The sequence below is a fragment of the Lithobates pipiens genome, unplaced genomic scaffold, assembly GCF_037356315.1.
Source record: "Lithobates pipiens isolate NorthernLeopardFrog02 unplaced genomic scaffold, aLitPip1_a1.2 Scaffold_19, whole genome shotgun sequence".
NCBI classification, from domain to species: domain Eukaryota; kingdom Metazoa; phylum Chordata; class Amphibia; order Anura; family Ranidae; genus Lithobates; species Lithobates pipiens.
The window spans coordinates 221194618-221338796 of NW_027507764.1; the positions used below are offsets into that span (position 1 = coordinate 221194618).

The 144179-nt window shown below is 45.0% G+C and overlaps 1 protein-coding gene across 1 annotated transcript; it reads left to right on the forward strand.

Annotated features, from left to right (window-relative positions):
• Nucleotides 1-63420: 63420 nt before the first annotated feature.
• Nucleotides 63421-95974, forward strand: LOC143998047 (uncharacterized). Its single transcript, XM_077493822.1, has 3 exons — nucleotides 63421-63539; nucleotides 86903-87896; nucleotides 95855-95974. Exons 1-3 carry the CDS (start codon nucleotides 63421-63423, stop codon nucleotides 95972-95974), a joined length of 1233 nt encoding a protein of 410 aa, XP_077349948.1.
• The last annotated feature ends 48205 nt before the right edge of the window (nucleotides 95975-144179 follow it).

The following is a 144179-nucleotide window of genomic DNA, read 5'->3' on the forward strand; positions in this document are numbered from 1 at the left end:
TCAACATTTCAAATATATTTTAGGGACGCTTTTTTTACAAGTGCTATATTTAGAGTAGCTGACATCCCCCGTGTTCCTCTATACATCACAATAGTAATTACAAAATAAAATAAGTACTAATAATGGGGCAGAACAAATATGAGGACTGTGAGATTTCCTTTAGTTGAACTGACAAAGTGCCCATTCTAGAGCTGGTAACATTGAGGAACATATAATTTTAACATATAATTTTAACATATAATTTTAAAGAACTGTTTTTGTGGGTAAGAGGCATAGGGGAGGAGTGTGGATGGTATAAAAGTGTGAAGTATGTGCAGGTGAGGGAGAGGAATGTGGAGGGTCTAACAGTGGGCACTATGTACATGAGAGGAGTGCAGAGGGTATGGCAGAAGGCACTATGTACAGGAGAGGAGTGTGAATGGTAAGACAGTGGGCAGTATGCACAGCAGAGGAGTGTAGAGGGTATGAAATTGGGCACTATGTATAAGAGAAGAGTGTGGAGGGTATGACAGTGGGCACTATGTACAGGAGAGTAGGACAGTAAGCAGTAATTACAGGAGAGGAGTGTGGAGGGAGGGTATGACGGTGGGCACTATGTATAGGAGAGGAGTATGGAGGGTATGAAAGTTAGTAGTATGTACAGGAGTGGAGGGTATGACAGTGGGCACTATGTATAGGAGAGAAGTGTTGGAGGTATGGCAGTGGGCACTATGTATAGGAGAGAAGTGTTGGAGGTATGACAGTGGGCACTATGTATAGGAGAGGAGTGTGGAGGGTATGCCATAATGTACAAGTGTGCCCAGCATATTAGCACATTAGGGTACACTTACCTGTCAGACCTCCAGTGCTGTGCTGTGATCAGTCCGGCGGGGCCCGGGAACTTCCATCTTCACCCGGTCTTCCTTCTGGGTTCTGTGCCTTCCGTCATTTGCCTTGGCCAGGCTGCGTTGATGTCATTCCCTCTTTCTCCCATCCCCCCCTTTCTCTCTCATCCTCCCTCCCTTACCCCTCACACCTCTTTCATCCCCTTTCTCTCTCTCTCTTCCTCCCTCTCTCTCTTTAATTTAATTTGTTATAACAAAAAATTGTTTGCATTTTTATTTATTTATTGTTTATAAAAGGCCCCATCAAAATCCTCAGCACCAGGCCCACGATGTTCTTAATCTGGCCCTGAGTCAAACCTCCGGTATGCCCATGGGATCTGAATTTAGTTCTCTCAGCTTTTCAGTGGCAACCATTTGAACCTTTGCATCTGGCTTCATTAGTTCTTTTGACTAAAAAATTGGTTTTCTTGGTAGCCATTTCCTCGGCTAGGAGAGTGTCAGAGCTAGCAGCTCTCTCCAGCAAGGAACCGTATCTAATTATTCATAAGGACCGGGTGGTAATGCGTCCCAACAGTTCCTTTCTGCCTAAGGTGGTTTCGGGACTCCATTTGAATCAAGATGTAATCCTACCTTTTTTCCGGATCCACAGTCCGCAGAAGAAGAATCTTTGCACACTTTAGATGTGGTAAGGGCAATCAGTACCTATCTTCAGGCAACTGCTCAGATATAGATGTACAGGAGAGGAGTATGGAGGGTATAGCGGTGGGCACTATGTATAGGAGAGGAGTATGGAGGGTATGGCGGTGGGCACTATGTATAGGAGAGGAGTATGGAGGGTATGTCGGCGGGCACTGTATAGGAGAGGAGTGTGAAGGGTACGACAGTGGACACTATGTACAGGAGAGAAGTGTATGACAGCGGGCACTATGTACAGGTGAGGAGAGTGTAGGATATGACAGCGGGCGTTATGTATAGGAGAGAAGTGTGGAGGGTATGACAGTGAGCAGTATGTACAGGAGAGAAGTGTGGAGAGTATGACAGTGGGCACTATGTATAGGAGAGAAGTGTGGAGGGTATGACAGTGGGCACTATGTATAGGAGAGAAGTGTGGAGAGTATGACAGTGGGCACTATGTATAGGAGAGGAGGATGAAGTAATCTGGGAAGGAAAAATGTAAAGGTTTGTGGAAGGATGTTTAGGGACTGCGTAGTGGTTAAGCGGGCCAGACATGGATTGAAATTACACCAATTAAGCAGAGACCAGCCATAGTCGATCTATGTATGGGCTAGCTGGTTTTACACAAGTCAACCTATTAAGCGACTTGAGTGCAACCAGCCTGTCAGGTTTTCCCCAAAACAATCAGTGCTGCCAGCTATAGTTAGCAGCACTAATCATTGTATTGACTGGCAGAACACAATAACACTGCGGGAGTGATCGCCCCATTCACAGGTCAGCGGGTAAGAGGGTGTGTGGGGACAGGCTGGGGAGAGATACTAGTCAGTCCCTGGGTAGGCACTGGTTAGTATCAGAGCCAGATACACACAGGTTACATACGCCACCATCGTTAGAGCGAGAGCAATAATTCTAGCACTAGACCTCCTCTGTAACTCTAAACATGTAACCTGTAAAAAAATGTAAAGCATCGCTTAGTACACAACAAAAAATCGTGATAACTTTAGTGTTTTTTTTTTTATGAATGAAACAGTTTCTTTCCAACATAAAAAGTTGCAAATACCACCCTTTTATTCCATAGGGTCTCTGCTAAAACAATATATAATGCTTGAGGGTTCTGAGTAATTTTCTAGCATAAAAAAATGATGATTTTTATATGTAGGAGAGAAGTCTCAGAATGGACCTGGGTGGCAAGGAGTTAATTATCATAAGTAATATACAAATAATTATTATAAGCACTGTGAGGTCATCCTCTCAGTCTGCTGCAGAGTGTTCCAGCTGTATTTATACTGCCGCTCTGTATGTAGCTTCTGACAGGCTGCGCAAGGAGACCTGTATCTCCGGAACCATAGATGATAGCAGCCCCATATTTTAACCAGTGCTGGGGTGGGTCTTTAGCTACCTACCCCCCAAATATGGGGTCTCTGTGACTCCTGATCGCCGAGCTACAATCCTCGAAGTCGATCTTTTTTTTTTTTTTTTCGATTTTTTTTTTTTTTTTTTTGGGCAAATGGGCCTATCTTGAGAAAGGGGCCTGGAGCTGCAGCTCCAATAGCCCCTATGTTAATCCGGCCCTGGTTTGACTGGGGGTCTTATCCGCATGGCCCCCTGGATGAAAGCCCACACCAGGGAATGTGATGCAAGTGGCTTCTGAAAGAATACTGACAAGGCCGAAATCTGCACCTTGATAGTGCTTACGGCCAAATTCATTTCTAGGCCTGACTAGAGAAAGGCCAAGATCCTGCTAATGACATACTTTCTAGGATGCCATTCCCTGAGTTCACACCAGGAAACATATGCCTTCCAGATTTTGTAGTAAATAAGCTTGGAGGCCGGCTTTCTGGCATTGACCATAGTAGAAAGGACTGGCCCCCGAAAGCCCACGATCCCTCAGAATGTGAGTCTCAGCAGCCAATCCGTCAAATTCAGACTGTGTAAAGCAGGATGGTAAATTGGACCCTGTGAGAGCAGATCTGTCCGGAGAGGAAGGATCCATGGCCTGCCTACTGCCAACTTCATGATCTCTGCGTACCAAGGTCGCCTGGGCCAAGCCGGGCCTACCAAAAGCACCAACTTTGTTTCCCTCTTGACTCTTCCCAGGAACCGCCACAGAAGCGGGCACGGAGGGAAGGCATAAATCATATTGTACTGATCCCAGGGAACTGTCAGAGCATCTGACCCCTGAGCAAGTGCATCTCTTGTCCTTGACACAAAATTGTCCAGTTTCCTGTTGAACCTGGACGCAAACAGATCTACGTCTGGAGTACCCCACCTGCGACATATGTTCTGAAACACGTCGGGGTGCAGAGCCCATTCTCCTGGGCACAACTGCTGGCGGCTCAGAAAATCCGCCTGCCAATTTTCCACTCCTGGAATGAAGACTGCAGAAAGGGATGGAACATGCCTTTCTGCCCAGGCAAGTATGCGATTCACCTCTTTTTGTGCAACCAGACTCCTGGTACCACCCTGGTGATTGATATAGGCCACTGCTGTGGCATTGTCGGACTGAACCCGAACAGGGAGACCCCATAGTCTGTAAGACCACTTTATGAGAGCCATACAAACTGCCCGGATCTCCAAGACATTTATGGGCAATAGCTTCTCGATCGCAGACCATTTCCCCTGCGAGCACGTCTCCTCCAACACTGCTCCCCAGCCTGTCAGGCTGGCATCTGTCGTAATAATCTTCCATGGAAGAGGAAGAGAAGTTTTGCCTTTCAGCAAATTCTCGGTTTGTAACCACCGAACGAGACTCTTGCGTGTCCCTGGGTACAGACACATAGGAAGATCCAAGGCCTGGGGCTTCCTGTTCCACGCCGCAAGGATGCATCTTTGCAGAGGCCTTGAGTGGACTGGGCGAATGGAACGGCCTCGAAGGAGGCGACCATTTTCCCTAACAGTCTCATGCACAACCGAATGGGGGAAGATCTTCTGCCCAGAATTAGGCGCACCAGACCCCCAATGGCCAAGGCTTTTGGCCTTGGTAGAAACACCCCGCCTTGAGCGGTGTCGATGACCATACCCAGGTACTCCAACCTGGTAGCAGGCTGTAGGGATGATTTTTCTAGGTTTCTAATCCAACCTAGGCGTTCCAGGTGGTCTAGCGTTCTGGTAACACTGTGGTTCAGGAGCGCTACTGTTTTCTCTATGAGAAGCAAATCGTCTAGATAAGCCATGACGGCTATACCCTGAGCTCTTAGGTTTGCCAAGAGAGGGTCTAGAATCTTTGTGAAGACTCGAGGAGCCGTAGCGAGCCCGAACGGCAAAGCCACAAATTGAAAATGGCGCCGCTCTACCGCGAACCTTAGATACTTTTGGTGTGCGGAAAACATTGGCACATGAAGATATGCATCCTTGATATCTATTGTTGCCATAAACTCTCCCCCTTGCAGGGAGGAGACCACAGCGCGTATTGACTGCATTCGGAAGGACCGGATGCGTAAAAACCGGTTCAGATCCTTAGATCCAGGATAGGTCTGACACCTCCATTTGGCTTTGGAACGGTGAAGAGATTCGAGTAAAAGCCTGAACCCTGTTCTTTTGGGTCCACTTCCACTATCACCCCCTGGGATAGTAAGTGATCTAAGGCCAGGAATAGCGGTCTTTGCTTTACTGGATCCCTGGGGATCCTTGACCTTAAAAAGCGAGAAGGTGGAATCTCCTGAAACTCTAGCTTGTAGCCCAGAGATACCGAGGAGACTACCCACTTGTGCCGGATCTCTTCCCGCCAGGCTTCTGCAAACTGCAGGAGCCTTCCCCCCACTCGGCCGAGCGGGGGCGCCCCTTCACAAGGAAGCTTTTGGGCTCTGCTTGGCAGGCTTTCACCCCCAAGTCTTTTTCTGCCCCTGGGCCCGACCTTGAGCCTTTCCTGTAGAGGAAGGTTGGGAAGGCCGTCGCCACTGCTTAGAGCTTCATGCTCCGGGAGAGAGAGAACGCCTAAATGATGGACGTTTGCTCCTTTTGATTGGAAGGAGAGTAGATTTACCCCCTGAAATTCTTTGGACGAACTTGTCTAATTCTTCTCCAAATAAACGCTCCCCCTTAAACGGGAACCCAATCAAATACTTCTTGCATGATAGCTCAGCTGCCCAATTTTTCAGCCATAGGGCCCTTCGCAAGTGTAACAAAAGGAGAATCAAACGAGATGCTTGTTGGACAGAATCCAAAATCGCATCAATCATGAAACACAGAATTTGAGGTATTTCTGCATAGTTCTCCACTTCCTCACTGGGAGGGAGGCCAAGCATCTGCTTAACTTGTTCCTTGAGGAACTGACACAACCCCACGGCTGCGACTGTATGTTGCACTACTGTGTCAGTCATGGAAAAGGAGGCTTTCAATAAGGTTTCCAGCTTCTTATCAGTTGGATCCTTAAATACCTGAGCATTATACAAAGGACAGGTTGGGTTTCTATTCACACAAGAAACAGCCGCATCGACAGATGGGACCCCCCCATTTCTTGGCGAAACTTTCCTCCAGAGGATAAAGCCTAGAAAACCTTTTAGGAGGAGCAAACAGTTTATCGGGATGTCCCCAATCCTCATACAACAATTTATCCATTAAGGGATGAATTGGAAAGGAAAAGGCAGTCTGGGGGATTTTCCTGACTCCCAGGAAAGAAACAGAGGACATAGCGACTTCAGCAGCAGGCATTCTGAATGTGGTACACACCAACTCAGTATAATATTGCACCTGTTTTCTGAGCGCCTGGGAGGAGGGACTCTCTCCTCTTCCTCTGATTGATCCGACTGTTCAAGATCCCTGTCCCAAGATAGGGATCTCTCCTCATTGTCAAAGGTGTCATCTGAAAGAGGAATCTCAGCAGAGGGAGGGGATCTACCACTTTTCCTGCTATCTTTTAGGGAAGCTGAAATAAAATTAATGATTCTCCCTTCAAAATCCTCCAATGTAGCCCTAAGGGAGTCCTCAGTGACATATACCGGGGCTGAAATATTATGAGAGGCTGCAAAACCTGACAGGTGCACTGACTCATCCTGTGAGGCTGGCTCCAGTCTTGCAGGGGGGGATGGTAACCTACAGGCATTTTTAGAACCCCTAGACCTAGGCGGTGATTTACCAGTGCCTTTGTTACCTCCCCCTGAGACCCTCTTACGAGGAGACATAGTCCTAAGCTACAAAGCAGAGGTACTAGTACAAAGTGCAATCACTGTTGTGCTCAAAGTCTCACAATAAATATATATGCTTAAACTGCACAACCTGATGCTGAGTAGGTGTCTTAGGTTTGCCTGGATCCAATCCCTTAGGATGCTTACTGCCCACAGCTCCTGTGTCTTCACTTACAGCCCCCTGGCGCTCTGGGCTTTTTAAAATTGCCGCCTGGCACCTGCGCAGTACGCCAACGTGCACGGCTCGCAACCACACTCCCCCCCCTCCATTAGCACGGGAGCGCGCTTAGCACACGTGCACGCGGACCACCGGACGTCCAGGGGGTATGGGGACCACCATCGGAGCTGCGCGGGACCCCCAGACTACGTGGGACCCCTGTATTACCTTTATCGTGGCAGAGAGTGCAGTGGAAACGTGAGTCATCTGGGAGAACCAGGCTTCACTGAGCGTGTGTATCTGAAAGGCACGTAAGTATGCATCAGGCTGCTCTTACTCCCTCTAGTGGTGGAAACCAGGTAAGACATACAACTACTCAATGAAGAAATCCATAATATACATTTATATAGGATTAACTTCCCTTACCTGTCCTCGCCGCAGGAATTGCTAAAAACAGACAGATTCCAGCCTTCACCAATCACGGCGGGCAGAGTTGTGCCAACCTTCAGGTTTTTTTGGGGTTCCTTCTCAGAAGAACCTCCTACCTGGACCTTGTAAAAGACTCTGCCAGAAACTTTCGTGCCACTGTGTAAATAGTACACCAAGTCTGGTTTTCCCAGAGCCCAGTCTTCCAATAGGAGAGGACTTACAGGCAAAACCTTGCTTCTTCGGATGACGAGGCCCGGGTACCATATCATCTTGGGAGTCAAAATATCGGCCCAAGATATGGATCCGGTTTGTTGTAGCCCTTAGGCCCCTGCAGGGACCTGCACAGAGCTTTCTAAAGAGCACATGTTTTACGTGACCAACCACCATAGACACTGGCGAAAAAACTGAGGTGCCTCCCAAATGGGAGGGGTTATATAGGGGAGGAATTCTCCTTAATTGGGGGTTAACCAGTGTCCAATCACCAGAGGTGCCTATATAACCCACTATGTAATGAAGCTCCTGTGTCCCGTGATGTATGATCAAGAAATGTAATTTTCCTATAGCAGCCAAAGCGAGGCGATAATGTCGCCTTACTCATGAAGCCTGCATGCCTTCTCGGGGGCATACCAGGCCCTTAGGTCCGGTAGGGATTTTAAGGGGAATCCCCTTTGCCGAAAAAAACGGCGTGGGGTCCCCCCCAAAATCCATACCAGACCCCTATCCGAGGACGCAGCCCGGCCGGTCAGGAAAAGGGGTGGGGACGAGCGAGCGCCCCCCCCTCCTGAGCCGTACCAGGCCACGTGCCCTCAACATGGGGGGTTCCTTGGGGAAGGGGGGCCGCGCGCCCCCCCACCCCAAAGCACCTTGTCCCCATGTTGATGAGGACAAGGGCCTCTTCCTGACAACCCTGGCCATTGGTTGTTGGGGTCTGTGGGCGGGGGGCTTATCCCGGATCCTGGCCCCCCAATCTATGTGAATGAGTATGGGGTACAATTTAAAAAATGTACAAAAAAACACAACACACAAGGGTTAAAATAGTTTATTGCACAGCTCCGGGGGTCTTCCGTCTTCGGGGGTCTTCTCGCTGGACTCTTTTGCTAGCGGAAGAGCCCGGCTTTCTTCTTCGTCGCTGCCCTCTTCTTCCGACTTCGGGGGTCTTTTCCCCCTCTTCAGTTCTTCTTGCCGGGCCACCGCTTCTTCTTCCAACTCTTTTACTAGCGGTGGCCCGGTCTTCTGTCGCCATCGCCGCCGCCGCCTTCCATTCTTCTTCTTCTGGAGATGTTGACTCGACGCTCTCTCCGGCCGCAATGCCAGGGATGCGGTGCGCGGAACTTATATAGGGACAAGGGGAGGGGTCACCGGTTGATGTCACATGGTGACCCCGCCCCCTTAAGATGTCACAGTCCCAGAGGATGATGGGACTGTGACATCGTAAGGGGGCGTGGTCACCATGTGACATCTACCGGTGACCCCGCCCCTTGTCCCTATATAAGTCGCCGCGCACCGCGTCCCTGGTATTGCGGCCGGAGAGAGCATCGAGTCAACATCTCCAGAAGAAGAAGAACAGAAGGCGGCGGCGGCAACGGCGACAGAAGACCGGGCCTGCGCTAGTAAAAGAGCTGGAAGAAGCAGTGGCCCGGCAAGAAGAACCGAAGAGGGGGACAAGACCCCCGAAGTTGGAAGAAGAGGGCGGCGATGAAGAAGAAAGCTGGGCTCCTCCGCTAGCAAAAGAGCTAGCAGAAGAGTCCGGCGAGAAGACCCCCGAAGACGGAAGACCCCCGGAGCTGTGCAATAAACTATTTTAACCCTTGTGTGTTGTGTTTTTTTGTACATTTTTTTCACAGGTGAATGGGTAGGGGTACATTGTACCCCATACTCATTCACATAGGGCATCGGATTCCGATAAGCCCCCCGCCCGCAGACCCCGACAACCAACGGCCAGGGTTGTCGGGAAGAGGCCCTTGTCCTCATCAACATGGGGACAAGGTGCTTTGGGGTGGGGGGGCCGCGCGGCCCCCCCTTCCCCAAGGCACCCCCATGTTGAGGGCACACGGCCTGGTACGGCTCAGGAGGAGGGTGCGCTCGCTCGTCCCCACCCCCTTTCCTGACCGGCCGGGTTGCGTGCTCGGATAGGGGTCTGGTATGGATTTTGGGGTGGACTCTATGCTGTTTTTTTCGGCGGAGGGGATTCCCCTTAAAATCCCTACCGGACCTAAGGGCCTGGTATGCCTCCCAAGGGGGAACCCATGCCGTTTTTTTTTTACATTTGGCGTGGAGTTCTCCCTTAGGATTCATACCAAACACAGTGCCTGGTATTGGCGGGAATCCAATTCGGATCCCCGCACCAGTGTCAACCCGGCCAGCGATGCTTGTCGCTTATCGGGAAAGGAAAAGAAACATTTTTCCTTTCCCGATGCGAGCCAGCTCAGCGCTGGCTCCCGCGATGGAGCTCGTAGGGTGTCAATCTCGCCGCTAGAAGCGGCGAGATTGACACAATATCGCGGTCACCTACTGTACAGTCAAAAAGCTAAATATGCAATTAAAATTATATATCTCTAGCTCTCTCTCTCTCACAATATATATATATATATATATATATATATATATATATATATACATATATAATAAGGCCAGTATGGTGGGCTGAATTTATGGGAGGAGCCCAGAGGGGTATTTAACCAGCCCGTTCCTCTGTGGTCTTCGTTGGTTCCTGTGCGCGAAACCCATTATGTCACTAGGCTGACTATTCGAGACAAGCGTTCCCACATGCGTCAGTCCTGTCTTCATAGTTTTGTTTCCGAGTCCGATGTCTCCGTGAACTTTGTGACTGTAAGCTTCTGCGTTCGTAAGTTGCCATCTTACAAGGTATTCGTAGCAGTTGTTGTCAAGTTGCAGTTGTCTTACAACTTTTCTGGTTCGGCTGTCGCAGGTAGGGCTTTGGCTCACGTTTTTCATTTCACGCTTCGTTAATTACCATGCCACTAAACTGTGATATCTAAACAACGTATTATTCACAACATTTCACATAATCTGTACGTATATTTCATTTCGCACTGTCGTGTTTTGCATGTTCATATAAACGTTCTTACCATGCGTCACAAGCAATTCACTCGCTTGTGACACTGGTCGATGCCATATCAGGCATTCGTTCACAAACATTTCAATCATTTCAATCATTCCTGTTGTTTTAATCGTTATAATCGTTTCAAAGCATTTTGAATCATTTCATTCATTTCTGTCACATACCGGGCTCAGATTCGAATCCAGTCGAGTTTGTTCCAGTGTGCCCCAGTGGATCTCGGACTCATTTCAAATACATGCTCTAGAGACGGATTCATTTGTCAGTCATGGGTTCGCTCGTTGATTCTTGTCTTTGTCATGGCATATCATTTCTTGTCACTTATTACGCACTTATATACGAATCCAGTTGCATTTAACCACTTTAGCCCCGGACCAATTTTCAGCCTAAGGACCAGAGGTCTTTTTACAATTTCGCACTGCACTGCTTTAACTGGTAATTGCGCGGTCATGCAATGTTGCACCCAAGCGAAATTTGCGTCCTTTTCTTCCCACAAATAGAGCTTTCTTTTGATGGTATTTGATTGCCTCTGCGATTTTTATTTTTTGCGATATAAATGGAAAAAGACCGAAAATTTTGAGAAAAAAATATATTTTCTACTTTTTGTTATAAGAAAAATCAAATAAACTAAATTTTAGTCATAGATTTAGGGCAAAATGTATTCAGCCACATGTCTTTAGTAAAAAAAATGTCAATAAGCGTATATTTATTGGTTTGCGCAAAAGTTATAGCGTCTACAAACTAGAGTACATTTTCTGGAATTTACACAGCTTTTAATTTACGACTGCCTATCTCATTTCTTGAGGTGCTAAAATGGCAGGGTAGTAAACCCCCCCCCCCCCCTCAAATGACCCCATTTTGGAAAGTAGACACCACAAGGAAATTGCTGAGGGGCATGTTGAGCCCATTGAATATTTTTTTTTTTGTCCCAAGTGATTGAATAATGACACAAAAAAAATAAAAGTTTACAAAAAGTTGTCACTAAATGATATATTGCTCACACATGCCATAGTTATATGTGGAATTGCACCCCAAAATATATTCTGCTGCTTCTCCTGAGTACGGGGATACCACATATGTGGGACTTTTTGGGAGTCTAGCCGCGTACGGCACCCCGAAAACCAATCACTGCCTTCAGGATTTCTAAGGGTGCAAATTTTTGATTTCACGCCTCACTACCTATCACAGTTTCAAAGGCCATAAAATGCCAAAATAGCACAAAACCCCCCCAAATGACCCCATTTTGGAAAGTAGACACCCCACGCTATTTACTGAGAGGCATGTTGAGTCCATGAAATATTTTATATTTTGCCACAAGTTGCAGGAATATTACAATTTTTTTTTTTTTGCACAAAGTTGTCACTAAATGATATATTGCTCACACATGCTATGGGAAAAAGTCAAATTACACCCCAAAATAAATTCTGCTGCTTCTCCTGAGTACGGGAATACCACATGTGGGGGACTTTTTGGGAGCCTAGCCAGGTACGGGACCCCAAAAACCAAGCACTGCCTTCCGGATTTAAATATAAAACGATACCAAAAAAAACCAAAAAAAACTGTTAGCGATCGCAGGGATCAGGCCTGACTCTGCGATCGCTGCAGATATGTGTTTAGTGTTTTGTAAGTGACAGTGATCGATCAATACTGCACTTGGGTGGGCTGGGCGGAGGGGCAAAACGCAGGTGCTAGCAGGTATCTGGGCTGATCCTGCTAACAATGCGTTTTTTTGGAACCCTAAACTGCTGGGGACGCTAGTATAGATCTGATCAGATATTGATCTGTTCAGATTCTATACCACTACGGGAGGTTTATGCTTTGCGCGTGGGTATTAGCGGTACTGGCACTAACCTAGCGCTGCCTGGGGCGAGGCAGACCCTGACCCTAAAACCTAATTGATATCACCCGCCAGGTGATCTGGGGGTTAAACCTTTACTGGGTAATAAATGGTGGGTGCCCTGATGCTATAAACAGCAAACTAACCAGAGTCACCTGTAACACTTATACGGTGATCACTGGTGAAAGGGTTAACTAGGGGCAATCAGGGGGTTCAAATTTTTATTAGGTAGTATATGGGGGTCCCTGGCGCTATATAAAAACCTGACGGGGAACCTGAATAACTAACTGGCTAACCAGCATCACCAGTGACACTTATACTGTGATCGCTGGTGAAAGGGTTAACTAAGGGCAATCAGGGGGTTAAAACCATTATTGGGTAGTATATGGGGGTACCTAGCGCTATAAAAACCTGGCGGTGAACCTAAAAAAATAACTAGCTACCTAGCGACACTAGTGACACTAATGCAGCGATCAGAAAAATGATCGCTTAGTGACACTGGCAAAAGGGGGTGAAAGGGTTAACTAGAGGCAATCAGGGGGTTAAAACCATTATTGAGTAGTATATTGGGGTACCTAGCGCTATAAAAACCTGGCGGTGAACCTAAAAAAATAACTAGCTACCTAGCGACACTAGCGACACTAGCGACACTAGTGCAGCGATCAGAAAAACGATTGCTTAGTGACACTGGCAAAAGGGGGTGAAAGGGTTAACTAGGGGCAATCAGGGGGTTAAAACTATTATTGGGTAGTATATGGGGGTACCTAGCGCTATAAAACCTGGCGGTGAACCTAAAAAAATAACTAGCTACCTAGCGACACTAGCGACACTAATGCAGCGATCAGAAAAATGATTGCTTAGTGACACTGGCAAAAGGGGGTGAAAGGGTTAACTAGGGGCAATCAGTGGGTTAAAACTATTATTGGGTAGTATATGGGGGTACCTAGCGCTATAAAAACCTGGCGGTGAACCTAAAAAAATAACTAGCTACCTAGCGACACTAGCGACACTAATGCAGCGATCAGAAAAACTATTGCTTAGTGACACTGGCAAAAGGGGGTGAAAGGGTTAACTAGGGGCAATCAGGGGGTTAAAACCATTATTGGGTAGTATATTGGGATACCTAGCGCTATAAAAACCTGGCGGTGAACCTAAAAAAATAACTAGCTACCTAGCGACACTAGTGACACTAATGCAGCAATCAGAAAAATGATTGCTTAGTGACACTGGCAAAAGGGGGTGAAAGGGTTAACTAGGGGCAATCAGGGGGTTAAAACCATTATTGGGTAGTATATGGGGGTACCTAGCGCTATAAAAACCTGGCGGTGAACCTAAAAAAATAACTAGCTACCTAGCGACACTAATGCAGCGATCAGAAAAATTATTGCTTAGTGACACTGGCAAAAGGGGGTGAAAGGGTTAACTCTAGGGGCAATCAGGGGGTTAAACCTTTATTGGGGGGTGGTAGGGGGCTAACCTGGACCTAACACTAACTGCACTGACAGTTTTTACTGTCACAACTGACACTGAATGCAGTGATCAGTAAATAAATGATCAGTGCAATCAGTGACACTGTGACTGGGGGGGGGGGGGCGGGGGGTGATCGGGGGGGGGGGGGGGTTTGTGTGCCTGTGTGTGCCTGTGTGTGCCTACGTGTTAGTGTAGTGTTGGTGCACACTTACTTTCACTTCTCCTCGTAGTCCAGTCAAAAAGACCGCTCTGAGGAGAATAACATCACTTCCTCCCTGCCTGTGTTTACTATACACAGTGGGAGGAAGCTTCTCATTCGCCAGGAGCGATCGAGAGGGGATGACCAGAAACCAATGGCCATCCCCTCATCCCGGATCGCTCCTGCAGCGAAACGGATCGCCGCATCCATCGGGAGTCAATGTGCCTGTACATGCCATTGTGATGACGTACATTGGCATGCGGCGGTCCTTAAGTGGTTAAAGATGCACCGATTCGCTCCGGGGTGCCCAGTTGTTTGGCCTCATTTCTGTACATGCTCCAGAGACGGATTCACTTGCCAGTTGTAGGTTCGGTTACTGATTCTTGTCTTTGTCATGGCACATCATTTCTTGTCACTTATTACGCTCCTATAGGAATCCAGTCACATTTAAAGATGCACCTATTCGCTCCGGTGGGCCCAGTTGTTTGGCCTCATTTCAGTACATACTCCGGAGACGGATTCACTTGTCAGTCGTAGCCTCGGTCACTGATTCTTGTCTTTGTCATGGCGTATCATTTCTTTGTCACCTATCACGTTCCGACACGAATATAGTCACGTCAACACACTAAATTAGTCTCGGCGTGCCCCAGGACAAGTCACATTTCAGTACATGCTCCAGAGTCCGTTTTGTGCTCAGTCGCAAACTGTGGCATGGCGATCCGGGCCTCTGTCATGGCAGAACAAATCATCTCACTGTCAAGTAACGCACCCCGATTCAAATCCAGTTGCATCTGCAATGTACCGATTTGTCCAGGGGGCCCTAGTTGTTTGGCCTCATTTCACCAATTTCCTCATTTCAATACATGCTCCAGAGTCCGGTTCGCTGTCAGTCGCAACTGTGGCACGACTGAGTCGTGCCTCTGTCATGGCAGATATTCATTTCATAAACATTTCATTCATTTTATTTCAACTCACTGCCGCCTGTTAAAGTCACCATTTTAGTCATTTGTCTAAGACAGGTAATCAAAACTTTCAACGAGTTTTCACCTCTCATATTTCTTCAGGTCAGTCGGATTCAGTAGGTCCACCCTGCACCAGCTTGGGCGGTGCTTCCCCAGGTAAAAAAAAAAAAAAAAAAAAAAAAAAAAATATATATATATATATATATATATATATATATATATATATATATATATTTATTTATTTATATATATATATATATATATATATATATATATAAAGAGAGGTATACACTTCGCTTAGGTATATATGCCGTTAGGGAGCACAAGCAAGACTTGTAATTTATGTCACCCTCAATAGGTTCCGGTCAGTCAAGACAAGTCAGCACACCCAGGCTTTAGGACAACCGAACCATGGCCCAGGCTGGCAGTGAAGATCCCACGGCCCCTTTGTCCCCCTCTGTGGTCTCAGAGAGTGGAAGCATACAGTCACTTAGGAGATGGACCATCCCAAAGTTGACCTCAGAGCTGAGGCATAGAGGCGTGCCCTTTCCCACTACAGCCAGGAAAGCAGAGCTCTCCAGGCTTCTCTTTCCTTCACCAACCACAGCAGGATCCAGCATCCAGCAAGCATCCCTGGATTCCATCTCATCTGCCATATCGCAACTGCATACCTTGGTGTCATCTCTGACCGCATCAGTTTCCGAGGTTCAGAACAGAGTGGCACTCCTGGAGACCCGTCCAGCCGTTTTTGCCCCGACCCTGCTGTAGTCCAGGCGGTTACAACTCCTTCTGCAGGTACCACAGGGTGGAGTTCCGTAGTGTACCCTTCCTACTTGGTCCCAACCAATATCAGGAAGGACATCCTGGAAGGCAGGGACATCAACCTTGCCTCTCTGCTTATGTCCGTACATGACTTGGCGGAGAATAAAGCATATACTTGGGGGGACGTGTCAGTAGTCTGTAAGGCTAAAGACCCCAGGCTTAATAAGAAGCTATCAGAGCCGGAGTTCACATTGGCCTTCGGTATGATGAGGGATGTCATATGTTCAGCTTCTCCAAACAGAAGAGAAGAGCTGGATCTATACCTTCATACTGTGGTAGACCTGGGCTACAAGTATGGAGGCTTCGGGTTTTATGACTATCACCGCTCCTTCTCCGCCAAAGCAGCAGCAAGGTTTTTGCAGTTTCAGACGCCCACAGATTGGAGCATCATGGACACAGAGCTCTTCTGTCGCCACTTTGCTGGCCTACGATCACCAATGTGCGCAATCTACCAGTCGGCTACCCACACCGCCACTTGGTGCGCCAACGTGACAACCAGTCACCCCTTTGAAAGTCGCTCTACCTCCGGTGCAGTTCAGGGCCAGCAGGCCCCTGCACGTATGCCCCAGATGGATAAATTCTAACGCCCAGTCCGAACCTTGGGAGGGGCAGCTATTTGCAATAATTTTAACTATGGTTCCTGTAATTTCAGCCAGTGTCGTCTGCTTCACATCTGTACCCTATGCCAGAGGGCTCATCCTAGGCTCCTGTGTGAGGTCAAGCAACTGAAGAAGGCATGACTATGCCGGGTCAATGTCACATGGCTCAGCTTCTATCTTTCCGCACACCCCACTTCCTTCCTGGCCACCTATCTCATCCAAGGTTTCACAGAAGGCTTCCACACTGGCCTCATTTCTCTGCCTCTCACTACCCATGAGTGCAGGAACCTACCTTCAGCGGCCACCAAGGAGCAGGCCATAGACCAGCTCCTACAGACCGAGATAGATCGGGACTTCATGATAGGCCCTTTCACTCAGCCCCCCCTTCAACACATGGAGAGTCAGCCCTATTGATCTTGTCAAGGGCAAGTTCTCCAATAAACTACGTCTTGTGTACGATTTGTCAGCGCCTCATTTTTCCACCATCCCCAGTCTGAATTTCCTTATCCCCTCTGAAGAATTTTCCCCCAAATACACCTTTGTGGATATGGTGATCCAGGCTATACTCAAAACACTGGTACCTGGCTCTCCAAAGCCGATATCTCAGATGCCTTTAAACTCCTTCCTATCCACCCGTCCCTTTGGTGCTGGCATGGCATCAAATGGAGGGAAGCGTTTTACTTTGCCACCAAATTGACCTTCGGGTAAAAAAGTAGCCCCTGGCTGTTTGACACATTTGCGCAATCACTCACATGGATCCTCTTACACAAAGCCCAGTGTCAAGAGGTCATTCATTATCTAGACGATTTCTTACAAATAGAGCCGCCAGGCTCCTCCCCTGGGGACCTCGACAAGCTAAGGGTTGTGTTTAGAAATTTCAATGTTCCCATTGCTGAACACAAAGTCGACGGTCCAGCACAGTCGATCACGTTTCTCGGTATCAACCTGGACACCTGCACTATGCAGGCCAGCCTCCCCCCAGACAACCTGACCCACATCAGGGCGGTTCTCCGAGACTTCACCCGCACTAGAGGGTGCACCAAAAAACAACTGCAATCCCTTCTTGGGTTGATCAATTTTGCCATGCGCATCATCCCACAGGGTCGTTCCTTTGTGTACCTGTCCTATACGCAAGATCCCAATCAAGTCCTCAGTCTCGACACCACAGCAATAGCGGACCTCTCCATGTGGGAGGAGTTCCTTTACACCTGGAATGGCATATCATTATTCATTCCCACCATGTCTTCACTGTCACCCCAGGTAGTGACAGATGCAGGCTAGTGACAGACAGACAGGCTTAGTGGCAATTTTTGGCTATCTCTGGTTTGCAGCTCCCTGGCCGCCACAGATACTAGCTATACCCACTTTCACCAACACATCTTCCCTCTTCAAACTTTACCCTATAGTGGTAGCCGCACAGCTCTGGGACCATAGCTGGACCGGGCAAACCGTGGCCTTCACTACCGATAACCTTGCCACAGCAGAAATTATAAAGAAAGGCAGGTCCAAATCCCTTGCAGCCATGTCCTTCCTGCGTAGGCTGGTACAGCTGTCATTACAGTTTCAGTTTAATATTTATTGTTCATTTGTTCCGGGCAAGCACAATCTTGCAGCGGATGTGCTCTCCCGTTTTAACTACATATCATTTTTTAAACAGATGCCTGGAGCCGATCTTGTATCAGCCACTATCCCGGCCTGGTCTCAGCTGACCCTGGACTAGCTCAACATCTTCAGACAGCAACTCGGCTTATCAACTCCTCACTCTCCCGCAACACCCTCAAGGCCTACCAGACAGCCTGGAGGGCCTTCAACAAGTTCCTTACACCTCACTCCAAAGAAACGTCTAGTATCAAACAGATACTGGCCTTCATTTCACACTCATACTCAGCTAACTCTATCCCACAACACCATTCGGCTACACCTAGCAGGTATCCTTGTTTATGTCTCATGCAATATGGGCCATTCTACGTGGCATTCAGAAGCTCCAACCAGTGGTCAGCGCCAAACGCCTACCCATAACGGGAGACATCTTTAGCGGTATGTTAACCATCCTGGCTACGTCGTCATTCAGTCTCCTCCCTAGTATGGTCCTACAAGCAGCCATGTACCTGGCCTTCTACGGGTTCTTACGACCTGGAGAATTCACTTGTAGCAGCCCTGCAGGCCAAGTGCTACGCAAACACCACTTGGTCCGTTGCAAAGACCATTTCATTCTGCATCTAGCAGTTTCCAAAACCCAGCAAGTAGGCTCAGTTACAGATATCCACTTCTACAGAACCAATAACAACTGGTGTCCAGTTGCTACACTAAATCAGTTGTTGTTACTACTGCCCGAACAAATGGAATCTAGTCCCCTTCTACCCTTTCCTGTCAAGCCCCTAAACACCGGTCAATTCATGAAGCAAATGAGGATACTTCTCCGCAACCTTCCCCTGAACCCTAGCCAGTACTCCGGACACTCATTTCGTAACGGGGCAGCCTCAACAGCATCCCTTTATGGGGTCCCGGACCCGGTTATTAAAAGACTAGGCAGGTGAAGTCTGCCTACTTCGCCCACTACATCCCCAGTCCGCAAGTGGAAATGGCCCAGGCCATTGCCAAACTCACTCAATGACTAAACGCAAATCAATAAAGAGCTATTCCCTACCTGAATGTTTTTGCCCCCTTATTTTGGTATAACGTATGTTAGACCAAGGCACACTTTTAGGTCCATTTCATGTGGTAAGTTTTATGTTAACCCTGTATTTCATCCATATCTGTATCGGCCATAGGGCTCTGAACCATAAATAAGAAGGCCAGTATGTTGGCCTGAATTTATGGGAGGAGCCTGGAGGGGTATTTAACCTGCCCGTTCGTCTGTGGTCTTCGTCGGTTCCTGTGCGCGATACCCACCCTCCCATCCCCGTTTCAGGGCATTTCTCAAAGTTTACTAATTTCATCTCATTTCATATTTATTTCATTTCATTTCTCATTTCTTATCTGGGATATGCCCCCTTATTTTGGTATACCATACGTTAGACCAAGGCACACTTTCAGGTCCATTTCATGTGGTAAGTTTTATGTTAACCCTGTATGTCATTCATATCCGTATCGGCCAGAGGGCTCTGAACCATAAATATATATATATATATATATCTATATATATCTATATATATATATATATATATATTTATATATATATATATATATAAATCTTTTCCTGCCAAAGGATTTGTAATTCTGTACAGCCAGGCAACACACTTACTTTTTGGAACTATGCAGCTTGCTATGTCTACTCTGTTTAATGGGCAATGAAACAGTATTAATGAACAGGAAAGCAGAAAAGCAGTAAGATATTGCAATAGATATTTTGTGAAGGCATATTTTTCTATTAAATACACACATTTTGCAAGTTGTGTGATAGCATAAGCAGAACCTCTCATTTAAAATACATCAGCATATGCCTGGGAGGGATTGTTGGAATAACAGTATAATATTGAAACTTTCCAGTTATAAAAAGGTGTCTAATGCCGCGTACACACGGGCGGACTGTATGGCCTACTTAGTCCGCCGAAACACATTTCAGCGGACAGTCCGCTCGTGTGTGGGCTTCAGCTGACTTTTTCAGCGTGCAGTCCGGCGTACTAAGTATTTCGGATTTTTCGAAATACTGTCCGTCGTACTCGCATTTTGGCGGACAATCCGCCCGTGTGTATGCCAGTCTGCCGTACTTTTGAAATGAGCGGACTTTTCCCGCCCGGAGAAAAGTCCGCTCATTTCGAGCGGGTATCCAGGTAGGCGGGGCCAGCGACGTCTCCTTCGCGGCCTGGTATGGACTTAAAGGGGAACCCCAACACCGAAAAAAATCGGCGTGGGGTTCCCCCCCAAGTCCACAACAGACCCTTGTCCGAGCATGCTACCCGGCCGGCCAGGAAAGGGGGGCGAGCGAGCACCCCCCCTCCTGAGCCGTACCAGGCCGCGTGCCCTCAACATGGGGGGGTGCCTTGGGGAAGGGGGGGCCGCGAGGCCCCCCACCCCAAAGCACCTTGTCCCCATTATGATGAGGACAAGGGCCTCTTCCCGACAACCCTGGCCGTTGGTTGTCGGGGTCTGCGGGCGGGGGGCTTATCGGAATCCGGGAGCCCCCTTTAATAAGGGGGCCCCCGGATACCGGCGCCCCACCCTATGTGAATGAGTATGAGGTACAATGTACCCCTACCCATTCACCTGTAAAATAAAAATACAAAAAAAAACACAACAGCTCCGGGGGTCTTCCGTCTTCGGGGGTCTTCTCGCCGGACTCCTCCGCTATCTTCTTGTAGCTCTTTTGCTAGCGGAGGAGTCCGGCTTTCTTCCTCGCCGCCGGCCTCTTCTCCCGACTTCGGGGGTCTTGTCCCCCTCTTCGGTTCTTCTGCCGGGCCACCGCGCCTTCTTATAGCTCTTTTACAGGCGGTGGCCCGGTCTTCTGTCGCCGCCGCCGCCACCTTCCGTTCTTCTTCTTCTTCTTCTTTTTCTTCTTCGCCAGGAGATGTTGCCTCGACGATCTCTCTGGCCGGAATGGCAGGGACGCACTGCGCGGCCACTTATATAGGTGACCCCCGGAGCTGTGCAATAAAGTATTTTATCTCGTGTGTTGTGTTTTTTTTTGTACTTTTATTTTACAGGTGAATGGGTAGGGGTACATTGTACCCCATACTCATTCACATAGGGTGGGGGGCTGGTATCCAGGGGCCCCCTTATTAAAAGGGGCTCCCGGATTCCAATAAGCCCCCCGCCCGCAGACCCCGACAACCACCAGCCAGGGTTGTCGGGAAGAGGCCCTTGACAAGGTGCTTTGGGGTGGGGGGGCCGTGCGGCCCCCCCTTCCCCAAGGCACCCCCCATGTTGAGGACACGCGGCCTGGTACGGTTTAGGAGGGGGGGCGCTCACTCGCCCCCCTTTCCTGGCCGGCCGGGTAGCGTGCTCGGACAAGGGTCTGTTGTGGACTTGGGGGGGACCCCCACGCCGATTTTTTTCAGCGTTGGGGTTCCCCTTTAAGTCCATACCAGGCGGCGGGGTCAGCGACATCTCCTTCGCGGGCCCCGCCTACCTGGAGACGCGCTCAAAATGAGCGGACTTTCCTCCGCGTGTGTGGGCGAGTCCGTTCATTTCAAAAGTAGGGCGGATAGTATGGCGGACTTAGTACGCCGTATTAGTCCACTCAAAAAGTGGTGTGTGTGGTCAAGTCCGTTCATTCGAAAGTATGACGGACCGTACGTCGGATTGTATGACGGACTAAGTAGGCCATACAGTCCGCCCGTGTGTACGCGGCTATAGATTATTGTTGGGCTAAATTTATGAATGTAGGCAAATCCCTGTTGGACAATCAGCAGGACCATGTCTCGAAGGCTTGGGGATACCTATTTCAGTCACATGCAACCAGGGTTTCCATCATGTAGATCTCATTCGGGATTTGTGCCAACTTGGACAGGTGGATGAGGTGATTTCCATTGTCTACAGATTGTCAGTCTATCACACAGAAGGCAATTACACATAATGCTTTTCATGATTCCCTCTCTCTGATCACTACCTTATTAGTTTCACCCTTTCCCTCTCCTCCACCTCTCCTCCACCTCCTCTCCCTCCAACCACCTAAAAGTTACCCTCAGAAACCTACATCATCTCAACCCTTCTCTTCTCTACTCTGCTACCGATGACCTCTAAAGCCTCATACACACGATCAGACTTCAAACAAATTTTCCCGTGGATTTCTGTCCAAAGGGCGTTGGCCATAAACTTGTATTGCATACACACGGCAGGGCTTTTTGAACCAACTTTCACCAAATCACATGGTTTTTCTGCTCTTTACCGCCACCCTTTGGTCAACTTCTGTATTGTTGTCTGATCTTTTGCATTGGTTGTGAGCATCATGTTTGTACTTTGGACTTAAGTCCGATGGATTTCTGTACACACGATCTGACTTTTCTGTGTCGGACTTTTGTTGCCGAAAAGTTTGTCTGTTTGCAGAACAAACTTTTGTCCGATGAAAAATTAAAAAGTTTGTCCCATGGAGCGTACACACGGTTGGATGTTGCCTTAAAACAGCTAATTTGCATGTTTGTTGTCAAAAAGTCAGATTGTGTGTATGGGCCTTATGACAAAATCTCACCCCTATCCTGCACCGACCTAGCCACTTCTGCCTACAACGCTTCACTTCTAGCCTCACTGGACTCACTGGCCCCCCTCACTACACACAGAATCAGGCCCCGACCCCTTCAACCTTGGCAAACAGATGATACTAGAAGTCTGAAAAAACATAGTCGTGCTCATGAGCGACTGTGGCGTAAGACTAAGCCTCCATACACACAGTCGGACATTTCCGACGGAAAATGTCTGATCGGACCATGTTATCGGATAATCCGACCCTGTGTTAGCTCCATCTGACTTTTTCCGTCGGAATGTCCGACCAACAAAGTTTGAGAGCTGGATATAAAATTTGCTGACAACATGATCCGATCGGACTTTGTCCGATCGTTTGTAGAGAATTCTGATCGGACAAAGTGCCACGCATGCTCAGATCAAATTACGAGACCAAAGCTATTGGCTACTAGCCTGAACGTAGTCCCGTCGTAACGAAGGGCGTCATCATGTTACGAACGATCAGATTCTCCAAAAACTTTGTCAGATAGTGTGCATGCAACACCAGTTTCAGATAAAATCCGTCTGAAAAAATCAGACAGATTTTGTGGTTGGAATGTCCGACCGTGTGTATGGGGGCTAAGTCTCAGAAAGATTTCAAGCAATATAAATCTGCCCTCCAAAAATACAATTCCAGCCTCCTCACTGCCAACAGACCTATTTTATCACTCTGTATAGCAACTTATCTTCCCTTCCCCATCAACTCTTCTCTATCTTTAACTCTCTACTTTGACGATCTCCTGTGCAGTGAGTGAGCTGGTGGGTAGAGGCAGTGGAGGACAATCACTTCAAACAGAAGATTGACACAATTCGCAAGGAGATCTCTACTGTTCAGATACCCTCCACGCTTTACACTGCATGCCCACAGGTACAATCATTACTTCCCTCTTTCAACCCCACTACTATAGACGAGGTTGCTAACGTCCATTTACTACCTGCCCTCTGGATCCTGTTCCCTTGCAAATGCTACGTTCACCCCCTGGCTCTATTCTACAGTCTCTAACCCACATCTCCCATAATCTCTACCTCTCTTCTGGCATCTTCCCCAACTCCCTAAAACATGCACTTGTCATCCCCATACTTAAAAAGCCCTCACTGGACCCATCCGATCTTAACAACCCACACCGCATCTCCTTGCTCCTGTTTTTATCCAAGCACCTTGAACATCTGGTCTGCAACCGACTGAGCATCCACATTGCTGATAATAGCCTTATTGATCCCCTTCAGTCTGGATTTTGTCCTCAACACTCCTCAGAAACTGCTCTCCTAAAACTAACAAACGATCTACTAAAGTCCAAAACCAATGGACACTATTGTGTACTCCTACTCTAGGACCTCTCTGCTGCCTTTGTTATGGTTGACCACCCCCTCCTCCTCAAAAAACTCCATGCTTTTGGTCTCCGTGAATGTGCTCTTCGCTGGTTCTCTTCCTACTTATCCAACCACACCTTCAGCATTTCTTACAACTCTACTTCCTCCTCTCATTTTCCTTTCTCTGTTGGGGCTTCCCAAGGTACTCTTCTTGGACTGCTCCTATTTTCAATCTGCACCTCCTCACTGGGTCAACTGATCCAATACTACCTCTAGGCTGATGACACCCAAATCTATTTCTCTATTCCTCAGCTCAATCCCTCCATCTCCTCACGTATCACTAATTTACTAACAGACATATCAGTCTGGATGCCACACTACTTCCTCAAACTCAATATATCCAAAACCAAACTTATAATTCTTCCTCCCCCATGTGCCCCTTCCCCTGATCTCGCTGTCAAAATCAATGGCACAACTATCAGCCCATCCCCAAATGCCAAGATTCTAGCTGTAGTTCTGAACTCTGCTTTAAGCCCCACGTCCAATCACTGTCCAAATCTTGCCGCCTCAACCTCTGCAACTTTTACAAAATATGCTCCTTTCTAACCAATGACACAATAAAGCTTTTAATTCATTCCCTGGTCATCTCTCGCCTTAACTACTGCAACTCCCTTCTCATCGGTTTACCTCTACATAGTCTATCACCCCTTCAATCCATCATGAACGCTGCTGCCAGAATTATCCACCTTACCAATTGCTCTGTGCCTGCTACGCCTCTCTGTCATACCCTCCACTGGCTTCTGCTCACCCAACAAATTTAATTCAAAATACTAACAACAACTTACAAAGCCATCCACAATTTAGCTCCAAGCTTCATCACTAGCCTAGTCTCTAAATACCAACCTACTCGTTCTCTTCGTTCCTCTCAAGACCTCCTGCTCTCTAGCTCCCTCGTCACCTCTTCCCATGCAAACCTCCAGGGCATTTCCAGAGCCTCTCCAATCCTATGGAATGCCTTACTCCAATCTGTCTGATTATCTCCTACTCTATTAGCTTTTAGACGATCCCTGAAAACCTTTGGTCCTAGAGGACTTAGTTAAATGGGGTGGATCAGTCTGGTTTGAGTGCATGGGATAAACTCCTTAGTTCTCTAGTTGTGAACCAGTTAGTGGAGCTGACAGTTGAGTATGAGATTTGTTGCAGAGTCTGGAATGATAATATATGAATCCAAGGCATGTCAACATTTAGGCCAGGAGTCACTGGAGAAGTCTACTATGGTGGAATTCCCTATCCCTCGACAAAGGCTAAGTTGTTGAATAACAGATTAAGGGGCCCTGTTTGTGAGAGAGCATTTAAGATATTACAGAATTGTCCAAGATTGACAGAGGAAGCGAAGCTAAGTAGGTAAGGCCATGACGATGAAGATTCCATGACAGAGAGATCCATAGGAGTGGGTTTAGGTCATACTCTAATGGTGTTTTAAGTTTGTCTGGGTGGTAGTAAAACAAATCACCTATTAGATTGATGACCTGTAGAGTTCAGTGTCCAGAAGACCGACTTCTCACTCTGACTTGAGAGGATTGTGTATTGCAATCAAGTCTCCTTGTTTTCCCAGATAAAGGGAATTGTAAGGGACCTGAGATGGGAGAAGGTTCTGAAAGGGCTGATAGGAACCGTATTGAATATACAAAGGAGACAGTTTAGAATGTCTATTTTTAGCATATTAACACAACCAAACCAGAATAACCCCAAGTCTTTCCATTTGGAAAGTTGACAAACATTTTATGGAGTCACTTCTAAATGTAAAGGGAAAGTTGTTTTGTATTTGGGATTGAGCTGTCATTGATAACTTGACATTCAGGAACTTTGAACTGGTTAGTACTTAGAAAATTCTTAAGGAGCCAAATTAATCAAAATATGCCAGAGTTAGAACTTAGGAAGACTAGTCAGCTGGTAGGTGATGAGCATCAGTAAGTCATCAGCAGAGAAAGGCAACTTATGTTGCTCGGTTCCCATAGTCAGTCCTTGGCTGGAATTTCTGAATGGTAAAACCAGAGCTTTTTTTCAGCGGGAACACGGGGGAATGCAGTTACGGGCACCTTCAGCACTGAATGTATGTAATGGGAAGGTGTGTGGGGTGTGCTGGAGGGTCTATTATTGCTGGCTGCTGGAAGATCTATTGTCACTGGTGGGGATCTGTTTTTGTATGCGGGTAAGTTGCTGCTGGTGGGGATCTATTCTTTCTGGTAGTGATCTACTGTTTTGAGAGCGAGGTCTATTGTTGCTGGCTACTGGAGTGTCTATTGATGCAGGCTGCTGTTGTTTCTGGTGGGTCTCATGTTGTCAGGGTGTATCTTTTGTTGCTAGGGGTGGTATTTTGTTGTGGGGGTTCTATTGTTATGTGGGGGAAGTATTGTTGCTGGGGTGGGGCCTATTGTTGCAGTGGGGGGATATATAGTTGCTAGGGTGGAGTCTTTTGTTGCTGGGGTCCATTGTTGCTGGGAGAGTTTAGTCTTGTGTGGGGGGTCTGTTGTTACTGAGGTAGGGTCTATTGTTGCTGGCTGCAGAGGATCAATTTTACTGCTTTTCTTGTTATCCCTAACAAATTCCATACAAACTATGATACTTGGTTCTGTATTCTCTGAAGGGGGCAGTACTGGGAGGTAGGTAGGGATTGGAACCAAAAGAGGGTGCTCAGAGGTGGGTAGGGGGTGGAGGCAAGGGACTCAGAAGGGGGAGATCCTGCACCTATTCTCTGAAAAAAAAAAGTCCTGGTTAAATCTATTGCCAAGTGTTCCATCGCTAGGGAATGTGGTAAGGGTGACAATGGGCAGCCCTGGTGTGTGCAATAATGTAGCATACAGGGGTCAAAGAGAATACCTTTGGATCTGATCTTAGCCTTCAGATAATGATAGAGATATAGAGATTTTTTTTTGGTGGAGGGAATCCATTACCAATTTTTTGAAGGTTAGTGAAATTGTTGATTTTTGGGTGCAGGAAATGAAGATTAATAACCCTGATAGTGTTGTCTTTCATTTCATGTCACTGAATGAAGTGCACCTAATCTTTATAAATTAGCTGAGGAAGATGGAGTTAAGGACTGGTCACTATTACCTTGGTATCAAGATGAATAAGGACGATTGGCCTGTGTCTTCCACAATTGGTTGGGTCTTTTCCCAGTTAGTGGGGGATTAAAATAATGTGAGTTTCTTAGAAGGGACAGGTTTTGTAAATAATGTTGAATGTATTGATGTATATTGGGAATACAGAACCTAAAAATATTTTGCAAAATTTAGCTGTAAATCTGCCTGCAAGGAGGTTCCTGGCTGCAAATTTGAGTTCCTCCACAGTAAAGTCTGGGAAGTCTAAGATTTACCCTCCTGGCGCTATTCCCGAGTGTGGCCCGGGGTTAAATTTTAGTACCATTAGCGGTAACCCCAAGCCTCGAGATTGCATTGCAGAACCCTGGTGCAGCGTACTTACCTTATAACCAGGATCCTGCCATACTCTGTGTGTCAGGCTCCGTTCCCTGCGAGTGTCACAGCGCATGGGGGAGGAGCCCGGCAGCAAATTCAAAAAGTAAAAAAAACATAACACATACAGTACACTGTAACATTACTGTATCAAATCATTTCACATCCCTTTTGTCCCTAATGCTTTGTCCAGTGCCCTGCCTACACTTTTATATTATATATACTGTTCTTTCTGTCTGGAAACTTGAGATTGTCCATGGCAACCAAAATGTGTCTCTTTACGATAAAAGTGGGTTTTAGACCAGCTAGAAAATAGCGATAGTAAATTGGAACACTTGCCGAATTGAGAGATAGTGATTCGTGGGGAAATTAATTTTATTATAATTAGATTATTATTTTTTATAATTATTTATAGTTATTTATTATATTATAATTTAGGATTTTGTGTTTCAAACTTTATCATACTCGGGATGTCTACTAGACTCTTGTTTTTGACAGATTTAAGTGTGTTATTACTAAGAATTACAAAATATAAAATGCCAAATTTCTTTGCAAAACAATGTACCGTATATACTCGAGTATAGGCCGACCCGAGTATAAGCCGAGGCCCCCAATTTACCCCCAAAAAACTGGGAAACCTATTGACTCGTGTATAAGCCGAGGGTGAGATATGCCTGTCCATCCCTGTGTGTGTGTCCATCCATCCATCCATCCCTGTGTGTGTGTCCATCCATCCATCCATCCCTGTGTGTGTGTGTGTGTCCATCCATCCATCCATCCCTGTGTGTGTGTCCGTCCATCCATCCATCCATCCATCCCTGTGTGTGTGTCCATCCATGTGTGTGTGTGTGTGTGTGTGTGTGTGTGTGTGTGTGTGTGTGTGTGTGTGTGTGTGTGTGTGTGTGTGTGTGTGTGTGTGTGTGTGTGTGTGAGGCCTTGTGTGTCCAGCCTACCTGTGTCCCCAGCCTCCGTCCGGTCCCGAGCCTCCGTCCGGTCCCGTCCGGTCCGGTCCCGTCCCGTCCCGAGACTCCGTCCGGTCCGGTCCCGTCCCGTCCCGAGACTCCGTCCGGTCCCGTCCCGTCCCGTCCCGAGCCGAGCCGAGCCGAGCCTCCGTCCGGTCCCGTCCCAGGATCACCGCTCTTCGTCGGCGCCCATTTTCCTGTTCAAATGCCGCGCCTCCCTGTCTGTGATAGGCGGAACACAATTTCCCAGCAGTCTGTGTTCCGCCTATCACGGCCATCCTTTCATCCTCGTCCGTAGTACGAGGATGAGCGGATGTCCGTGATAGGCGGAACACAGGCTGCTGGGAAATTCAGTGTTCCGCCTATCACAGGCGAAGGCGGAGCCGGAGGCGCGGCTTTTGAATTAGAATAGAATGGCCGCTGTCTGTCTGCTCGACACGCTGATCGAGCAGGCAGACAGCGATGACTCGAGTATAAGCCGAGGGGGGCACTTTCAGCCTCAAAAAAGAGGCTGAAAATCTCGGCTTATACTCGAGTATATACGGTACCCCTTTGAGATTAATAAAATCAGACAAAATCAAACCGCCAGGGAGATTAATGTAGTATGGGTGGGCAGGGCTTTTTTTCTATTTACTTAAATTCCTATACGTCCTGGCTAACTACCCAAGTAGAATACCAAAGTCAATTTTTGAACAGATTAATACTATCTGCACAGCATTTCTCTGGCAGTGTTAAACACCTAGAATAGCCTTAAAGAGCCTGAAACTACCGTCTCATATAATAGGGCTTGTTTACCCTAACTTCTACCTTTATTACCTAGTATTATAACTAGTGCATAGCCATGACTGGTTACACCCTACTTTGGCTAATGCATGTACCAATACTAAAGCAGCCACAGTCTCATAGAAATCCTTCATAATATTATCTAACAACATCAACTACCCCCCTGTCGTTGCACTACTATGTTGAGGATTTCCCTTTCCCTTTTCCTCACCATAGTGACCCATATTTCCACAACCTCTTGCTCAGCATGACCCATCCCCACCCTGTGAGAGTTACATGCCTTATCTGACCAGCAAAGATGGTCATCTTAAGGGGTTACATACCTATGCCCTTTTAAAGGTGTTGAATATCCTCTCAGTATAATTCACAGTACACATTCATTGAATAAAAAAGATTTCTTTATCAACCAAATTGTTAAAAACTGTAAACTAAGGCCGCGTACACACGGGTGGATTGTCTGTCCAACTTAGTCCGCTGAACCGTGTTTCAGCGGACAATCCACTCGTGTGTGGGCTTCAGCGGACTTTTTCAGCGGACTGTCTGACGAACAAAGTCTTACGGAATTTCCGTAATTTTGTCCGTTCAAACTTGGTTTTGTCCGTCCAAACTTGGTTTCAGTGGACAGTCCGTGTGTAGGCAAGTTGGACGGACTAAGTATGGCGCATGCTCAGAAAGGATTTACACGGCCGAAGGTTGCATTGCAGTGTATAGGACGTCGTTTTTCTAGTCCCGTCATACGTGCTGTACATGTCATCACGCACGATTTCAGCGGACTGTCTGCTCATCGTGTGTGGTCAAGTCCGTTCATTCAAATTTTGAACGGACTGTCTGTCGGATTGTCTGACGAACTTAGTTGGGCAGACAATCCGCCCGTGTGTACGCGGCCTTAGGTGTTAACATATACCCCTTATGCATAATGGAAGCAAAATGTTTGCATTTAATCAAACCCAAGGCACCCCAAAGATAGAAAGAGACCCCTCCTCATGTATGTAGACAAAAAAATATCAGAATAACATGAAATAACTTCATGTAGCTGTGACCATATCACACAAAGAGGAAGTAAATCTTCTTGGAGATGCCTTTAGTGCCCATCCCATATAGTAGGTGGATCTGGAGAGAGAGAACAGTACATTTACCAAATTGACAAATGTGGACACCTAGGAAATTGATTAACTGTAAAACAATAGGTGTCGTATACTGCATGAAATGCCAATGTAAGGCCTTCTATGTAGATAAAACCAAGAGATTATTTCACAAACTGATCCAGGACTATGTGTATGAAATCAAAAATGGCCTAATGGAATCAGTCATCAGTCGCCATATGGGTCTCTATCATAACTTTAACCTAGACTATATGTTTTTTTGCATTTGAGCATGTTAGTGAATCACCAAGAGGAGGGGATATTGATATACAGCTTTTGCAGCTGGAAACCCAAAAGGATTTTTAAACTGAATGCAGCAAAACCACCATGTATGAATGAATATATTAGCTTCAAATCCTTCCTTTAAATTGCCAAATCCTACCATATATTAGATATCGGCTATGAGTTTTAGGACATGTAAATCTAGATAAGGTCAAATGAGTGTTGAAGATTTTTATTCATTTCCACCAATTATACAATATAGTCAATATAGTTGTATTTTTGTCAATTTGTGTTTATGCAAGGCTATATGGAGGAGAGCGTCTCAGTTCTGTGTCAGGATGAGTTATCCCCTCCTTGTCTGATATGGTTACAGCTACATTATTAACCACTTCAGCCCCAGAAGGATTTACCCCCTTCCTGACCAGAGTATATTTTGCGATTCAGCGTTGCTTTAACTGACAATTGCGCGGTAGTGAGCTGTTGTACCCAAACAAAAATTACATCCTTTTTTTCCCACAAATAGAGCTTTCTTTTTGTGGTATTCAATCAGCTCTGCGTTTTTTATTTTTTGCGCTATAAACAAAAAAAGAGTGACAATATTGAAAAAAAAACGCATTATTTTTTACTTTTGCTATAATAGATATCCCCCAAAAATATATTAAAAAATGTATTATTTTTTTCCTCAGTTTAGGCCGATACGCATTCTTTGACATATATTTGGTAAAAAAAAATCGCAAAAAACATTTATTGATTGGTTTGCACAAAAGTTATAGCGTCTACAAAATAGGGGATAGATTTATGGCATTTTTATTAATAATTTCTTTTTTTTTACTAGTAATGATGGCGATCAGCGATTTTTATCATAACTGAGACATTATGGCGGACACATCGGCCAATTTTGACACATTTCTGGGACCATTGGCATTAATACAGCGATCAATGCTATAAAATTGCATTGATTACAGTAAAAATTTCACTGGCAGTGAAGGGGTTAACCACTAGGAGGCTAGGGAGGGGTTAAGTGTGTCCTGGGGTGTGTTTCTAACTGTCTGGGGGATGGGTTAGCAGTGACACGACAATGATCGCTGCTCCCGATGACAGGTAGCAGACGATCAGTGTCCTGTCACTAGGCAGAACGGGGAGATGCTGTTTTTACATCGGCATCTCTCCATTCTTCAGCTCCGTGAAACGATCGTGGGCATCCCCATGGACATCGAGTCCACGGGTCCCGCGGGCATTGTCACGGAGCTCGCGGCAGGCGCATTCGCATGACAGCAAATTCAAAGTAACGCACGGGTACGTTACTTTGCTCAGCCGTGCCATTCTGCCAATGTATACATACAGGCGACAGTCGGCAAGCGGTTAAAGAGTAGGGGAGAACAATTTGGGACTTAGGGATGGAGGCACTGGACCTTACCAGGTTCCCGCCTCATTCAATCAATCTAAATAGAAAATATCGGGGACGGGAACTGGGACTTCAAATGAAGCACATAGATACTAATGAATGATTTTAATATGCATAAAAATAGAATCTGTTGATAACAAAATACATGATGCCAATGATAAAACATGTAAAATCAACTAGTACAGTTGAAGTATATACATACTGTGACATTAAGCGAGGTGAAGTAATGGATAATTGGTATATTTCACCTCACATGCGTTCTATTGTAAGAGAATGAACCAGAATCTGGCCTGGGTTTTTCCAGCCTATGTGGCAGGCTTGGTTCCGGTCTGGATGTTGTGGTCCACTTGAGTCCATGCTCAGGTGGACTTTAAATGAGCAGGAAGAGATCACAGGATAGCTCTGGCCGGAGACTCAGAAGCAAATCTGAGAGAGAGCTCTGTTTGGACTTAAAAAGAAGGTTTGCTTTACCACATGTTTTATGGGTGAAGGGGACCAGCCCCACACCGTATAGAGAGGAGTCTATTGTTTAGATTAGCGCCAGACAGCAAGGATTTACTTTACTGTTTTTGTTTGTTTTCATGCAAACCTCTTCTAAATAAAGCTGGTAACCTGCCAGATTTTAAAGAAACTGCATGCACGCTGACCTTAATTGAAGCTAATCTCCCACAATACATACATACACAAACATTTGGTAGAGATAAAAATTCACATGGTTACAAAAAGTAATACGGTATAGAATATAAAGGATAACTGAGGGAACATAGAAAACTTAAAACACGCCATATATCAGTTCTACAAGTTTCAGGGATTGATCCAATCTTCAGGAGCATGCACATGATTGAGGTACATATAATAAGGAATTTTGATTTGGTCTGATCCTGTCAAGGAAGAAGATGATAATGGAAAAGTGGTATATGTAGAAAATAAAAATGATAAACCCAAAGGGGCCCTCACTTATAAAAGTACTTACGACTATAGAATGAAGTGTGGCATTCCCACCGAGAGCTGAGGCGGCATGGAGCTGTTAATCGCCCAACATGGACAGCATCTAGGGGATATAGATCTCTAGTAATCATGGAATTAGCATGGGTGCTGAAACCAAGAATGGACTACTGTGAGGATCATATAGCTTAATAAAATGTATAGAATCCTGTGCTCGGTAGAGGACAGGACAGTGATTAATAAGCAAGGTTACAGTAAAGTCCAAGATAAGTGCGAATAGAAAGTTACAAGGTGGTAGGAATAGAGGGTGAGGTCACCAGGTGAAACAATGAAAAACCATACTGTGAAAATGCCTGTAGAGGCTGGTGATAAAAAATAAATTAATAAAAAAAAAATTAATTGAGCGGGTTACCTGAAACTAGCCCACAGTGATCAAAGTCTGAGTAATGCAAAGATGAAACCATGTGGAAATATTGGAACCATCAGAATGAAAGGACAGGGTCCTTATGGGTGCAGCCGCCAACATACGTCGCAAAAAATTTCATGATGACATGCGGGGGGGGGGGGGGGGGTCCGTCCAGAGCTGGCGCCAAATTCAACCCCCCATCTTGCCTCCAGATTAAAAAACAGCATTGTTAAGGTGGAGCCAACGTTGTGACGCTGCCCCTCCGGTGTGCAATGCGTCAACGCCCTCATCCTCCCGCCCCAACACAGAGGGGGGAGGAGGTTCCATTGCGTGCAATGCAGCTCCCGGAAGGGAAGGGAGCAAAGCTTCTAACCAGATCATGTGGCACATTTACATAAGCAGTAAATTGGAAAAGGGATGGACCTGTCAGTCTCCATCCCTTGTTATCTGACTATGAGCCCTGTAGAGAGAGGGTAAATTAGGCAGTACAATAGATGGTATACATATTACAATTAATCCTATCAGACCAAACTAAAAAGAAACAATGTTATATTGTCTACATACATGAGAAGGGGTCTCCCTCTATGTTTGGGGTGCCTCGGGTTTGAAGATATGCAGACATTATGTTTTTATTACCTATAGGAAGTATATGTTAACCCCAAAGTTTACAGTTTTTTACAATTTGGTTAATAAATAAATCTTTTTTACGAAATGAACCTGTACTGTGAATTATACTGAGAGGAGATTCAACGTCTTTAAAGTCCCATTGGTTTTCTAGTCTTTTTCAATGTCCTTTTTCAGGATGTGGTGTTGAATTGGTCAACTGGGACCATATATGTTTTTCTATTACCTATGCCATTTGTACACCTCACAAGGGTTTAAATCCTTTTCGCAACTGGACATGGAATTTATTATCCCATCCACCTACCTATTTTATTATTATCAACTGTACCATGCCAAAAAGGCACAATTTGGGTCATTAGACACAATTTGGGTCAACCCACTGATGATGATTACACCCCTCAAAAAACTGCTTCTACACCGTGACCCATTGAAACGTATCTCTGAGTATAACTCTGGACTTGTGACTGACTCCAATCACAGATTCTCCATTGCTCAAACTAGATGGTCCTCATTAGACATACAATTTACTGATTTAGAATGGTCTGAATTTAATGATACTTATAAAAACTCGGTAAACTCTTCAAAAGAGTGAACCTGGGGGTCATGACCTAGGGTCAGCATCAGCTAAGTCCAAACTCCCGTGAGGGGGTCCCAGGAAGAATATCGGTTGGCCCTTAGATTCCACACCCTGGGGGATCCCGTGACACCTGCTCACCTGTGGGCTCACACCAGTGGCATTGTGGCAGTTTGCTCAAGCCATGAGCTTCTTGGAGAGTCCCCCACTGGCCAAAGACCAAATGCAACACCTAGCTCAGAGACTTAACTCCCGGAAAGCAAATCAAGAGCAAATAATGCTGTTTCTACAGGATCTTTCCTCCCACCTGGATCGTGTGCAAGTGGCTGTAACCTTGGCTTCTTCAGTCTCTGCTTCTGCCTCATCGGCTCTAGTGTTACCTGCTACACCTGGAAATCCCTGCCTGCGTCTGCCACCACCACCTAATTTTTCTGGTGGCCCTAAGGCCTGTTGTGGCTTCATAAATCAGTGTTCCATCCACTTTGGTGTGATCTGTTGGAAAATGGTGGCTGGAAAGTTCAAAGTGGCATATATCATCTCCGTCCTTTCTTGTGATGCCCTAGCTTGGGGCTCCCTACTCTGGGAACGACATGATCCTATCACCTCCAACCTCCAGGAGCTATTGGATGCATTCCAGAAAACTTTTGAACTCACATGGAATAATGAGGTTCTTACCACTACCTCCTGGCAGGGCCTATCTGAGTGTGTAAAGGATGAACTCGCTGGATGCACCATTCCTACCACGCTTGATGATTTGATCACATTGAGCATTCAAATAGACATCCGCTTTCAGGAGCAGGCTTTGGAGAGATCCAAATCCAGTTGTTCTCCTTCTGGCCGTCCAGCATAGGTTTTCCAAGAACGTACGGAACCCTCTCTGTTTCCAATCTCTCAAACCTTGGAAGAACCTATGCAGCTTGGGGGCGAACTTGCCTTACTCCCAGAGGAATGCACCTGTCGCATGTGTTTGGGCTTGTTCCTTTACTGTGGCAATAAAAGACATAATTTGAACTCCTGTCCAACAATTCCGGGAAACTCCAGGGTCTAGGTCACTCTGAAGGTAGTGGTCTAGACTGATCCTTTAATTCTGTCAGCTTCCCTCGTTTCACCCTACCCGTGTCTATCCATTTAGCTCAAAACACTTATCAACTCTGCATACGTGGACTCTGGAGCAGCCAGGAATCCCATGTCACCTGCTCACCTGTGGTCTCACACCAGTGGCATTGTGACATAATGCTTCAATAACAAATCCATTTGGATGCTATGTGTCGATCCATGGTGTGCTGGTAAATATCCTTGTTGTGACTTCCTGAACCAGTTTCCAGCTGGTGGTTGCTGCAGCACCCAAATCTTCTAGAGCTTTATTTAGACCCCTTTCACACTGGAGGCATTTTTTCATGCGCTTTAGCGCAAAAAATAGCGCCTGTAAAGCGCCTGAAAACTGCCTCATCTGCAATCCCAGTGTGAAAGCCTGAGTGCTTTTACACTAGAGCGCTGCACTGGTAGGACATCAAAAAAGTCTTGCAAGTAGTTTGAGGCGCTATAGGAGATGTGTATACACTGCTTTTAAAGCGCCCCTGCCCATTGAAATTAATAAGCTCTTAGAATGTGTTCCGATGGGAATATGAAATATTACTTGTGATTGGCTTCCGCATCTTGCACCCCTGACGACTTCAGTATTAGAGGGTTCTGTTTGAGCAGATCGGTAGATGTCGTGTCTCGCTGTGTATGGGCATGAACAATCAATTATCTTGCCAAGCTTACAGATGGAATTTGATAAAGCTGTCTCCTCCCAAACTGATAGGAGGTTTGGCAGCATATACAGCCAGGACGAGATTAATACAATCCTCTTTCCTAGGGATGAAAACAAAGCATTTGGAACTGACACTGTCACTGATCTTTATCATGAGATTAAACAATTAATGCCCCATACACACGGTCGGAAATTCTGACGGAAAAAGTCTGATCGGATTATGTTGTCGGAAAAACCGATCGTGTGTGGGCTTTATTGGACTTTTTCTGTCTGAATTTCCGGCGGAAAAAGTTTGAGAGCTGGATCTAAAATTTTCCGACAACAAGATCCGTTCAGACTTTTTCCGATCGTGTGTAGAGAATTCCAACAGACAAAGTGCCATGCATGCTTAGAATAAATTACAAGACGAAAGCTATTGGCTACTGGCCTTTTTATAGTCCCGTCATACGTGATTTACGTCACCTCGTTCTGAATGATCGGATTTCCCGGCGACTGTGTGTATGCAACACAAGTTTCGGACAAAATCCATAGAAAAAAATCCAATGGATTTTGTGGTTGGAATGTCCGACCGTGTGTACAGGACATAAGGAAAAGAAGAGTTGGCCTGGAATTACAAGGCCAGAAATTTTCTGAATACTATAGAACAAAGAAAATACCAAGGGGATCCATATTAAAAACCAACCCACGGTTGGCTGTCATAAACATGAATTCTGTGAACGGTGGTGGGAAGTGGCTACTCAGAATTTGCTTAACTTTATGCTGATCCTGATGGGATGGGTGAAATAGAGGATGAGGACGAGGATGAGGACTAGGGTAAAATATTAGAGACCTCCAAACTGGTATCTCCTAAACTATCTGACAGACTTACACAAGTTTATATTACCCAAAGAGCATACCTAACCCCACAACGACTGGTCAAATTTTGTCCATCTCACAGCGACAGATGCCCTAAATGCCTAATTACAATTGGTACCTTTGACCATATAATTTGGCAGTGGCCCCGGATCCAGGGCTACTGGTCTCAAATAGTCCAGTTCTTACATGATCAAATGGGCTCACCAGTGTCCCTGGACCCCAAACAATGCCTATTGGGCCTGTTCCCAGAAGATGAAATAGATAAATTCACACGTGACTTCTTACACGAAACCCTTTTCTTAGCAAGGAAAATGGTGGCCCGTAACTGGATCCAGACGACAGCCCCTACATTATCGGCTTGGATTGCAGAGATTAATAATACAATACCGTATAAAAAAGTGGTTTATTTGAATAGAGGGTGCCTGGCCAAATATAATAAAATATGGGACAGATGGCTTAAATCCTCTACAACTTGCACCTTGTAATATTACCGAATATTTTTATGCCTGTGCAACTCATCCCCTGTATCGTATACTGTTCATATGCAAATGTATAATATATACAGTCTTTAGTGAATGTGGAATACCGACACCAGCGATACTGGTTGAGTTCAGAACTCCTTTTTTTTAATTTATATATAATTGTTTGAATTTAATTTGAAGTTTATTGAGCAGAATGATTGTATCTGTTACATGTAATACAGTGTACGAACTCCTCGTATAATTCTTTTTATATCAAACGGAAAAAAACTCAATAAACTTTTAGTTTCAAATAAAAAAAACTTTATGTTGATCCTCATTGAAGAAGTTAAAGTCCAACTGTGCCAAGTTAACAGGGAATTAACTACATTGAAACTGTCGGTCTAGGACAAAAATAAACAACCTAATACATTGCAACAATTTGACAGTGAGATCTCAATATACACAGCAAGACAAAAATAATCCAAACATGACAAATTCAAGCTGATAGATCAAGATTACCAGGAAGGAAGGGTATATCCCTGGCTCATGGGCTTCAGTCAACCAAGGTGAAGACTCCACACATGTCCCCATTTTCTGGTTCCAAGAGGAGTCGATGATCCAGGAGATGCAGCAACAGGCCACAGCACCCAACCACCATGTAGCAACCGCCGGTGCCTGAAACGTGCCCAGTGATTAATAGATAACTCACCATTCGCTATAGGTCTAGATTATGACTCTTATCAAAGGGCCTTTCTTTTTGCCCTACTGATAGATTTCAGAATTTTGACTTTGATCTTAAGTGTTCTTTCAAATTGAAACATCTCAACCTCAAACATTTTCACACATCACCTAAAATAATGGGCAACAGACCAGTGACACAATTTAAACTCAAAAGACATTTTTTTCAACCTCGACAATTCCACTCCATTGACAGCTTTATATGAACAATCAAACATGATGTGCGTAACAATGTCTCCAACAATACATACACTAAATTAAGTACCGATGAGTTCACTGCATTAAGGACACTTAAGGATGACAAAAGTATTATCATTAAACCCGCCAATAAAGGCGGTGCTATAGTGGTCATGGACTATGTGGATTACATGGAGATCATGATTGCTATGTTGCTATGTTGTCTGATACAGCAAGTTATGCTGTAATCAAACAGAACCCTGTACAAAGTATCAAAAATACATTAAACTCTTTGATCAACATTGGTAGACTGAATGGCTGGATATCTCTCGCTCACTCCTTGTGTCTAGGGCTTCCCGTGGTAGATGACCCAGAAACTTTAGAGACTGACGACAGATCCCCTTAAAGGGATTTTTATTTGCTAAAACGTAGTTAACAACAGTCTCTAGTGTAGGATCAGAGGGTTAGGTGAAAAGTCCAGGTACTCTTAGTATCAAAGTCAGTAATAAAGAACTTTCTTACTTTGACTAAATCCAGAGAATAGCCACTCACAGCTGGATGTTCACTCTAGTTGGATAGTCCCTCTCTCACAAGGCCTAGCAGCCAAAAGGGTGCTTAAATCAGGAACAAGTCTCTGCTATAGACTCTATTGTAGAACATGTAGAAATAAGTCTCTGCCACAGACTTTGTTGTAGAACATGAACAAGGAAACTTGAATACTTGTAGAACACTAGTGTGGTACCAGTATCTTTCAGCCGGTCCGGTGATACCACACAAAATAGGATTCACTCAGGTCCTTCAGCTTTAACAGGCTCTTGCTAAGAAGCCAACCCTTGCATGGCCTTATCTGAAGAGTCCTCACCTGGATAACTACGAAGTCGCTGGGCCACTCCACAACCTGAGATGGTACCGGACCACCTCCAAATCATTTCCTTCATTTCCTTGCCTCTGGCTAGCCAGCCCCGAGACATAAAGTCGGGTGGATCTGCACCCCATGCCATAGGTGTCTTGGGGAGTGGTCAGGAGGACCAGGACCATGGAGTCAGAACATACTTCTGGACCGAAACCCCGAACGACGTAACATCGCCATCTTAAGTACCCTCTCCCAGAAAGCACAGAAAGAGTGACACTCCCACTGGGCTGGCTCCGAGAGAAAGTAACCTAAAAGCACCCAACCAGACTGTGTTACCATGCCTGCCAGAAGAGACAGCACCTCCTATGGCCAGGCTGAACCCTATAGTCAGGGGTCAAGTCCTGGGGAAAAAAGTGTGGGAACTCCCACCCAAGATCCACTCCCCCATGCGCTCATACGCACGAACACTTTAAAAGTGGTATTTTTCATCCAATTTTCGTATTGTGTGTATGAAGCTTAACTGTTAGTACATAAAAAAAATAAAAAAATCCTCAATAAACATAAATACGGTACTTCTCGGAATAATCAGCATTCATTCAATTGTGCTTCCATGCAAACGTGAACATCATGTTCTGATCTTTATTGGGGAATTTTATTTTGTATATAGAGTGTTTATGTGGTGAGTTTACACTTTTCATTGAGCAGAGTTTGGATAACACAGGGTTAAACGGAAAGATCATAAATGAACTGCACATTATCTGGACAGAATGCTTGGGGAGATAGTGATGTGTTCCTGCTTAGGAGATGTATGTTAGCTTGGGGGGCTGCAAACTCTGCAGGGGCTCCAACACACACTCGCTGCTATTCCAACCCTTCACATATTTCCACATAAACTTCCCCCCTGACATTAAACTTTGCCAGGTATTGTGCTCAGCTTACCACCCCAAACTGATGTTCCTCCCTCTGCTCACCTCTCTCCCTGCATGTCCCGTGAGCAGAATAGCTGATCTACTCGCTATCTGTGATTGACAGGTAGATCGCAGTGGAAGCTGTCATGGGGCCCCCTACTGGCAATGCCTGAATGGTCAGGCTGTGTCGGCGGCTGCTGGTGTAGCACCTGCCACACAGCTCGCATACTTCAAAGTCTTGCAGGACAGGACTGTTAATGGGAACTGAGTTCCTGTTGTGGAAAAAGTACAGGAACTCCGTTCCCATGCGTTCCCGCAGGACTTGAGCCCTGCCTATAGTCCATTCAGACTGATGCTGAGGTCAAAATTTGGAATAATTATACCCAAACCAAACTGCAGTCCAGATGTAATGTTAAATTTCAAAACATATAGTGCATGCTCTTCAGGAGCCAGCACTACATATGGTTTACCCAAAATCCACAAAGGTAAGAATCCTTTGAAATTCAGACCCATTTTGTCTGGCACAGGGTCAATCACGCAACCTCTGGCTCAGTTTCTTGACTTATTTTTACAGCCTTTGGTATGGAAGTTGCCAGCTTATATTAGGGACACAAATAATTTTTTGGAGAAATTTAATGTGTTCATGGACTTTAATGATGTGTGGAAACTTGCACCCATGGATATTGGGTCCCTATACACATGCATACCCAATGAAGCTGGACTGCAGGCCGTCAGACACTTTTTGACTGGCACAGAATCGATACAAGTACCAAATGAGTTTCTGATCGAATGTCTTGACTTTGTACTCACGAGCAATTACTTTTCATTTGAAGGGAATAAATAGGCACAGATTCGAGGCATGGCCATGGGGAGATCTGTGGCCCCATCCTTTCCAAATATCTTTGTAAGTTTTCTTGAGGAAGCTATATTTATCTCTCTGTTGCCTTCACTAACCATATTAAATGTTGGTTAAGATATATAGATGACATTTTCCTCATCTGGATGGGCGATGATGCTCGGTTCTTTGACTTTGTTGACTTTCTGGACAGTGTCTTCACAGGGGTTGTATTTACGCCAGAAATTTCACAGTGCAATATCTCCTTTCTGGATGTGATGATTACTAAATTCCCAAGACTCCCTGGTCACATCACTGTTTACAAAACCTACTATCAGGAACCATGAAACAGACAGAGACAGAAGTACAATCAAATCACACTTGTTTATTAATAAAAATAAAAGGTAAATAGAAAAAAAGCGTAGTCAAGCATAGCCAGAGTACAGTAGCCAGATCGAGTAGTCAGCCAGTCCAAAGTTCATTAACCAGATCAGGTAATCAGCCAGGCTAGAAGTCAGGGATCCAAGGAGAGCAACTGCAAGCAGGATAAGAAGCCAGGAGGCATGTCAGCAAGCCAGTCTTGAAACAAACAGCAGGAGATGGTTCCTTGTGATGTGACCAGCGCGAAGGCAGATGATAGAGTGAGCAAGAAGGCTTTAAATAGGCAGGTCAGACGAGCATCATTGGGAACAGCTGGTAACTGTGGAAAGAGAAGAGAGCTGGCAATTAGCCGACAGATGAGCGGCCAGCCCAGAGGAGGAAGGGCTAGGCCAGCCCAGAGGAGGAAGGGCTAAGCCAGCCCTGACACCTACTGACAGAAATAAACTCTCATTATCAAAGTGCACACCCCAATCATCTTCAAAATAACCTTCCAATATGTCAGTTTATGAGAGTTTTACGTATTTGCTTGGCCAGGTCCATGATTACTCGCACCACATCAACTTGGCTGTTGGATTGACCACTGTTCATCCACACATTTAACCGTGAATCTGATCATATCAGACAGGCGGTAACACAAAAGTTACACATTTTACAGGCTGACAACTCATTGACGTCTGATCTCAAAATGGTGCCTTTGATTGCACATAGATGCAATAAGACTCTTTGTGATTTTCACGTACAAACCGACGCTAGACAAAATTACGCCAGAACTACAGCCAGAATTTCCCAGAGAACTGGTTGCTACAAATGCCACAAGTGTAATGTGTGTAATTCTCTCATATATGGGTCTCTCGTAATAGTTTACGCACCCACATAAGGAGAATCGTTATCTGATTCAGGATTATCTGAACTGTAAAACTGATTACTATTATTATTATTTTTATACTTTAGCTTTACCTTTATTTTTTATTTCCTTTTTTATTTCCTTTTTTATTTCTACTTTATATTTATTTTCATATAGTTTTATTTTTATTTGTTATTAATTTATTTTTGTGTATATATATTTATATATATATATATATATATATATATATATATATATATATATATATATGTATATATATATATATATATATATATATATATATATATATATATATATATATATATATATATATGTATATATATATATATATATATATATATATGTATATATATATATATATGTATATATATATATATAACTTTTTATTTTTCTACGTGTTTATTTCTATATTTTTTCATCCGTTATTGTCTATCTTTTATACTCTCTATTTTTAATTTGTAGTTTTGCTTTTATTTATTTCCTTTATATTTTACATTTTAGTTATTTTCATTTATACATTTTCTCCCTCCATTTCCTTCTGTTTTTGCATATTTTTCTATTTCCATTTTCTGCACTTATATCGTTAATAGTATCGTGTCTTCTCTTGGATTTCTTCACATTTCTTTATATCTGGTATCCCCTCTCTTTTTTTCATTATTTTGTCACAATTACTTTCTGATGCCTCCATTACTCAATGATTTTGACTTTCTCTTTTTCTCCTCTTTCTCCTCTTTCTTCTTCTTTGTCTCTTTTCCCCTGTATGTACTCCCACTCTGTGGCTTTGTTTCCCTCTGTGCTCTCACACCTATACACTTCCACTGTCTCTTCCACTACCCCTGACTTTGATTGGATCTGTTTTGCCTTTGGAGGCAGAGCGACCTGACGTCATGCGTTCCCATGGCATTGGTGGCCCTGACCCGGCAGTGTCCCCTGTTGCTAGGTGACTGCCGGCCACATCGCATGTGGGGCCAGCGATCCGGGCTGTGATTGGATCCGATCTGTTGCCAACCAACCTCAAATCCCTGCACCAATGCCGATCTCAACGATCAGGAACCACATACAGATGTGCCTGATTGACATGTCCTTCATGACTGTCACTTGACATGCACAAGTTCAATCTTGCCAGACAATACACAGGTTGGTAACCACATTTTTAAGAAATCTAGTAACTTTTGTTTTATCATCAGCTCGAGATGTCTGTTTATATTTACTGACTTTTGGCGGGACTTGTGACGTCACACCTGTCAAGGGGTGAGTGGTCCTTTGTTTCTGTCTCTCTATGATTGTTTAATGGTTATTTAAATACTGTACACTGTTACCCTGTACTTATCACATGCCTGATGAAGGAGTCCTGTGTTGCACTACCTGCTCTGTGATGTGATCATGCTTCAAAAAAAAATCCATTTGAACGCTACATGTCAATCCATGGTGTGCTTGCAAATATCCTCATTAGAAAGAAGAAGCTGCCTCACAGTGTGGCCTGTAAATACAATGGGGAAGAGGGGGGACAACTCAACCCTAGACCTCCCCTCCCTACTCCCCAGACCAGACCCCCTCCTCCTCAGATCCCCCCAGACCTCCATCTCTCCTCCTCAGACCCTCCCAGACCCCCTCTCTCTTCTTCAAACCCCCTCTCATCCTCAGACCCCAAAGACCTCCCCTTTCTCCTACTGAAACTACCCCAACCCTCCCATCTCCTCCTCAGAACCCCCCTCTCTTCCTCAGACCTCCCCTCTCTCCTTCTCAGACCCCCCTCACCTCAGACATCCCCCTTCTCCTCAGACCCCCAGACCTCTCTTCAGATCCCCCTCTCCTCCCCAGACCTTCCCTCTTTTCTCCTCAGAGGAAGCTTTGTAATCATTCAAAGAATACAAAGCTTCCTATGAGTACTTAACCCAACTCTATTTTGTTTCGGGCATGGTACAGGAAGTCCTTGTCCTGCTGCCGGCACAAAGCCCTTTATAATGTATGTAGCTGAGGCTACAGATAATAAAACATCACACATGTTTTAGTGCAGTAAAAAAGTTAATTTCAGCCAGCTGGGTCCAATCTAACTATTTAAAGGGACATAAATAACAAAGTTAGGCTTTAAAGGTGCACATAATAAACAATTGTTTATTGTGCGTCCTTTCATTGATCTGCGTATATCTAGTAAAGAAACATACTGCACACAATATGAACAAACCCCCACTTTCATGTGTGTAATTTCCATGTTTTCCAGGCAAGGGCTAATTTACACCAGTAGTTGTGTTATAATTCACCTTTTTTTTTTTAAATCCTTTTACTGCCTCAAGTGTATGTCATACATCAGTCACAAAGTGTGTGTATAGTTTTAAAAGCCTACTGTTGGCTTTCAAGTGAAAATTGCTTTCTCTGACCCCTGGAAGCTAATGAGGAGCAATCTGTACTTTATTAACTTCAGTGGAGTGCATGTGAGACATCAGGGGTCTAAAATACCAATTTGAGCTGGGGTTTGGCTTCAATTTGTTAGTGAATCTAAATCTACTAACACTCCTCTCCCCTCTAGACTGAAAATACTGCTGTCCAAAGGTGCTACCTGTGTTCCATTATCCAAAGTGGGGGCACTCTAATACAGGAGGTGTGTTACTGGCCAGATCACCAGGTGAAAACAGAGGGAAAAGGCTCAAGAAAACTGATGCAGCCACCACAGCTAATGATTGGTAAGCTGCAATCTATTACATTCTTGGTTTTGGGTTTAAGACCAATTTAAGGGACAAAGAAGAGGAACAAGACTTGTCAGTGGGAGGAATGATAACTGGAAGTACCTGAGAGTTTTTGGTTAAGACAGCAGCCAAACTAAAAAAAAGTCACAGACACAAGTCTAGGAGATGAAATTGAATGGGTTAGGACTGTTTGTTGAAAAAGTAGCCTGGGTTGCGGTGGATATGAGGGAGGCAAGAAAGAAAAAAGCCAGAGGTGCAAGGAGTCAAGCTGAGAATACCAGATGAGGAAGGACATGGGGCACGATTTCAAAGTAGCTCCACAGAATAGTCAGTGAGAGACTTTCATGTGGCTCTCCCTTAGTAAGCCTTTCACTTGGCTTATATCCATGATATAAAAAAATAAAAAATAAAAAACAGAACAACAAATAGGGGGTCTAAAAAGAAGGAGCTGGGGGAGATATGGACAATTTAGAAGAGGAGAGGGGGACAGAGGCCCGAATTAAGCTTTACATACTGGCATGAGCCAGTACTAACAGTAAACAGGACCTACGATTGGGATTTGAAGGTCGGTAACAACAAAGGACTTTTTTTAGTGGGTTTAAATTGCAAAAGCAGATTAAGAACATAATTTTCACATGACCCTTAATATAGCTGCAAACAGCAATAAATAAGCAGCCACATTTTTCTCTGCCCTGATCCGTGCAACATGATAGTCAAATTTATTTGTCCCCTCTACCAGAAAATACTTTATGACTCCGGTTTTTTATATTTTTTAGGGCCACTAAAAAAATGCAATCTGAGTGACAAGTCTATACTTTGTACTCCTCCTGTATCTGAAGAATGTTTCATTAGGAATATAATATAGGAATGATTCACTTTGCCTGTGGAGTAGTAATGTGACATACAATAAAGCTAAAAAAAATTAAACAAAACAAAAAGTGGCCTCTCAGTATAATTCAATGAAATGTGATGAATTACAAACAGGATTTATGGAACTTTTTTCACTCACTGCAATCAAGTAAAGTCCAATGCATTAAAAAAACACAGGCTCATTTAGGCAGAAAAAGCTAGTACCATTCATAGTATCCTTATATCTTTATTTTAGAAAACAACACACTTGACATTTTTATATTGTCATATCTGTGAAGCACAAATGGTCTAAACCAGTCTTTCCTGACAGACTCCATGGTAGCCTACGTATGGGTTAATCCCGCCGCTCATACCTCATAGGACCCCACTCCCATAAATCTTTGCTTCTAGCCAGAGACTGTGTTCCTTTTTTGTCCTCCTCCTAGGACCAAGGTGTTTTCTTACCTTTCGGAAGCTTTAATCCTATCCTGGTGGTTTGCGCGTTGATGATGATGGCGGTTATTCTTGGAGTCCATATTTCCCAGCTATTAGCAGAGAGGATACAGGCACTGAAGAGTGATGCTGTGAAGATCTTAAAGTCATCCATTGGTTGACAGATTGCATCATGGCCATTCGTCCTAGCTATTAGCAGGAGGCCCTTTATTAATGTGTCGATCGTGCAGAGAGTGTATCGACCCTCCCAGTCCCAGGATGGATTGTGCTGGCTTCAGTGTGGTGATGTATAACATTCTCATGGCAGCCTGTTTTTGTGTGTTTGTTTGTCCTTACCTGCTCCGGTGTAGCCATGGCGGCTGGAACGCTTCGCGTTCCAGTCCGCCACTATTCACTCTCTTTGCACAGCTCAGTGGCTTCGACTGAGATCGAGGCTTGGTTAGCGCGTGCGCAGTTGGGACAAGATGGCGGCGGTCATGCATGCGCGCGGACGCCGTAGGAGTGGCGGTAGTTACAGCGCAAGTGCGCTGCTAACGTAATGACATCATCATGGGGGCAGATTTAAATAGCTGTCAGAGACAGCTATGCTTTGGAAGGTTTCCAAGCAAGGCAGCTACTTCCCGTGCTCGTGGCTTTTCTGCTCAAGGTAGGGGGGGGGATATCATTGCTCTCTCTATGTTCCTACCTTTTACATGCTTATTTGAATTGTGTTTGTTTTAGCTGTTTAAATCTCTGCTGCGATGGATGTGTCACCGCCCCCTAGTGGCTAACCCTTATGTCACAGGTAGGATGGAATTTTTTTTCCCTCTGCCTGTTTGTATTTGGGTTTCTGGAGCAAGTTAACTATTTATCCTCTTTTTTCAGCCCCTCTAGGTCTGAATCTCAAGTCTTGACACACGGTGATAGTGACAAATCTAGGTCACAACGCCATCATTCATCTTCAAGCACTAGACATACCGGATCATCCTCCAGACATAGGAGGGAAGGCTCAAAGTCTGGTTCTGGACACCATTTTTACCGCCATTCCAGCCGTTCTGTGGAAAGGACTTGCTGGGGATGTAAAACTCAGGTCCCAGAGGGTAAATCTCTCTGCGAGTTATGTTACTCTCGGGCTATGAAGGAAAGAGGATCTGAGGACCAGCATGTGGAGGCTCTGGTCAGGAAGGTGATCCAAGAATGCATGAACAAGTCAGATTCCAGCCATACTTTTAATCCTCCTTCCAGCCCTAGTTACTGAGGTGGTTGATCCTGAGGCTCCAGGTCCCTCTCATCACAGTCTTTCTATTAGCGGATCCTCCGATAGCGAGGTGGAGACGGATGAACCTGGCGCAGGTTTTGAATTTTCTCAGGTTCTGTTCTTGGTTAGAGCAGTCAAAGATGCTTTAAAATCGGATGAACCGGTGGAAGCTCCCACTAAGCAGAGGAAATACTTCAAGCATCTCAAGAAAGAGCGCCCAAATTTTCCTTTTTTGGAAGAACGTGGTGAAATTATTTCTGATGAGTGGAACAAGGTTGAGAGGAAAAATTCCTTGATCTCTAAGGTAGCAAAAATGTATCCTTTCAAGAGCGATGAGGTCAAACATCTTGAGTCGGCCCCTCTTATCGATGCCGCTTTGATGAGGTTGGTGAGGCATGTTACTCTCCCTCTGGAAGATTCCCTTTCCTTCAAAGATGGTCTGGAGAGGAAGATAGATACGGACCTCAAGCGCATCTACATTACTGCAGGCATGGCTTGTAAACCAGCCCTAGCCCTCGCTGCATTATCTAAGGCCATGGAATCATGGACTGATGATATAGGTACGACCTTATTAAGCATTTCTGAAGAGCTGGTCAAGAGCTCACCAGTGCATGAACTGAAGATGGCCTCGGCGTTCCTGGGGAGGCATCCCTGGACATAATTTGTCTGGTAGCTCGCGTAATACTCTCTTTGGTCACGGCTAAACGTGCCCTGTGGTTGCGCCAATGGGTTGCGGATCCTGCCTCTAAGCAGGCATGGTGTAAAATTCCTTTCGAGGGATCTTCCCTCTTTTGGAACAAACTTGACTCAGCTATTACCCGTGCTACCGGGGGTAAATCGGGTTTTCTGTACGCACGTCGTTACAGACCTGGACGCGAGTTTAGGAAAAACTGGAAAAGAAGCCAGCCTTCAGGTCAAAAGTCCTCAAAAGCTTCTTCCTCTGGTGGTCAGGAGGCTTTGAAGTCTTTTTGATATGGGGTCTGTCCAGACGGAGCAAGTCGGGGCTCGTTTACTCCGTTTTCAGCACGTCTGGGCAGCCTCGATTCAGGACTACGGGACCGTCAAAACGGTCTCCTCAGGACATTCATGGGTCTTCAACAATCCACCCATTCACCAGTTTATGCCAACGGTTCTTCCCCATTCAGAAGAAAAATGACAGATTCTCGTATCATACACAGAATCATTGATGGCTCAAGGGGCCGCCATCTCGGTTCCAGCCGAGAAATGATTTCAAGGAGTTTACTCCCCTCTTTTCATGGTCCTCAAAAAGAATGGCTCCTTCATAAAAAAGGAAAAATTCAAAATGGAGTCTCTGCTGACAATACGCCAGGCTATTCAACCAGGCGACTGGCTTATCTCAATAGACCTCAAGGATGCCTATTTCCACGTACCAATTGCAGAAGATTACCAGAAGTACCTCAGGTTTGCAGTAGATCAGGTGCATCTTCAGTTTACATGTCTCCCGTTCGGGCTTTCCACTTCGCCTCGATTATTTTCAAAACTCTTACTGGAGGTCGTGACTTTAATCAGGATCAGACGCATCCGGTTACATCACTACCTGGACGATCTGCTCCTACTTTCTCAAGACAAAGAGCAACTGTTGTCTCATCGGGAACAGGTTATTTCTACCCTGACGGAGTTCGGCTGGCTCCTGAACAAGGAGAAGAGCCATCTAGAGCCAACGCAGTCTCTAATCTTCCTCGAAGCCCAGTTCAACACGGTAATGAGCACCATCTCCTTACCCCTGGAGAAAATTCCGGTGATCCGAAACAGGATTCGGCTTGCAATGTCATCTTCTCTCCTCAGAGTCTCTCAATGTCAAAAGATAATCGGCACTATGGTAGCCACAGCCCCTATGGTTAAGTGGGCACAATGGAAGATGCGTCCCTTTCAGAAAGGGTTCCTCCAACAGTGGGATCCAAGGGCTCGAGATCATCTCGTCTGGATAACCCCTTCCATGCGGGAGAGCCTCCCTTGGTGGCTACAGCGGAAAAATCTCCTTCATTGTCATTCCATAGCACCTGTTTCCTGGGTCACAGTGACAACCGATGCCAGCAGCAGAGGTTGGGTTGCTCTCTGTCTCTCGGAAGTAGCCTAAGGCAGTTGGGATTTCCCTGTCCAGAGCGTGGTATCGAACGTGCTGGAACTACGAGCTGTCTTTCAAGCGCTGCAAGCCTTTCTTCACCTGACGTCAGGAGCTTCAGTTCTCCTTCGAATGGACAATACAACAGCTGTATCCTACGTCAAAAGACAGGGGGGCACTTGCAGTCTCTCTTTACTGAGGGTAGATTCTCCCTGGACAACAACGAATGGTCTCTCCACAGCGAGGTGTTCGATTGGATTCTGTCTCTGGGGATCCTACCGGAAGTGGACCTGTTTGCCTCCCCGTGCAATTTCAAACTGGAGAAATATTACACGAGGTGTCGTGGCCCTCAGGCCTTCGGAGTGGATGCCCTGATGGACCAGTGGAGATTCCACAAGGCTTATGCCTTTCCCCCAACTCCGATCATTCTCCGATTTCTGGCAAAGCATAGGTGGGAAGAGGTCGAAGTAATAGCGGTTCCTCCGTATTGGCCCAACAGGCCGTGGTTCCCACTCTTGTTGCAGCTCAGTTTCCAGGATCCAGTTCCTCTGCCCTCCAGACCAGATCTCTTGTCACAGGGAACAACTCTTCACCCATGTCCATTCCAGCTCCATCTGATGGCATGGTTTTTGAGAGGGAAAGGCTGGAAGCGTTAGGTTGTCCCGACACGGCAATCGCTACTTTACTGAATGCTAGAAGACCAGGTACCAACAGGGTCTATCAGAGAATTTGGTCAAAATTTGCAGACTATGTGTCCACAACCAACGGTTCGTGTAAAGACCCGAAGATAAGGGATGTTATTGGCTTTCTTCAGACAGGCCTGGACTTGTCCTTATCGGTGAGCTCCTTGCGGGTCCAGGTTTCCGCAATATCTGCCTTTTCAGGTGTCTCCTGAGCCAAGCACCCTCTCACAAAACAGTTCTTCAAGAGAGCAATGAGGCTCATACCTCAGAGGAAACCGAGGTTTTCTAAGTGGGATCTCCCCTTTGTCCTGGATTACTTTTCAGAGAAAGATTTACATCAGGGGGATCAAGTATCTATTAACCACTTAAGAAACCGCCCTGTAGCCGTCATTCGGCTATAGGGCGGTTGTTAACTCTGGGAGGCCGTCATATGATGTCCTCCCAGAATTCCGCTCTTGCACACTCCCTGGGGCGCGCACTTGAGAGCATCCATGACCGCCGGGTCCACAGGACCCGACGCATCACGGATCACGGTAAACGGCTGCTCATAGCGGCCGTTTACCACGTGATCGCTCCCTCAAATGACGGAGTGATCACTTGTAAACAAACCGGCGTCATGTTATGACGCCGGTTCCTCCCTCCCCCTCTCTGTACCGATCGGAACAGCGGAGGGGGAAGAGATCGGTGTCAGCAGCGATGTGGGCTGCATCTGCAGTGCCCACATTGCTGCTCACCGAAAATTAACCCCTCAATTCCCTGCCAATACTCTGCAATACCCTGCAATACTCTGCAATACTCTGCATTACCCTGCATTACTCTGCAATACCCTGCAATACTCTGCAATACTCTGCATTACCCTGCATTACTCTGCAATACTCTGCAATACTCTGAAATACCCTGCAATACCCTGCAATACCCTGCAATACTCTGCAATACTCTGCAATACTCTGCAATACTCTGCATTACTCTGCATTACTCTGCAATACCCTGCAATACCCTGCAATACCCTGCAATACTCTGCAATACCCTGCAATACTCTGCAATACTCTGCAATACCCTGTAATACTCTGCAATACCCTGCAATACTCTGCATTACCCTGCAATACCCTGCAACACTCTGCAACACTCTGCAATACCCTGCAACACTCTGCAATGCTCTGCAACACCCACCAATACCCTGCAACACTCTGCAATGCTCTGCAACACCCGCCAATATCCTGCAATGCTCTGCAACGCCATACATACACCCCCCCCCTCCCGCCGCCCTCCGGTGCTTCTACCGACTCGCCAATACGATCAAATCCAGAATCTTTTTTTTTTTCTTTTTTTGTTCAGGCTTCCCTGCTTAGAGGTGAGATGCGGGGTCTTATTGACCCCATATCTCACTGTAAAGAGGACCTGTCATGCCATATTCCTATTACAAGGGATGTTTACATTCCTTGTAATAGGAATAAAAGTGATCAAAAAATGTATTTTTGGGGGAAAAAATGTCAAACTAAAATAAATAAAGTAAAATGAACAATAAATTTTATTTTTTTAAAGCGCCCCTGTCCCCATGTTACTCGCATGCAGAAGCGAACGCATACGTAAGTCCCGCCCACATATGAAAACGGTGTTCAAACCACACATGTGAGGTATCGCTGCGAACGTTAGAGCGAGAGCAATAATTCTAGCCCTAGACCTCCTCTGTAACTCAAAACATATAAACAGTAAAACAAAATTAAATCGTCGCCTATGGGGATTTTTAAGTAGCGACGTTTGGCGCCATTCCACGAGCGTGTACAATTTTGAAGAGTGACATGTTAGGTATCTATTTACTCAGCGTAACTTTCACATTATGCAAAAATTGGGCTAACTTTACTGTGTTTTTTTTTTTTTTTAAGCGCAAAACTTTTTTAAAAAAAAAAAAGCATTCGAAAAATTGCTGCGCAAATACCGTGCGAGATAAAAAGTTGCAACGACCACCATTGTATTCTCCAGGGTGTTTGCTAAAAAAACATATATAATGTTTTGGGATTCTATGTAATTTTCTAGCAAATAAATTATGATTTTTACATGTAGGAGAGAAATGTCAGAATTGTCCTGGGTACTCCAGAACGCCTGATGGCGCTCCCTGCATGTTGGGCCTCTGTATGTGGCCACACTGTGTAAAAGTCTCACACATGTGGTATCGCCGTACTCGGGAGTAATAGCAGAATGTGTTTTGGGGTGTAATTTGTGGTATGCATATGCTGTGTGTGAGAAATAAACTGATAATATGACAATTTTGTGAAAAAAAAAAGTAAAAAAAATCTTGATTTTGCAAAGAATTGTGGGAAAAAATGACAACTTCAAAAAACTCATCATGCCTCTTACTAAATACCTTGGAATGTCTTCTTTCCAAAAAGGGGTCATTTGGGGGGTATTTGTACTTTTCTGGCATGTTAGGGTCTCAAGAATTGAAATAGGCCGTCAGTACTTCAGGTGTGATCAATTTTCAGATATTGGCACCATAGCTTGTGGACTCTATAACTTTCACAAAGACCAAATAATATCCACCAATTTGTACTTATTTTTACCAAAGATATGTAGTACTATAAATTTTGGCCAAAATTTATGAAGAAAAAATTACTAATCTGCTAAATTTTATAACAGAAACAAAGAAAAATTCATTTTTTTACAGAATTTTCTGTATTTTTTCTTTTATAGCACAAAAAATAAAAAAACGAGCGGTGATTAAATACCACCAAAAGAAAGCTCCATTTGTGTGAAAAAAAGGACAAAAATTTCATATAGGTCCAGTGTTGCATGACTGAGTAATTATCATTCAAAATGTGAGAGCACCGAAAGCTAAAAATTGGTCTGGTTATTAAGGGTGTTTAAGTGCCCAGTGGTCAAGTGGTTAAAGAACTTTCTTGTAAAACTGCCTTCCTAGTAGCCATTACGTCAGCTAAGAGGGTTTCGGAGATCAGTTCTCTGGGCTGTAAGGAGCCGTTTCTCACTTTCTTCCCTAATCGAGCAGTTTTGAACCCTATGTTAGGTCAAATCCGAAGGTGTCATCCGTTTTCCATGAAAATCAGGAGATTGTGCTTCCAATCTTTCAGGCCTCTGAAGATTCTGGTATTCATCCTTTGGACGTTGGGGACGTTTTGAAACAATATTTGAAAGCCACAGCTCCTTTCCGGAAATCTGACCATCTGTTCATCCTTTTCTACGGAAAGAATAAGGGTTTACGTGCTTCTTCCCGAACTATTGCAGCTTGGATCATTCAGGCCATCCAAGGGGCTTATAAGGCTAGGGGCTTGGCTCCTCCAGAAGCGGTGACAGCTCATTCTACTAGGAGCGTTTCTACATCTTGGGCGGCTGCCCGTCACGTTTCTCCAGAAGTGATTTGTAAGGCGGCTTCATGGTCGTCAATCAATACATTTATGACACACTATCGTCCTTGTCTTCGGTTAATTTTGGTTTGAATGTCTTATCTGTTGACGGTGCCAATTAAACCTTTTTTTCTTTATCCAGCAATTGCCCATCCGGGTGTGTATGGCTAGTTATTTCCCATACGTAGGCTGCCATGGAGTCTGTCAGGAAAATGGAAAATTTATATCAAAAATTTACCGTAATTTTCCTTTCCTGATGGACTCCATGGCAGCAGTTCCCTCCCGTTTGCTGGAGTAGGCTAAGTTACGGTACACAGTCTCTGGCTAGAAGCAAAGATTTATGGGAGTGGGGTCCTATGAGGTATGAGAGGCGGGATTAACCCATACGTAGGCTGCCATGGAGTCCATCAGGAAAGGAAAATTACGGTAAGTATTTGATATAAATTTTCCATTTTCTCAACCTATTGGTCCCAGAGTAACCCCTGGTAAAAATTATTACAGCGGGTCACAGCATGATCAGTAGGTTGCTAAACATTTTAAATAAAAATAAAGAAAATAGCATAATTAGGATATGTAAAAGTTGTAGCATCCACTTACAGTAGTTGCCAGTGTAAAATGTCCCCTTACATTGGCAACCAATGGAAAAATACCCCTTTGGAGGTCAAAACTCCTTTACAGTATACAATGTTGTAACATGGCCCCTGAATTGGATTGGATGTCAGTGGAAATTTGTCCCATCTCATTGTAGGCATGAGATCAATCTGCCACTGCTTGGGACCTTGGTTTAGAAAGTCTGGTCTAAACAATTAATGTGACTGATAGAAAAGGTAAAATGTGAAATGTATGTTAGGGTTATGACAACTTGAAGTCAGTCAGTCAAGTTTTTAACAGGGCAGCCACAGCGTCACTGAATTGAAATCTGTTGTAGAGAAAGCATAAAGAAAATTTCCAAAGTGTGCTGGAAGAGATTAGGCAGTTAGGAACCAATACGTTAATTCTTGCTAGAATCAATCAACCACAATTGCTGCCTTTTTGTTGTTCTTGCTATTTGCTTTTTTTGTCTTTAATTTCATTTTGTGGTTGATTTGAGCTCCAAAATTACTTTTGGCTGCTGTCCCATTCAAAAGCCTTCCCTAAAAAATTGACCTTATTGTAGGTTAAACTGCTTTATGTTTTCCTTTTTCTTTCTTTTTTTGCTGCAAGGTGTTCCTTTGTGGATTTTCTTTTACATTTTTATGTTGATAGGACATTTTCCCCTAATTAAACTTGCATTAAATCACTCACATTCATGGCATTCTCTATTCCCATAAAATAAAAAGTTATGCACACGGGCGGACTGTATGGCCTACTTAGTCCGCCGAAACACATTTCAGCGGACAGTCCGCTCGTGTGTGGGCTTCAGCGGACTTTTTCAGCGTGCAGTCTGGCGTACTAAGTATTTCGGATTTTTGGAAATTCTGTCCGTCGTACTTTGGTTTCAGCGGACAATCCGCTCGTCAGTAGGCTAGTTCGACGGACTAAGAATGGCGCATGCTCAGAAAGGATTTACATGGCGGAAAGGTGCTTTGCTGTGTATTGGACTTCCTATTTCTAGTCCTGTCGTACGTGCTGTACACGTGATCGCGCAAGCTTTCGACGGACTGTTTGTGCATCCGTGTGTGGTCAATTCCGTTCAGTCGAAAGTATGACGGACTGTCCGTCGGATTGTATGACGGACTAAGTAGGCCATACAGTCCGCTCGTGTGTACGCGGCATTAGGCATACTCCAGTTAGTCCTATGATTCCTAATTAAAACTGTCCTGCCGCTGACCATTGCATTGATGTATCTTCTGCAGTATCTCAATTTTTGAAGTAAAGCTCCAGCCTGTGCACTTTGTCTCTAATAAATTAGACATAGTTTTACTCACTAAATTGTCCTCTGACTTGTTGTCTGAGCATGGGGAATAAATTATCATGTCTCCAACTCTGCTGGTATCTCCCACATCCTTTACTATAGTAAAAAGGGGCGATGATTTCTTAGGCTTCTGATATGTTTACTCACTGTAAGGCCAAAAAGAAACCTTAGAACATCTAAAAGTGGTTTCAATTTTTCTTGCCATCTTTCTAAAAGTGAATCCTCACAAAATAACAAGGGCTCATGCTCTTCCCTGTGTCCTGCACTATTTCCTTCACACCAAGGAGTTGGAGTTATATCTGTTCTGAGAAAGTTAGTTGGTTGGTCTCATATTGAAATATGGTTTTATTATGGATTGATAAAGAACCTGTCTAAATTTATCTAAAAATTTCTTGACAACAAACCTGTATCACTTTTGTATTGTTGAAAATGTGAAATACTGGTTACATTTTAACTGCTAGTCAAACTGGGTATATTACATTTGATGAAAAAGCATGTGTTGCTGCTGCAATTATTCAAATTGGGGCGCTGCTGCTAAGTGTAAGCAAAGCTAATATTTATGCATTGGCAGTATGCGACTGTGAAAATTGTATTGTTCCATAACAACTAGAGATGGCCTTGCTGTTCGCCCGGCGATCGGTTCGTGGCGAATTTTGGTCATTTGCGATTCGCCAAACCGGCGGACTTCTGGCGCTGTTCACGCGGCGGACATATGCGTTTACATTGTGAAGAACCTTGACCCATGACACATCCATCATGGGGTACGGGACAGCCAATTGAGACATTTCAGCACATGGACAATTGGACATACCCCTTACCTTATAAATAGACCTGATCTGGCGGCCATTTTAAATTCTGTCTTTTGTCAGTGTAGGGACAGAATGCTGTGTGGAGCAGGGACAGTCAGTTTAATCACTATCTATTACTATTAGGTCCACAAAAGTCCTTTTAAGGACTGGTATAGGTGTACAGTATATAGGGTTGTAATACACTTAGAATATACTTTCTTTCAGGGATACAAAGTATATTCTGGTGCACTGCTGCTGACTGCTGTGCTGCTGAGTGCACTGCTGACCGATTCTGCAGCTGTCTTTTGTCAGTGTAGGGACAGGACGCTGTGTGGAGCAGGGACAGTCGGTTTAATCACTAGCTATTACTATTAGGTCCACAAAGGTCCTTTTAAGGACTGGTAAAGGTGTACAGTTTATAGGATTTTAATGCACTTAGAATATACTTTATTTCAAGTATATTATGGTGCACTACTGACTGCTGTGCTGCTGAGTGCTTGCAGACTGATTCTGCAGCTGTCTTTTATCAGTGTAGGGACTGAGGGACAGTTTGGTGTTTGGAGCAGGGGCAGTCTGCAAATCACTAGCTACTAGGTCCACAAAAGGTCCTTTTATAGGTGTACAGTATATAGAGTTGTACACGTATAATATACTTTGTTTTTAAATATATATATATTCAATATATATAGAAAGCATATTATAGTGCACTGCATGCAGTGCTGCTGACCGATTCTGCAGCTGTCATTTCACAGTGTAGGGAGGGACAGTTTGGTTTTTGGAGCAGGGACAGTCTGCAATTCACTAGCTACTAGCTAGCTACTATTAGGTCCACAAAGGCCCTTTTAAGGACTGGTATAGGTATACTATTTGGTGTGCAGTATATAGGAGTGTAATACACGTATAAAATACTTGCACATATAGTATAGTATACTATAGCATATACTATAGTGCATTTCCACTGTGCAGTATTGGGACTGCTGAGCGGTTCTGCAGCAATGCTACAAAGAGTGACAAACGCAATTAAAAAAAAAGTATTAGAACTGGTGTGATAGACCAGTGGCCACCAAAAACGACAGATTGAAGCGGGGTGTTATATACCTTCTTCCACATACATACTGCACTTCTCTAGAGACTTTTGTTACAGGATCATTTAAAAAATGACAGGCAGAGGAAGAGACAGGCCCTTCCGCAGGGGTGGTAGGGGTAGGGCAGGAGCAACAGGCTTGAGCCAAAGTGGCAAATTGCAGAAGGTGCGTGCGATTACGTCAAAGGACGCACCAGACTTGGTTGAGTGGCTCACTCAGCCTTACTCTTCTGCACCCTCCTCATCCTCTCGTTCTGCACCCTCTTCTTCACTCTCTGCTGTGTGCACCTCCAAAGACACTACTACCAACACCACCACCATATACCCTCCGCTTGAGTCACAGGAATTATTTTCTGATCCATCACAAGACATTACTGATGCGCAGCCACTCTTGGCATTGGATCAGGAAGAGGAGGTAGCAACAACCGCCACTCAGCAGTCTGACGACAGTACCCAGATCAGCCCAAGGAGGAGGTTGGTCCCCAGTGTTGCTGCCTACTCCGAGATCTCTAATTATAGCGGTGGGGAAGGTGATGTCGATGATGACATGTCTAGTGATGTCACGTGGGTGCCCACAAGAGAGGAAGAGGAGGGGAGTTCAGAGGGAGATATGGACCAGCAGATAGGGAGGAGAAGCAGGCGGAACTTAGATTGCACAGGAGGGACAAAGCAGACTGCTAATGTATCAGGAGCGAGGCATTAACCATGTACGGTCACATCTGGCGCTCCCAGGACCCCGGCACATGGCTCCGCAGTGTGTGCTTTTTTTAACGTGTCTGCTGCTGACAATAGTGTTGCCATCTGCAGCCTTTGCAGTCAACGCATAAGTCGTGGTAAGCCCAACACTCACCTAGGGATGACTGCCTTAAGAAGGCACATGAGCTGCCATCACCGAGCCCAGTGCGAGCAAAGGAACCCACAAAGCCACACTCCAGGCTCTCACCGTTTTTCTGGAAAAAGGCAGGCTTCCGTGGGTCAAATGTTCGAGCGTAAAAAAATGATGACGCCGGATAACCCTCTTGCCCAACGGTTGACGGCTGGCTTGTCAGAACTGATATCCCGCCAATTACTGCCATATAAACTGGTGGACTCGGAGGCCTTTCGAAAATTTGTGCCCACTGGAACACCACAATGGAAGTTCCCAGGAAGGAAGTATTTTTCACAGAAGGGCATCCCAGAGCTATATGGCCATGTTCAGCGGCAAGTTAATGTATATCTGGCACACAGTGTCGGTGCCAAGATACATCTGACCACAGACACATGGCCTAGCAAACATGGGCAGGGAAGTTATATAACTTTTACTGCCCACTGGGTGAACCTTCTGATGGCCGTCAAGCATGTAACCCGTGGCACCTGTGTAGATTTGGTTTTACCTCCACGGATTGCATGCAGGCCTGGCTCTTCTTCTCCTCCTATTCCATCCTCCCTCTCCTACTCGGCTTACTCCTCCTTTTCCGCTGCTAGCATCTCTTCCGCTGCACTGCCCAAGATCTCCAGAACCTATTCGACATGCCAGGTGAGACGTCGCCATGCTGTGCTGCGTCTGTTGTGCCTGAAAGCCAAGAGCCACACTGGCCCTGCACTCCTTTCAGCTTTGCATTCACAGGCAGATCAGTGGCTAACACCGCTCAATTTGACAGTTGGTAAACTGGTGTGTGACAACTGTGCCAATCTGCTTAGCACATTGAAACAGGGCAAAATTACACATGTGCCATACATGGCACAAGTCTTAAACTTGGTTGTGCAGCGACTCGTTGTCAAATACCCTGGGGTCCAGGACATCTTGCGGCAGGCAAGGAAAATCTCGGCCCATTCCAGAAGATCTTACACGCCCATGGCTCGCCTTGCGGCGTCACAATCTGCCGGTCAGACGTCTTATTTGGGATTGCCCGATGTGATGGAACTCAACCTTCTATATGCTTGATAGGCTGCTCCAGCAGAAACGTACAGTTAACGACTACCTGTACGAACTTTGCTGCAGAACAGGTTCTGGGGAGCTTGGTTTTTTTTCACCGCGCCAGTGGCTGCTCATGCGCGACACATGCAGACTTCTGTGGCCATTTGATGAGATCACCAAACTGGTCAGTCGCAGCCATGGCACCATCAGTGACATCGTACCTTATGCCTTCTTTATGGAGCATGCATTGCGTCGTGTCATTGATCAAGCCGTGAAGGAGCAGGAGCAGGAAGATGAGGAAGTTGCAATGCTGGATGAATTCCCGGGGGGGCTACTCTATCTGAGACAAGTCAACAACAGGAGTCTGAAGAGTAGACAGGATGGTGCGGGGGCAGATGAGGAGGAGCAAGAAGAGCATGCTATAAACCTTTCTGGGATCCCTGTTGTTGTGCGTGGATGGGGAGAGGAGAACGAGGAGGACGACATTATCCTGGATGATGAGCAGGAGTCAGGCCACCACACGGCTTCCAGTTTAGTGCAAATGGGGGCCTTCATGCTCCAGTGTTTTAACAGGGACCCCCGTATAAAAAGCATAAAGGTCAAGGACCAGTACTGGGTGGCAACGTACTTAGACCCCCGGTACAAACACAAAATGGCGGAAATGTTACCACCGTCACAGAGGGCTGACAGAATGGAGCACTTACAGGCCTTGCTTCGAGATATGCTGCATTCTGCTTTTGAGTATGCTGGCAGAGGAGGAATTCCCACTCCCAGAGAAAGAGTTGCGGGTACCAATCCAACAGCGCCTGCAAGAACAGGGCGGTTTGAAGATGTGATGTGTTGAGGTCATTCTTTCAGCCGACCCATCGACAGGTCGGCTGAAAGAATGAAAAATAAAAAAAGATTGAAAAATATCTCCTTAAACCAGTGGTATGGCCCATACCACTGGTTTAAGGAGATATTTTTCATCGATTCCAGGTGGAACACAGGGTTGTGTTTTACAAGGGAGGCGTGGAACGCACGCCCAGCGGCCATTTTGGCCACAAACCGGAAGTGATGCGTGGGGACACAGGGGGATGGAATCTGGCTCATTTGCACTTGGTATCTTATATAAGTAAGTTTGGCAGGAGTGATAGTATACCCCAGATGATGTCCATGAGGACGAAACGCATCAGAAGGGCTCCACTACTGCCTATTTTATATTGATACGCGCTTCAGTAACTGCATAAATGTAAGTCTGTTACTTTTTTAAATAAATACAATTTTAAACGGAATTACGCTATATGGCCTTATCCTTCTGTCCTATACGCATTTTGGTTGATGTCGGACGTTTCTGTTAATTAGAGAAAATCTGTTCATATCCATACGTTGGGGGAAGGCATCTTCTACATTGAATTTGATAATCCTAGGACCTGGGAAGTCCAGTCAACATAACCATTATATTGAGCATGTATGACCCTTAGAATATATTTTCGTTTGGGTCAACACCATTTAGTAAGCTTACATCTATTAAGGTGGTGGTATCGTCACACGGGTGGCTGCACGGTTGAGCGATATAATCAAACGGTTCATCTGATATCCAATCTCACATTTGGGACTTCACTTTTATAAAGGACTATTTTTTTCACATAATTTTCTTTGTGTTATTTATGTTATACAAGGTTTATTTATTCATTGATGTATGTACAATAATGTGCACAAGCACGTATTGATTGTTGGAGATGTCAATTTTTTTATTGTTTAGACCAACAATAGCCATGTGATTTTTCACGTATGGGCAAAATTATTGCATAGATTTATGCATTATTGTTTCTTTTTTTAGCGCTACACTTTACATACTGTTTATACTATTTGAGCTAAAATATCCATTTTAGTGTGTTAGCTGCTATATTTGGATAGTGCAGTGTCACTTTTGAGTTTTAGTTTTTCACCTGACAGGAAACACAATCAATCAAAGAGATTAAAACCCCTGCCCCTCCCTGTGCTCGTCAGTTTTTGATTGTGTTTCCCCACAGCAAAACTGTTTGTTTTTTTCTATAGGACCCAAAGCCTCTGGGTCCGGTAGGGTATTTGTATCCTTCCTGGGGGGCTTTCCCCATCTATTTTCCTTAGGGGGGAAAATTGGGAAGAGCCCCCCCCTAAAAACGGAAGGACCCTGGGTACAGTGGTGTACCCAGAACTTCAGGGGCCACTATCCTGTCTCCCCTCCTTACCTATGTGGGTGCCGTGCATAAGAGGAGTCCTGGATAATCTTCTGTCTGCAGCATTGCCCTTCTCAAAGGAGTAATGGTAGCTTTCCTCTCCATCTTTTTAGCCGAGGCAGGTTGAAGCAGGCGATCGGGTGACATCATTTCCTCGCCAGCGCCAGAAGTGACCTTGGCGCGTCTGCATCATTTCTGGGCTCCGGAAAAATGGTGGCTGCGGCGTCTGAGGATGCTGCCTTCATAGTTAACAGCACCTAAAGGCAAAAAAAGACAGAGACCAGGAGGAACAGGTACCCACTTCTCCTGTGCACCTAGGTGGCTGGCAGACAGAGGTTATCTGCTTTTTTGACACCAACAGAAAAAAGCATGAGGGGAGACCCACAGGGTCCACGGCCATGGAAGAGACCACAGGAGGTGAGTCAAAACGGGCCGCCAGAGGTTCTGATGGGGGAGGGTACCCCAACTCTTTCCTCTGGGTGACACGGGCCATTCCTAACCTTGTGCCTGTATATCATTTGTTTCAGGGAAGTACGCCACTGCCCATGGGGTTGAGTACGCCACTGCCCATGGGGTTGCCAGCCATCCCATAAAAACCTCTACCCATTCTAAAAGATGCGGGAATTGCAATTATAAATTACATTTGGACCATTCAAAACCCTTTTGCTTTAGATGTATTCAGAAGCTAACAGGGAAGGAAACTTCTCAGGTTATGCAAGACTTTCTTACGGTCCAAACTGAGATGCTGTCTACACTCTTTCAGTCCTCCCTCAAATCTAGGGAACCAGAACCAGAAAGGAAGGCTGCTCCTCCCAGGGCTCTGCCTCATCCAGGGGGTCTAATAAGTGACCAGAAACTCCAAGGTCTCTCCTTTCTCAGGATTCCGAGGAGGAGGAAGAATCTGAGGCCCCTGATCAGGGACAGTCCAGATGAGGAAGAAGGAGAGGACTCCAGGTCTGGCAGACATATTTTTTCAGCCGACGACATGGAGAGCCTTCTTAGAGTACATGTCTGAAGAGATACAGGAGCCTACAACTCAAGTATCTGCTCAAGACAAGATGTATAGAGGCTTAGTTAAGCCCCAATTCAGGGTTCTATCGGGGCATTATACCTTTAAGGATATTATCCTAAGGGAGTGGAAGGAACCTGAAAGGAAGCTCTGAAAATATAAGACTTGGAAGCGCAGGTGTCCCTTTAAGGAGGAAGATGAGGAAAAGTTTTTCAAAACTCCTAAATTAGACGCTTCCTTGGCACAAGTATACAAGCAGTCCGATCTTTCTTTTGAAGATGCTGGCAACATCAAAGATCAGATTGATCAGCGAGCAGAGAATAGTTTGCACAGGGCTTGGGATGGTAATGCTGCAGCTATGAGCTCCGCATTAGATTCAATTTGCGTAGTGAGAAATGCAGATATGTGAATCTCCAAGTTAATGGATCACGTGTCCCGGACCTCCAAATCTAAGGAGATCCTGGAATCCTCAGAAGTGATAGGTAGTGTGGTTGCCTACTTAGCAGATGCTGGTGCTCTGTTAAACTCAGCAAGGAGAGCACTTTGGGTCAAGACTTGGGATGGAGATAATTCATCTAAAGCCTCTTTGTGTGGTCTCCCATTTGAGGATTCCCTCCTTTTCGGGACTAGCTTAGATCAGGCTCTTGCTAGATCTACTGAAAAAGGGAAAAAGTTTCCTACTAAGCCTAAGAAGGACACGAGGAAATTTTTTAGAGGCCCCCAGGTGGAAAAAACGTTCCCCAGATAAGAAGGGCTCCATTAATAGATGTTGGGGGGCTGGTAGAGAAAAGCAGAAGGGGAGTATTCTCTTTTCCAGCCAGAAGTCGGCCAACAAAGTCACCAAGTAACATAAGAGTAGGAGGAAGGCTTTCCAACGTTCTCTCTCGGTGGGAAGGGATTACGCAGAGCCCCCATATTCTCCAAATTATAAGAGAGGGCTACAGACTGGAGTTTCTCTCACTTCCTCCCCCCAAGTTTCTCTTAACTCACTTGCCCAGGGACCCCCTCAAAACAGCAGGTATTCTGCAGAATTTCAAGGGAACTAGCAGAACAGCGCACCATAGTGCCAGTCCCAGGGGTCAGCGGGAACAGGGATTCTACTCTCACATCTTCGTTGTTTCAAAACCCTCAGGAAAGTATCACCTCATTATAAATCTGAGGAGTCTGAATGTTTTCTTGCGGTACAAGTAGTTCCGCATGGAGAGCATCTGCAATCTCAGAAAACACCTTCTGAAAGATGTGCTTATGGTAACAATGGACTTGAAAGATGCCTATCTCCACATCATGATCTTTCCAGAACATCAGGTTTTCCTCAGGTTTGCAATTGCCTCAGCACAAGAAATAAAGCACTGGCAGTTTGCGCCCCTTGCGTTCAGGCTGGCATCCAGCCCAAGGGTGTTTACAAAAGTTCTGGCTGAGGTGGTTGCCATCCTGAATCTCCAGGGAGTGGCATTGATCCCATACCTAGACTACATTCTGATTTACAATCAAAGTCGAGATCATCTGCTTTCAAACCTAACCAGAGTAATGGGTACCTTGGAGTCTCTGGGGTTGATTGTCAGCAAGGAAAAATCCTGATACCTTCCCAGACAAAGGTCTATCTGGGATTCCTGATGGATTCCTGGTGGAGCTCTCAGAACATAAACTAATCCTATCCCAGGACAAGGTAGAGGGCCTCATTGTGGCAGTTTCAGCCCTGCTAGAGGCAGTGAGGAGCACTTACAGAGGGATCATAAGGGTTCTGGGTCTAATGACATCCTGTATCCCAGCAGTCCCATGGGCTCAACTACATTCCAGGACTCTCCAGAACTTCCTCCTATCCTCCTGGGATGGGAAGAGAGGAACACTGGACAACAAAGTTCCCATTCCAGGCGTGGTAAGGGAATTGCTACAGTGGTGGCTTTGTCCTCAGAGGCTTCAGGGAGGTCTCCTTTGGGGCCAACTGCAGCCTCTCAGGATAATGACAGATGAGAGTTACTGGGGTTGAGGGGCCCACCTAAAGGAACTGTGTGCCCATGGTTTTGTGGGGCCTGGTTCAGAGAAGAGCCTCCTCCAATTTTCAGGAATTCTTGGCCAAGGGCTTATGAGGGAAGGATCAGGAACCGAGAGATCCAGATTCTTTCAGACAATGCGACAGCTGTGGCATTCCTAAAACATAAGGGAGGCACCAGATCTCGCACTCTTCTGACCTTGGCACTAGAGATCCTGGGATGAGCAGATCCACTCTATTTCTGCAGTGCATATGAAGGGAACATTAAACATCGAAGCAGACTATCTCAGTCAACAGTCAATTCTTCTGGGTTAATGGGAGTTGAATCCAAAGTGTTTTCCCTGGTGTGCCGACCGTTCGGCGACCCAGAGATCAATCTCTTTGTTCACAGGAAGAACAGAAGGGTAAAGAGATTCTTCTCTCTTTCCAACAAAGCAGGTTTGAATGAATGAATGAATGAAATACTTGTATAGCGCACAATGCGAACTGAATCGCCTCTAGGCGCTGTTTGGAGGGCATAGATGCACTGGCCCAAGTTTGGAACTTCCGATTGGCCTGTGCCTTTCCCCCCTTGGGTGTAATCCCGAGAGTACTACAGAAATTGTATTTCTCAGAGGGCAGTGTGATCTTAATCACTCCATGGTGGCCCAAGAGAGCTTGGTTTCCAACCTCGCAGAGTTGGTCCATAGCCCCGCCTCACCATCTTCCTGTTCGGCAGGACCTTCTCCTTCAGGGTCCAATCTGCCACTCAGATCCCAGCTTCTTCAGGCTGACGGCCTGGCTCTTGAAAGGCAGAACCTGTGAGAGAAAGGCCTTTCTGACAGAGTAATTGATACTCTTCTACTAAGTAGGAAGTCAGTTACAAGGCGTATTTACGCTAAGACCTGGGGAGTGTTCTCATGATGATGTCAGGCAAGAGGGATATCCCAACAAGAGATCCCTGCCATCATGGATTTTCTCCAGGATGGTACGGATCAGGGACTGGCAACCAAAAGGCTTAGAGTACAGGTTGCAGCCTTGTAGCGGCCTTACATATGTACTGTCCTGTGTTTTGGACAAGAGATTAGCTCTAGACCCCCTGATCAAGAAGTTCTTGTTAGCCAGAGACAGGTTGTCCCCAGTTCAGATACCTAGATTTTTGCCATGGGACCTTACTATGGTTTTAGAGGGATTAACCAAAGCTCCATTTGAGCTGTTAGATCAGATTTCCCTCAAATTCCTCACTTTTCAGTTGACCTTCCTACTGGCAATTACATCAGCCAGGAAGGTAAGCGACATTCAAGCCTTTTCAATTAAAGAGCCATTTTTTCGTTTACTTGAGGACAGGGTTATAGAACTCAAGAGATTGTGCTTCCTTCCTTTTGCAGCAATCCCTGGAATGAGAGGGAAATTTATTTTCATTGTCTAGATGTCAGACGTTGTCTGTTAATTTATTTAGAAAAGGTTAAAGAGTTTTGAAGGTCCAGCCATTTATTAGTTAATTTTTTTGGCCAGAAGAAGGGCCACCAAGCATCTAGAGCATCCATAGCAAGGTGGATTAAAAATACTATTTCTTTAGCCTATGAGCATTCTGGTACGGCAGTCCCGAGGGACCTTAAGGCACATTCCATCCGATCTCTGGCGACCTCCTGGGCAGAAAGGGCAGGAGCGTTGGTGGAGCAGATATGTAAGGCCGCTACATGGACAAACCAGAACACCTTCCTGAGGCATTATAGAGTGGAATTGCTGTCTCCTCAGGATCTGGCGTTTGGTAGGAAGCTGTTGTCCCGCCCTAAGGTAGGCCTGAGTTACTTGCTCTTCTCTCTGCTGTCCTGGAAGATGACTTGAGAAAATGACCAGTTACACGTAACGGTGTTTCTGGAAAGTCTTCCAGGATGGTAGGCCTACTTCCCACCCACTCTTTTTAGGTATATTTATAATGTATAGAGTTTTGTGGTGTTTATTTTCACTCTCGTGCACTGGTGTGAGTCAATACTTTTTAACAACTGAGGAGCACAGGGAGGAGTGGGGATTTTAATTGATTGTGTTTCCAGTCAGGTGGACCAGTCATCTCCCAGGGTGCTGTCATGAAAGACTTCCCAAAAACACTGTTACCGGTAAGTGTAATTGGTCATTTTTGCTGATACATCACTATAAGGATTGAAGTTTAACACAGCTTCACCTCATAAAAGCAATATTAACACCGAAAACAGAAAAGTAATATATTGCAGCTTACCAATCCTTAGATGTGGTGATGGTGGGTACATTAATTTTCAGTTTTTTAGGCTTTGTTTCCTCTGTTTTCACCTGTGATCTGACCAGTAACATACCTTTCATATTCGAGTGTCTACAATCTGGTTGGTGGAGCAACAGAGACACCTTTGCAGAGTAGCATTGTCAGTCTAGGGGAGAGTAGGGTTAAAGGTAGTAGCAGATTTTGATGTCTTTGCCTCTCATGTGTCGGGTCTCCACAAGAGACTGACACTGTAATGAGGTTGGTGGTATATCTTTTGTTGCTAATGTGTGGATGCTCTTTTACTGCACCATTGGGCTGGCTGAGGCTGCTCGAATTGTTGTTAGATCTGCTTGTGATTATTGAGGGCTGAACCTCTTTTCTATGTGTATGATGTGAGGATTCCTCTCCTCCTTTTGGGCTTAATTTTTAAAGAGGGGGATGTCATCAGAATTTATATATCTATTCTGTTCTATTATGCTCTCTCTGGTAGTTTCCATTCTGTTTGGATGTGTTTAGTGTATTTTTTTTTTTCATTTTGGCAGGAACCCTTATGTTGGTTGTAATTATTCCACTGAATATTCCCTTGTTGGAACTTAATAGGTCTTTGTGTCTCAGCACCCAATCTCTATGTTATCATTTCATTTCATATGTCATCACTTATTGGCCAGGTGTGTTCTTTCTTTTTTAGTATGATTTGTTTGATGGAAGGATTATACCTATCTGTCTCATTGAGTTACTTATTCACTGGTTTATATGTACATTTAGTTTATGCCCATATACTTTTTAGTATTTAGATGTGCCTCTTTGGTTCTCTTGTGGCCTTGCCAGCTCCTCCCTGACCTGTTGGATCTCTATTAGAGTGGTGAGTTTATGGTATATGCACTTATATTGTGTTGGCTAATTTCAATGGCTTGTTATCATTTTTCATAAATTACAGTTGTTTAGCTCCTTTCAACTCCTTAAGAAGCGAGACCTTCACGCAATATGCATCGAGGTACACTACACATATGGAAGACACGCCAATACATGTGGAAGTTATTGGACTTAGCATTGTTATTGAATTACTGCCGCTGGGGGTTTGATATCTATGGGTAGTAACTTAAGGGAGGCATTTTATTAAACATTAAATGTACACTGGGATTGATTTACTAAAACTGGAGAATGCTAAATCTGGTGCAACTCTGCATAGAGACCAATCAGCTTCCAAGTTTAGTCTGTGTTGGAAGGGATCTCTGAGGGAGAGGGGCAGATAGATTGGAGATTTTCACTGTGCAACTGGCCCTACACCACACAGCCTCGAGCTAAAATCTACCTAGTTGTATTTGTGCATGGACACTACTGCCTTCCTCTATTTCAATGGAATGTGCATCCATAGTCTGATGGGCTGATGGATAGGCTTCCCACTGAAACCATTGGAGGCCACAGCATACATGCGCCACTGTAGATTAGAGGATTTCTGATGATTTCAGCTAGAGGCTTTGTGGCATCTGGCTGGAGGCACAGTGATAATTTCCACACTGTAATGTTGTAGGTAAGTATATAAGAGGGAATAGAAAAGAATCACCATCCTTTAAAATAATCACATTTTGTTGCTTTGCAGCCTGACATGTAGGCAGACACAGTTTCTGTTGTATCCAGTGCAACGTAGAACATCCAAGTGAAAGATATAACAATACCAACATGTCAGAAAAAAAAATTCACAAACATAATTACTGAGTTGGAAAAAGAATCACCCCCTTGTGTCAGTATTTTGTTGAACCACCTTTTGCTTTAATTACAGCCTTTAGTCTGTTGAGATATGTCTCTACTAACTTTTCGCATGTAGACTTTGCAATATTTGCCCACTCTTCTTTAAAGAACTGCTCAAGTTCAGTTAAATTTGATGGTGACTATTTGTTGATTGACGTTTTTAAGTCATTCCACAGATTTTCAATGGGGTTTAAGTCTGAGCTCTGACTAGGCCATGCAAGGACAATAACCTTTTTCTCCTTCAACCACTGTGTAGTCATTTTTGCTGTGGGCTTTGGGTCATTGTAATGTTGGAAGGTAAATTCTTGAGGAAAACTTGCTGCCCTCTACCAGAAAGTCATCAATTAGAAGGTTTAACAGTATTTTGCCCCATCCATTTTTTCTTCTATCCTAACAAGTGCTCCAGTCCCTGCTGCAGAGATACACCCCCATAACAGTATATTACCACCTCAGTGTTTGACTGTATGAATGGTGTTATTTGGATGGTGAGCTGTATTGGATTTCTGCCAGACATATCGTTGGGGGCTAAATAATTGCAATTTAGTTTCAACTGACCATAACATCTTTTTCCACGTGGCCTTAGAATCTTCAATGTGCGTTTTGGCAAAGCTCAGTCATGACTGCATGTGGCCTTTCTTGAGGAGTGGCTTTTTTTCTTTCAACCCTCCCATACAAGCCACATTTGTGGAGAATTTGTGACATTGTTGTCACATGACCACTCTTTGTCATAAATTCCTGCAACCGCTTCAGAGTTGCTGTAGTCTTCTTTGTAGCCTCTCTGACGAGTTTCCTCCTGGCTCTTTCAACCAGTTTAGAGTGATGTTCTGATCCAGGGAGGGTCTGTGTTGTATCAAATACCTTCCACTTCTTAATAATAGACTTCACTGCGCTTCTAGGCATTGATAAAGCCTTTGACATGTTTTTGTATCCATCTCCTGACAACTTTATCCCTGAGATATTTTGACAGTGCCTTGCCACCCAGACTTGATCCTTTTTTTAACTCTGTGATCTGCTTTTGATTTTTTGATTTTTTTCTGACATATTGGTGTTATAGCATCCAAGTGAAAGATATAAGATGCAATGAGTAAATACAGCTGGATAAAACAAAAACTGTGTCTGTCTTCATTTCAGGCTGCAAAGCAACAAAATGATTATTTTAAAGGGATGGGTGATTCTTTTCTATACCCACTGTACAATAAATATCATTCTGCACAGGGGCAAGGAGGGTAAAAGTGAACGTAAAAAACTACTGTTAGGGAAGGTTGCTCCTCTTATTATATTCATGTACTATTTACTAATAGAAACAGTAGGCTTGTGTTTTTAAGTGGCACAGGCAAAAAAGGGGATTTTCTCTTGTAGTTATCAACCACACTTTTTTTCAGTAATTAATCATTGCAAATAAGGTGCAGTGTCACAACATTCTAATACAATTTTGAACTAATACAACATGAAAGTGTTCTCCGTAAAGAGCTTGTCCTAGACGAGTGTGTTGCTCCGGGTACCAAAGGGGGTCTACATACAGAATCTAGTAATTAAAATGTGTTCCTAACTGGCTTGTTTACACATTCTGCTTGCAGAAACTCATCTCAGCAAAGTCGTTTTCTATAGTAATTCAGGTCCCTGTGTGGTCCAGACATTGCCTATAAGAGGGTCACAGGAAAGTGCATGATCAGCGAGAGTTTTGGCTCAATGCCATATAGGCCTTAAGGCAGATTATTTTATTTGAACTAAAATGTACCACTTTGCTCCATGCTAAATAGGAGATTTAGAATCTGTGGACCATTCAGAATTGCATTTCATTTGTCCTGATCTTACAAAACTGAAATTTTGTTTCTTCTTCCTAAGGTTTTTTTTTCCCTCCTTTTTTGCAATATGTGTGAACTGCTGTGCTCGAAGTCACAGCCTGAAGCACAGGAAAGTTGCTTTGCAGAAGCTCATAATGTGATAATTAAACTGCTAACAGCCAACTTAGTGATGGCATTTGCCAAAGATGTGAAAGTAGACTCACAATTGCACCTTACTAAAGGGGATGCATCAGGAACAGCAGCAATTAGACTATATGTACACATATATTTTTTACATACTCTAATATACATTTTTTTTTTTTTTTTACTCCAATGGCTGCATTAAATTTTTATGGGGAGTGAGATGGGAATGAAACATGTTTCCTTTTCTCTGCAAAGTGATTTATTACCTCCACACGCGCACCCCCTTAAAAAAAAGCAGAACTAATTAGCAGAGTAATTAATTAATATAAATTTGCATATTTGCATTTGCAATTAGTGCAGTCGACTGATTAGTCTGAAAATGGGAAGTTTGACTCATTAAATGTTAGTGTGTGCTGGACCGGAAAGCGGCTGCCAGATGAGGCGAAAAAGGGTGGAATAAGCCTGCGTGTGCTGAGCTCAGGAGTCTTTTGTTAGAAGAACAAGCGGAGAGAATCTGTATTTAGTCTCAAAGAGTTCTGGATTTTTGATTGAAGATAAGTTTCTTTTGCAAACGTTACCTTTGCCTCCTTTGATTTCCTTTATTGTACACTGCAAAGATTCCTCATTATTTATAACAGCAAATTTCTCAAACATAGATTAACGCAGTAGATGGACCATTGAAGTTTTATGCACAATGTGCTTACATGCCTGTTTTTTGTATTTATGTAAAAAAATATACCAAACTGTCAAGATTTGTTCTTGAACTTACATTTTCAATATTTTTTTCATGTAGATTATTGTACAAGATGTCATTCATCAAAGAAAACACACCATGTTTCATTGTGATGGATTCAGTTGCATTCAGACAAGAGGCAGGATTGTCAATTGCCATTATGCTTCTAATGCATCTGTCGCCAGATTGTTTACTTTATTAAAATCTTTACAGACGATGATATATGCATTTAACATATTTTAGACATGTTATTTGTTCTAAAAGAATTTCTTGTGTAGGCCTTTAAAAAAAACCCTAAGAATGGTGGGGATGCTGCCATCTTGGATGTGATGTCAGCAGCCCCAGCAAACTCAGGGCTTTTACTCAAGTGACAATCTATAGTATTCTCCACTACCACCTACATAAACTTTTATGTAGGGAGGGGCAGAGAAGCTAGGTCAACTCAGACAGTATTTAGACCTGCCAAAAGGAGGACTATGATGTACATTTAGGAGGTAGGAAAAGGTGCTAATTAATAGACTCTGCTCGAGTAATAACATTCTCTTGCATGTTCAAAGACACATTAAATGTCAATATAAAATAATTTATGGAGAGGAAACATGATGCAAGTAAAGCGCCGTACACATGATCGGAAATCCCGCCAGCAAAAGTCCGATGAGAGCTTTTTGGTCGGAAATTCCGACCGTGTATATGCTCCATCAGAATTTTGCTGGTGGAATTTCCACCACCAAAAGATTGAGAACAGGTTCTCTATTTTTCCGAAAGAAAAAGTTCCGATTGGAAATTCCGATCATCTGTAGCAATTCCGATGCGCAAAATTCCTACGCATGCTCATAAACAATTCAACCCATGCTTGGAAGCATTGAACTTCATTTTCTTGGTGTGACGTAGTGTATATCACCGTGTTCTTGACGGTTGGAAGTTCAGAGAACTTTTGTGTGACTGTGTGTATGCAAGCCAAACTTGAGTGGAATTTCATCAGAAAAACCATCCAAGTTTTTCCGATGGAAAATCCGATCATGTGTACGTGGCCTTAGCCTTTAAAATGCTTGATTTTTCTGCATTCAGTTGGTAACAGGGTATCTTTAGGGTATCTTTATGTAGTGCTACCACCTCAGGAGCAACTTAATTTTGGGCCCCCCTTTGTCTGCACAGCCAGGCAACACACATTTTCAGCAGGTACACAGAGTCAAAAAAACTGTCCAAGGCATTTGTTTTTGTCATTTTATTTAGGGATAGTAACTTGGATGGGGATAGGAAGTTATGGGATGCCCAGAACTTGGTCAATGTATAAGTTTGAGGATGTCTTGACATCGCTTCCGGGTTACTACATCCGAGACCCGAACAAAGCTGATTTCGGCATTGTCTGGGTCTCTGGCCAGCTGACGGATGTGCCAGCTGATCGCTTGTGCCTCCTGGTGGGATGGGAGAGCCCAGGCAAGCTGCGGAAACCAGCGGGAGGGAGGGGGGACATCCCCTCCTGCTGCTTGTAACAATAGCTGAGCGTCTGTTTAGCAGCATCGGTTGTTATTACAAGAAAGCTGACCGTCCGCTCTAACAAATAGTACTGGGGTGATGTGTGCAGCTGCACACATCACCCTGGTACAATCCCTTCAAGCCCAAGGCCGCATATTTGCATTACATCAGCATGAATGGGTTAAAATAGACATCATCTGCTAGCTCTCACCCTGCAGTGTGATCCTGTGCAGGGTATGCACCCCAAGAAGGGCATTCTTCCAGATTTTAGAAACATTGGCTTTCTCAGAATCCCACAGAAGGCCAAGTGATATCATTCTTGTCTAGGCTGATATGACAGAAGCCAGAGTGTAGGATCAGTATTTTTTATTTTTTATCCCAATGTTGTTGTTTTTTTATTATTATTATTAACCACAAAGAATCTTATAAGGATTAAACTATGTTCCATTGGCTCCCCTTTGGAGCACAGAGAAATGTCCTGTACTTTTTCATATGTGGCAACACCTTACATTTCCAAGTTTCCTCATAATGCAGCACTTGCTGCCTAAGCAACCAATGGGCAAGTATTGTCATGGTGCGGGATGGTGCATACCATATGTAGGATTCACTTTGAGAACAGACAAGGGTCTCCAAAAAAAATAACATGAACTGTTATTTACATGATCCCCCAACTTGTTATTGTTAGTACAGTTTATTTTTGAGAACACTAAACAGAAGAAATTCTTTAAAATGGTTTTCTTTATCCAAGTCTCCCTAAACATAAGTGGTATGCCCAATATTCATTGTAGTGATTCCATTGTACACAGTGTATTTTCCCCTTCTATTGCTGATGTACCAAAAATCGTTTTGACTCCTTTCTTAATAGATTTAGCCATTCCCTTCTCTTTCTGAGCTTTGGCAGTACTGATATTATGATTTTCTCTATTTTTTTTACACTTCTCTATCAGCTACACCTCCTGTTTCTGTGAATCTCTTATATGCTGATTGTTTCTCCTTTACTATTCTATTTACCTCTTTAGTGAACCATATTGTTTTTTCTTTGGTTTACTCTTACTAACTTGCCTGACATAATCTAGTTTCCTCCAAGATGGTAGACTTTAACCAGTTAACAACCTGCCCATAGCCGAATGACGGCTACAGGGTAGTTGCTTAACTCTGGGAGGCCGTCATATGATTTCCTCCCCGAATTCCGCTCTCGCGCGCCCCCTGGGGCGCACTCAAGAGCATCCGTGACCGCCGGGTCCACAGGACCCAGTGCATCACGGATCATGGTAAACGGCCGCTCATCGTGGCCGTTTACCACGTGATTGCTCTGTCAAATGACAGAGCGATCACTTGTAAACAAACCGGTGTCATGTTATGACGCCAGTTCCTCCCTCCCCTCTCTGTACCGATCGGTACAGTGAGAGGGGAGAGATCAGTGACAGCAGCTCTGTGGGCTGCATCTGTAGTGCCCACAGTGCTGCTCACCGACAATTAACCCCGCAATGCCCTGCCAATACTCTGCAATACCCAGCAATGCCCTGCCAATACTCTGCAATGCCCTGACAATACTCTGCAATACCCTGCCAATACTCTGCAATGCCCTGCCAATACTCTGTGATGCCCTGCCAATACTCTGCGATGCCCTGCCAATACTCTGTAATACCCAGCAATACTCTGCAATACCCAGCAATAATCTGCAATACCCAGCAATACTCTGCAATAGCCTGCAATACCCTGCAATAGCCTGCAATACCCTGCCAATACTCTGCCATAAATTGCCATACCCAGCAATACTCTGTGATACCCTGCAATATTCAGCCATACTCAGTGATGCCCTGCAATACCCAGCCATACTCTGCGAATCCCAGCCATACCCAGTGATACTCTACATGCTCAGCCATATTCTGTGATACCCTGCAATACCCAGCCATACTCAGTGATACCCTGCAATACTCGGTGCTTGGCTGTACTCTGTATGTGGCAAGGCTGTGGAAGTCTCACACATGTGGTGTCGCCATACTCAGGAGGAGCAGGAGAATCTATTTTGGGGTGTCATTTTTGGTATGTACATGCTATGTGTTAGAAATATTGTATAAATGGACAACGTTGTGTTAAAAAAAAAAAAAAAAGCATTTTAACCACTTCTGCCCGATGCCCGTCATATGACATCCTTGACTTTGTGCGGGGATATCTGAATGATGCCTGTAGCTACAGGCATCATTCAGATATCAGCTTTTTCAGCTGGCGATTCCCTACACCATAAGAATGATCATTGCGGCTGTTCCGCTGCTTGATCGTTCTTACAAGAGGCGAGAGGGGATGTCATCCACCCTCCCGCCACCCTCTGGTGCTTCTACTGACTCGCCAATACGATCAAACCAGAATCAATTTTTTGTTATTTGTTTTTTATTTCAGGCTTCCCAGCCTAGAGGCTGTAAAGAGGACCTGTCATGCCATATTCCTATTACAAGGGATGTTTACATTCCTTGTAATAGGAATAAAAGTGATCAAAAAAATTTTTGGGGGGAAAACAGTGTCAAACTAAAATAAATAGAAAGGCCAGTATGGTGGCCTGAAATTATGGGAGGAGCCCGGTCGTGTATATAACCCGCCGTCCGCCCATCCTTCCTCGTCGGTTCCAGTGCGCGATACCTGATACGTCAGATATCAAGGGCCAGTAGAAAAGGGGAAAACACTGCGCTATGGTTTGTAAAAAGTGGCCACAACAGCCAAAACAGCCGCCAACACTAATAACAAACAAAGTTCAACAGATGGAATGATAAAAACAGTGTAGCGCTTCAATAATAATAAGTGTAATCAACACAAATTAAAAAAAATAACAGGACAAAGAATCGCACAGAACTAGATGCCTGAAAGTAAAAGTCCAACATAAGGCACTCATTCCACTATGTTGATGGCATAGGAGTGGCCAAACCGTCACATGGAAGGAGAATGGTGTGCTAGACGGATATGTTCATGCAGGTAGACTTGATTGTAACAATAGTAGATAAATACTTCTTACCGGAACAGTTGGACTCACGCAATCATATGACGGCTGAGTCTAGAAGGCTTGGGGTCACAGTCAAGGACCAAAGAGTGTGAAGAGAGAGGTCAGTTGAGCTGGTGATGGAGCTCCAGGCGGTTGTAGACTCAAAGATGGGTCCTTTCAGATGGAACATCAAAGGTCGAAATGGTCAAGCTCAAACGCAGCCCGTTGGACCAATACTCCAGCCTCCCCCGAATGGGGAGGGGGGTGTTTGTGAGGTTTTAAACCAAAACCATAGAAAGAAGGGAAAAGAAAAAAAGGCTCCACATGGTGCGGGTCAAACGATATAAAAACGTTGGTTTGTTGAAGTCAAGAGGTAACAAATGACTTAGTGATCACATAAAAAAACAAAATGAACTTAAAAGCAATGTGGGGTACCAACAGCTCGCCCGACGCGTTTCGACATATGTGTCTTCAACTGGGGCATGTTGGAACCCACCACATTGCTAACAAATATATAGAGAATGAGAGAGAGGTTCCGCCTATCAAGAGGCGGGACATCCAATCTCAGACAACCTCTTAAAGCGACAGTATACAATTCAGTCAAACCAAAGTATACCAATTCAGACACTATAAGCAAATGCAAATAACATCTCAAAATACCACACATGCAGAATGTTAGCTGGGTATTGATGACAATAAGATCTAAAAAATAAATAAAAAATATAAAAATAAGCAACCATGCTCACGCATGGATAACACTAAATAGATTACATTATTCATAGCCTAATCAGATATATGGATGCAACATAATACTAATCACTTATGAAGCATATGTAAGGGACACATCAAGCAATAATACATAAAAGTAACACCTGCATTGTTAGTATACATGAAATACATTAAACATTTACCAGAGACTGTCAGTTTGTATTTGCATAGTTCACAGTCTCATCAGACTTATGAATTGCAAACAGCCCTAGTGCTCATACAGAGCGCATACAAAAAAACACATCCAGTCATGGTACAAACGATCAGATCTGCACTGTCAATTGTACATAAGCTGCACTATACCAACCCAAGAGCAAGCTGATTTGTATATATTATAACAAAAACAGAGCTATGAAATTCTCAGCGGTGATATCTAATAGAGCTCTATCATTAAATGTCTCTTACTTGTTATGCCAGCAATGTGTGACCTGGAGATGTGTATAAGTAATCATGGTGAAACTTGATACGTGATGATCAGTTTAGTAAAGTTTAGATCAGATAATCTAAACTGTCATAACATGAGATGACACAGAAAGGACTGAACCAATCACTAAGTGCGTGTATCATGTGGTTAGATGTGGGAGTGGTTGAGAAAAGCTCAAGTCTGTGAAGTAGGGGCGTGTATATTTGCATATCATTGGGCAAAAGTGTGAGGAGGAGGTATCTTTCAAAGCTTGGCGCCAAATTACTCATTATTATGCGTTCCATGCTGCAAACCACAGCAAACTTTAATGAACGCCTATAGGTGCATGCCGGCGAAGTGGGGCGTGTGCATACGAGCGTCACATATTGCGTATTCGTGCAGAGACTAAATAAACAGAAGGGGGCGTGTGAGATGTGGAGGAAGGAAGAGCCATTCAATCTGGCGCCAACTTCCCACATGGACAGCGTCACACGCCACTGGGCGTGGCCAGCAGCACAAGGGCCAATCCAAGGGTCTATCAATGTACACATGCGCCCTGACTAATGACGTAATTACGTCATGTCATGCGCAGTGATGGATCAAGGGTGGGGGCAACGAGATGATCCCGGGGACTATGGGAGATGTGACGATATCACGTCACATCCAATAATAGAGCCCGACGTAACCGTGGTAACCACGGAAGTGTCACCGCTTTTAAAGGCAAAAGAATACCGCAAATAACGGAACGCAAGTACACAAATATAAAAAAAGAAAAATATCACTAAACAGTCAGATTATACTTCTTACTGTGAAAATTTTGCCACTAATAGCCAAAGGTTATGTGAAGTGGAAAATTGGGAATAATCGCATGGGTCAGATGTAAAGCGCCCAAATTGCGCACATATTGACCTGAAAGATATAAATTTAAATTTTGAGGTACCAGAAACCCAAAAAGAAGGACCTTAAAATATAATGGAAATGGCATATTCTCAACTAATGCCAAAAGTGAAGTTGGACATAAAAGTGAGAATGTGATAGGAACTCGATCCCAGATCCCACATGATCTAGAAAAATGCGTAATAAACGCATATAACCAGATTCAAGCAGAGATCTGAAAGGGAGATATGTGAAAGAAAAAAATTTTTTTTTTTTTTTTTTTTTTTTTTTTTGTAAGAAAAAATATATGATGGGGACGCAAGGTGTGTACAGTGAATTGAGAACTGTGTCACAGAGAGCGCGGATTTAGGAAGTGAAAGTGAAAAGTAAAGTGCCCGATGAATGGATAATAAGTACATTGGTGTATAATACCGAGGAAAAAGAAGGACTAAAGGAGTAGTTAGGAGTATAAAACAAATCAATGATAAAAATGATAATATATGGCACTAGTGATCCATAATAAGATGGATTAGGCCTGATTAATAAAGCTATTAATGTCCCAATCTGTGTTCATGCCAAAGGGGGAGTAACACCTCAATTCATAGATCCAAAATGTCTCGAGACGCGAAACCCCCCTCAGGCATGAGTCTCCCCTCCAGTTTGGGACAAATTTGTCAATGATTTGAAAACGGGTGCCCGTAGGATCTCTGTTGTGTTTTTCAAGATAATGTCTCGGAACAGGGTGTTTATCGCACCCTTTTTTGATTTTACTAAGATGTTCGTTGACTCTAATGGAGAAATTACGAATAGTGCGACCAACATATTGTTGGTTGCAAGGACAGGTGATCAAATAAACAATGTACCTCGTGACACAAGTGGTAAAGTGTTTCATGAGGTATCTACGTGCAGTGGATGAAGATGTAAAGGAGTCACTTTTGCCCTTACCCAGCATATTATGTAGGCAGACATTGCATTTTCTGCAGGGAAAGTAACCCTTACTCTGGGGGAAAAATTGTATTGATTTAGGGATATCTATTACATTAGGAGCGATATCATTTTGTATGGATCGAGCTCCCCTGTAGATAGTTCCAGCTTTATTTGGAATCATTCCACCCAAAATTTTGTCACTTTGTAGTACCTTCCAGTGCCTGTTAATAATTCGCTTTATGTCATTGTGTTGTGTGGAGAAAGTTGTAAAGAAAGACCATTTATATTTATCACTTGTTACTGTTTTGACTTTTTTTTTTTTTTTTTACTGTTTTGACTTTTTTCTGTGTAAGAGAGGCCCTGTCGGTGTGTAAAGCTGCCTGGATCTCGACATCAAGAGTACGTGGATCATAACCCTTGTCCAAGAACCTCTTACGGATGGTGTAAGATTGGGAAATATAGTCACTGACATTTGTGCAGTTGCGCCTGAGCCTGAGAAACTGACTGCGTGGGATGGAATTAAGCCATTGACGATGATGGCAGCTGTCAACAGGAATATAACCATTCCGATCCGTTGGTTTGAAGAAAGTCTTCAGGACCAGGCGTTTCTGCACTATAGTAACCTCTAAGTCAAGAAAGTGGATGTTAGTTGTACTGGCCTCAAAGGTCAGCTGAATGCCACGATCATTGGCATTGAGGGTTGCCATGAAGGAGTCAAGAGAGGGCCGGCTGCCCCTCCATAGGAGGAGGATGTCGTCTATATACCTAGCCCACAGCACCAGTTCAGGCCTGTTAAGGGCATAGACGACATCCTCCTCCCACTGGGCCATAAACAGATTGGCCAGGCTGGGTGCATATTTGGCCCCCATGGCGACCCCTCTGTTCTGGGTATAAAAGGTACCCTGGAACCAGAAATAATTATGAGACATAGCGAACTCTAATAGCTGCATAAGGAAATTCCTGTGTATCACAGGAAGTGTAGAATCCCTGGAAAGAAACAATTCAGCAGCTCTAAGGCCTAAATCTTGTGGAATACAAGTATATAGTGCAGAAACATCTGCTGTAACAAGAATAAGATCATCATGGTACTCAATATTCTCAAGTAGTCGAATAGTATCACATGTATCCTGTAAGTAGGAAGGTATATTCCTTACTAGGGGCTGTAAATAGGAATCTATATATTTCCCTATTCGCGAGGTGATGGAATTTATACCACTCACAATAGGGCGGCCAGGTGGATTGGCAGAGTCCTTATGTATCTTAGGAAGTTGGTATATTGTCGGAATGCGTGGAGCCAGTGGGATCATAAATTCTCTTTCTTTCTTATTTAGAATATTCAGAGAAAAACCTTCGTCTATGATCTGTATAAGTGTTTTTTTGTATTTAAGGGTAGGGTCACCTGGTAGAGGGCTATAAGTAGTGACATCGCTCAATAATCTATTCATTTCCCCTATGTAACGAGATTTGTCTAAGACCACTATACCCCCCCCTTTGTCTGCAGGGCGAATGATGAGATTTTTCCTTTCACATAAAGATTTAAGGCCCTGTGCTATAGAAGGGTCTTGATGTGTCCTTTTTATGGGTAACTGGTCTAAATCGTTTAAAACGAGATTTTTAAAAACATTAATAGATGGAGGTAAGATACCTGGGTTGAACAAAGATGGATTGCTCAAACCAGAGTGTCTAACTGATGTAGGATGAGAAATTTTATTGGTTACACTTGGAAGGGACAAAAAGTGTCTCTGGATGTGTAGCTTACGGATGAACTTATGCACATCAATGAATGTGTTAAATTTGTTGAGTTTTCTAGGTGGGACGAATTTAAGGCCCTTATCTAGAATACTTTTTTCACTTGCTGATAATATTGCTGTGCTTAAATTAAAAATGCCCGCACCTACTGTGTCCTTTTTCTTTTTGTGCTGGATGCGCCTCCCCCCTCTGGTGCCTCGTTTGGTTTTTGGTTTCCTCCACGTATGGGGGTATCCCTGTGAAAATCCTGATAATAAGGGGGCCCTGATGGATGATTGCGGTTATATGGGGGTCTAAACGGAGGTTCATCATTGTAAGTCATGTAAGGAGGAGGGTCGCGTTGAGAATCAAAATGGTCCTCTTCCCTAAGGGGTAGATAACGATTATAAGTGCGAATTGGAGTACTATGTGAGTAGTCCTCCCTACTGTGACCATAATTGTCATCCCTCCGATTTCTACTATATTCACGGGAAGTGTATTGGTGACCACCATTGTTATTTCCATGATGTCTATCTGGGCCATAACCCTGATTATTTCTCCCTTTACCCTTATGCCAAGGTTTAGAGCCTTTCCCTTGGAGGTTGGGGTATTGGGCTTGGGCAGGGGATCTATATGCATAGTTATTTGTTCTAGGAGGTCCGCTGGGCCTAGGCGGGGGTGGGGGAGGTTCATATGTTAACCTTCTTTCGGTCTCCATAGCCTCGGGTTGCATAATATCTGATGGCGGATCATTACCCGGTTCTGAACCAATTTTTTTCTGCCAATTAAAAACAGCATTGGATTTATAATCGTTAACATCACGATTATACTTTTTTTGTTTTTTAGTACGTTGATCTTTTTCCTCTTTCTCCAGATGGTTTCTTAGATTGGAGGATAACGTATTATACTCTGGTGTACCCAATGCTGGTATAAGTTTTTCTTTGATATCTTTGATTTCTTTGTCAATGAGGGGTAGCCTGGCCTGCTTCTTATCTATCAAGAAATTTAACAATTTAATACCCATCTCATTGAAGAAGATGAACCAGGCATCAAACTCAACCTCCCCCTGTTGAGGATGTATGTCCCAACGTAAACCACGAGGGACCATTTTCTCTTTAATATATTGCCTCAAGAAGGCGATGTCCCATTGAAGGTGAACTTCTGAGACCATCACGTTCTTGAGTCTGGTGAAGAGACCACTAACTTCAGTATTAGTGGAGTTAGATGTAAACACACCATCAGTGTTGAAGGATCTAGAGGTCCTATATTCAAAGATATCCATTGTGTACGAAAAACAATATTGCCAAAAATTATATAGAGAGCAACAAAACTGAAAACGAAAAGAAGCTGCAGTGGATAATAAGTCACAAAGGTAAGTAGAAAAGGGGAAAACACTGCGCTATGGTTTGTAAAAAGTGGCCACAACAGCCAAAACAGCCGCCAACACTAATAACAAACAAAGTTCAACAGATGGAATGATAAAAACAGTGTAGCGCTTCAATAATAATAAGTGTAATCAACACAAATTAAAAAAAATAACAGGACAAAGAATCGCACAGAACTAGATGCCTGAAAGTAAAAGTCCAACATAAGGCACTCATTCCACTATGTTGATGGCATAGGAGTGGCCAAACCGTCACATGGAAGGAGAATGGTGTGCTAGACGGATATGTTCATGCAGGTAGACTTGATTGTAACAATAGTAGATAAATACTTCTTACCGGAACAGTTGGACTCACGCAATCATAATTACGTCATTAGTCAGGGCGCATGTGTACATTGATAGACCCTTGGATTGGCCCTTGTGCTGCTGGCCACGCCCAGTGGCGTGTGACGCTGTCCATGTGGGAAGTTGGCGCCAGATTGAATGGCTCTTCCTTCCTCCACATCTCACACGCCCCCTTCTGTTTATTTAGTCTCTGCACGAATACGCAATATGTGACGCTCGTATGCACACGCCCCACTTCGCCGGCATGCACCTATAGGCGTTCATTAAAGTTTGCTGTGGTTTGCAGCATGGAACGCATAATAATGAGTAATTTGGCGCCAAGCTTTGAAAGATACCTCCTCCTCACACTTTTGCCCAATGATATGCAAATATACACGCCCCTACTTCACAGACTTGAGCTTTTCTCAACCACTCCCACATCTAACCACATGATACACGCACTTAGTGATTGGTTCAGTCCTTTCTGTGTCATCTCATGTTATGACAGTTTAGATTATCTGATCTAAACTTTACTAAACTGATCATCACGTATCAAGTTTCACCATGATTACTTATACACATCTCCAGGTCACACATTGCTGGCATAACAAGTAAGAGACATTTAATGATAGAGCTCTATTAGATATCACCGCTGAGAATTTCATAGCTCTGTTTTTGTTATAATATATACAAATCAGCTTGCTCTTGGGTTGGTATAGTGCAGCTTATGTACAATTGACAGTGCAGATCTGATCGTTTGTACCATGACTGGATGTGTTTTTTTGTATGCGCTCTGTATGAGCACTAGGGCTGTTTGCAATTCATAAGTCTGATGAGACTGTGAACTATGCAAATACAAACTGACAGTCTCTGGTAAATGTTTAATGTATTTCATGTATACTAACAATGCAGGTGTTACTTTTATGTATTATTGCTTGATGTGTCCCTTACATATGCTTCATAAGTGATTAGTATTATGTTGCATCCATATATCTGATTAGGCTATGAATAATGTAATCTATTTAGTGTTATCCATGCGTGAGCATGGTTGCTTATTTTTATATTTTTTATTTATTTTTTAGATCTTATTGTCATCAATACCCAGCTAACATTCTGCATGTGTGGTATTTTGAGATGTTATTTGCATTTGCTTATAGTGTCTGAATTGGTATACTTTGGTTTGACTGAATTGTATACTGTCGCTTTAAGAGGTTGTCTGAGATTGGATGTCCCGCCTCTTGATAGGCGGAACCTCTCTCTCATTCTCTATATATTTGTTAGCAATGTGGTGGGTTCCAACATGCCCCAGTTGAAGACACATATGTCGAAACGCGTCGGGCGAGCTGTTGGTACCCCACATTGCTTTTAAGTTCATTTTGTTTTTTTATGTGATCACTAAGTCATTTGTTACCTCTTGACTTCAACAAACCAACGTTTTTATATCGTTTGACCCGCACCATGTGGAGCCTTTTTTTCTTTTCCCTTCTTTCTATGGTTTTGGTTTAAAACCTCACAAACACCCCCCTCCCCATTCGGGGGAGGCTGGAGTATTGGTCCAACGGGCTGCGTTTGAGCTTGACCATTTCGACCTTTGATGTTCCATCTGAAAGGACCCATCTTTGAGTCTACAACCGCCTGGAGCTCCATCACCAGCTCAACTGACCTCTCTCTTCACACTCTTTGGTCCTTGACTGTGACCCCAAGCCTTCTAGACTCAGCCGTCATATGATTGCGTGAGTCCAACTGTTCCGGTAAGAAGTATTTATCTACTATTGTTACAATCAAGTCTACCTGCATGAACATATCCGTCTAGCACACCATTCTCCTTCCATGTGACGGTTTGGCCACTCCTATGCCATCAACATAGTGGAATGAGTGCCTTATGTTGGACTTTTACTTTCAGGCATCTAGTTCTGTGCGATTCTTTGTCCTGTTATTTTTTTTAATTTGTGTTGATTACACTTATTATTATTGAAGCGCTACACTGTTTTTATCATTCCAAAGATATCAAGGGCCGACTATCCAGACCAGACGCAGTGAGCCCGTTCGTGAGTTCCCGCCTTGTTCGTCTCCGTCTTGACCATCTTCCCGTTCATCAGCGTCCGTGGGTTTCGCCGTCGGAGTGTCCTCTTGCCATCGTATTTGTCGTCACACGTCGGGCCGGCTGTCGCAGGTAGGGCTTCGGCACCCCCTTTTATGTATTACAAATGCAAACATTCCCTGAACTCACGAACCGCTCAAATGTTTTATTGTGGCTCTCGTACGCATGTCACGGTTTCTACTTTCGATGTAGTCGTTATCATCTTCGGTCTATCACGCCACGTCAGGCGATTCGTTCGCAGGTACATTCAGAACCGTTCGGCTCCATTCTAGTATCGGTCGAATCGTTCGACTCACAGCCGACTGCTTGTTGCGACAAAAGCAAGCAGCCCGCACGTATTGGTTGGTCTGCCCCAGTTCGACATGTCTCAGTGTCGGTCGAATCGTTCGACTCACAGCCGACTGCTTGTTACGACAAAAGCAAGCAGCCCGCACGTATTGGTTGGTCTGCCCCAGTTCGACATGTTTCATCATTCATACAGTTGTGTTGTGTATCTCATGTTGTCTCGTTCAAATCATTTCAGTCCTACTCATTTCTACCGTTTCAAAGTCATTTCTGTCACTAGCCGCGCTCCGGCGCGAATCTTGTCGCACCTCCGGTGCACCGATTCGCTTTGAAGTGCCCCAGGGTTCGGCCTCATTTCTGTACATGCTCCAGAGACTGAGTCACTCGCAGGATCACGCACGGTCCCTGATTCTTGTCTTTGTCATGGCATACCATTTCTGTCACTTATTACGCTCCAAGGCGAATCCTGTCGCATTCTTCTATGCACCAATTCGTCCTGGTGTGCCCAGCTGCTACGCCTCATTTCAGTACATGCTCCAGAGACGGATTCGTTGTAACCTACAGTCCAGTCGTTGAATCCTGTTTCTGTCATGGGATATCATTTCTGTCACTTATTACACTCCAGTTCAAATCCTGTCGCTTTTTATGCACCGATTCGTTCTGGTGTGCCCAGCTGCTACGCCTCATTTCAGTACATGCTCCAGAGTCGGATTCTTTGTTGTTACCGTCAGTCCAGTTGTGGAATCTTGTCTCTGTCATGGGATATCATTTCTGTCACTTATTACGCTCCGATTCGAATCCTGTTGCATTTATTTATGCACCGATTCGTCCCGGTGTGCCCAGCTGCTACGCCTCATTTCAGTACATGCTCCAAAGACGGGATTCATCTGTTAGGTTCATGGGCTTGCCTTCTGATTCCAGTCTTTGTCATGGGTTTCATTTCATTTTCACCTATCACGTTCCGGTACGAATAGTCACATTCGTGGACCAAATTCGTCCCGGCGTGCCCCAGGATTGGCCTCATTTCAGTACATGCTCCAGAATCCGTTTCGTGCTCGGTCGCAAGTTCGTGGCATGGCGATTCGGATCTCTGTCATGGCAGATTCACTCATTTCACGGTCACTCATCGCTTCCCGCTTCTAGTCCAGTTGATTCTTCAACGTTGGATTTTATCGGGGGGCCCTTGCTCGTCAGCCTCATTCGCTATGGAGTGGAAAAAAAATAAATAATAATAATTAAAGGGGGAAAGCAAAGGGAGGAGGAGATTTCATTTGTTTCTTTCATTTTGTCGTTTCATCTCATGTCTAAATCTCACCTCCACTGTTAGCTAGCCGTTCGTCAGGTGGGAGTCTCAAACAAAACTTCACCTTCATCTCCTCAGGTCAGTCGAGTTCAGTAGGTCCAGCCTGCACCTGGTCGGACGGTGCCTCCTTAGGTAAGCATATCTTCTGGCAGGAGATGCTCTTCAGCACGATCATCCTTCTTTAGGAAAAAAAAAAAAAAAAAAAGGGGGAGAAGGAAAATGTATTTTCTTTAGGAGTCTCCAACCAGTTGTAATCCATGTCACCCCTATAGGTCCATATTAAGAGAAAACCCGGATCAGAGGACTTATAGCCTCGCCAGACCCGCATTCTGCCACCATGTCCCAGACTGGCAGCGAGGACCTCACGGCTCCATTATCTCCATCTGTTGTCTCAGAGAATGGCAGCCAAAGGGCCTTCAGAGCGTGGACCATTCCCAGGCTCACAGCCGAGCTAAGACGCAGGGGCGTGCCCTTTCCAGCAACAGCCAGAAAGGCCGAGCTTTTCAGGCTCCTGTTTCCTCCCCCTGCGGTGGTTGAGGCTTCTGCCCAGCAGGCCTCCCTGGGCTCCATCGCCTCCTCAATCTCACAGCTTCACACCCTGGTGTCGTCCCTCACAACATTAATGTCAGAACTGCAGAATCGAGTGGCCCTCCTCGAGACCCACCCCGCCGTTCCTCTGCCAGTACCAGCATCCGAGCCAGTTGTTAATCCTTCCGCAGGTATCTCCGGGTGTGCACCAATAGTGTACCCATCCCATCTGGTGTCAGCTAACATCAGGAAGGACATCTTAGAGGGCAAAGACGTCAATTTGGCTTCTCTCCTCATCTCTATTCATGAGCTGGCAGAGAACAAGGCGTATACTTGGGGGGACGTTTCAGTGGTCCTCAAAGCCAAGGATTCCAGACTGGACAGGAAACTCTCTATCACCGAGTTTACCTTGGCTTTCGGCATGATGAGGGACATCATTTGCTCAGCTTCCCCTGGCAGGAGGGAGGAGCTGGATCGGTACCTCCATGTGGTAGTTGACCTGGGTTACAAGTACGGCGGGTTTTCATTCTATGATTACCACCGCTCCTTCTCTGCTAAAGCAGCTGCCAGGCTCTCCCAGTTCCAGACACCAACGGACTGGAGCAACATGGATACCGAGCTGTTCTGCCGCCACTTCGCGGGGCTACGGTCCCCTCTGTGTGCGATCTGCCAGTCAGCAACTCATACTTCAGCTTGGTGCGCTAGCTCAGTGGCAGCCCCGCCCTTAGACGGTCCATCTACCTCGAGTGCCGCTCAGGGCCTACAGGCACCGGCACGCCTGCCACAGACCGATAAGCTTGGGCGCCCAGTCAAAACCATGGGCGGTGCACCAATCTGTAACAATTACAACAGTGGGTCGTGCAATTTTAGCCAGTGTAGGCTGCTCCATGTGTGCACCCAGTGTCATAGAGCTCACCCCCGGCTGATGTGTGAGCTCAAGCCGCTCAAGAGGTCCTGACTATCCCGGCTCAATGTTTCATGGCTTAGTGCCTACCTCACCAGTCATCCTACCCCCTCACTATCCACCTTCCTCGTCCAGGGCTTCACGCATGGTTTTCATACTGGACTTGTCTCTCTCCCTCACATCACGCACGAATGCCAGAACCTACGGTCGGCAGCCACGGATGAACAAGCCATTGACCTACTGCTGCAATCTGAGCTAGACCAGGACTTTGTCATCGGCCCTTTCGTACAGCCCCCATTTAACACCTGGCGAGTCAGCCCTATTGGGCTTGTCAAGGGCAAGTTCTCTAATAAACTCCGATTGGTTTATGATTTGTCAGCGCCTCATTCCTCCACGGTCCCCAGCCTCAATTCCCTTATCCCCTCTGAGGAGTTCTCCCTTAAATATGCATCGGTAGACATGGCCATCCAGGTCATTCTTAAAACAGGCACAGGTACCTGGCTTTCCAAGGCCGACATCTCAAACGCCTTCAAGCTTCTTCCCATCCATCCATCCCTCTGGTGCTGGCATGGCATTAAGTGGAGGCAGCGGTACTACTTCGCCACTAAACTCACGTTCGGATCCAAGAGTAGTCCCTGGCTCTTCGACACTTTTGCGCAGGCTCTCGCATGGATCTTGCTGCACGTAGCCCAGTGTCAGGAAGTCATTCATTATCTGGATGACTTCCTGCTAATAGAGTCACCCGGCTCTCCTCCACAAGATCTGGGTAAGTTGAGGGCAGTCTTCAATAATCTTAACGTCCCCATTGCCGAGCATAAGGTGGAGGGGCCATCGCAGGCCATTACCTTTCTCGGGGTCAGCCTAGACACTAACACTATGCAGGCCAGCCTTCCCCCGGATAAACTGACCCGCATCAGGACGGTCCTGAGGGACTTCACCCGTGCCAGGACTTGTACCAAGAGACAGCTTCAATCCCTTCTGGGCATGCTTAACTTTGCCATGCGCATCATCCCTCAGGGGCGCTCGTTCGTGTCACGCCTGTTAGCCTTACTGTCCCACTCTCAGGACCCGGAGCAAGTACTCAGCCTGGATTCCACAGCTATAGCAGACCTTGCCATGTGGGAGGAATTCCTATCTTCCTGGAATGGAGTGTCCCTGTTCGTCCCCTCCGTGTCCTCCCTTTCACCTCGGGTGGCAACCGACGCGGCGGCCTCCACGGGCTTTGCGGCAATCTTTGGCAACCTTTGGCTCGCAGCCCCCTGGCCTCCCCAGATACTGGCTATTCCTGGCTTCACTGAGACGTCCTCCCTGTTCGAGTTATATCCCATTGTAGCCACTGCACACACGTGGGGCCGCAGCTGGTCGGGCCAGACGGTGGTTTTTTCTACAGATAACCTGGCCACTGCAGAGATCATTAATAAAGGCAGGTCCAGGTCTCTACAGATTATGTCCTTCCTGCGGCGACTGACCCAGCTCTCATTGTTGTTTCAGTTCAACCTTCATTGTTCCTTTGTCCCCGGTAAATTTAATCAGGCAGCGGATGCCCTCTCCCGCTTTAACTTTGTTTCGTTTTTTGACCAGGTGCCCGGAGCCGGACCAACATCAGCGGCTATCCCGGACTGGTCTCAACTGACCTTGGATTAGCCCCACACCTCTCAGCAGCAACTCAACTCATTGATCTCTCCCTCTCAAACAATACCCGCAAGGCCTATCAATCAGCCTGGAGGGCCTTTAGCCGCTTCGCATCGCCTCACAGCACAGAGTCCTCCCGGGTCAAACAAGTCCTTGCCTTCATTTCTTACTGCCATTCGGAGTTGGCATTGTCTTTTAATACGATCCGGTTGTACTTGGCCGGGGTACAACATTTCACGTCCCTTCAGGACCCTACTAAGCCCTTCTTGTTCACTTACCACGCCGTCCGGGCTCTCATGCGCGGCATTCAGAAGCGTCGGCCGGTGTCCAGCACCAAACGGCTGCCTATCACAGGTGAAGTGTTCAGGGACATGTCAGATATTCTGGCCTCTTCACCTTTCGGTCTCCACGTTAGTGTCGTCCTGCAAGCAGCCATACATCTGGCCTTCTACGGCTTCTTGCGACCAGGCGAGTTTACCTGCAGTAGCCCCTCGGCACGCATGCTGTGCAAGCACCATCTAATCAGGTTCGAGGACCACTTCATCCTACATTTAGCGGTTTCCAAGACACAGCAGCTTGGATCAGGCACGGACATTCACTTCTATAAAACCTACAACCGCTGGTGCCCGGTCACTGTTCTCACCCGCTTGTTGACCCTTTTGGCCGATCAACCAGGGACTGGCCCGCTTCTGCCCTTCCACACGAAACCTCTCAACGCAGCCCAGTTCATGGAACATGTCAGGATACTCCTGGGCATCCTTCACCTCAATCCTGCCCACTACTCTGGACATTCATTTCGTATCGGGGCAGCTTCGACGGCCTCCCGCCAAGGGGTCCCGGTCCATATTATCAAAAAGTTGGGTAGATGGAAATCCTCCTGTTTTGCCCGTTACATACCCAATCCGCAAGTAGAGATGGCCCAGGCCTTTGTCAAACTCACCCAGTAACAGTCTTGGTTTAATAAAATGTATTCCCTACCTGAGTGTTTTGCCCCCTTATTTTGGTATACCAGGGCACACTTTCAGGTCCATTTCAAGTAAGCGAGTTTATGTTATCCTTGTTTGTCATCCTTATCCGTATCGGTCAGAGGGCTCTACACCATAAATAGAAAGGCCAGTATGGTGGCCTGAAATTATGGGAGGAGCCCGGTCGTGTATATAACCCGCCGTCCGCCCATCCTTCCTCGTCGGTTCCAGTGCGCGATACCCGCCCACCCGCCCTTTTATCAGGGCTTCTCTCCAGCATACTCCTCATGGGAGTACTCATTTCATCATTTCATATTCATTTCATTTTGAGGTATGCCCCCTTATTTTGGTATACCGTACGTTAGACCAGGGCACACTTTCAGGTCCATTTCAAGTAAGCGAGTTTATGTTATCCTTGTTTGTCATCCTTATCCGTATCGGTCAGAGGGCTCTACACCATAAATAAAGTAAAATTAACAATATTAAAAATATTTTTTTTTAAAGCGCCCCTGTTCCCATGTGCTCACATGCAGAAGTGAACGCATATGTAAGTCCCACCCTCTGTAACTAAAAACATGTAACCAGTAAAAAAATGTAAAGCGTCGCCTATGAGGATTTTTAAGTAGCGACATTTGGCGCCATTCCATGAGTGTGTGCAATTTTGAAGGATGACATGTTAGATATCTATTTACTCGGCGTAACTTCATCTTTCACATTATGCAAAAACATAGGGCTAACTTTACTGTTAAAGCACAAAAAGCGTTCGAAAAATTGCTGCGCAAATACTGTGCGAGATAAAAAGTTACAATGACCACCATTGTATTCTCTAGGGTCTTTGCTAAAAAAAACATATATAATGTTTTGGGGTTCTATGTAATTTTCTAGCAAATGATGATTTTTATATGTAGGAGAGAAATGTCAGAATTGGCCTGGGTGCTCCATAACGCCTGATGATACTCCTTGCATGTTGGGCCTCTGTATGTGGCCACACTATGTAAAAGTCTCACACATGTGGTATCGCCATGCTCGGGAGTAATAGCAGAATGTGTTTTTGGGTGTAATTTGTGGTATGCATATACTGTGTGTGAGAAATAAACTGATAATTTGACAATTTTGTGAAAAAAAAAGGAAAAAAAATCTTGATTTTGCAAAGAATTGTGGGAAAAAATGACAACTTCAAAAAACTCACAATGCCTCTTACTAAATACCTTGGAATGTCTTATTTCCAAAAAGGGGTCATTTGGGGGTATTTGTACTTTTCTAGAATGTTAGGGTCTCAAGAAATGAGATAGGCCATCAGTACTTCAGATGTGATCAATTTTCAGATATTAGCCCCATAGCTTGTGGACTCTATAAATTTCACAAAGACCAAATAATATATACCAATTTGTACTTATTTTTACCAAAGATATGTAGTAGTATAAATTTTGGCCTAAATGTATGAAGAAAAATTACTAATCTGCTAAATTTTATAACAGAAACAAAGAAAAATGCATTTTTTTACAGAATTTTTGGTCTTTTTTCTTTTATAGCACAAAAAAAAAAAACTGCAGTGATTAAATACCACCAAAAGAAAGCTATATTTGTGTGAAAAAAAGGAAAAAAAATTCATGTGGGTACAGTGTTGCATGACTGAGTAATTGTCATTCAAAATGTGAGAGCACCGAAAGCTGAAAATTGGTCTGGTTATTAAGGGTGTTTAGGTGCCCAGTGGTCAAGTGGTTAACAGTGCCCACTGATTACTGACTCCTGCCATTTTACCCCAAGCTGCTCAAGTCACCAGTAATAAAAAAATAAGACTAGGAACATTTATTGTGTGGCACGTGCTGCCAATGCAAACCATTTGTATGGTTTTAAATACTGTATTTGTCTCTGGAATATCTTTCACAGTTAACCACTTAAGGACCAGGCCTCTTTTTCAGACTTGGTGTTTCCATGTTTAAAACAGTTTTTTTTGCTAGAAAATTACTTAGAACCCCCAAACATTTTATATTGTTTTTTTTCTAACACCCTAGAGAATAAAATGGCGGTCATTGAAATACTTTTTTTCACACCGTATTTGCGCAGCGGTCTTAGAAGCGCACTTTTTTTGGAAAAAATTCACTTTTTTGAATAAAAAAATAAGACAACAGTAAAATTAGCCCAATTTTTTTTATACTGTGAAAGATAATGGTATGCCGAGTAAATTGATACCCAACATGTCACGCTTCAAAATTGCCCCCGCTTGTGGAATGGCGTCAAACTTTTAGCCTCAAAAATTTCCATAAGCGACATTAAAAAAAATCTGCAGGTTGCATTTTTTGCGTTACAGAGGAGGTCTAGGGCTAGAATTATTGCTCTCGCTCTACCGATCGTGGCGATACCTCACATATGTGGTTTGACGACCGTTTTCATATGCGGGCGCTACTCACTTATGCGCTCGCTTCTGTGCGCAAGCTCGTCGTAACGGGGTGTTTTTAAAAAAAAATTTTTTTTTCTTATTTATTTTAATTGATTTTATTTATTTTTACACTGTTTTAAAAAATAAAAATAAAATGGATCACTTTTATTCCTATTACAAGGAATGTAAACATCCCTTGTAATAGAAAAAAGCATGACAGGTCCTCTTAAATATGAGATCTGGGGTCAAAAAGTCCTCAGATCTCATATTTGGGCTAAAATGCAAAAAAAAAAAATCTGACATTTAAAAAAAATATATACCTTTAAGAGGTATGGGCGGAAGTGACGTTTTGACGTCGCTTCCGCCCTCCTATGGTATAGAGACGAGTGGGGGCCATCTTAGCCTCACTTGTCTCTATGCCCAGCAGACGGAAGGACCCGATCGCCTCCGCCGCTACCGACGGCTCCGGTAAGCGGCGGAAGGTGCGGGAGGGCGGCGGGAGGGGGGTGGCACCTCTCCCGCCGCCGATAGCAGTGATCTTGCGGCGAATCCGCCGCGGAGACCACTGTTATCGTACAGCCGACCGCCGCCTGAAGAGATGGATATCTCGGTTGTGGCAGCAGCTGCTGCCGTTACCGAGATATCCCTCTTCAAAAATAGGACGTACATCGTCGTGCGGCGGTCGGCAAGTGGTTAATATCCAAATAAAAATAAAACTGACAATAAATGAAATGAATCACTGGTCTAATGTCTATTTAGCAGCTAGCATAAAATATAGGTAACAATATTTTAAAAAAAATGTATAAAGATATGCAGCGCTAGAAATACAAACATGAACCATGTAAATAAAAATCCACTGTCATTGAGCGTAAAGCACAGCCCGTATACGAGAACGAAGTGTAGGAGCAGGGCTGGCATGAGAAGAGTGGACTGCATCGATTGGCTGGCACAGCTGGGGGGCGGAGTCAGCGCGAGGATGCGTGCACGCTCTACGCCCCAGCGTTCAGTTGGAGAAAGGAAGTTCACCAGGCAGGATGGCGTCGTCACTGGGGGAGCTTGTCCACCAGCTGCGGGCCGCGGTGGCGACTCTCGGGGAGCGGTGGCTCCACGAACAGGTGGCGGCGGCTCTCGGGGAGGTCCGGGACCACACGAGGACGGAGGGGGACAGATCAGCCCGGGTGCGGCGTTCCCGTCCGCCGGCCTGATTCTCCCCTGATTCCCCCAGGGCTCCACCCATTCGCCATGCGGGGAACGCTGGCCCCGCATCCATAAGGATATCAGTTTGTGGATGCACCTTATGTCGTCGGCGAGGACTACGAGTCAGTTTTTTCAGGGGGGGGCGGTGGATCAGGGGCTTCCAGTCAATCGGCCGCTAGAAAGAAGGGAGTCTGCTGGCAGTATAATGAAGGTAGTTGTAGGTTCGCAGGAAATTGCAAATACAAGCACGAGTGCTCGGGTTGTGGGGGCACCCACCCGGTGTCTCGCTGTTTCAAACAAGGAAAAGGCAGGGCTGGGGAGCCTTCAAACAAGAGGGACGACGCCGGTGAGGCTGGAAAGGATGCGTCCTTTTCTAGATCGATATCCGGATAGGGAGGCAGCAGCGATTCTGGGTTTGGGGTTTGCGGAGGGTTTTCGTATTCCGGCAGTCCTCGGGCAACCCCCCCGGTGTCCAAGAATTTGCGGTCCGCCATGCTACATCCTGAAGTGGTTTCGGAGAAACTGCGGAAGGAGGTGTCATTGGGGAGGATCGCGGGCCCTTTCTCGGGTGTACCCATGCCGGACCTTGTGGCATCGCCCCTTGGGGGTGGTTCCTAAGAAGGAACCGGGTAAGTATCGCTTAATCCACCATCTGTCCTACCCAAAAGGGGGTTCAGTGAATAATGCCATCAACCCCCGGCTGAGCGCGGTTTCCTACACGTCCTTTGATGCGGCGGTGTTTTGGGTGAGGCGTTATGGCCGGGGGGCGATGATGGCTAAAACGGATATTGAGGCGGCCTATCGATTGCTTCCGGTGCACCCTGAGAGTTTTCGGCTTTTGGGCTGCCAGTGGCGGGAGGAATACTATGTGGACCGGTGCCTGCCCATGGGATGCTCCATCTCATGTGCGCTGTTCGAAAAATTCAGTTCCTTCGTGGAATGGGTGGTCAGAGACGTCGCAGGAGTGAATTTGTTCATCCACTATCTCGATGATTTCCTCGGCACTTTGCGCAGTACTTTTGACAACGCTGGAGCGAGTGGCATGGAGTTTCGGTATCCCTCTGGCCCCGGAGAAGACCGAAAGGCCGACGACGGTGATCAGTTTTTTAGGCATTGTATTGGACTCGGAGGCGATGGAGTGTTGCTTGCCGGCAGACAAGTTGGAAGCGCTGAAGGCGGAGATACGGGGGTTGGTGGGCTTGCGGAAGGTGCAGCTCAGGACTCTTCAGTCTGTGCTGGGAAAATTGAATTTCGCATGCAGGATAATACCCATGGGTAGGGTCTTCAGTAGGAGGCTAGCGGCCAGTACGGGGGGGGGTGGATTCTCCGAGACACTTCGTGAGTCTGTCGAAGGATCATCAGGAGGATCTACGGATTTGGCATGTGTTCCTGGAACGTTTCAACGGTCAGGCACTATGGATGGCCGGGCCGGTGAGCAACTTTGATTTGGAGCTATACACGGATGCGGCGGAGTCCACGGGTTTCGGGGCCTATTTTCAAGGAAAATGGAGTGCGGGCCCATGGCCCGCTGTGTGGACAGGTGGGGGGTTACTACGGAACATGGTGCTGTTGGAGCTCTTTCCAGTGGTACTGGCAGTGGAACTTTGGGGGGAATCCTTCCGGGATCGGAAGGTTCGCTTCCATGTGGACAATTTGGGTGTGGTGCAGGTCCTCAACCGGGTGTCAGCAGCGTCGCCGCCGGTGGTTAGACTGCTGAGACATTTGGTACTGCGATGCATGCAATTGAACATCTTTATACATGCGGTGCACTTACCTGGGGTGGAGAATGTTGTGGCTGACGCACTGTCTCGCTTTCAGTGGGACAGATTCCAGGAGCTGGCGCCGTCGGCGGACGTTCATGGGGCACCCTGCCCAGAGGAGTTGTGGAAGATTGCGTTGGATGAACCTCCGACTGGATCAGACGGTCGGTGAGTCGGCGTACGAGAAAACATGGGCGGAATGGGAGGCGTTGGGGTTACAGGTGGGAGCGGACGTGCGGGATAGGCAGCTGATGGTGATCTATTTTGTATCCCGGAACATGGAGAAGGGGGTTTCAGTTTCCCGAATGGGGCGGAAATTGGCCGGTTTGGCTTTTTGGTTCAAGCTGAGAGGGGAGCAAGACTTCACCAAAGACTTTTGGGTAAGGCAGGCTATGAAGGGCTATCGGAAGGGGAGGCAGATGAAGGATGACAGGAGACTGGTGTCCTTTGAGTTGTTGGGTAGACTTTGTAGTCGGTTGGGGGTAGTGTGTTTTTCGGATTACGAGAGAGTGTTATTCAGGGCCGCGTTTGTGTTGGCGTTTTTTGGTGCTTTTCGTATAGGGGAATTGGTCAGCCCTTCTAAGAAGGGGCCGGGGGGTTTGTTTTTTGATGAGGTGTTCTGCGGGGATGACCGTGTGCGCATGCGGATACGGAGATCAAAGACGGATCAGGAGGGCAAAGGGAAGGAAGTTGTGGTGTTCGCGATTCCTGAGTGCAAGCTTTGCCCGGTCTTGGTTTTGAGGGAATTTTTGAACGCTCGGCCGGATTGTCCGGGCCCGTTGTTGATACATGGGAATGGGGAGTTTGTATCAAGATACCAGTTCATAGGGGTTTTTTTCGGAAATGCCTGAAGGCATTGGGTTTGGAAGGGGAAAAGTTTTCCTCACACTCTTTCCGGATTGGGGCTGCGACGGAGGCTGTAAGGTGGGGTTTGGACGAGGAGGCGGTTAAGAGGATTGGCCGCTGGGAGTCTCGGAGGTTTAATTCTTATGTGCGGCCTGAGTTGGTGGATGTTTAGCCGGGGGAGCTAGGGGACGTGTTGGCATGGGTCTGTGTTACACATGTGCAGTTACTGTGATTTGGGTTTTTACTTTCTTTCAGATGCAGCGCCAGGATTGGTCTGGATTTTGGGCCATTCATACATCTGCTGGGGAGCCAGGAGGGGTGATGTTAGGCCAGAGGGCAGACAGTTGGGGATATCCAGACTTGAGGCGTGTATAAAATGGTTTGGGTTTCCAGGCATACTATGGAGCAGAATGGTGCACGAAGTGTGCCGTTTTGCAGGGTTTGACAGGGCCACGGATGTTTTAGTGTTACATGCAGGGGGCAATGATTTGGGCCTCCGCACAAAGTTGGATGTTACGCGGGACATCAAATATGATTTCTTGCGACTGAGGGAAGCCTCCCCCAACATGATTATAGTGTGGTCTGACATTATAGCCAGAACCAAGTGGAGGTTTGCCAGGTCTGTGGACAAAATTAACAAGGCCCGTAGAAAGATTAATCAAGAGGTTAGTCGTTTTGTGGTACGCAATGGGGGGTTGGCGGTCCGGCATTTGGAGTTGGAGGTGGAGACGTGGTGGTACCTAAAAGAGGATGGTGTGCACCTCAATGATGTGGGCATTGATTTGTGGGCTTTGGGCATACAGGATGGGATGGAGCGTGCCTTGAAGGTGTGGCTGTGCTCACAAGGATAAGGTGTTATCCTTGCTTGCTGTGGTGGGTGTTGGTCGATGCAGGTACAGGAAGATAACCCCTCCCCACAGAGAAGTTGATGCGGGACCCATTGGAGATATGGGCTCGTTGATGATATGCCATATAGTGAGGGTTGATATGGCAGATGGTGAATGGGTGCACTGCGGTAAAAGAGTTGGGTGTCTTTGAGCTAACATGTCAGCTTGAGGCCTAGTTAAAGGAATATTACCGCAGTGCTTGTTTTGGATCAATATGCTAATGGAGTGGGAGGGGGAATTTCCTGCAGATGACCAACGCGCTCAGGGTTTTGAAGTTAAATTATGTTTTGTTGATAATTTTGTTACATGTTAAATTATTATTTTGATTAATAAAGAGGCTGCTACAGCCACTAAATACTCCAAAAAGGAAGGGGCAAGGTATGGAGTTGGGTGGTTGGTACAGCAGCTGAGGTACATCAGTCATACTATAGTCAAGCACAGCCCGTATACGAGAACGAAGTGTAGGAGCAGGGCTGGCATGAGAAGAGTGGACTGCATCGATTGGCTGGCACAGCTGGGGGGCGGAGTCAGTGCGAGGATGCGTGCGCGCTCTACGCCCCAGCGTTCAGTTGGAGAAAGGAAGTTCCCACCCTCCCTCCCTTACATTGGACGGAGTGGTTATGATGGAGACTGTAGGGGGGAGGACAGGCTAACTCATTGTCTTTTTCAGGTTTACGGTGTTGGATGTCGTAGCTGTTGGCGGGTGTTGGTCGATGCAGGTACAGGAAGATAACCCCTCCCCACAGAGAAGTTGATGCGGGACCCATTGGAGATATGGGCTCGTTGATGATATGCCATATTGTGAGAGTTGATATGGCAGATGGTGAATGGGTGCACTGCGGTAAAAGAGTTGGGTGTCTTTGAGCTAGCATGTCAGCTTGAGGCCTAGTTAAAGGAATATTACCGCAGTGCTTGTTTTGGATCAATATGCTAATGGGGTGGGAGGGGGAATTACCTGCAGATGACCAGCGCGCTCAGGGTTTTGAAGTTAAATTATGTTTTGTTGATAATTTTGTTACATGTTAAATTATTATTTTGATTAATAAAGAGGCTGCTACGGCCACTAAATACTCCAAAAAGGAAGGTGTGGTCTCATTTAATGGGAAGGGGCAAGGTATGGAGTTGGGTGGTTGGTACAGCAGCTGAGGTACATCAGTCATACTATAGTCAAGAGTACATGTTCTAAGAAATGGCATCACCCACAGTATAAATATGACAAGCTGAGGGGAACCATGAAATACTCCACCTCACACCAACACACCGAGCCTCTTACCGCAGAAAATGGACCACTAGGTTATAGTTGGTCAGATAAGCATGATATATCCACTATAGCACGACTCCACTCTCGTACCAGACAGCTGAATCTCATAGGGTCATAACATGGAGTGAATCCACAAGTTCATATGTAGGATAAAAGAGAAGCAGCTCCTCAGTGTAGTATGTTAATTCAAAATGATTTTATTAAGTAAAACGCAGATACAGGGTACTCACATTTAGAGAATTAAAACAAAAAGTACTTGGTTAACATTTGTTTCCAACCAACAAAATGGCCGCGGTCAGCACATGTATTGTTGTAAAGTCAGATCTCTGGGCTCCACCCTACACAGCATTTCATCCAATAAGGAATGTCGTCAGGGACGCCACCAATGTGTATGAGGAGAGTGGTGAGTCAGCTGATGTAGATTTGTTACTTGTGTTTTTTACTGTTTTATTTTGTAAGTGTGTTCCATTGGGGGTTTTAATAAATAGTTAAATGGGAAAGCACTATGTATCTGTCTCTGTTCCCTGTGATCCTGTTGTCGAACGTGAATACAAGGGTGAGAGATAACCGATAAATCAGTTCTCCCAGGAGCAGAGTGATATTTGATGATGGGCCTGATTATTTCTATTTTGAGGTGAGCAGGTTTTTCACCTGGTGTTGGGATCACATGCAACACAAGAGGAAGGATTTATCACTGAACACATTTGGTGGAAGACGAGATTTTGATGGACACTTATATATGAGTATATTGACGCGAGCTGCCATCCAGAGCACCCAGACCCATATGGTGTATCACACGTGACAGAATATGCTATCTCTATCCACTTTGAGATCCTGCAGACTTCTTAATTAGAAGCCCTGCTGGAAAATCTTCCCTTTTCTGTTCTTTTCTTCTCTTGAACAATATGATGTAAGGTTTTTGGAATTAAACCATTTCATTTAGCTAGGATGTTCTCCATTCTTTTGTGACAATTATGGAATTGGGTTGTAAAGCGTGTTGGTTGTGGGCCATCTGAAGTCCTAGATTATGGAGGAGGTTTGGAGACATGGTGGAGAAAGTGCATCAATGCGTTTCCCTTCTCCTCCAGGGCGTCATCAAAGGACATGTCATGTCCTTTGACGCCCCCGAAGGAGAAGGGATGAAATGCGTTGACACACTTCCGGTTTATGCTAACCATTGACGCAACTTCCGCCTTCTGTGGAACACACTAGGATGTTTATACACTGATGCCTGTTTATCCAGATATCTCGTAAGTGGCATCTAGTTTGTGCAATTTACCTAGTTTTATGGTATTCCACTACGCGTTTTCTTTGTTTTCCCTTTTATCAACAATGGTCAATCCACTCTGATATAAGAACACCTTTCTGAAGAAGTCTCTGACAATCGATTCCTCACATACCAGATCATTAGATCAAAGCTTTTTCTAACCCCACACTGCAAAGCTGAGGGTCCAGTACCTTTGATGATTGGAGTCACCAAAGGGCAGTGTTGCACATGACACTAAAATAAGTTTGGAGCACCGTTGCACTTTACCATATATTTTTATGAGCACTCAGCACTTTAAGAGACTGTGTCCACTTATATGTTCATATAGTGATGCATTTTTGATTATCACAGTATAAGATGTTTAGATATTGATTTATATTTGCGATTTTCTGCTAGCGCTGTTTTTTCACAAGTATTTTATTTTTTGAGGTTGTAGCACCTTTGCAACAGTCGCTGCAATTTTCCTTAGACTTTTCATAACCTTAGCGCGAGTTTGTTATACAGTAGTTTATTTATAGTGGAGAAAGGCTTCCTGTACAAGGGTATGGAGATATCTCTGTCCAAGAATTTGTCTGTGAAGAATTTTCCCTGTATTTGGTGGTCCTCATCTTTAGTGCAATTGTGATGGATTCTGTGAAATTGACTTTTGGGGATCTTATTGATCCAGCTGGGATGGTGGCAGCTCTGGTAATGAATGAAGGAAATGCCAGCAGTAAGTTTTACAAAATTGGTGGCATGTATTTTGGATTCACAGCGGTAGAGTTTTTGACCCAAAAAGGCCAGTTTGTTAGGGTCCATGACATAGGTGAAGGAGTGTTCCATTTGGTTGTCATTGCAGTGGTGCACGAATGCTTCCACGCTCTCTTTAGTGCCATCCCAAATGATAACTATGTCATGAATGTAGCATCCATAGTAAATGATTTGGGCAGCAAAGGGGTTATTTTGTATGATATGCTGGAGTTCCCAGTAACCCATAGTGAGGTTTGCATAGTTTGGGGCAAAATTGTCCCCCCATAGCTGTACCTTGGGACTGAAAATAAAATGTGCTATCAAATTCAAAATAGTTGTGTTTTAAACAAAATGTTGTTGCCTCCAGTATGAAATTAGCCTGTCTGGGATTAATGAGAGGGTCTTCAGAGAGGAAGTGTTCCACTGCCCTGAGACTTTAGTTCAGACAATATGCTATCAAGATACACCAATATGTTCCATTTCATGTTTATGGTGCAAGTTGAAGTGCTTTTTTATAATTTTTGTAATAATTTTTTTCACCTTTATTTGATATTTTTTTTAATCAAGTAGCCCTTCTTTTAGATATGTTTTTTTAGATATATTTTATTAAAATTATTGTTTTTAACTATTTTGTTTATATTTTTTGTCCACTGAGTGCTGTAGTCTCACAGCTGCGGATATCGTGTCAGTGTACTTAAACTGCTCTCCTCCCAAGAGCAGTAAGCCAGTAGAAGGAGTTGTGAGCTCTGAGCACGTAGCCTAGGGTTTTTTCAGATTGACAGCCCCCAGCTCTGATGCCCTGTTCTGGTGACGTCACATCCGCTTTCGCATCCCAGGTTGGTCAGCGCGGAACTTCCTTCTTCCTGGAATACAGAACATTCCCAGCAAAAAGATCTACATCCCCATCAGCAAGGGGACAGTCAGCGGAGCCCACAGAGTGGCATCGGATGACTTCGGACTGATCATCTTCACCCGTTCTTGGACTGTGTAAGTGTACACTTTGCACACTTTTCTTTTTATTGTCAACTTTCTATATCCGGTTGGTGTCTCCCCCCTCCTCTTCCTACTACTGACTTGTCTACAGAGGTAATGGACACCCTCTCAGGGTGGCTGCATCCTTTATTTTAAATACCAGTCACCAGCATTGAACTATTGATAATTGCTATTACAGATATCCACCCATAGTTTTAAATTAAGGGCATTACACCTATTGGAGAGCTAGAATCCTTTCTTTTTAGTAGTCGGGGATGATTGAATACAAATGCACGTACACACTTTTCACATATTTATTTGTAAAAAATTTGAAAACCATTTATCATTTTCCTTCCAATCCCAATAAAATACATTAACGCTTTTAATTGTAACATGAGGAAATTTGGAAAATGTCAAGGGGTATGAATACTTGTTCAAGGCACTGTAAATGAACAGTGAAATTATATTTGAACTTTTTTTAAGGCATAATTGTTTTCAACTGTTGCACCTATTTGGAAAGCTGCTCTCGGAAATTTCTTTACTAGTTTGCACCATATGTTCGTTAAGGTAAAACATCCCTGTGGAATATATTTGTAGATAGATGCTGCCAATTAATAAGGATTTTCAATTTTTTATTTTTTTTGCTGAACACCCTTAACCAAGTGTCAGCTATCATTTTCCATGGAGGAAAGCTGGTGTAAAAGTTGAATATGTTGCTATATATTTTTAAAGTGACAAAATGCTAATGATTCAAATGATACTGCTGCATGAAGAGCATTTTGGATGACAGTTTCATTGCATATTGGTTAGATTTGCTGGTCCCTTCTTTACTAATGTGTCCTGTAGTGGCATACAGCCAGGTAGACTGAACCACATAGCACAATAAAGACAAATCATTCACCACTTTCATAAGTATTCAATTGTAAAGATTCTTCAAGCACTGATATGTCTTCAATGCAGCAAAGATCGGTGGCGTGGGCAGCAAGAGAGGTAGGTTTTAAAGTAGTTCTAAAAATATAAGCTTTTTTATCTTAATGCATTCTATGGACTAAGGTAAAAAAACCTTCTGGGTGCAGCTCCCCCTGAATTACCCCATAGCAAGAGGCTTGCTATTGGGGGCACTTGGTGGGGGGGGGGGGGGAGCCAGTACCGCCCTCGGGGGACCGAAAAAAAAGAGCATCTGGGCTACTCGGTGCAAAACCATTGCACAGAGATGGTAAGCATAAAAAAAAAAAATGCATTTCTTTATTTAAACCTTTAGAATCACTTTAACTGTTTTCTTTGCGGGGCATCTGTATTTTTGTTGCACCTAACTAGTTTGTTTATGTTCATTTCAATGCAAATGCTTTTAAATGAAACTGATATAAAATGAAGTAAAATTTTGCAAAAAAACTTGATATGCAGAAAAATGTTTCTAAAATCCTGTTGAATTTTTTGCAGTGCAAGTCACTATGGACAGAATATAAGACAAGACAGCAAAACTCACTGGTTAGTAATAGTCAGCCTCATAAAAGCTGCTCTTGTTCAGTAAACTCACCTAATGGACACCTGACACTCTAATTACTGTACACCCCATCTACCTTAATGCAAAAACAGCCCACTATTATTTCTAATTGATCCTATTTTGAAACTAAGGCCCAGTGCATCACATTTTAGGAATAAGCATTCCCGCCAGTGGCGGCTGGTGCTCAAAATCTTTGGGTGGGTGCAAACAAACTGAAAAAAACATCAATTGCAGCCTCCCTGTGCCCATCAAATGCAACCACTGTGCCCATCAAACGCAGCCACTTTGCCCATCAAATGCAGCCACTGTGCCAAAACGCAGCCACTGTGCCCATCAAACGTAGCCATTTTGCCATCAAATGCTGCCACTGTGCCCCATCAAATGCTGCCACTGTGCCCAAATGCCACCATTGTGCCCATAAAAAGTTGCCACTGTGACCCCCCCCCACCATATCTTGGTGGGAGGTCAGACAGCAGTAGATGGTGGCGAGTTGTGGGACCTTGTAGCGGCAAGATGTGTCCTCCATGCATCTCCTCCCCTCCTCTTGATAGGCGTCCAATCGTTTGAGGTACCAATATGAATTATGGCAACCAAACATGTGTTGCGTGGTTTGAAATAACCTAATGTGTATGTAGCTTAAACCTCTGGGATCCTTTTTTCTTCTCAAAGGTCCCTATTTTTAGTATTTTGTGTAGAACTATGTAAACAAATGTGAAATGATCAAAATTGTTCCACTGGCAAAATACAAATGCTAGTATAAAGGAAAATGTATGGTAAAAGTAAATGGGGTTTACCTGATAATTCTTTGTGAATGATTTTACATGGTCAGTGCTCCTTCAGTACTTATCTATTATTTTTACTTGTCCTTGCATCCTGATTGAAAAGTCAGTTGTAGGGGTACCTGTTTTTCTGATAAACAGGAGCTTCAACCTCAAGGACCTTCAGAATGGTCCCAGTGATGAAATGCATTAGGTGGCACTTTGGATGATATCAGCACACATGGTGAGAACCAGGAAGTGCAGTGTCTAGGTTGTCTGCAAGAACTGAATACTGGCGGTGTACTGTGCTATTGCTGTTGTAAGTGGATGAGCTGTAATGCACTAGTAAATGTGAGTTTTGTTCTAAGACATAGTAAATGAAGGTTTATTTTAAATGGTAAACACTATTTATTTTAAATGGTAAAACACTATGTGTTTGTTTTCTGGTTGATGTTGTGGTTTGGAGGAACAACGTACAACTTGCTGAAGGACAGAGGATCCCATTTAAATAGGGTACACACTATATATAACCTTGCATTTTATCTGGGTCATAAACACAAGGTGAGAGCACAACTGGTGCTGGTGGAGCAGGTGAAGGTGAAGGATGGGTGGAATTGTCGGGGCTCTGCAGGTGCCAGCATTTGCAAGGCTGGCTTTACAACTATGCACTTCCATGCATGATTTAATGCAAATGTTCATACATGTATGCACATTTTATCTTGTGTTTTCTCACACCAAGTGCAAAACATTTAGGTAAGTGTGAGCCCGTGTTTTTTTTAACAAATATAGATGAACCAAGAAGACAAAGCGTGTTGGCAGGGGTGGGTCTCAGTAACAACACATTTCATGCCATGAAAACAGATTTATTGTGCGTTTGCATGCACTACAATTGACTTCTATGATATATGTAACATATCTGAACTATTTTCATGAAAAAAAAGCAAAACCTACAGTACTGTGCAAATGTTTTAGGCAGGTGTGAAAAAATGCTGTAAAGTAAGAATGCTTTTAAAATTATATATTTAATTGTTTATTTTTATCAATTTACAAAATGCAAAGTGAGTGAACAGAAAAGAAAAATCTAAATCAAATCAATATTTAGTGTGACTACCCTTTAGCTTTAAACCAGCATCAATTCTTACATTTGAACACTTTGTAAACGTGCACAAAGTCAGGGATTTTGTAGAATTAGAGCCAAGTTTATGTTTAATCAATTACACCAAGCAGGTGCTAATGATCAATTTCATATGTAGGTTGAAATACAGTCATTGACTGATACAGAAACAGCTGTGTACTAGGCTTATACCTGGGTGAGAAACAGCCAAACTACTACTAAGATGAGGCTGTGGAAGACAGTTTCATGTCCGGTCATACACCACGGTAAGATTGAGCAACAAGATACAAGGTAATTATACTGCATCAGTAACGTATCTCACAGTCAAAGCTTTTAAAGCAGACTTAGATTTCAAGATATGCTGTTCAAGCTCTTTTGAAGAAACACAAAGAAATGGCCTATGTTGAGGACCATAGACACAGTATTCGGCCAAAGAAACCTAATGCAGCAGATGAAAGCACATCATGCTTACCTCGCTTCGACATCAGAAGATGTCCAGCAGTGTCATCAATACAGAACTGGCAGAAACCAGTGGGACACAGGTACATCTATCTACTGTCTGGAGAAGTCTGGCCAGAAATGGCCTTAATGGAAGAGATGAGGGCAAAAAGCCATACCTCCAAAGTAGAAACAAGGCTCAACTATGCACAAAAACATAGTAACTGGGATAAGGAAAAATGGCAGCAGGTGCTCCGGACTGATGAGTCAAAATTTTTAAAATTTGGCTGTAGCAGAAGGCAGTTTGCTGATGGGCTGGAAAGCGGTACAATAATGAGTGTCTGCAGGCAACAGCTTAACATGGGGGAGGTTCCTTGCAAGTTAATTTCTTCAAACAAAGTTGTGGATTTGGTCCGGATCAATGATTTCCTCAATGCTGAGAAATACAGATACTTATCCATTATGCCATACCATCAGGAAGGCATGTGACTACCCCAAATTTATTCTGTAGCAGGACAATGACCCCAAACATACAGCCAATGTCATTAAGAACTAACTCCAGCGTAAAAAAGAACCAGGAGTCCCGGAAGTGATAGTTTGACCCCCACAGAGCCCTGACCTCAACATCACCAAGTCTGTCTGGGATTGCATGAAGAGAAAGCAGGATTTGAGGTATCCTACATCCACGGAAGATCTATGGTTAGAAACAACCTACCTGCCGAGTTCCTTCAAAAACTGTGTACAAGTGTACCTAGAAGAATTGATGCTGTTTTTAAGGCAATGAGTGGTCACACCAAATATTGATTTGGATTTATTTTCTGTTCATTTTCTTTGAATTTTGTTAACTGATAAAAAAAATATAAACATTTCTATTTCTGAAAGTATTCTTCATTTACAGCATTTTGCATACTTGCCTAATACTTTGGCCTTATGAATTATACATTCTATAGCTATCACTGAAAAATGAATAGGGGAGTAAACTTCCAGTTGGGTCCCCTGTTCTGCTGGCAACTGTTTAAAAGGGGATCTCCCCCACTTTAAAGTGAATTTTACTCTCACTTCCTGTTGTTTCTTCAGGACACAATGATTCCAATGGGATACAGACATAAATAACGGACAGGTTAGCATTATGTATACTTCCACACACCAATGAAAATTCTACTAAACCCTACATGCAATTCTATTCCCGAATCATAACCCAATAAAGCTGGTCATAAAAGTGATAATTTATCTCTTTTGGCCAGTAGATTGGATAGGCTAAAAATGTTCTACCCGTGTACTTTGACAAAAGTCAATTGAAAAATGTACTTTCGTTTAGCCAGGGCCACCCACGCCCTACTAAATTGGTCTTGGGGAATGCATGGGGATTCTATGCTAAAGTCTTGCTGGGCCCTAAAGTCTTCCTGGAACGCCGAATCACTGGAAGAACACTGCATCATGGACTTCTCCGTTAGAGCACTGCCAAGTTTGTATTTTCCTCTAAGAAACTTCACCTGGGCAGGTAGCCTGGGGCGGCCACAGTTAGGAACAGGATGTTATTACATATTATAAATATTGTAAACATTGATTCAACTGCTCTGAGCCTGGTCTGGCGTTATTCAAAGGGGTGAATGTGAGGTCTAGGCATACTACTAAAGCACTTGGGACTGCAACTATAATAAGGGGTACATGTAACATTGCTACAGTAAAGGTTCATGAGCAACTACAAAGAAAACAGCAACCAGTTGTTGACGTGGTACCTGGTAGGTGACACGGTCTGTGTTTGTACTCCCTCCCTAGCTGTCAGTCTCCATCGGTCGCCGGGAGTGGAATAGCATTATGGAGATCTATAGCTGGTCACTTGGTACAGAAAGGGAAAGAATCAACTGAGAGTATGCATGAAGTCCGTGCTATGTGCTCGGCTGGACCCCATTCTATTACTGGGAGTGAGGTAATAGAGGTATGCTGACTGGTGGAGTGGACAATGGCTCAGCCAGCCCCTCCAAATGCAACACAGACATCAGTACAAGTGTGTTGGACATGGAACGAAGAAGTTAAGGAGACATTTTGCATCTTGGGCACTGCACATAGCTCATTATAGAGCTAGGAAGCCGCCTTAATGTCTTACTGTTCACATGAATGCAGCTTCTGCCTGGTCCCCAGGCTTTGGTGAGCAAACCTTTTGGGCAAAGTATTACCCAGTGCAAGGGTTAGTGACACAACGTTCAATGCCTCGCGTAGTCTAAGAACTCACCCCAGGGGGGAACCCCTCATGTGACCCTTGCTTGGCATGCAGCAAGAAAGGGAAACATGGGGAACATGACAGAACACCAGTCAGCCCCCTTTACAGGTTTTATAGCATTTCTCTTGATTGCTATGAAATACACATTCAGTTTCCTGGCTTACACATGCTGCTCTGACCTCACCCTTCGGGCCCTTTTGTCTGTGTTCTCCAGACAATCTTCTCACAAACTGTATGTACATAACTTTCAGCCCCTTGCTGCTTTGGTTCTCACCTGTCCTTTAGGTGGAGCCCGCCTAACTTCTGGGCAGAGACCTCATCTGTCTGCTGGGGTGTAGCCCAGAAACAAAAGCTTCATACACACGGTAGGATTTTCCACAGACAAAACCTCTGACTTTTGTCTGAAGGGCATTGATCAGGAACTTGTCTTGCATACAAACGGCAAGGAATTGTTGGCCAACAAACACGAATGTAGTGACCTACTACGTGTTTTTTCAGCTCTTTAGCACCGCCCTTTGGGCTCTTTCTGCAAATTTTGTGTTAGTAGAAGTTTGGTGAGTGTTGATTCGCGCTTTTCATTTTGCGCTTTTTAGTTTGTTTCTGAACGGCCGTTCGTCAACCAGCAATGTTGCGAATCGGAGGAGATATCATGTTATTTATTATTGACCTTGGAGTTATTGCTTTGACCCAAGTCCAGTCCAGAAACAGGAGGATGAGGAGGATTACTTGGACCAAAAATGGGTTGCTTTATTAATTGTGACCAATTATGTCATACGCCTTTGCTGCGGGGGCTCCAGGAGAATAATCCAGAGGATTTGCAGAATTATCTCCAGATGACGGACCCCTGCTTTCACCAACTCTTGGCATAGCTGACCCCCTATATTAAGAAGCAGGACACATGCATGAGGCTTTTATTTTATTTTTTGGTTGAATAATGATTTGATTTGGTATATTTTCTATATTTTTGAATGCACAGAATGCAATTTTTGGTTAAGTTTTATTGGCAGATAGCATGTCGAATTTTATTTGTTTTCTTTTTTTAATGCAAAATTAAAAAAATTGTGGAGAATAATACTTGGTTATGTGTTTTACTTCAAAATGACAGTTTTGGAGTAGGCAGTTACATTTTAAAAAATACAATGTAAAATTAACAAGGGACACCAACATAGTTGTATGTTTGATCTTAAAAACAACAGGATAATGGTGTTGTGGTAACTTGCACCAAAAAAATTTATAAATAAATCAACAAGCATAATAATATTATAATTGATATCACTAGAAAAAAAGCCTTTGCAAAATAATTTACAATAACTCCATCAGTATCACCAGCAAAGCAGCTTCATTATTATCCCATTAAAGAAGAAGAGAATGTGCATTGCATTTCGAGCTTTCATAATTTGGCACGGCACAAATGTTAATTCTCTATTACAAACGCTAGTTTACAAGACCAACCGCTTCTGACCACTTCTCGCAGTACTTTGGACTTTTGTCTGACGGACTTTTGCACACATGATCGGACATGATCGGAAAAATCAGACAACAGACATTTGTCCATTTATAAGCCTGCCATTCAACATTTTTCAACAATTGTCCAATGGGGTGTACAAACGGTTGGATTTTCCGCCAACAGTCTGTCATTACACAATTCCCGTCTAAAAATCCAATCGTGTGTACGAGGCTAAAGTCACGATTCTCCTAAAAGCCAAGCAAACACCTGCTCATTTAGTGTGCTGGTGTTTCCTAAAACCAGGGATTACAGATTTCATCCCAGAGATTTCTTCCAAGTTTCTACAAAATCTCCAGGCCCCAGGTCCTAAACCGGGTTTTATTAACCACTGAGAAAATTGAAAAGCCAGTTTTCTTTGAAGTAAACAAGCACCCTGCTTGGATGAGAATCCTGGGTGAAAGAAAACCCTTTTTACACCATGGTAGGGCACTGCTCTGTGACAAGGGTTAAATTGTGGTCAAATTCCAGTGCAATGTCTTAGAAAAAAATATTCTAGCTACTGGTTTTGGAGTTGAACAATTGCATTGTTGGGCTTTTTTTTTTTTATTTATGTGCAGGATTTCTGTCATCAGTGCTGGGACAAGATCATCCAGTGCCCAGGGCAAAGATGGGAAATTGTGCCCCCCCCCCTCAATTATGTGTGAGCTTATGAGGAGGAGGGGAAGAGAGAGCACAGCCTGCACCTCCTCCCAGCTTTCTCTTGCTTTAACACTTGGCTGACAGAAGTAGTGATATCACTGTCACTACTCCTGTTGGCATTAAAGTTGAAGGAACTTGCAGCCCCCCATCCCTAAAATACACATGGCGCCCAGGGTAGCCGTCCCTTCTGCCCACTCCTTGTCCTGGCCCTGGCTCTCATAACTCTAATTCAAAGTCCACTTTTCCTAATTTCTCTACCTTCTCTCCTTCTTCCTGCTTATCCTCTTTTCCAAACTGGCCTATCATATATAATAATATAAAATTACCTCCACAAATATATCATGCTAGTAAGTTTTAAATAAGACTGTAACATATTACCATAATCCATTAAACAAATATATCATGATAGTGAGCTAACATAAAACTGCAACATATTTCCATAATTTTCACTCTAATATAAGTAGGCACAGACGGCCATAGAACACTGCATGCCCCACCTTCACCGTTACTTTTGTGTTTTACGTTAGAAATAGACATGGCATTTAGGTAATGGATGATATTTACACATTACTTATTTGATATTTACCTAAACTATACATAAGAAGATCTCACAATAAAAACTACGGTAAGCTGAAAGAAAGCTTAGGTTCCCCCTTAATGATTATGAAGTAACGTTTAAAGTTTTAGAATCAGCAGAAACATATCTGTCTTCTGTAGCAAGGAGATCCCACAGAGCTTTGCTTTCGAGTTGCATGAACTACAGCAACTCTACAAAGTGCATGCTGATGTCAGCAAAGTCTTAATACACTGCATTCATGGAATTAGTTCACATGACTCAGAACTGGAGTGCTACTGAATTTCTTTAATATGGCTGACAGGTATATATATTCAGATTTTAGTGCTCCTACCTACCATCCCTAATGTTTCCCTTTAAAATTGCCTTAAGACACAACAGATTTCTTGCTATTTTTTTTCCTGCAATCCTTTAGAACATGTATTTCACTGTGGGTTGCACAATCCCTTTGCAAGATTACCTCTAAACAAAATCAGCCCGTGGGTCTGATTCTGTAAAAAATTAAATAAGACTCAAAAGCTCATTAGAAAAAAATCTTGCATTTTTTTTCTTTTATCTCAGGGAGCTGAAAGTCATTCTTAGATGGTCGCTTCTAGGGAAAACATCTGGTGTCACTTTTAAACGTGTTCTTTTCAGAAAGAAAATATTTAGGTATAACAGAAGACAAAGGAATTTCTGAATATTTAAAAAATAAAAAGTACTACCTATTATAGTATGCACATGACCCACATACATGTGATACAGTAGTGGTTACTTATATCCAGTTTGACAGATTTACATGCTGAAGCAGCAAAACTACAAAACAAATATTAAAATAATATCTTTATTTGAAAGTATCATTCACCAGTAAATTTGAATATATGGGTTTATCACCAAGCCTGATAGATACCACCTAGGTAGGTGTCTTACCAAGAACAGCAGGCAATGACCTCTACCCAAATTGCATCACTCCTGCAACTAGCTGAATGGTCAATATGCTACATGCACAGATTTACCTGGAATTTACGCAAAGATTTCCATTAGATTCATCAAGAAATCATTCACTTACTTTATAACAAACATTTATCATCCTAGGATGTAACATTCACCCATCCTTAAGGCCTGTACACACAATAGGAAAATCAGAAGTAAATTTCCATCCGATGAACAATCTGCCGATTTTTGGAACTTTACTATGGTGCTTTCGACAGCCGATTCCGATTTTTCGTCCGACAAAAGCTGGATGTGCAGACTATAACATTTTTGTGGTACGTGAAATCAATGGACGATTTTCATTTAATCAGTATGGTTTTCATCCGGAAAAAAAAATGTAAGAGCAAGACTACGCATGCTTAGAAGTGAAAGAACACATACAAAACTATTCAACACATGACGTCACTTCTGAAGTTGTATTTTGTCATACGAGAATTCTCATATGGTGAGTAACCTCTTCCCTTTAGACATGAAACTAGCATGCAACAAAAAACAAATGGTCGTCAGAAAATCTTATCATGTGTACGAGGCTTTAGGCTGGCCATACGCTATACAATTTTCTTGTTCAACTTTCCCTTAGAGTTACCAAAACCATATAATATGAGATCAAACCTTAACCCTTTCAATTTGTATGCAATCTGGCAGGCCCTTGCACTACAGGTAAATCTAAAGGAAATCGAAAAAGAAAATTGTATAGTGTATGGCCAGCCTAAGAAGATGGAGTTTAGAATGATCGATTAAGAAATAATTTTGTTTTTGTTTTTTTCATATAGACCCAGTTTGCTCATCATCCCATTCACTTGAACATGGGGTGTCATATGGGAACCCTAGCAACACACAAATAAGCATATATAAAACAAACCATATAACATGAAATAGAGCAGTAACCATTATTTGGATAAATAAAGACTGCAGGATTCATTAAGGGGATACGTTACTTCAGGGCCGCTGATAGGGCAGTACAACCAGCCCTGTTGTACCGGGCCTGGCCAGCAGGGGGGGCCCGAGCAGCTTTTAACTTCTAGCTAAAAAAAAAATAAAAAAAATAAAAACGAAATAACTATATTAACCTGCACCCACTTGATTACTAACATATATAAGGAATATATATTCATTTCCTGGGCCCCATCAGGTTACCAGAGGGGCCCAGGAGGTGAAAGCAGAAGAGGGACTTTTTTTCTATTTTCGGGTGCAGGGATACAATGCTGTGCCGCATGCTGTTCTCAGTATACCTGCACAAACTAAAGTTCTTCCTGCTCACTGTATGCCTCTCCGGCGGATGGATATTACTGTTATACGGCTCCCTTCATTCAGTAAGTGCTGCAGCTTGAGGGACTTATCACTGGGACGGCTGAGACAGACAGAGCAGCAGGAGTAATCTGGACAATGGCAGTGGTGCACAGGCAAGCAGTCCCCTGCACACACACACACACACTGACAGGTCACACTATTGTAGCATGTGCAGTCCCTAGACTCTGTGTGCTCATGGTTATTATCATTATGATGATCAGGGCACAGTAGGTGCTGTATGGCTCTGTCAGTGTAACATGACTGTGTGGTGCTGACTTTCCTGATATATGACTGTACTGTGTGTTACAGACTATAACTCAGCACAGCCATAACAAAGTCAGCATCACACAGTCATGTTACACTGACAGAGCCATACAGCACCTACTGTGCCCTGATCATCATAATGATAATAACCCTGTGCACATAGTGAGATGCTACTTTTACACATGTGATGGGGGAAGGGACAGTAAAAATACATAGCCAAGCTGCATTTTTACCACCCCCAAACCACTCTCCTTTCATAACCTTTCACCCAAGCTTTGCAATTAGGTCCTTTTTCATGCAGACCTGATTGAAAGCTCCGTATGAAGACACAAACTGAATGGGCACAGATGTCAAAACACTGACATCTCTCCCATTTAGATGCAGTTATGATTGGTGGGGCGCTGTAAATGTTAAATGTTCCTGCTCCTGCCTCCTGCCCTGACAGCGTGGAGGCAGGGGTGGGGTTATGGGCGGAGCCAGGATGGGTTGTGGGCGGGGTCAATGGGGCCCCGTCAGGTAGGCTGTATGGGGCCCCATGATTTCTAACAGCGGCCCTGCGTTACTTGATGCATTGCATCATTCAATTAATGCATTCTTTCATTGAAATGACCTACGAAACAAACCCAGTCATAGAAGTGTATACAAATAATTACCATAACCTTGGTCCATTTTGCTTTAGGCAAAATGAGCATCCCCACTAACTGCATCATGGCAAATACCAAAGGGGACAAGAGAAAGAGGAGCTCCACTGCTGATGGATTCCAACAGATGTATAGCAATGTAATTTGGACCATTTAAAGGAAAGAACCCTTGTGCTTTCAACAGTCTGGCAAGGGGTGACCCGAGGAGGAGCCTGAAACTCTGACTCTATACACCAGACTCATCAGAATGTTGTTGCTACCCAGTTACCAACTGTAACGCATGATTGCATATGAAAATTATAAGGTAAAAACCCTAACCCACCCGCCAAAACTATGAATAATAATAATAGGCCATATCATTTGGCATCATGTTATATACTACAATGCCCTTCATTCATCGAATAATCACTAGAATTTTAGTTTATTTTTTTTTACATAAGGAAACCTGGGAAGTGCAAACTGTTAAGCAATGCAAACTTGGCAAATCTTGCTAATAAACGCAGGCAAACCTCCCCAAGTTACATTTTCTCTTAGAAAAGGTAACAATATACAGCTACAAATACGTAATAATGCGTGCCTTTGACAGTCAGAGGCATTCAAACAATGTTGTTGGGGACTGTGCTGACATGTCTTTGTACCCATAGCTAAAAAAGGATAATGACCACTGGAGAGGTTTTAAGCTAATTCTCAATGATGTTAGTGCAAGACATTGTGGATCCACTTTACTGAGTTGCAAAAGGTGAAGGAAATTGTGGCAGTATTTCCTAAATTTTGTTATGTTGTGCTACATTGCAGGAGGAAGGGATTCCTGCTTCATAATCTTTGCCACTCATTACAGCTTAGTGGCAACAGGATCCACACCAGATCCCATGAACTAATGAAACAGAGGTGTGTTTGATAGGGACAGAGTACAGCCTCATATATGGACTTGTATTTGGTTTAGGTGTCAGAGCAAGTCAATGATTTTTAACGAACACCACCTGCAGCAGGTTAGGCTGATTTGTTGTCAATCTGTGTTTGTTTGAATTGCATAACTCACTCCCATCCCTTATCCTGAGTCTGTTTTTTCCTTTGTGGTGTGCATTTCCTAGTTGCTGCAGTCATTTTTGCCCTACATAAAATTTATAGTAGCTTGCCATTTTAAATAGTATGGATAAATTATGAATTTGCAGAATTTATACAGAAATGTCAACCATAGGTCTAAGGTCCGCTGTCAGCTAACGTCACTCAGTCGATCTAGGCACTGGATCAATCCCAACTTTACAGTTGGGATCCACTCAACCATATTTCAGGATAAGACCTAGGTCCTCTAATTTATGCGTAAGTTCCAGTGAGGGTTTCTGAAGTTTTAGAATTCAACCAAACCCTTTTAAGGTTTGGAGTGTTCACCTCACATTCTTGGTCAGAATCTGTGCCGACTGTTCTCTCAAGAGGAGGTTCACCAGAAATCCCATAATAGGAATAGCTTTGGTACATAGCAGAGTTTGGGTGGGTGTCAGGTCACCTGCGGGGCCAAGTGACTAGGAGTGCACCACGGAGGTTGTGGACTCAACGGCTGACTGCTGAGGGTCGAACATTCTGTGTAGCAGCTACAAAGGGTCGCAGCCAGAGTCCTGGACAGGGACATAGAGTGTAAGATTCCCCAGGGTGCTGAGTCTAAGGCCGCGTACACACGCGGGGACTGTTCGCTCAACTTTGTCCGCTGAACAGTGTTTCGGCGGACAGTCCGCTCGTGTGTGGGCTTTCAGCGGACAGTTTCAGCGAACAGTCTGCTGAACAAAGTTTTTCGGAATTTCCGAAAAACTGTCCGCTGAAACTTTGTTTCAGCGAACAGTCCCCTCGTGTGTAGGCTTGTTCGTCAAACTAAGTTCCACGCATGCTCAGAAAGGATTTACACGCCGAAGTTTGCATTGCAGTGTATAGGACGTTGTTTTCTAGCCCCGTCGTACGTGCCGTTCACGTCATCGCGCACGGTTTCAGCGGACTGTTCGTCGTGTGTGGCCAAGTCCGTCCATGCTAATTTTGAGCGGACTGTCCGCTGAAACTGTTGGACGAGCAAAGTTGAGCGAACAGTCCCCGCGTGTGTACGCGGCCTAAGAGCCAGCAGGTTTTCACCAGAGCCTCTGATGGTGAGGATGAACTTGGCTGCAGCTCACTCCAGGTTGCAGCTCCCAGGGTCTCCCAGCTCGCTCTCAGGGCTTGCTCTGGTGGATTGAGAGGAAGCAGCAGTCCAGGGCGACTAAGAATAGTCAGGAGGACAAGCCAAATGTCAGGGCAACAAGCAGATAGGGATGGTCAGGAGAACAAGCCAAAGTTGGTACATGGAATCAAACGTAGAGCACACCTCAAGAATCACTCAGGAAAGCCTTCACACAATTGTTGCTCAGGCAAGGCTAGCTTGCAGTGCGTGGGGTTAAATAGTGTTTTCTGTTAGAGGCTGGGGTGGAGCCATGCTGAGAGAAGATTACCTAAACACACAGGTGTGAGAGCTCGTCCCTAAAGATACCGACCAGAGACGCAAGTAGACAGTCAGGGCATGAAACGCTATTGCAGATTCATGACAGTGGGACAGACTAAATGGTAATTTGAGTGCACACAGAAAACAAAGGTAGTGTTAATACACTGGGAAGATGGGGACATGCAATTAGGCATCCTAGACAGGGGTCAAGTCCTGGGGAAAAAGTGTGGGAACTCCCACCTAAGATCCACTTTCCCACCCAAAAAAACAAAATGATACGCTCATATGCACGAACACTTCAAAAGTGATATTTGTCATCCAATTTTCGTATTGTGCATATGAAGCTTAACTGTTAGTACAAAAAAAAAACAATCCTCAATAAACATAAATACGGTAATTCTCTGAATTCATTCAATTGTGCTTCCATGCAAATGTGAACATCGTGTTCTGATCTTTTGGATAACACAGGGTTAAACGGAAGGGTCATAAATGAGCTGCACATTATCTGGACAGAATGATTGGGGAGATAGTGATGTGTTCCTGCTTAGGAGATGTATGTTAGCTTGGGGGGCTGCAAACTCTGCAGGGCTCCAACACACACTCGCTGCTATTCTAACCCTTCACATAATTTCCACATAAACTTCCCTCCTGGCATTAAACTTTGCCAGGTATTGTGCTCCGCTTACCACCCCAAACTGATGTTCCTCCCTCAGCTCACCGCTCTCCCTGCATGCCCTGTCAGCAGAATAGCTGATCTACCCGTCACCTAGACCTGATCCACCCGTCAGCTAGCTGTGATTGACAGGTAGATCGAAGCGGAATCTGTCATGGGGCCCCCTACTGGCAATGCCTGAATGGTCAGGTGTGTGGCACTTACTATTGCAAGCTGTGTCGGTGGCTGCTGGTGTAGCACCTGCCACACAGCTCACATACTTCAAAGTCTTGCAGGACACGGCTGCTAACGGGAACTGAGTTCCTGTTGTGGAAAAAGTACAGGAACTCCGTTCCCATGCGTTCCCGCAGGACTTGAGCCCTGATCCTAGATGTCCACTGATGCTATAAAGTTTCTCTGATGAAGGGAGGCTATTAATAACCTGATGGATTCCATGCAAAATTTTTGGATCCATATAGAGACATTCAAGACCTTCAGACCCAAGATGGACTGACACCCCCCTTTGGTTTGCAAAACTGTCAAAAGGTTAGAGTAAAAAACCTGAACCTTCCTGCTGTTCAAACTATGGCTATAACTCCTTGAATTAAATAACCAGCAAAAGCACCATGAAGGTCTGTACAGAGACACTGACAGGTTGGAAACATATAATGGACAGGGAACAGAGATCAGAATTCCTTTAAACCACATCTATTACCCAAGCATCTAAGGTGTTTTCTGACCAGGAGTCCTCAACCATCTCAGTTTGGAAAGTAGGTTGTTGTCCCTTTGTGCTGAGGTGTACTTGTCAGCAGGTTTGGGGGCCCAATGTTTGTTGTTGAAATGGGCTTCTTGCTTGGGCCTAGGCTTGAAGGTTGAAACCTGGGAGTATTGAAAGGAACTCTTCCTGGCCACAGAAGTGGGGGGGGGGGGGGCTTCCCAGCTTGTGGTCTAGCCTTATGAGCAGTACACACGATCCGAATATCGTACAACCATTTTCGGTTAATAATCGCAAGTAGAAATTGAATAGCTAAATAAGGTCACGAAGATTCTCGTACGATAGAAAAAAAAATTGTAAGTGATGTCATGTGTTGTAAAGTATTTGTATTGTATTTTCGGATGACAACTATACTGACTAAGCGAAAATCATATGATCTGGAATCGTACGAGGAAAATTTCCGTGCATTTCCAATCGAATAATATCCGATGAACAGTCGTGATCGGCTGTCAAAAGTAGTGTACACACGATCCGAAAATCGTACGATCCTTCCTCTGACGACCGTTTTCATACAATATTTGGATCGTGTGTTAGCCCTGTAATATGTTTTAGAGCAAAGCTGCTGAGCAGTTTAACATTTTAACCAAAGGGTTATCCATGTTTTTACTGACAGACTCATACAAGAAATGTGATAGGGGATATCAACCAAACAGTTTGCCCAAAAGTGCAGGGCTGTGGGATTAAGTGTTAGGAACTCTATAAATAAATCATCTATGTGAATAGATGTTGTATTCTTTAACATGAATATAGGTAATTTCCTAAGATTTGATAGCTTAATATCACAGCCATGGCAGGCTGTAGAGCAGATTGGGAAAGAGCTTACAAATGTTTGTAAATGCCATTTTAAACACTGATGCATCCTTGACAGGAATGTTGCTTTATTAAGAGACACTGCTGAATCTACCATGGACATGGCCCACTTCTTAGGAAAGGGCATTTTAGAAGATGTGAAAAGTTGATCAGGGGATCTCCAGTCTACAGGATACCTTGGAGTACAGTGTGTACCAGTAATGTTTTGATAGTGTTGCGCCGGGCTCTTTAAATTTAGCCCAGCAGCTTTGGCAAAATAAAGATATATTTTTTTCTCCATGTTTGAGTGGTACCTGCAGGGAGAAAGAAGCTAATATGAGCTGTGATTGGCTGCCAGTTCTGCTAATGGGCATGATCTTTCAGCCTAGAAGCCTAACAAAAACGTACCTGGGGAGTTTCCCATCCCTACCACCTCTTTTTTTCTAATGAGGGGGCATGTTGTGCCTGACCTACATGCTGGAGAGCCCAGGAGATCTACTCCTTGAGTAGGAGAGACTGAGTGCAGGCAGAGCTGGAAGCCTGTTTACAAAGAGCTAAGAAGAGACTGTTGAAATGTTGGCCAGAGCTGAGAGCTCTTTCACAAGGAAACACTGGCATATCAGCTGCTGTGTTGGGACAAGTGCTCCAGGACTAAATGTTGCAAGGAGTTGTAAGTACTGAGCCATGTTCTAGTGTGATCCATGCTAAGATAGCTACTGACTCTGTTGCTACTGCTAGAGAGGAAGAGAGAGACTGTTCCTGCATCTGGGTGCCAAATGTGTAAGGACCCCAATCACCACCATTTGGAGACTGAGACCCATGGGCAAAGCCTGGAGCCCAGTAAGAGACTATCCTGCTTGTGTGCCCTGAGTGTGACCAGAGAGCCCTGTGTTGGAACTGGATGTACACAGAGTTAAGATGACAGTTATACTCGCTAAGCTAAGAAGGCAGCTGTGTATTTGAGGCAGTGAGCACAGGAAAGGTTAAGGTACTCTGTCGCTGTTGGCATCTGGGAGCCTGTGGAGAAGGCTTGGCTGCTGTAGACTGGTTGCTGTTGGGTTGTATGCTGCAAGTGAGATCTGCAGGTGAGTCCACGTGGTTACTGTGTTACTTTTGGGGGGTGTGTGTGCGGCAAATCCCAAGTGACCACAGGGATATCCCAATCCTTTTTACCTCAAAGTGCTGCTGCTGATAAAGTGTCCTGGAGACTGGGGCGCACCTCAGAAAGCTTTTTTAAGAAGTGTGTCCAGTGATATGGGTGAGACCCTTTCTCTAGCCATTGTGGGATCACTGGAGCTCTAGAACCAACTGCCACACTCATGAAAAATATTTTTCAACTTGTTGTTGTGAGGTAATGCCAATGCTACAAGGGCCCATCACCAGCAGATCTGTGTCATCAAGTTCACTGGCCAGTCACTGGGTAGACTGAAGGCACTAGTTTACCTGGGTGACGTTCAGGCCTGTAGGATACTGTATGCAGCTGGCAATTTCTCAGAAATGTAAAGCCGTATGCTGCACTTAGCATCTAACCCTTTTTCTTTTACAGTGCTTTACAGTCTAATAAATGTTTCCAAGTGCTACAAGGTTTAATTTGCATACTGTTAAGGGTGGGTCATCACTAGTGCAGGGAACAAGAGACCCAAAATATCCAGCAGCCTTTACAGGTGTAAATGCTACAGCAGTCTTAGGACACTCAGACTAGTAACAGTGCTAGTAGAAGCAGCATGCTGTTCTTTTATATATACAGTTGTATGCCCCAGATTATTAGAAACCAAATTTGTTTTCTTAAGTCTGGCAGGTAAGGCAGATGTCTGCAATGCCATGCAAACAAAATGCTCTTACATGGTTTTGTGAGACTTCATCAGATAGATCCTCCTCATCAGAAGAGTCAGAGGCTACTACAACTGTGCATAAATTAAATTGCTTCTGGAGGAAAAACGGTGTGTGGGTCCCCCCAAGGTCCATACCAGACCCTTATCCGAGCATGAAGCCCGGCCGGTCAGGAAGGGGGGTGGGGACAACCGAGCGCCCCCCCCCCCCCTGAACCGTACCAGGCCACATGCCCTCAACACGGGGGGTGGGTGCTGTGGGGAAGGGGGGGCATGGAACGGTTCAAGAGGGGGGCGCTCGCTCATCCCTAGCCCCTTTCCTGACCAGCCGAGCTACATGCTCAGATAAGGGTCTGGTATGGACTTTGGGGGGATCCCCACAGCATTTGTAGGGGTTCCCCTTTAAATCCATACAAACTAACATCAATTAGCAAATTCAGATAACTGATGGTAATAATCTTCAATCTTATAGTGAATATCTAATACTGTGGGCAATAGTCCTTATATCTGCCTGGTGATAATAAAGTGCTCCATGCAAAACAAAGCCGATGTATAAATATCATGTAAGATAATATCATAAAAAGGAATAGAAGATGTGCAAATCCCCTTCTAATAAAGTGCTAAATATTGCTACATATATCTCAAAGTGCTCTTGTGCAAAGTATGGGCAAAAAAAAAAAAAAAAAAAATATATATATATATATATATATATATATATATATATATATATATATATATATATATATATATATATATATATATGAATCAAACAATCATGTGAAGTAATATTTAGTCCATATATATCCACCAATTGATATGGTAATCCAGTGATGCTTTTCATTTTTATTTAGGAAAGATTTTCCAGGATGCAGGATCAATCCATATATTTATCCCTAATCCTCATATGAACGATATTTCTGTGTGTGCAAAACAACATAAGAAAGTGCAAGTGCTTTCATGTGCAAAGTTGTTTTATGTGCAAAATATTCCACATGTGCAACCATGTCCTTACCCTCCTCGTGCCACACCACACCAATAAGTAACGGTCCCTTACCTTGCGGTAAAGAGGTAACCACATAAAAGTACACTGGCTATTCCCCTTCTTTTTCTTGTCCTTGGTAATGAATAAACCTGGACCCCCAGGGTCGGCTATGTACCGTCTTTGTCTCTAAGCAGCAGCAGGAACAGCTCAAAGGAAGGAGGAGTGCCACATAGTGTAGTATGTTTAGATCCACAATGCATTTATTAATAGAAAAGGTACTCACATAAAAACAAACCAGCAGTACCTATCTCCGCCGAGCGCCGAGCTCGTATTGCCTGTATCAGTTTAGAACGCCTATCCCGTCCCTGCGGTGACGTCACGACCATGTGACTTCATCAGGGGATACTCCATCATCAGGTGATACTCATTCACATAGGGTGGGGCGCCGGAATCTGGGGGCCCCCTTATTAAAGGGGGCGCCCAGTTTCCGATAAGCCCCCCGCTCGCAGACCCCAACAACCAATGGCCAGGGTTGTCGGGAAGAGGCCCTTGTCCTCATCAACATGGGGACAAAGTGCTTTGGGGTGGGGGGGCCGCAGCCACCCCACCATGTTGAGGGCATGCAGCCTGGTACAGTTCGGGGGGGCTCGCTCGTCCCCACCACCTTTCCTGACTGGCCGGGCTGCATGCTTGGATAAGGGTCTAGTATGGACTTTGGGGAGACCCCCATGCCGTTTTTTTAAGCATAGGGATTCCCCTTTAAATCCATACCAGGCGATGGGGCTAGCGATGTGTCAATCTCGCCGATGGAGGTGGCGACATTGACTTCCTTCGCTAGTCCCGTCTACCTGGAGTTATGTTCAAAATTAACAGACTTTACTCCATGTGTGGGCAAGTCCGTTCATTTGAAAAGTCCAGCGGACCTCTGCCAAAAGTCCGATCGTGTGTGGGCAAGTCCGCTTGTTTGGAAAGTCTGGTGGACCTCTGCTGGAAAGTCCAGCGGATAGTCTGATCGTGTGTACGTGGCATGAAAGAGGTAACGAGAACTATTAGGCATGTAGGAACTCAATTAGGGGATAACAGCCCAGACAGTCAGTGTAAGGCCCTGGAGATGGGATACTGCGGGCATCCTTGTAACTGTTATGCCCCGTACACACGAGCGGACTTTTCAACATCCAAAGTCCGTCAGACCGAGTCCGTCAGACTATCCGATCGTGTGTGGGCTGCAACGGACTTTAGCTTCGCAAAAGTCTGACGGACTTTAGAAATGAAGCATGCTTCAAATTTTCCCGACGGAACTCCGCCGGACCCGGTCCCCTTCGAAAAATTTGCTCGTGTGTGTGCTACTCCGACGGACTAAAACCGACGCTAGGGCAGCTATTGGCTACTGTCTATGAACTTCCTACGTCGAATCCAGTCGTACGTCATCACGTTCGACTCCGTCGGAGTTTGGTGTGATGGTGTGTGGTCAAGTCCGTTCGGTCGAAAAGTCCGCCAGAACTCCGTCGGAACTCCTTTGGAGGTCTGTCAGACTTAATCCCTCTCGTGTGTACGGGGCATTAGTGGTTCATGAACTGGAGACCTGATGCAGCAGCACTGCATCTTTTTCTTTTAGGATCCTACATGTTGCACTGCCTAACAGAGACAAATGTTAAGAGGAGGTTAAAAGGGCCAGGGGTTAGCAGGATACAGCAGATGGCAGCGAGGACAAACCTGGGTGAAACCCGTATCTTCTGCAAATGGGAGCAACGATGGGAAGACTTTACCTCATACTGAAAAGGAGGGAGCAGAGTGCATGTGATAAACTCAATCGAGTGATGCAGCCCCTAATTCCCCAGCACATAAGTCCTTTACATGGGAAACAATGGAAAAGGAAAATAGTAATGGCACCCACCATTTCTAACAAAAGAAGTGGTCCATGATGTATGGTCCCATGGCATGCTCATTAATAGGTCTTTAGAGATTGGGATCATGCCTCTTAAACTGTGCCACCAACTAACACAGGACAAAAAGGTCTGGAAAGCACCACAAGTAAAGCCCAGTGCCTAAAGGTCAGATTTCATTCACACTCTTTGATCCAGCAGAGTTTGGGTATGGCCTTCAAAGCTATTCCTGAAGAATACTAACAGGGATAGCTGCATGATGGGACTAGCCCAAGTAGCATATAACAAAGTTTATTAAAGAGAAAAAAAACACCTTCAGAAAAACTAAAAATGGCTGCCAAAGTGGTTAAACATTTTCTTAACTAGCAAAAACATGGGTATGCTGGAAGTGGGAGGGGGTTATACCAGGCTGGTCCATATCCACCTATAGATGTCATGACTGGTGTAGATAAGATGCACCTCCTCGTTTTCCCCCACTGCGGCCCACCGTTACACCCCCCAACCTGTCTCCCGTTTCTTATCTATAGAAAATGAGACCACACCTTTTATGGGGTATAACCGGCCACAGCAGCCTTTTATTTCTAAATACATAAATATATATAAAAATATATATATCAAAATATCAACATATAACACTTAACCATTTAAACCATTTTGACCTCGATAAACCTCCATCTAACTCTGAAACCTCCTCAGTTTTCTGAACCCGGTGGCTTGTATGGCACTTTCCCAACACCATCTCACTTTGTTACACTGCGGGCAAGCTAACCGTACTAGGCCTCCGGCCGTGAATAGCATCAGCCCGGAGACAACTCCCTACCCGCAGTGTCCACTATCCCATAATCAGCTAACCCGCATTAGCTGTAACCCAGGGAGCCCATGTCCCTAATCGGCCCCCCGACACTTCCATTTCCTGGGTCAGTTACCACCATACAAGCCACCACCACCGCCACCAGCTACCAAGGGAGACCCCCTCACCCTTGGGAGCCCCGCCACACTCTCAGAGCCCGCTGTATCCCCTCCTGCAAGCCCAGGGCCCAAAGATCCATCCCAACATCTGAGAGATGTACACCATCTCGCAACAGATACAGCCCAACATCCCTTTCCAATTCCCGATGACGAACCACCAGACCCCCATTCCTAAGAACAAACTGGCCCACCCTCTTGTTCACTTTAATTCTGGTTTTATTAAGGCTCGCTACGGACCGGGCCAACCGCCAACACGTCCTGGCCACAATGTCGGACCATACGATTAGCATTCCGGGGAAAAGGGTGCTCAAACGCAAAAAATCCAACTTGATGTCACGAATGAGCTCCCTGGCCGGCCGGCCCCCCAGATCGTTGCCCCCCACGTGGAGCACCAGCACGTCAGGCGGCCTATCCAGGCGCGCCACGTGCAGCACCTCCGGTAACACCCTGCCCCACAGCATACCCGGCCTCCCAATCCACCGCACACAAGCCTCCTCCTGAGGAACCCCTAACTGCCTGCCATTCTGCCGTATGTCTGCCCTCCTGGCCCCCCGGAACACATAAGAGTGCCCCAATATCCACACGAGGCCTATCTGGAATCCATCTGAAACAACATAGAAAAACCATAAATAACAGCAGGCTTGAAGAAAACACACAGACACCGACACAACACACACCCCACAGAAAACCTCCCCCACACATCCGGCCACGGGCCCTATTCCACCGCCAGCTCCGGCCGAACGTAAGACCGAAAACAAAGTGAATCCCACCGCCCTATCCTCCGGACCGCCGCCTCGTCCAACCCGCAACGAGCAGCTTCTGTAGCCGCCCCAATACGGAAGGAGTGCGAGGCAAACTGCGAGCTATCCAAGCCGGCCACCGTCAAGCATTTGCGAAAAACTGCCACAAATTGGAATCTTGACAGCAAAGACCCATCCGCATGAACCAGCAGCGTCCCGTCCCCACCAGACCGAACACCCAAAAACTCCCCTACCGCCTGCACGGGGCACAGCGGCGACCCCTCCAGCCGATACAAGCACACTGTCACCCCTCTACCTCCCTGATCCGTTTTAGACCGGCGCAACAAAATCTCCACCCTATCGCCCAACAGGCGCACATCCTGCGCCAAAATCCCTCCAGGGAGCGTCCTCGATGGACTCACCAGTTCGCTAACCCTGAACGCGCCAAAAAAGGCCAGCGCAAAAGCCGCCCGAAACAACGATGCCTCAAACACAGAGGAGCAGATCGACCCCAACCTACCCACCACCTCCTGTAAGTTGCCGAATGTCACCGGCCTCCTGTTATCCTTCCGTTTTCGCGCACGACGATAGCCCTTCATCGCCTGCCGAATGCAAAAGCCTTTGGTAAAATCCGCATACCCTTGCAATTTAAACCAGAAGGCCAGCCCCGCCAGCTTCCGGTCCATTGCGGAGACCGACACACCACGTTCCAGACCCCGGGCCACAAAATAGAGAACCAACATCGGCAGCTCAGCAGCAGCCGGATCCCCGCCGACCTGGCCAACAAACTCCCGCCACTCACACCATACCTTACCGTAGGCCAGCCAAGTGGCGGCGCTTACCGACCGCTCGATCCACCCAGCGATGACTCCCAGACCATCGACCACATCCAGCTGGGGCAGGGGACACCCTCCCTTTCGGCCGCCGGCGCCAACTCCCGAAACCTGACCCACTGGAAACGAGACAAGGCGTCAGCCAACGTATTCTCAACCCCTGGCAAATGCACTGCATATAAGAAAATGTTCAGCTCCAAGCAGCGCAGCACCAAGTGCCGCAGCAACCGGACGACATGAAGGGAAGACGCCGAGATGCAGTTAATGACCTGAACCACGCCCAAGTTGTCGCAATTCAACCTAACCTTCATATCTCGGAACGCCGCCCCCCAAACCTCCACCGCCAAAACCACCGGAAACAATTCCAGCAGCACCAGGTTCTTGCACAGCCCCGCCTCCACCCACTCCACCGGCCAAGGAGCCGCGCTCCACTGACCGCCAAAGTACGCGCCGTACCCTGTAGATCCTGCAGCGTCAGTGAACAACTCCAAATCCCCATTGCTCACCGGCCCACTCAGCCAGAGGGAACGGCCATTGTACTGAGCCAAAAAGGTGTGCCACACCCTCAGGTCTTCCTTGTGTTCACGCGTCAGCCTGATGAAATGGGTGGGCGATCGAACCCCCGCCGTGGCCGCCGACAAACGTCGACAAAAGACTCTACCCATAGGAATGATCCGGCACGCAAAGTTCAGCTTCCCCAGCAACGACTGAAGCTTCCGCAGCTGCACCTTGCGCAACCCGGCCACCCCTTGAAGGTCAGCCCGCAAGTCTTCCAGCTTCCCCTCCGGGAGCCGGCACTCCATGGCCTCGGAATCGATCACAATCCCCAAAAAACTAAGGCGCACCGTCGGGCCTTCCGTCTTGTCCGCCGCCAACGGGATACCGAACCACTGGGCCGTCTGTTGCAAGGTAGCCAGCAACACCGCGCAAGTGTTCGATCCGGCAGAGCCCACGCACAGGAAATCGTCCAGGTAATGAATTATCGAATTCAAACCCGAAACGTCCCGGACCACCCACTCGACGAACGAACTGAAGGTCTCAAACAAGGCGCACGAAATCGAGCACCCCATGGGAAGGCAACGATCCACATAAAATTTGCCTTGCCAACAGCAGCCCAACAGGTGAAAGCTGTCAGGATGGACCGGCAGTAAGCGGAACGCCGACTCCACGTCCGCCTTCGCCAGCAAGGCCCCCCGCCCACACCGGCGCACCCACGACACCGCGGCGTCAAAAGACGTATAAGACACCGCACAAGCCGCCGGGTCAATCGCGTCGTTGACGGAGCCCCCTTTCGGAAACGAAAGGTGGTGGATCAACCGAAACTTATTTGGCTCCTTCTTGGGCACCACCCCAAGAGGGGACACCACCAGATCCGCCAGCGGCGGCTCCCGAAAGGGGCCCGCCATACGACCCAGCGCCACTTCCTTCCCCAATTTCGCCCCAACCACCGCCGGAATCGCCTCCAAAGCACTAGGTATCCGAAAACCCTCCGCAAACCCCTCCCGCAAAAGCCGGGCAGCCGCCCGGTCCGGGTATCTACTTAGGAAAGGCGCCATCCTTTCCCCCCTCACCGGCGTCGTCCCTTTTGTTAGCCAACTCTCCCGGTCGCCCCTTCCCCTTTTTAAAACACCGGGAACCCGGGTGGGAGCCGCCGCAGCCGGAGCACTCGTGTTTGAAGCGGCAAGAACTTCCAAACTTGCAAGTGCCGTTGTTAAACTGCCAGCAGAGTCCCCGTTTGCTGGAGGCCGGCTGTCCCGAGGAAGAGAAACCTCCGGCCCCCCCTGGAAAAAACTGGGAAGGGGCCCTCGCCGAGGACATCAACCTCATCCAGAGGCTTATGTCCTTATGGTCCCACCGCAACGACGGCCGCACGGCCCTCCGCTGACGGAACTGCTCGTCGTAGCGAAGCCACGCAGTGCCTCCGTACACCCGGTACGCCTCCCCCACGGCGTCCATATAGCAGAACAACGCCGAACAGTGTTCGGGGTTCTTCTCCCCAATGACGCTGGCCATAATGGCGAAAGCCTGCAGCCAATTCGCGAACGTGCGCGGAATCAACCGATAACGCCGCTTCTCCTCATCCTCCTTCTTACTATCGTCAGGTTTTACCCTGTCCAAATTAAACTTCTCAAGGGGGAGCAGCGAGAAAATCTCCACGTACTCCCCCTTCACTATCTTCTCCCGCACCTCAGGCTTCAAGTGCGACCCCAACGGACCATCAAAGCAGACATATACTTCGCATTTCGCCGCGTCTGCTATGCGCACTATGTCCGCTCTACCACCGCCGTCCGGGGACGCCACCTTCTCCCCCGCCCCCGTCGCTACCGCCGAAGCGACCTCAGCAGCCGCCGGGGGCACCACCACAGCGAGAAGGGCAGCCGCGGCCGGCGCCGCAGCCCGCTCCTCCCCGACCTTTTCACCCCCCGCCGCAGACGTCCCCCACGCAGCAGCCGGCGTATCCCTCCCACCGGCGTCCTGCGCAAAGCGCTGCACCAAATCCCGCAGACCCCCCAACAGGGCCTGCAGCTGCGACTCGGACCCCACCGCGGCCGACCCGCCAACGCCTGGGCCCACCAGCCCCCCGGCGGACCCCCCAGACTCGGACCCACACACCCCGGTCCCTGAACCACTCCCAACAACCCCAGACAGTACAGGAACCGTAGAAGGGAAAGACAGAAACATGGACTTACCGGGCCGACCAGGGAAGGACCCCGCCGCCTCTCCGCTCGCCTCCACCGCCGACGGACGCTCCTGCTGACCCTCATGGTCGGATTCGCTCAGCTCCCCCTCGGACAGGACCACGGGCGTACGCAGGGGCTCCGCGCTCTCCACCTGAGCCAAGCGTGTAGCAGGTCCACCAGGCCTCTGACCGCGACGTCCGTCTGAATCACCGGCCTGTCTGGCTCCTCCAGGGATGACGTCTGCTGCCGCCACTGTGCTCCTCAGCCGCCGTCGGCCGCCATCTTGACCACGCCGCCTCACATCCGAACCGCCGGCCGGGGATGGGGAAGGCCCGGCGGTCGTGTTACATGCTGCCCCGCGCCGAGGCCTCCCCCTCCCCCCGCGTGGAGGGGAGAGGGAGCCCGGATCCTCCGGAGATCTCCGCCGAGCGGGCGGGGGGGAGGGGCTAGCCCGCTCCGAAGCCCCGCCCACCGAGCGCCGCTGTAGCCGAGGATTCCGTCCAGGCACCGGACCAGCGGAAGCCGGTGTGCGCTTCGCTGGCGGGCCTGACGGGTCCCTGCCGGGGGGGCTCCTATCTGAGCGGGCAGCTCGAGGGGACACATCCGGCGAAAAACGCTCCGGAGGCCGAGACCTCCGGGCGCGTGGCGTGGCCGATCCCCCAGCCTCAGCCTGGTCATTGAGAAACGGCGCCACCTGCCGCTCTAGCCACTCCGGTCCATGGCAGGTGGCAGCCGCTCGCAGCTGAGCAAAGATGGCCTCAAACGCAGCCATCCCGCAAAGGCTAACTAACCTGCTCTAAGATAAACTCTCCTAAACTTGCAAACTTTCCTCTCCTCGTGCTCCTACCGTTGTTACCCCTCCTCTTCCTGTTCTACTCCTTTTAAAGGCTACCCACCCCTTCTTCTAACCACCCCCCCCTTCCTCACCATTTACTTTTACTTAACCCTTTCCTGTGCCCTCATCACCCTGTCATGCTGTCCCTACACTACCACTCGTTTCCCTCCTTCTCGTTCCCGGGACTTTCTGTATAACCCAATTATTTCTAAAACTTGTGTTCTTTAGTGACTAAGAAATAAATGCACTTTTTAAGAAACACATACATTAATCAGTTGGTGTTTTGTTTATCTGCCTTGAGTTCAGTTTTAAATTTTGGCAAACAAACAAGTAATACATCGGAATGGTATTTTCAGAATCTTGTGCTTCAAATTTTCTTATCAGTAATAAAATATTTTTTTTTTCTCTGTTTAGGAGATTGCTTAATACTGCTTTGCTAGTTTTTTCAGAATTTGTCCAGTAAATATTTCTCATACATAGCACATTATAGTAGTAAAACAGATGACTTTTTATTGGCAGAAAAATAAAAGAACATGAAATCTCCATTTTGTTTCTAGTGGACAGCATGCAAAAGAATATAGTAGCATTAGTGCAATGAATAAGCAGTAAAGCAAAAATAATGTAGTTGGAAAGAGAAGAAAAGCAGATGGCAAGTGAGGAAAAAACAGCTGAAGACAACAACAAAGATTAATCTAACAAAAATGCTGAAAGGGAGGGAGTAAAGTCACAGGGTGTTTATAGGGAGAGATATACAAAACAGTTAACATTGGATTTAAAAAAATAGCTTGGATTTAAAAAAGAGCAAACTTTTGTATTATTTGTTTAGCAGGGAAAAGGACTGAATACATGCAGGTCGTTTGGTCATTTTCAAAACTAAAAATGACCATTCCTTGAATGATACATGTGATACAATGAATGGCGTGTGCCAGTTTATGGTGCATGTGATACAGTCCAGAGCCATGTAACTTTGGCCAAAAAGTTATCAAAAAGAGACCCCAAAATGGCTTAAGGGCCTTACTTTAAATATTAACCCTGCACTGATGGAGACCATGCGTTAGTAGCGTTCCAAATGATGATGCCGAAAAAAAATAAAGGTTTATGGGCATCTTTCTTGTTGTTCTGCTTTGTCTGATAAAGAGGCCCTTTAAATCCCTTTTCTGTTCTGTCAATATGGATATTAAATTATATCTAAACCCAAGAACAAAAAAATGAATATATTGCAACTTACAAGTCCTTAGATGTGGTAACTGCATTCGTTTTCTTTTTAGGTTAGGTAAAATTATCCAGAAAAATATCTGCTGATCTTGCCTAAATTCCAGTGTTATTGAAGGTTCTTGTGCTCTTAAAGGCCCTTTCACACTTGCTTTGCTCTATTCAGCAAGGGATCCGTGATCAGATTCCTTGCTGAATCCGAGCTAAAAGGACTTGGAAGAAAGTGGTGGTACAGCAATAAAATCAAAATCATTAAACAGTACAATGCTCCACCTTATAAACAAATACTAACAAATTAATAAAAAATGCTACTTACTTAACCACTTGCCGACCGCCTCACGCCGATGTACGTCGGCAGAATGGCACGGGCAGGCATAAGCACGTACATGTACGTGCTTTGCCTCCCGCGGGTCGGGGGCCCGATCGGGCCCCCGCCCGGTGCCTGCGGCGGTCGGTTTTCGTTCGGGAGCGATCCCGGACGAGGGGACGGCCATTCATTCATGGCCACCCCCTCGCGATCGCTCCCGACGAATGGAAATCCCCGGTGACATCACTTCCTCTCCTGTAATGTAAACACAGGAGAGGAAGTGATGTATTCTCTCCTCCGTGTCGGTATTTTTCGTTCCGACACGGAGGAGAGCGGATCAGTGAGTTGCACCAACACATCCCACACACAGTAGAACATGCCAGGCACACTCACACCCCCCCTTTACCCCCCGATCACCCCCCCAATTACCCCTGCCCCCCAGTCACAGTGACACCAATGTCATTTTTTTTTTTTTTTGCATTGGTGTCATTTGTGACTGTAATAACTGTTAGGGCAGTTAGGGTTAGCCCCCTTTAGTTCTAATGTACCCCCCTAACCCCCCCAATAAAGGTTTAACCCCGTGATCACCCCCCGTCGCCAGTGTCACTAAGGCTGGGTTCACATTGCAGCGGTTTATGAGAACGAATGTGATTCGCACCGCACTGCAGTGCAAATCACATCCGATCTCTGTGCGATTCGAGTTCAGCCATTCGCCGCACCCGCCGCACCCGCCACACCCGCCGCACCCGCCGCAAATTCGCACGGGACCCTTTTTTTGGCCCGCAGCAGAATCGGATCGCATGGGTGTTCACACCATGCGATCCGAGTTTGCAGATCGCACTGCGATATGCGAACTGATCTGGGGGTGTCAGTAACATTTCACTGACACTCCCAGCAGTTCGCATAGGGCAGTGTGAACTGCCGCCGGGAGGCATGCGATGCGGGAACCCGCCGCGGATTCGCGGCGTTTCCGCATCGCTCCAGTGTGAACCCAGCCTAATAAGCGATCATTTTTCTGATCGCCGTATTAGTGTCACAGGTGACGCTAGTTAGGCAGGTAGGTATTTAGGTTCGCCGCAGCTTTTTATAGCGCTAGGGACCCCCATATACTACCGCATAAAGCCCCCTGATTGCCCCCTAGTTAACCCTTTCACCAGTGATCACCATATAACTGTTACAGGTGACGCTGGTTGGTTAGTTATTTTTTTATAGTTTCAGGGCACCCGCCATTTATTACCTAATAAAGGTTTAACCCCCTGATCACCCGGCAGGTGTCATTTGTGACTAATAACTGTTAGGGCAGTTAGGGTTAGCCCCCTTTAGTTCTAAGGTACCCCCCTAACCCCCCCAATAAAGGTTTAACCCCGTGATCACCCCCCGTCGCCAGTGTCACTAAGGCTGGGTTCACATTGCAGCGGTTTATGAGAACGGATGTGATTCGCACCGCACTGCAGTGCAAATCACATCCGATCTCTGTGCGATTCGAGTTCAGCTATACAGATAGTATGGCTGAATTCGTGTCGCACCCGCCGCACCCGCCGCAAACTCGCACGGGACCCTTTTTTTGGTCCGCAGCAGAATCGGATCGCATGGGTGTTCACACCATGCGATCCAAGTTTGCAGATCGCACTGCGATATGCGAACTGATCTGGGGGTGTCATTAACATTTCACTGACACTCCCAGCAGTTCGCATAGGGCAGTGTGAACTGCCGCCGGGAGGCATGCGATGCGGGAACCCGCCGCGCATTCGTGGCGTTCCCGCATCGCTCCAGTGTGAACCCAGCCTAATAAGCGATCGTTTTTCTGATCGCTGTATTAGTGTCACAGGTGACGCTAGTTAGGCAGGTAGGTATTTAGGTTCGCCGCAGCTTTTTATAGCGCCAGGGACCCCCATATACTACCGCATAAAGCCCCCTGATTGCCCCCTAGTTAACCCTTTCACCAGTGATCACCATATAACTGTTACAGGTGACGCTGGTTGGTTAGTTATTTTTTTATAGTTTCAGGGCACCCGCCATTTATTACCTAGTCTCACTAGTGTACCCCTAAATTTAGGGGTGTCTACTTTCTAAAATGGGGTCATTTGGGGGGGGGGTTTGTGCCATCTTGGCATTTTATGGCCTTCAAAACTGTAACGCCCTTAGAAAGCCTGAAGGCGGTGCTTGGTTTTTGGGGCCCCGTACGCGGCTAGGCTCCCAAAAAGTCCCACATATGTGGTATCCCCGTACTCAGGAGAAGCAGCAGAATTTATTTTGGGGTGTCATTTCACATATGCCCATGGCATGCGTGAGCAATATATCATTTAGTGACAACTTTGTGAAAAAAAAAAAAAGTTTGTAATTTTCCCGCAACTTGTGGCAAAATATAAAATATTCCATGGACTCAACATGCCTCTCAGCAAATAGCTTGGGGTGTCTACTTTCTAAAATTGGGTCATTTGTGGGGGTTTTGTGCCATCTTGGCATTTTATGGCCTTCAAAACTGTAATAGGTAGTGAGAAGTGAACTCAAAAAATTACGCCCTTAGAAAGCCTGAAGGCGGTGCTTGGTTTTCGGGGCCCCGTACGCGGCTAGGCTCCCAAAAAGTCCCACATATGTGGTATCCCCGTACTCGGGAGAAGCAGCAGAATTTATTTTGGGGTGTCATTTCACATATGCCCATGGCATGCATGAGCAATATATCATTTAGTGACAACTTTGTGAAAAAAAAAAAAAAAAAAAAAAGTTTGTAATTTTCCCGCAACTTGTGGCAAAATATAAAATATTCCATGGACTCAACATGCCTCTCAGCAAATAGCTTGGGGTGTCTACTTTCTAAAATGGGGTCATTTGTGGGGGTTTTGTGCCATCTTGGCATTTTATGGCCTTCAAAACTGTAATAGGTAGTGAGGCGTGAAATCAAAAATTTACGCCCTTAGAAAGCCTGAAGGCGGTGCTTGGTTTTCGGGGCCCTGTACGCGGCTAGGCTCCCAAAAAGTCCCACATATGTGGTATCCCCGTACTCAGGAGAAGCAGCAGAATTTATTTTGGGGTGTCATTTCACATACGCCCATAGCATGTGTGAGCAATATATCATTTAGTGACAACTTTGTGTAAAAAAAAAAAAAAAATTTTTTTTTTGTCATTATTCAATCGCTTGAGGCAAAAAAATAAAATATTCAATGGGCTCAACATGCCTCTTATCAATTTCCTTAGGGGGTCTACTTTCCAAAATGGGGTCATTTGGGGGGGTTTTGTACTGCCCTGTCATTTTAGCACCTCAAGAAATGAGATAGACAGTCGTAAACTAAAAGCTGCGTAAATTCCAGAAAACGTACCTTAGTTTGTAGATGTGACAACTTTTGCGCAAACCAATAAATATACAATTATTGACTTTTTTTTTACCAAAGACATGTGGCTGAATACATTTTGGCCTAAATGTATGACTAAAATTGAGTTTATTGGATTTTTCTAATAACAAAAAGTAGAAAATATCATTTTTTTTCAAAATTTGCGGTCTTTTTACGTTTATATCGCAAAAAATAAAAATCGCAGAGGCAATCAAATACCATCAAAAGAAAGCTCTATTTGTGGGAAGAAAAGGACGCAAATTTTGTTTGGGTACAACATTGCATGACCGCGCAATTACCAGTTAAAGCAGCGCAGTGCCAAAGTGTAAAAAGACCTCTGGTCATTTACCAGCAAAATGGTCCGGTCTGAAAGTGGTTAATAATCCTACACAATTCATTGCGAAAAAAATATATGCACAATAGAAAAAAACAAAACAATATATAGTATATAGTCTGTGATCATGAATAAGTGCCTTAACAGATAAGTTCACCTTGGTAACATGTTACACCCATATTTAGGGTGTAACATGTTACAATAACGCACCTGCTGAACCCCCCCCCCCCCCCCCCCGATCAATCAATGTGACAATGTTGAATCCTCTCACTCCACCTTCAATCACAATTTAAAAACACCAAGTTCTTTGAATGAACTACAATTACCATCATCAACCATGGCAGATGGCTTGTAGTTCACAATAAACTGGTGAGCACTCTCATAGTTTATTGATTCTTCCTGGAATTTGGTAACTGTCTGTATGGGAGGTACGAGCAGACAGCTGACTGGCACTGTCGATTGCGGGTGCAATGCTTTACAGGCTGCATTAAAAAAAAAAAGTAAGAAAATAATAAATGCACATTCTTTTTTTACCTTCAAAATAATTTGCTTTTTTCTTCTCATTATTATTATTATTTTTTAATTTTTTTTTTTTTTTTTTTACAAAAGGTGAACGTATCTTTTAAAAATAATTTAAATATATGCTTATTACTGTGAGAAGTCCATTGCTACAAACATAAATAGTGCACAATTACACATAGAAAATATAAATTGATATAAATCATGTCCTCTTCTTAGGCAATCACCAACGTATTGTGTCCTCCACCCTTGTGTAGCAAATGGTCACTTACCTTCAGATGCTGGCCTCTTAAATCACAGGAGGTCAAATATAGCTCACATAGGGTAGCATCACCTGCTCTTAATAGAGCCACCTCAATGGAGAATAAACCGGAAATTCCTTCCTTAAGGTCAGTACACTATCTCCTTGATTTCCCCCAGACAGTTCATAAACACTCACAAATAAATAGAAAGAATATCTAGTGCTCTCTGTGTATACTGCTATTTATTGTAAAACACAGAATTGCACTCACATTTTACCAACTTGAAAATTAAGCATGTAGGTGAAGTAGCCAGCAGCCGCATCAAATTCACCATCCTATAGTCAATACCATTCTCCCGACAGGTGACTCAAGAGGATCTTGCTACCAGCTTTACATCCCAGGAAACTTCCTCAGAAGCTTCTTTGTTTTCAAGTTAGTAAAATGTGAGTACATTTTTGTGCTCTCTCTTCACAGGGTCACAGAACAGCAGCAGACATTGCCTCCTGCTGACTTCAATCAAATCCAGTGACAGCGGCTTACTATGGGGCAGACACAGAGAAGAGGAGTGGACAGTGCCAGTAGGGTACCCCAGAAGAGGAGTTCTGCTATGTGCAAAACCATTGCACAGAGATGGTTATAGATAATTTTTTTTTTTTTATTGGCTTTAGTAACACTTTAAGTTTAGGGTTAAGATGAACAGGCACCATTACTTACCTTAGCCACCGCTTTTCTCTTATCTTCTCCCAGAAGTTCTGCAGGGCTATTAACTCTTGCATTGTATGTGAAGGAGTCAGGAGTGTACATCTAAGAGTGGCTTAGAGAATAAGCAGTGCAGAACCAGTTGCACACATTCAGGGAGCCTGCCAGAGCAGGGGGTAAATCAAGTATTAATCCTTATTTTGACTTAACAAACAGTTAACCCTTGCAGCACACCACTGCAAGATTACATTTTACTTAATTCCCAGAGTTCAGCTTTTAGTAAAGGGAACATTCTGTCCCACTAAGCCAGTGCTGTTTTGTGCCATCCAGGGTTGTCACCTCTGATTGGGCTAAAACTGAGCACCTTTCTGGGGGAAATTTTAAACAGTTTGTGTCCTATGCCGTTTGTCCTTGTGATCTAGTCTCCTTTTAATACAGATCGTGCAACCCTTTTCAGTAGGAAGTTTAACTGCTGTTGTTAAAATAAATCTACCATAGTGGAAATATGGAGACTACCATTGCTTAGGTGACCTTCTTAAGCTGCTAGTTGCCTTAATTTTAAAGTGTATGTAAACCCAAGCACAAATTTTTTTAATATATTGCAACTTGCCAATCCTTAATCCCCATTCATACATGTGTATTTTCTACTAGTTCCCCTATGTCTGACTATGCTTAACATGCAGAACTGTCCCTTCTTATATGTTCAGTCACCCTACACTTTACATGTAACGTAGAGCAGACAGAGGCTGCAAACCTCCCTAATCAGCATTTCTGCATCAAAGAATCCCTCCCTTGCAACCATCTTGCTCTGCTGTGAGTGAGCACATGGCAAGTATCCAAGGGAGGTGACTTGTTACCAGGAGGTGGAGAACAAAAGACAATGCATGCAAAATGCATCATACGTGGCCCTAAAAAATCATGAAATGGGAACAAACACTTTTCAAAATGCACTGTATTTCAGCACATATGTGAACAGGCTTTATCAACAAAATTTCCATTTATTGCTCATGTGTTTTAACACATTCCAACGCAGGCGTTAAAACATAAATGTGTGCACCAGGCCTAATTTCTGACCTGATATTCATGTTAAATCAGTGGCCTCAGAAAGTATTACACTAGTGGGTTAGCATAACAGCCAGTCAACTGTTGCCTTTAAAAAAAGATTTCAGCTAGCAGGTTTACTTTAAGGGCCAGTTCACACCAGAATCCTGCGTGATTCCTTGCAGTGCAATTTTTAGCCCATTCATTTGATTTGGCTGAAATCTCACTGGATCGCAAAAACCCCCTGCACTAAATTACATTGTACTGTGGTATTATGCAATCTGGTGCCCGCAAAAGCACTTAGGTGCCGTTAACGGAAATGTGCCATTCCAACACCATACCCTGGTATGAACTGGCCCTAAACAGTCTAACTGCTTCCGGACTGCCTGTCTGCAATGTACTGTGGAGAGGCAACCCATGCAGGCAAATCGACATACCCATACTTTGCTGCCTGCTTCTGGGTTTAGGGTGTGCGCATGCCAACACCCGCTGTAATTGTGCACAGCAGGAGTTTGTCAGCAAGTCCCAGTCAATGATTCATGCCCGGGACCTACTGATCTGCTGTGTCCAATCACAGCCCTCTGTTGATAATTAACACAGGGCTCTGTACAGGGGGAACAATCTCTCTGAAACAAAAAGATCTATTAGTATTAAGATCAGAACATACTACACACATTACACATTGTTAGGCACGCATTTAACCCCTTGATCACCCTAGATGTTAACCCCATCTCAGCCATTAGTACAGTGACAGTGTGTAAAATTATCCCTGATCACTGTAATAATGTCACTGGTGATGTCAGTGGCAGTTAGTCAGTTTCCCACCCCAGCATCAGTTAGTGTCAGATTTCCGACCACACTGTTGCAGTCCCACTATAAGTCGCTGATCTCCGCCATTAGTAGTATAAAAAAAAATCAATATGCATTTATTGGGATTTTTGTTACCAAAGACATGTAGCAGAATACATTTTGGCCAAAATGAATGAGTTTTCATTCTCCCCTGATTGTCCTACAAGGCTTCATGACTGCTGATCCTCTGTCTGGACTGTGCTGATTGGCCCTGTGCTGATCACATGCACTCTTCTAAGAAAATAAAAAACTCTCTAGCAATACACACCAAAGTGGGCATGTGCAGCTCTATTCTATCAGCAGATGGATTAGGGGCAGTGGAAGAAGGGGAGGATCAGAGGAGACAGGCTCAAACAACCGTTTTACACAATTCAGAGGATTGACCCCATAGATTCCACCAGCATGTGGGGGAAGCATGGGTTTAGTAACATTTTAACTACAGGGGTTTCTTCAAACCCAAATCTCTGAATTAATTCATTCATGAAGGATTTTTGCGTATTACTATCCCGTATTGCATCACTGACAACATCAAAAGGAGCTTCCAGATTTGTTTTTTTTTTGTACAGAAAATGATTAACCGGCCTCACTGTCAGTTTAGAGATTCTTGGGGAAATTATCAGTATCTGATTACTGTTAATGACCTGATGAATCCTGTGTACTTTTACTATTGCAACAGAAAAATCATGTCCTGTTAACCACAGATATACTTTTCTGTCCTGAGAGTCCTGATAGACTATTTGAAACTTATCATGCTTAAAGTGGTTCTAAAGGCTGAATGTTTTTTTTACCTGCATGCATTTACTATTATTTGGCTAGAAGTAAAGCTTAATATAAAATGATGATTAAATATGAAAAAATGATTTTTCTTTCCCCCCCCATAGAACAAAAAAACCCCTTTGAAGAAGACCATAATTAGAAGGGTCAAAACGCATAGGGGTATCATGTGGATTACCATGTTGCAGTAAAATGCTAAATAACGGGTTGCATATAAATGTGTCGTTTCATCACGATTGATGGGTAATGTTATTTTCATGTAAATGCCAGAGCTTGTTTTTAATAACAACTTTCATGAAATTGTAAATGCTTTTTGATAAATAAAATAATTTTTAACCCAAAAATTTGAATATTTTTCTTGGCCGCTAAAAAAGCCCGTGAGAGAATTTTCCATTTTGTATAATGTTTTGGGGTGTGCAGCACCAACAGCTCATATACATGTGTTTATTCTATTGTATTCTGAGAGTCCTCTTAAATAAGTTCCTCACAAATTTACACATATCCTGGGCCAGAATATAGGGATGAAGCTCTTGTCCACATCATCATGTCAACAAGGTGCCTTGTCAGTTGGGTGGCTTTGCAGTTTCCCCCTTTTTAAGGTATCCTCTCAATATTGGCAGGAATGTGGCCCGGTATAGTTCAGGAGGTAGGGAGCACATGTTGCTGCCCCCCTTTCCTGGCCAGACAATCTGTATTCCTGAATAATGGTGTTTTATAGATTTTGACAGGGACCAGACACCATTTTTTCTTAACAGGACAATAAACATTTTAAACAATGTGTACTGATACTTTAAGACAAAAATTGGGCCTCCCTTAAAATCTAATAAGACCATTATCCAAGTATGCAGCCTGGATAGCCAGAAAAGGGGGGCAGTAAGCTTGTGACCACATGAACCATATCAGTCCACATGCTTTAAGCATAGAGAGGGTAACTTGCAAGGGAGGACAACATGATGCCCTGTAAGGCACCTTTTCTTCTTGCTAATGTGGAAAAAGGCCTCATCACAACATATCCAGAGCCCCCTACGTAAATGAGTAAGGGGTATTAAATAGTACCATTTGTTACTTATTCGCAAAAATATGTTAAATAGTAAATAAAAACAAACACCATAGGAAAAGTCCTTTATTAAAAAAAAAAAAATTCTTCAGTGTAAATACTAATTTAATCATGTCGTTTAGTGATGTAGATCAAGGATTGTGATGCTCCAACAACCAATCACAATGATGATACCGACCCAACACACACACACAATGATTGTTTCTCAGGTGCTGTGGTAAGTTAAACAAGCAGCCATGGATCCTGGGTGACATCATTGACTAAATATGCTCATGAGTGCAAAACTCTCCTCGTCAGACATCTCCACTGGGCTACCTGTGACAAGCTTTCTCTGCCAGAACTCTCCCAGTGGTCACTGGGTTCAACAAGGCAAATTTTCCATGTCTGATGAATGCCTTGTTAAAATCTTTACTCCTTTTGTCAAGTCCTGAGAGTGCCTCAATTACAGCTATATTGTCTACACATCAAATATACAAAGTCATTGAAATAAAGGAAAAACACTTCTTGGGGAAGGTTATGTGTTTTGCTAACGGAGATAGCAGAAGTGTTGCACATAAATACAAACACAGGTTGCAAACTATATTTTGACTTTGATAGCACTGATATAATTTTTACAGAGAACCCCAACTACACCTTTGGATCTGTTTATGTATTTGTTTTTTCAATACCCACAGTAATACTCTGCAGTTAGCACATAACAATGAAAGTTGGTATGTGTATGAAATATTCAATTATTCATAGGCAGCTGTGAGGGGTTAGCTCGGCAGCGGGTGTGTGTGACCCCCTGGATGGGTTCACAACACAAAATCAGGCACAGCAGACAGCGTTGTAGATGCAAAAAAACAAAAGATGCGGTTTATTTATGCTACATGCAGTGAAACATATAACAGCCAAACAAAAATAAAACATGAAAATAAATCCTGGTCAGCTTGACCTCTAACTACACACTTAGATTCCCTATCTAACAACTGAGTGCAGCCTTGTGCAGCACCAGTCCCTGTCTCTGTTGTAGAGGTTTGCCACACAGGCGTTAACTCACCGCACAGAACAAGTGTCACACTCCCCAGTCTATACAACACAAAACTGGTTCCAGGATGGAGCATCTCCCTTAGCATGCTGGGGTTTTTTGTAGAGGTCTTAATGAGCCCACTTACTTCAGCTGGGCTCATTAACTCTTCCCCTCTAATTGTACAAGTCTGCATAAAGCCTGAATCTAGGGCATACATATTTCCCATCCTGGATACAACCAGGTGACTTTACCTGCGTGCTGCCACATACCCCCCCCTCTTGTTTCAACCTTGGGGTTGTAACACAAGCAGTCAGACACGCATGTATCCGAGACAAAGCATCCACATTCCCCATTTTAACACCAGGGCGATGCTTAACTGTAAAGTTAAATTCCTGTAGGGCCAGGAACCACCTATTTACCCTTCTATTGGTCTCCTTGTTTTGAGCCATCCACTTTAAAGGAGCGTGATCAGTCACCAGGTCAAAGTGCCTACCTAGCAGATAGTACCGAAGGGAATCTAGAGGCCACTTCACTGGTAAATGACTGGGTGCTCTTCCCCGTTCCAGACCTGGGATAACACTGCTCCTAACCCAACGTCTGATGCATCAGTTTGTACCACGAAGTCCTTAGAGAAGTTTGGTGAGTACAACACTGGCTGGCTACATAAGGCTGTTTTTAAGGACTGAAATGCTTCTTCAGCCTCTGGGGACCATTTAACCATGACCGACTCTTTCCCTTTTGTCAGGTTGGTGAGGGGTACAGCCTGAGAAGCAAAATGGGGAATGAATCGTCGATAATAGCCAGCGATTCCCAGAAAGGCTTGTACCTGTTTCTTGCTGTTGGGACGTGGCCAACTCTGTATGGCCTCGACTTTATTGACTTGGGGTTTTATCACCCCCCTCCCAATAGTGTACCCAAGATATTTGGCCTCCTCCTGTCCAATGGTACACTTCTTTGGATTGGCCGTAAACCCAGCTTCCTGGATAGAGTCTAGGACTGCTTGTACTTTTGGCAAATGTGAGACCCAGTCTGTGCTATGGATAATCACATCATCCAGGTAAGCTGCAGCATATTTCTGATGGGGCCTCAGAATCTTATCCATTTTCCGCTGGAATGTTGTCGGTGCATTCTGTAACCCAAACGGCATTCTCTTATATTGGAATGCCCCATCTGGGGTTACAAACGCAGTTTTCTCCTTGGCCGACTCGGCCAGGGGAATTTGCCAATACCCTTTGGTGAGATCAAGAGTTGTCATATATCGGGCTGTTCCCAGCCGGTCAATCAACTCATCTATACGCGGCATGGGGTAGGTGTCAAATTTTGTAACTTTATTCAATTGTCGAAAATCGTTACAAAACCGCCAGCTCCCATCAGGTTTGGGCACTAGTACGATAGGACTGGACCAGTCACTCTGGGACTCCTCTATCACACCCAATTCCAGCATCCTTTGAACCTCCCCACGTATTGCCTCCCGTCGGGCCTCTGGTATTCTATAAGGTTTTAGTTTTACCCTTTCTCCTGGCGGGGTGATAATGTCATGCTCTACGCCAGATGTTTGTCCCGGCAGCTCAGAGAAAATCTCTTTGTTACGAAGTACAAACTCTTTAACCTCCTGTTGTTGGGCTTTCGATAAGGTGTCTGCTATTCCAACCTCAGGAACTAAGCAGTCAGGCTGTGCTTGTGACAAAGTCTCTGCGACTAGGGATTCCCTATCCCTCCAGGCTTTCAGCAGATTGATGTGATAGATCTGCTCCGGCTTTCGCCTTCCTGGCTGTCTAACCCTGTAGTTCACCTCACTAATTTTTTCAATTACTTCGTATGGACCTTGCCATTTGGCCAGAAATTTGCTTTCAACCGTAGGGACTAGCACCAAGACCCTATCCCCCGGGGAAAAAGTACGGGTCTTGGCCCCACGGTTGTACACTCTCTGCTGTGCTAACTGCGCTTGGGTTAAATGTTCCTTTACAATTGGCATTACCTGTGCAATTCTATCTTGCATCAGGGCGACATGCTCAATCACACTCCTGTGAGGAGAACTCTCATTTTCCCAAGTTTCCTTGGCGATATCCAGCAGCCCTCTTGGGTGTCTCCCATAGAGCAACTCGAAGGGTGAGAAACCCGTAGAGGATTGGGGTACCTCCCTAATGGCAAACATCAGATAGGGTATTAGACAGTCCCAATTCTTTCCATCTCTATCCACCACCTTCTTTAACATTTGTTTTAGGGTTTTGTTGAATCTTTCAACCAACCCATCTGTTTGGGGGTGATACACAGATGTACGCAATTGTGTCACTTTGTACAACTTGCATAGTTCTTTCATAACCCTGGACATAAAGGGTGTACCTTGGTCCGTAAGCAGTTCCTTACAAATACCCACGCGGCTAAAAACAAGAGATAGCTCTTTGGCTATGGTTTTGGCCGAGGTATTTCGAAGAGGAATTGCTTCCGGATAACGGGTGGCATAGTCCAATATAACCAAAATGTACTGATGCCCCCTAGCAGACTTCATTATCGGACCTACCAAATCCATTGCGATCCTTTCAAAGGGGACCTCAATGATAGGAAGAGGTACCAGCGGGTTACGGAAATGTGGCATAGGTGCCGACTTCTGACACACAGGGCAGGAGGAACAATAATTTTCTATTTCCTTCATGACCCCAGGCCAATAGAATCTCTGCAATATCCTCTCTCTGGTTTTCTCTGTCCCCAGATGACCTCCCAGAATGTGCCCATGGGCCAATTCTAACACCAACTTCCTGTAGGGTTTGGGCACCACAAGTTGCTCAATGGTTTCTTCTGCCCTTTGAGCCACTCGATACAGCAGGTCCCTTTCCATAGTGAAGTAAGGATAAGTGCAAGTCTTATCTGGGTTCACTAACTCGCCATCTATTTTCACCACATTTTCCCGTGCCTTTATTAGGGTAGGGTCTTTTAACTGCTCTGTGGCAAAATTTTCCCTGTGAACCTCAAGATCCGAAAACTCCACAGACGGCATGTTTTCATCTGAGGATGTTGGCTCCTCCCCAGTTTCTCGAGTTTCCCCCGCCAATACCGACAAGGGAAATTCAGGAGAGTCCTCACCACTCCCAGAGGAATTCTGGTCATCTTCCTGGTTTATAGGGGCACCAGTGGGGGGCTCTGGACAATCCCAGAGTTCCCAGAACTTTGGAAAATCCCTTCCCACAATAGCATCATGTGGTAAGTGAGACACTAACCCCACCTGATGAGAGAGGTTACCTTTGGGGGTCTCAAAAAACAATGAAGTTACAGGATACTCTCGGGTGTCCCCATGCACACAAATAACAGCCACCTTGTTCTTCTCAGAGACCTCTGTGGTAACTAATTCAGCTTTTATCAATGTTACCAGGCTACCTGAATCCAGCAACACATCAACATTTCTACCATTAATACACATTTTACATAAATGTTTCTCAGGTCCCCGAATGGCAGTGCATGCAACTGTCGCAAACAGTGACTGACGTCTCTCCCTTATAAAGTCACATTGCATAGGCTCATCCACAACGGGGCAATTGGCTGCAATATGTCCCTCTTGCCGGCAGCGGTAGCAAATAATCTTTTTCGCTGCCTCTTGCAGCATGGGCTTCCTGGGCTGCTCCCGCCAGACCTTAGGTAGAACTCCCACCCTCTCACTCTCTCCACCCTCACCCCTTGGAGTCATCTTACCCACCACTGGGGATGATCTGGTCTTAGGGTAGAAAGTCCGTGAGTCCCTGGAAGAGGTGGTCAAGTTCTCTGTAGCCAAGTACCTCTCAACCAGATCCACAAGTTTATCTGCATTTTCTGGGTCTCCATGGCTTACCCATTTTTGGATGGCAGTAGGAAGAGCTCTCAGGAAACGATCCATAACCACATTTTCCACAATATTTGGTGCGGTCAAAATCTCTGGCTGCAGCCACTTCCTGCTCAGGTGAATGAGATCATACATTTGAGATCTGGGGGGTTTTCCAACCTGAAAAGTCCAATTATGCACACGCTGAGCCCGGACGGCCAGGGTGACACCCAGCCGTGCCAATATTTCTGTTTTTAGTACCACATAGTCTTTTGCTTGGTCAGGCTCTAGGTCATAATAAGCTTTCTGCGATTCCCCAGTTAACAGAGGGGCCACCAGTCCAGCCCATTGCTCCTTAGGCCACTTTTCCCTTTCAGCAGTCCTTTCAAATGTGGTCAAAAACACCTCCGGATCATCCTCTCCAGTCATTTTTGTCAATAAACGGCTCACACCAAAGGATGCGGTATTATTGTAACCACTTGCTTCATTGGTCTGCGGACGTTGCTGTATTAATGTCTCTATTTTCTGTTGAAAATTCTGCTCTTGCTTCTGCAACAGGTCTATGAAGCGGGCTTCAGATTGCTGCTGGGCTTGTTGCTGAGCTTCCAGACTCTGCAGGTGAGCTTTCTGCTGAGCTTCCAGACTCTGCTGCAAAGTTGCATTTGTCTGCTGCTGGGCTTGTTGCTGAGCTTCCAGACTCCGCTGCAAAGTTGCATTTGTCTGCTGCTGATTTGCATTTGCCTGCTGCTGATTTGCATTTGCCTGCTGCTGGGCTTGTTGCTGAGCTGCAAGGCTCTTTTGTAAACCCGCATTTGTTTGCTGCTGATTTGCATTTGCTAGAGTCAGCTGTCTCAGTATCTCCTCCATGCTGGCCTTAAAAAAAAAAAAAAACTGCCAAACATTCTCCACCAACTGTGAGGGGTTAGCTCGGCAGCGGGTGTGTGTGATCCCCTG

Excerpts from the sequence above, each read along its gene's own strand:
- LOC143998047 (XM_077493822.1), top strand. The coding sequence starts at position 63,421 with ATGGAGAGCATCTGCAATCTCAGAAAACACCTTCTGAAAGATGTGCTT. Across the intron at positions 63,540-86,902 it reads GAACATCAGGTTTTCCTCAG|TGCCTACCTCACCAGTCATC; the intron begins GTTTGCAATTGC and ends TTCATGGCTTAG. Across the intron at positions 87,897-95,854 it reads ACTCTCAGGACCCGGAGCAA|ATGCAGCGCCAGGATTGGTC; the intron begins GTACTCAGCCTG and ends ACTTTCTTTCAG.